At 45.4% G+C, this 144,179-nt stretch overlaps 1 pseudogene; it reads right to left on the bottom strand.

Moving 5' to 3' along the window:
* Positions 1 to 37,063: 37,063 nt before the first annotated feature.
* On the bottom strand, positions 37,064 to 133,681 carry LOC141022482 (uncharacterized; annotated as a pseudogene).
* Positions 133,682 to 144,179: the final 10,498 nt, after the last annotated feature.

Here is a 144,179-nt window from a genome sequence, read left to right as displayed (position 1 = left end):
ATGGCGCACCACATACATGGTGCGCCATTAATGTCCATATTAGTTATAGCCCTTTTCCTAGTAGTGTGTCTGCAACGGGGTTCTCAGCTCCCTTTCTGTCAATAATATGCAAATCAAATTCTGGTAGCAGGAGAACCCATCTAATAAGTCTAGGTTTATCATCTTTCTTTTCCATAAGGTATTTAATAGCAGCATGATCTGTGTGAATAGTTAATTTAGAATCAACAATATAAGGTCTGAACTTATCACACGCAAATACAACTGCTAAGAATTCTTTTTCGGTGGTAGCATAATTTCTATGAGCATTGTCTAGAGTTTTACTAGCATATTGCGTAACATTTAATTTCTTATCAACTCTTTGCCCTAGGACAGCACCTACAGCATAATCACTAGCATCACACATAATTTCAAAGGGTAAATTCCAATCAGGTGGCCGAACAATAGGTGGCTGAACAATATTGTCTTGGTCGATGTCAGGATCACCAAGATCCATGGTGACAAGCATACCCTCATCAAAACCATACATCTTGCAAAATGCTTCCCAATTTTTGCAACCAAAATGGGTTACGCTCTCAGCATTATACAGATTTAATTCAAAATCCACATCATGATATGTCCTTAGGTGAATTTTCTTTGTTTCAAAATTTTCATGGTGTTCAAAATCCATCCTCTCCAAGACATAGCGTCTTACATGGCATGGGATAAACTATACTCGAATTGTAAAAGATGAAAATTACACGTTGAAATAGTTGAAGTCATGCTTAATTATCAAAAAAAAACACTTGTCGTCGTTGCGTACCGTTTCAACTTCGAAGGTCTCCTCGAGCTTAATGCTGAAGCGCCGATCATCGTCCAAGTGAGGCCTGTCGCACAGACCTCGACCGTCATGGCACCAGTCGCACTCCCCCGGGAGACTTTCGTCGTCCGATGATGACATTTCCTATGTTCATAATTCAAAACTATATCATCTCTGTTGGGTCCAATAAGATAATCCAAAGTGTGGTGAAAACACGCCCTTCGAACTGGTTTGAGCAATTGGTGAATGGAGATGGTCCAAGATTTTCAGTAGTAAGAAGTGAAGTGGTAATTTTGAGAGCAAATGGTTAGGATGAGTGGTTCCTCTTTCCTGTTTAGCTTTACAATAGAATATTGTTAGTCATGCACACTTGTGCATTTTCAGCCAGGCCCAGTGGAGTTGGCCTAAAAACATTTCTTTCTTTAAGCCTGCTACATCCATCTCAAGTATTTATGGTCAAGGGTTAGCAGGGCCATCCAAATAGAATATGTGGTATGGGCTTTTTTAGTATGTCATCCCACCAGATTAGGGTTTATCAATGACGAGCAACTGACATTAGTAATACCTATGAGTAGATATCACACTTCTATATGTATAACACAAGAGGCAGTTGATCCTACTTAATTAAGTACTAAGATACCCCGGCCCATGCATTAGTCGCAAGTGCCCCATATGTCCTAATTTTTAACAAAGTCATGCTAAAATTCACGGAAAATTTCAGCATGACCTTTGCTGAAAATAGGACATATGGAGTACCCGAATTTGTCGGAATGGAAGTTAATCGACATTTCGGCAAACTCAAGGGCCTCTCGGGGTACAGCAGCAGCATCACAAGTTAACAAAATTCCCAAGTAGTACAGCAGCAGCATCACAAGTAGTACAAATGAACATATAGTCCAGCACATTATGAATTTTGATAAATGACAGCAAGTTAACTCATTCTGAAGATATAGTACCAACGAACATATAGTCCAGAACATATAGTCCAGCAGCAGCATCTATTTACCCACTTGATTTACCGGTCTTGAAGAAAGAGATACTTGTATGCCAAAACATATGCTTAGTCCGGATGCCTTAAATCTTAACCACATTTTGCTATTGCTAATTTCTAGAAGTGAGCTTCGACAGCTTTCTATAATAAATTAGTCAAGATAAGTTCCTAAGCTCCTGATATGACAAAACTAGCGTACATATACCAATAAATGCAATTTGTAACAAATTGTTGTACACCAATATATCTTCTAGCCATGAAACCCAACCCTGATTCTCCTTTCTTCCTCTTGCCGAGGAGAAGTTGGCTGCAGAGGATGGTCCAACTCAGATCAGCCTGCAGAAGTTCATTGTATAATTCTGTTTAGTTCCAAGCAGTAGTTCAAGAAGTGCAAGTTGCAGAAGTTCGAGAAAGCACTAACTGGAAAGTCTGGTGTTTCCTTGAAAACATGAAAGGGCCTGACCATGCATACAATTTTACAACAAGACATCCACCATACAATTTTTATTAAAGGAAAAGACTTAAGTTAACTTTAATTAAAGTTTCAGTTAAAGTTTAAATTAAAGTTCCAGTTAATGTTTTAGTTGATTTTAAAGTTAAATATGGAGGGCACAAGACAAACTACTGAAAAGGTTTGCAGCTACAGTTTAAAATTTCTACTTACAAGGTTATATCTGAAAACAGCACTAAATAGACATTTCAAATATATTTCAGTGATAATATGATCATTTCCTTAATCCTACAAACAATGGTAGCCACCCTCTGGTACTCATGCCTTCATATCATAACAACAGCTTCACTGCAGGAAAACATGTGGTAATTGTCTAACTACAGAACCAGGAAAATTGGGGGGGGGGAGGGTCAAGTTTGTGTTTTGGTACCATCACATGAATGGTGCCTTCATGATTGTCCCTGCCTACGGACTGCGACTGCGGCTGCGGCACGACCGACAGGAGGGACGCCGGCGTCGCGACGGTCGAGGGGAGGGTCGGCGGCGGCGGCTGTGCGGGATTGACCAAGGCCGTGGGTGACAGTGGCAGAAGGGGAGGGAGGGAATGGGGAGGAAGGGTGGAGAGGGAGGAAGGAGGAAGGAGGAGAGGTACCTGGGCGGGCGCGGCCGGTCGCCGGAGGGGTCGGGGTCGGGGTCGGCGGCGGCGGGATGGTTGCGGGTCGGCGGTGGTCATCGTCCTGCACCCCGTGCGGTCGTCGGCGGTGGGATGGTTGCGGGTCAGCGGCGGGATGGTTGGGGGCCGTGGCGGCTAGTTGTCTGGTGGGCGGCGGAGGAGCTGAAGTGGTGGGGGGCGCGGGGGCGGCGGCGCACGTAGGGGCGGCGGCGTCGTGGGTCGGGGCTGCGGGGGGGAAGTGTGGCGAGGGAGGGACGAAGGGATCGCGCGAATTAGCTAGGGAGGAAGAGTACTAATGGCGCACCCCCTAGCGGTGCGCCATTAGTATGTTTTTTTATAGCAATGGCGCACCCCCGAGGGTGCGCCATTAGAAATCTTTTTTTTAGATAGCAATGGCGCACCACCCAGCGGTGCGCCATAAGTAACCTTTTTTTGCACAGCAATGGCGCACCAGCCAGCGGTGCGCCATAAGTAATTTATTATTATTTTTTGTTGCATCTAATATTTTTGTTGAAAATGAAAATGAATATGAAACAGTAATGTTTTTTTATAAAAACAGTAATCGGCAGCGGTGGAGCGGGCCGGGGAGGGTGCGGGGGGTGCTCGGCGGCGGTGTAGCGGGTCAGGGAGGGGTGCGGGGGGTGCTCGGCGGTGGTGGAGCGGGCCGGGGAGGGTGCGGGGGGTCCTCGGCGGCGGTGGAGCAGGGGAGGGTGCGGTGGGTCGTCGGCGTTGGTGGAGCGGGGGAGGGTGCGGCGGCGATCGAGATCGAGATGGAGGGGGATCGAGATCGAGTGTCCTCATGAATATTCAATATTTTTTCATATTGAATATGAAAAATTATCATAAAATTTGAAAAAATATTCATGAATTCAAAAAGTTCCCATGAAATTTAAAAATATTCATGAGTTCAAAAAGTGCCCATGAAATACAATCGAGAAATGAACGCTACAATTTAAATACAACCGATCTTAGCTAGCTATCTGTTCACAATCTTCTTGCCCTTATTTTTCGTAAATGGAGTTCTTCTCTTGAACGGACGTCCTTTAGGTAGGGTGGTCTTGCTTTTTCTTGTGGTGTATGCTGGTACTTCATCGTCGTCGTCATGTTCCATCTTCGGGTCGCCGTACTTGTCGAAGTCTTGCTCATTGGTGACTCCATCCATTCCGATGATCTTCCTTTTGCCTCTCCTCACGACAACACGACTGGGCTTTGACGGGTTGGTAATGAAGAAGCATTGGTCCACTTGGGAAGCCAGTACCCATGGCTCATTTTTCGCGGTGACGTTTGCGCCCGCGGTTTTTGATTTGGCTTCGGGTATAACCATGGTGGTGAAATACCGGTCTTCTTTTAGGACGCTCTTGGCCCATCTGACACGGAACATCGGGACCTTCTCTCCAGCATAGCTCAGCTCCCAGATCTCCTAGATCCTTCCGTAGTATCTGTCCTTGTCGTTACCGGTGTAGGATTCCATCGTTACCCCGGAGTTCTGATAACCATCGCTCTTCATGTCCTTTCCCTCGGTGTAGAATGTGTAGCCGTTGATATCGTACGCCTCATACGTCATCAGGTTGTGCTCGGCGCCCTGTGACAAGGCGAATATGAGTTGTTCTTCCGCGGAAGAATCCTCATGTAAAGGGTACGATAGAAGCTTCTGCTTGAACCAACGCGTGAAACATGAGTTGTGCTCTTTGATTATATCTCCGTCCGTCCACTGTTGGCCTCGGTCATTATACGTCTTCTCAATAAAGGTTTTGTGCTCTACCACCCAAGGATCGACCACGTCTATGTGTTGTAGCGCGACTAGGTTTGCTCTCTCAAAGTCGGCGGGTCGACCCTCGAAGTCGACATGCATTTCACGGCGACCCTCACGGTGACCCCATCCAGCGAGCCTGCCGAGGTGCCTGTTGACGGGCAGACCAACGGGGTTCTCGATGCCTAGATAATTCGTGCAGTAGGAGATGCACTCTTCGGTCAGAAAGCCCCTGGCTATGCTTTCCTCTGGACGTGACATGTTGCGAACGTATCCTTTGATGACACCATTCATCCTTTCGAATGGCATCATGCTGTGCAGGAACGTCGGCCCGAGTTGGATGATATCTTCCACGATATGGACCAGCAGATGCACCATAACGTCGAAGAATGCGGGCGGGAAGTACATCTCAAGCTCGCATAGTATCACCACGATCTCTTCCTGTAGCCTTCTGAGTTGCCTCACGCCAACTGACTTCCGAGAGATGACGTCGAAAAAGTTGCATCGGCCAAATAGCGTTTCACGGACGTGCGCGTCCATGATCCCACGGATTGCAACTGGAAGTATCTGCGTCATCAGCACGTGACAGTCGTGAGACTTCATCCCGCTGAACTTCTGCTTCGCTGAGTCTAGGTATCTGCTTATCTTCCCCGCGTAACTGTAAGGAAGTTTTACTCCTACGAGGCAGGTGAAAAACTGATCGATCTCCTCCTGACTTAGAGTGAAGCACGCGGGAGGGAAGTCATTTCCGGTCTTCTTGGCCTTTTTGCCTTTGCGACGACTTTCCGTGTCCTGCTTCGCATCATCATCATCATCATTAGCGTGAAGCTCCTCCCTGATGCCCATTGATTTCAAGTCTGCCCTTGCTTTCGGCCCATCTTTGGTCCCTCCGGCATGTTGAGCAGGGTACCAAGCAGACTCTCGCACACGTTCTTCGTGATATGCATGACATCAAGGCTGTGAGGCACACGGTGGATCTTCCAGTACGGCAAGTCCCAGAAAACAGACCTCGTTTTCCATACCTTCAGTAGCTGTTCTTGCGCCTTTCGCTTCTTTCCCGGCTCTGGCGCCTTTTGCTTCTTTCCCGGCAGTGGGCAATCTTTTCAATTTTTCAACAGCTCGTCTAGTTCCTTGCCGCTCCTCGTACGCGGGCGTCTTCGGGGTTCGTTTTCACCATCGAACAGATCCTTGCGTTTTCTCCATGGGTCATTGTCGCGAAGCCACCTTCGATGTCCCATGAACACGGTTTTCAAAGACCCGGGATCTCTATCTAGCTGGCGATATGTTGTGTCATCCATGCACCTGACGCATCCAGAAAATCCGTGGACCACCTGCCCCGCGAGATATCCGTAACCGAGATCGTCGTGCACCATCGTGAGCAGTGCGGCTCTCATAGGGAAATATTCTTTCTCTGCGGCGTCCCACGTATTGGCTGGCGTTTTCCACAGCGTGTCTAGCTCCTCTTTCAGCAGCCCTAGATATAGATTGATGTCGTTCCCTGGTTGTTTCGACCCTTCAATTAGCATGCTCATGTGAATGTACTTCCTCTTCATGCACAACCAGGGGGGAAGGTCGTACATCCACACAAACACATGCCAGGTGCTATGTGTGCTTCTCTGGCTGCCAAACGGATTGACTCCATCGGTGCTCGTGCCCAGCCCGATGTTCCTTGGATCGTTCCCAAATTCTGGGTGTTCGAAGTTCAACGCTTGCCACTGGCTCCCATCCTTAGGGTGACTCAGCATCTTGTCTTTTTTATTTATCTCCGGATCATTTGCGTCATCTTCTCGCTTCTTCTCCTCCCTATCCGCGTGCTAGCGCAAGAGCTTTGCTACCTTAGGGTCCGCGAAATACCGCTGCATACGAGGAGTGATCGAAAAGTACCGCACCACTTTTCGAGGAGCTTTCTTCCTCTTCTTGTATCGAGTGACGCCGCACACCGGACATATGGTAGACTCCGCGTGCTCGTCCCGATAAATGATGCAATTGTTCATGCACACATGGTATTTCACGTGCGGTAAATCCAGAGGACACACGATTTTCTTCGCCTCCTCGAAACTGGTCGAGCACTTGTTCCCCTTGGGAAGACGTTCATGCCAGAATGACATGTTCTCGTCGAAGCATGCGTCGGTCATTTTGTGTTTTACCTTCATCTCCAGAGCCATGAGCGTTACTTTCAGGCGGGTATCCTCGGGCCTGCATCCTTCATACAATGGAGTAACCGCGTCTATCTCCAGTTGATCCAGCTTGGCTTTCTCTCGGGCGGCAGCTCTTGCGTTATCCATCTGCTTGAGAAGCAGCTCTTGAATATGAGGGTCCTGCACCCAGCCCATCGATGGTCCATCGTCGTCTGCTCTGGCATCTTCATCTTCATGATCATGCCCTTCGTCTGCTCCGGCATCTTCCTCATCATCATGTCCGGCATCTTCTACATGATGACTGTGTACTGCATCTACTTCGTGATCATGTCCTGGAGATTCTTCGTCTTCTCGCCCGCCCTCACCGCGGTTGTCTTGCTGCCCTTCCTCATTTCTTGCCGGCCGGCCCCCATGGACGACTTCATAATCATCTTCATCACCTTGCCACCGATAGCCATCCATGAAACCATGCAAGAGCAGGTGGTCCAGCACCTGTACGGAATCCAGGTCCATAAGGCTCCTCAGCTTGCATCTTCGACACGGACATCTTATCTCCGTCTCGTTATTTTGAAGCATCTCGGCCTTCGCGGACCTCAAAAACCTATTCACGATGCCTTCGGTCATCGTGCGGACCATGGTCGCCTGCGGGGTAGAGCAAAACGATATTTTAGAACCAAGAAAAAATTTGGCATGACTTCGCCTAAAAATAGGACCAAAAAGAATGCATAGTGCCAAAATTCTCGCCGAAACGGAAATGAATCAACATTCCGGCAAAATATTGGCAACTATCGCATTTCAAATACCGGTACCTGCAAACACAAACATATATGCAACACCACAAACATATGCAACACCACAAACATACATAGATCTAGCTAGGCCATAAAAAGTGCATGTGCACGTTGTTGGAGGGAGAAAAAAGTAGATCTACAACATAAAGAAAGCTTTCCCCTTACTTACCTATCAAAAAAGGTAATTTAACCACTTAATTTGGATAAATCTATGGTGCAAATGAGTTGAGGAGGAGGAGGCACCTGAGACAAGCTTGGAGGAGGAGGTGGAGAGAAGGAAGTGGGGAAAGTGAGTGTGTAGGTGGCTGTCCAAAATATCTAGCTGGTCCCAGGTTACTAATGGCGCACCACCAAAAAATGCGCCATTAGTAACCCTGGTTACTAATGGCGCACCAGCTGGCGGTGCGCCATTAGTAGTTTTGCAAAAAAAAGATAGTAGTGGCGCACGGGGTGACTGGTGCGCCATTACTAGTTAAAACTAGTAATGGCGCACTGCGCCCCGGTGCGCCATTAGAATTTTTGGAAAAAAGAAAAGAAAAAAATTTGTTAGTAGTGGCGCATCATGGTTGTGGTGCGCCATTAGTGTGATAGACACTAATGGCGGTGCGCCATTAGTATTTTTGGAAAAAAGAAAAAAAATTGTTAGTAGTGGCACACCATAGTTGTGGTGCGCCATTAGTGTCTATCACACTAATGGCGCACCAGCACACGGTGCGCCACTGCTATATAGTAGTGGCGCACGGCATGTCTGGTGCGCCATTAGTGTGCATATTGTCTATAGCCCTTTTCCTAGTAGTGGATGCATATCGTATAATCATACCCACAGATACTTGAGGTGACATTGGAGTATCTAGGTGACATTAGGGTTTTGGTTGATTTGTGTCTTAAGGTGTTATTCTAGTACGAACTCTAGGATAGATCGAACGGAAAGAATAGCTTCGTGCTATTTTACTACGGACTCTTGAATAGATCGATCAGAAAGGATAAGTTTGAGGTGGTTTCGTACCCTACCTTAATCTCTTCGTTTGTTCTCCGCTATTAGTGGCTTTGGAGTGACTCCTTGTTGCATGTTGAGGGATAGTTATATGATCCAATTATGTTATTATTGTTGAGAGAACTTGCACTAGTGAAAGTATGAACCCTAGGCCTTGTTTCAATGCATTGCAATACCGTTTACGCTCACTTTTATCATTAGTTACATTGCTGTTTTTATATTTTCATATTACAAAAACCTATATCTACCATCCATATTGCACTTGTATCACCATCTCTTCGCCAAACTAGCGCACCTATACAATTTACCATTGTATTGGGTGTGTTGGGAACACAAGAGACTCTTTGTTATTTGGTTGCAGGGTTGTTTGAGAGAGACCATCTTCATCCTACGCCTCCCACGGATTGATAAACCTTAGGTCATCCACTTGAGGGAAATTTGCTACTGTCCTACAAACCTATGCACTTGGAGGCCCAACAACGTCTACAAGAAGAAGGTTTTGTAGTAGAAATCACCTCGGCACTTGTTTTCTAGGGTTTGCACTCTTGACACCCTCTCTCCACTATATATATACACGCTGGAGCCTCAGTGCTTGTAGTTGCTCTCTTCACACACTCTCACCCTCTCCAGATATAAAAAAGACTTCGTTGGCCTCTCTTTCTGTCCCCACACTGCTGGTCAAAGAGCCGGCAGGATCCGTCAGCCGGGAAGGGAAGGAGGCTTAACGCTCTCGCCGTCGGCGAGGAAGGGAATCCACTACCGGGGCGGCTGTTCTCTTTCACCCAGCGGCAGTGTGGGAGTGCCTCCGACCCCTTTTTCCTCACTGTCGTACATAGTGTGCGCAGAACGGCCTCCGGTCGCCCACCGAACCACACCCCAAGAACCTTAAGGTATAACTTAGTTATTCCACATGCATTGCTCTAGCTGCATGTGGGCTTTTTCCGCTTCTGCACTCGAATCCAGGTGTTGGATCACACAGGAAAGTAGTGGAGAAGGTCGTATAGCATGAATCTAGGACGTGGTTCAAAGAGTAAAGGAATGGGGGAAAGTAGTGGGGAAAGTTGGATAGCATGGATCTAGGACGTGGTTCAAAGAAGAAAGGAAGGGGGGAAACTACTAGTACAGACTGGGTATCCAGCACCTACGTTGGTCGAAAAGGGAAAACAATGAAAAACACAGTACACACATCTGTAACGAACTGATCTTTTTGTTTTGGGGGACAAGGCTGTAGAGTTTGAGCATGACAAGATTTGCTGCGCTCACATAGGGAAAGGTGTCTAAAGATAACAAAACTGGGACCAACACAAATATGCTTCTTGGTTGTTTGTTCTTTGTTGCAACAGACTGTGCATCACCCCTTCATACATCGGTAGATGCACATGGCGCCGGTGCGTCCACTATCCCGTGCAACTCTTTAGCTGTTGTTAATCTAAGGCCCTGTTTGGTTAAAAAGTCCTAGGACTTTTTTTAGTCCCAACTAAAAAGTCCCTAGTCCCTACCTTCTTGGTTCCAGGGACTGAACATGGACTAGAGGTTATTAAATGACATGCTAAAATACCATGGTACCCCTAGTAATGAACTAATAGAGATAAGGTGCGATGCGGTGCAGGGTCAACTGTTGGAAAAAGTCCCAAAAAGACTCTCCCTTGGGGCCTTCTTTCTTTAGTCCCAAATGCCCACTTTTAGTCCCTAAAAGTCCATCCTATTTGGTTTAGATGGGACTGAAAGGGTCTTTTTTTAGTCCCTACACTAAGAAGTCCGTGTAAACAAACACCCTCTAATAATGCCGCTGGAAAATTGATGCAATGCCACTGTTAAAAGCAAATTACATGTTTAACAAATTTTATTGTTAATATAATCTCTCTCTTAATATGAATCAATGCCACTGTTTGAGAAATGCTACTGTCTTGCTTTCTTTCCCATTTAGATAAGTTAGATGCTTCTTTTTGTTGGCTTCTATGTCATCCACCGCTATTGACCACTAGTGGTTTCCTTTGCACCTCTGTGTAAACAGGGTTATCTACTTCACCTCGTTGCTATTGTGACCTTTTGTTGCACTGCACAAAACACTTTTGTTTTAAGAGTGTTTTGTGTAGTTCAACCAAAATGTCACACCGACAACGTTGCTTGATTGCTTGACCCTACTGGAACTGCACAAGAGGAGATCTTACTTCCGATCCGTGTTGGCAAATATGGTTCAGATCTTCTTCTCGTGAGTTGTTTGAATTCCACGTCATGAGAGGTCAGTACTAGCCTTATTTCACTTGATTTTGGAGTGTACTTTCATATGTTGTGCTACTTGTATGGTAATATTGGTTGTTTTGAGTGAACTGCACAAATGGAGACAGTCTGTATGTGCACCGTAATATCCCATTGAGGTGAGATAAGGGTATTTCGCAAACGTTGGCCTGTATTTTGCCACTTTCATCAAAAAATAATGTCGTTGTTTAGTGCTATACTTTTGCTCCCAAATTGACATGCAAAATCTTACATTGAAGGCGAAGCTTGTTTGTTATTGAACCCAGTGATGAAGGGGAAGAACAAGCGAAAGAAAAACAAAAATCAACTCCAACGTTGCTTGTTTGTTATGGAACTGTGATGACACAGGTAATGATATAGTTTTGCATCTTAATTTATTGCTATGGCTGGAATGAGCAATTGTTTTGCCACTGATTTGATGCCACTCTTAATGTAATATGTAATTATCTCTACTTGTGAGAATAGGGATCTTCTTTGAAGATACCATATATTTTAGTGGAATTGTGCAACAAGATGTTGGAAACATTAAACTAATCGAGGAGTATATAGTAAGCATGGCATCCACAGTAGATAACAACATATGGTTCCGGAGAAGTGCTTGACCTGTATGCTCTACACAATAAGCCTCCTGACAAAGGTTGGTACTCGCCCACGGATTTCATCCATATGATTGAGCTTTGTCATATCTATTGGTGTTGTGCTACTGTTTAGGTACTATCATGAGAAAGTGGTATTGTCCTTGAGAAGTGCTTCATCTGTGTTGTTTTAAATATTTCCTTTCCTTTTTTGAGCAAATAGGGATGCTAGCATTTAGTTGTCCTCTTGTCTTTGGACAACAGGATCATCTTCCTCTGAAGAAGAATATGGAGTACGTGAAGTGACTAGTTCCGATTATGCCAGGATGAAGAAGCCATGTCTATCTTCTCATCAGAAGGAGCAGTTGAAGGATGGTTACATTACTCACCACAAGACCAAACTAACTTCAGCTCAGAAGGACTAACAGATCTCCATCTTTTTTGCTGTGATGCGCAAGTACAATGTTGTTCTAGGATTCTTTCCGGTGAGTTCCATTTTTTAAAGTGTGCTCTACATGGACCATGTAGGTGCCTGTTTAAATTGTCAATTCGTAGTACAATTTGCTTTATACTAATCACTTTTTTTGTCTTTGTCCAAACATGGGTGCTCAGCTTGATTCCAATGGGAACTGCACAAAATGTTCATGAATACATTGAATCATTTATTTCCACCACAAGAAAGCAGGTGCCGATATGTTCAAGGCGTTGCAACATATAAAGGCGAAATCATACAAGATACGCGCGAATTTGGTTGATTTCGGTGGAACTGCACAAAAAGAACAACTGGTTTATTTAGCACGAGGTGCCATGTCAATGTCCAAAACTGATGGCAAACCCTGCCCATTCCACAATCGTAGGAATTTGAAATTTTGGAATGGGAAAACCTTGTCAAAGTTAACTCATTGATGTACCCAAAACAACATGCATTTGACATTTTGGAATGGCACAACCTTGTCAAATTTTGCTCATTGATGTTAGCAAGAAGACATGCGTTTAATATTTTTGAATGGGACGCCCTTTGCTGTCAGCAGCATTGATCGATTTTTCTTTATTCTTTAGTTGTGATGTAAATATTGGCTCTGACATGTGAATCACTGTGATGCATAATCATCAATTATTTTGAATGTTTGATTGCAATGTACAGGAACGCTAAAAAGTTGCTCAAACTCTTTGTACTCCCTCTGTTCCTTTTACTTCGCATATTAGATTGCTTTCAAGTCAGTTGATCTTACATTGTGAATGTTCATACTTTTTTCTATAAGATTGGTCAAAGTAGAGATACTTTGACTGCAGACAAAACTTGTACGCAGACTAAAAAGGATCGGAGGGAGTACATGTGAAACTGCTGCAAACGAGGTGATCACCCTGGGAATAATGCTAGTACGTATTGTTTTGCATGTTCATCCAATGATAGTGATACAATAATTCGAACTAATCAATAAAATTCATTCATACACGGTCAGATTTCATATAAATATGCCGGATTTCATTACATTTCAGACATTATTCAACTAAAAAGGGGTGCGCTCAGCCGAACAGAAGCTTCTTCCCCAGCGGACTGAGCTTCAGTGACTTAACTGCAGGTGCTGTTGCGTAACTGGCATCTGGCCCAGATGCCTATTGGGCCCACGTGTCAGTGACCCAACTACACCAGTAATTCAAGCAGCCTCCTTCTCCAACATAGCTCTCCGACTCCACGTCGCTGCCAAGAAGCTAATCGGCCGTCAGTGGTCAACCTGCGTAGCTTGGCTTCAACCAGAGGGTAGCAGTAGTGGCCTTACTTAGACCCGAGCGGCCGCGACCTACCGTGTTCTACTCTTCCTCGTTTTCTGTATGGTACGGCCACGTTGGCAGCGGGGCGGGGCCTCGACGGAGCCGGCGATGTCCTTTATCTCGTTGCCGGCGGGGCGGCGCCTCGGTGGAGCGGGGGAAATCCTCCCACTCGTTGCCGCCAGTTTGGGGCCTCGGCTGAGCCGGCGATGTCCTCCGCCTCGTTGTGGGCGGGGCTGGGCCTCGGCGGAGTAGGGCCTCACCAAAGCCGGCGAGGTCCTCCGCCTCGGTGCCGGCGGGGCGGGGCCTCGGCGGAGCCGGCGATGTCCTCTGCATTGTAGTTGGTGCGGCGGGTCCTCGGCAGAGAAGGGCCTGGCGGAAGCCGACGAAATCCTTTGCCTCGGTGTCGGCGGGGCGGGGCACCGGCGGATCCGGCGGTGTCCTCTGCCTCATTGTTGGCGCTGCAGGGCCTTGCTGGAGCAGGGCCTCGTCTACGCCAGTGGAGCCAGGACACGTCGGAGCCGCCATTGTCCTCTGCCTCGTCATCGGTCTCGCCAAACAGCGCCTCGTCCACTTCATCGCCCTATTTATAGGCGGCCGCAACCTCCGCCACCCGCATGCGGTATTGCAGGCGCTCGAGGCAGCCCTCAGAGGCGGAGCGGTACGAGTCGAGCAGCGCCTCCTTCTCCGCCCGTTCCGCGGCGATCTGCTCCTCCTCCTGCAGGTGCTCCTAGAGGAAATGGTAGTTGTAGCCGGCGTCGGTCTGCGCCTCCGGGATCAGCTCCTGACGCTTCTGCCTCACCGTGTTCATGTATTGGGCACGGGGCTCGTCGATGGTCAAGGTGCAATGCATCGGCGAGGATGGTGCGGAGGAGGGGGTTGGCGTCGGATCATCGACTACCATGTTCTCCATTGGGACGTCGTCATCCTCCGGCTGCATGTCGGCCAGCCAGTCGACAGCAATGGCTGCCATCTCCTTGTGGTCCGTCGTCCGCCCATCCCGAAGAACGCTGGAGCGCGAAGAAGCCATGGTGGGAAGTAGTGGTGTGGACAGGAGAAAGGGAACGGAGGCGGATGACTGTGGCTATGGCCGGCGCAGTAGTTTATATAGCAATGGTGGGCGGTGGAGGGACGAACATGTGGCACCGGAGTAGCCGCCTCGGCAACCGCGTATCATTAATGTGGGCGGCAAATGGATGAACGGATGGCACTTGTGTCGTTTAAAGGCGGAGCAATCACCTGCACCGGGAAGCGGGGCAGGCGGTGCTGACCGTTTCGGGCGGAAAGCGCGTGCGGGCAAGCGAGGCGGTCTGGGTGGGCCAGGGTGATGTCTACTACGTAAGCTTCTCCTTGTAGACGTTGTTGGGCCTCCAAGTGCAGAGGTTTGTAGGACAGTTGCAAATTTCCCTCAAGTGGAGGACCTAAGGTTTATCAATCCGTGGGAGGCGTAGGTTGAAGATGGTCTCTCTCAAGCAACCCTGCAACCAAATAACAAAGAGTGTCTTGTGTCCCCAACACACCCAATACAATGTTAAATTGTATAGGTGCACTAGTCCGGCGAAGAGATGGTGATACAAGTGCAATATGGATGGTAGATATAGGTTTTTGTAATCTGAAAATATAAAAACAGCAAGGTAACAAGTGGTAAAAGTGAGCACAAACGGTATTGCAATGCTAGGAAACAAGGCCTAGGGTTCATACTTTCACTAGTGCAAGTTCTCTCAACAATAATAACATAACTGGATCATATAACTATCCCTCAACATGCAACAAAGAGTCACTCCAAAGTCGCTAATAGCGGAGAACAAATGAAGAGATTATGGTAGGGTACGAAACCACCTCAAAGTTATTCTTTCCAGTCAATCCTTTGGGCTATTCCTATAAGTGTCACAAACAGCCCTAGAGTTCGTACTAGAATAACAACTTAAGATACAAATCAACCAAAACCCTAATGTCACCTAGATACTCCAATGTCACCTCAAGTATCCGTGGGTATGATTATACGACATGCATCACACAATCTCAGATTCATCTATTCAACCAACACAAAGAACTTCAAAGAGTGCCCCAAAGTTTCTACGGGACAATCAAGACAAAAACATGTGCCAACCCCTATGCATAGGTTCATGGGCGGAACCCGCAAGTTGATCACCAAAACATACATCAAGTGAATAACGTGATATCCCATTGTCAGCACAGATACACACGGCAAGACATACATCAAGTGTTCTCAAATCATTAAAGACTCAATCCGATAAGATTACTTCAAAGGGAAAGCTCAATCCATTACAAGAGAGTAGAGGGGGAGAAGCAACATAAGATCCAACTATAATAGCAAAGCTCGCGATACATCAAGATCGTATCACCTCAAGAACACGAGAGAGAGAGAGAGATCAACCACATAGCTACTGGTACATACCCTCAGCCCCGACGGTGAACTACTCCCTCCTCGTCATGGAGAGCGCCGGGATGAAGAAGATGGCCACCGGTGAGGGATCCCCCTCCGGCAAGGTGCCGGAATAGGGTCCCGATTGGTTTTTGGTGGCTACAGAGGCTTGCGGCGGTGGAACTCCCGATCTATTCTGTTCTCCGATGGTTTTAGGGTATATGGATATATATAGGCAGAAGAAATACGTCAGGGGAGCCATGAGGGGCCCACGAGGGTTGAGGGCGCGCCCAGGGGGGGTGGGCGCCCCCCTGCCTTGTGCCTCCCTCATATCTTTCCTGACGTGCACTCCAAGTCTCCTGGGTTGCTTTCCTTCCAAAAATAACTTCTCAAGAAGGTTTCATTCCATTTCGACTCCGTTTGATATTCCTTTTCTTCGAAACACTGAAACAAGGAAAAAAACAGGAACTGGCACTGGGCTCTGGGTCCATAGGTTAGTCCCAAAAGTAATATAAAAGTGCATAGTAAAGCCCATAAAACATCCAAGATGGATAATATAATAGCATGAATACTTCATAAATTATAGATACGTTGGAGACGTATCAGCATCCCCAAGCTTAATTCCTGCTCGTCCTCGAGTAGGTAAATGATAAAAGAAATAATTTATGAAGTGTGAATGCTAGCAGGTGCATAAGTTTGATCAATGATAATTTCAATCACCTTTTCTAGCATCATTATATGTGATAACAGTAGCTCAACTCATAGAACTTTGCATGATCAAGTAACAAACTATTCACAAGTTAAAGTATACATCATAAACTTTCTTGAAAACTAACAAACAGTTCTCAGTCATCAAACAATTGCAATTCATTTTATTTTCAGGAAGAGTCTATGTCAGAGCTTTGATTTAGCAAACTCCACATACTCAACTATCATATAGTCTTCAATGATTGCTACCACTCAAAGCATATTTTTAGAAAAAATAGTATTCATCGAACCGAGAGAAAGATAGGGGTTTAATGTTTCGCCTCCCAACTTATTTATCATATAGATAATTGTCAACAATAATAATTAATGATCAAATATATTTGAATGTCCATATATGCTTAGATCTTTCCATCACATGATGCTTGCCAACTAAGGAGGAGGTTGGAATGAGAAGGAATACTACTGACTCTCGCATAAAAGTCAAAGATAGACCCTTCACAGAGGGAAGCAGGGATTTGCAGAGGTGCCAGAGCTCGAAGCAAAAACAGAGATGAAAATAATTTTGAGAGGTATGCTTTCATTGTCAACATAACGACCAAGAGTTCCCAATATCTTCCATACTACATACATTATAAGCGGTTCCCAAAAAGAAAGGTAAAGATTTTTACTCCCCCTCCACCAACAATCATCAATCCATGGCTTGCCCGAAACAACGGGTGCCTCCAACTAACATCAAACCTGGGGGAGTTTTGTTTGCAATTATTTTTGATTTGATTTTGATCTTTTGATCATGGGACTAGGCGTCCCAGTTACCAACCATTTTCTCGTGAATGATGAGCGGAGTCCACTCATCGTGAGAATAACCCACCTAGCATGGAAGATACTGCTAACCCTAGTCGCTACATGAGCGATTCGGGCATACAAAACAGATTATTATTTGAAGGTTTAGAGTTTGGCACATGCAAATTTACATGGAACGGCAGGTAAATACTGCATAAAGGTAGATATGGTGGACACTCATGGAAAAAACTTGGTTCAAGGGATTTGAATGCACAAGCAGTATCCCGCATAGTACAGATATTTTGGCTAGCAAAGGATTCTAAATAGCAAGCACCACATGTTAGAGGATCCATAGCAATATAACTTCTATACAAATATACCCAAGCATAACTCATTATGTTGTCTTCCTTGTCCAACTTCAACTAATTTGCTCAGGTTTGAAAATAATTAATGGGGCTCACAATCATAGAAGATGTCCAAGATAGTATATTCATATGTGAAATCTCTCTTCCTTCAATATTCTTTCATGAATTGTTCAAGTGACCAATACAATGTTTGCTAACCTTGAATAAATTTACCACCTCTACTTCTTATATGTGAAGTCATTACTCCCCATGGGATAAGCATATGAAACATATATAATTTCAGATTAATGACATTCAAATCATTCAACCATTTACTCATAGGATATAAGTGAAGCACACGAGTAAATGACGAACTACTCCAAAAATATATGAGTGAAGATCTATGAGTAGTTAAATAATTATATAGCTATGTGAAGACTCTCTCTCATTTAAAAATTTCAGATCTTGATATTTTATTCAAACAGCAAGCAAAACAAAATAAAACTACATTTGAAGGATAGCAAGCAAAAACTTAAGCTCAACCGATACTAACCGATAATTGTTGAAGAAGAAAGGTGGGATGCCTACCGGGGCATCCCCAAGCTTAGATGCTTGAGAGTTCTTGAAATATTATCTTGGGGTGCCTTGGAAATCCCCAAGCTTGAACTTTTGCATCTCCTTAATTCCTTTTATATCACGGTCTCCCTAAATCTGAAAAGCTTCATCCACACAAAACTCAACAAGGACTCGTGAGATAGGTTAGTATGAAGAATGCAAAAACTTTATCATACTCTACTGTAGCAAATCACTAAAATTATTATTCAACATTGCATACTAAATGCCTCTGCATAATTAATAGTCCTATCCTCAAATAGAATCATTAAACAAGCAAACATACGCAAACAATGCAAACATAACAGCAATCAGTCAAAACAGTAAAGTCTGTAAAGAATGCAAGATTCATCATACTTCCCTAACTCCAAAAATTATGAAAGAAAATTCGCACTGTAGTAAATTTATCAGAGCTTATTATGCAGAATGTTTCAACATTTTATCACATTCTGAATTTTCTAGGGAATTTTTGCAACAGCGGTAAACTTTCTGTTTTGAAACAGCAACATGTATACTTGCAAAATAAGCATGGTAAAGGCTATCCTTGACAATTTTATTGAAAATAAAGATGCAAAACATTATTCTAAATAACAGCAATAAAATCTAAAGAAAATAAAATGACGCTCCAAGCAAAACACATATCATGTGGTGAATAAAAATATAGCCCCAAGTAAAGTTACCGATGAACGAAGATGAAAGAGGGGATGCCTTCCGGGGCATCCCCAAGCTTAGACGCTTGGTTATCCTTGAATATTACCTTGGGGTGACTTGGGAATCCCCAAGCTTAGGCTCTTGCCACTCATTATTCCATAGTCCATCGAATCTTTACCCAAAACTTGAAAACTTCACAACACAAAACTTAACAGAAAACTCGTAAGCTCCGTTAGCATAAGAAAATAAATCACCACTTTAAGTTACTGTAATGAACTCATTATTTGTTTATATTGGTGTTAAACCTACTGTATTCCAACTTCTCTATGGTTTATAAACTATTTTACTAGCCATAGAGTCATCAAAATAAGCAAACAACACACGAAAAACAGAATCTGTCAAAAACAGAACAGTCTGTAGTAATCTGTATCAAACGTATACTTATGGAACTCCAAAAATGCTGAAATAAATTGGCGGACCTGAGAATTTGTCTAGTAATCATCTGCAAAAGGAATCAACTAAATAGCACTCTCCAGTAAAAAGTTGAAGCAAATCTCGTGAGCGCTAAAGTTTCTGTTTTTTACAGCATGATCATAAAGACTTCACCCAAGTTTCCCAAAGGTTCTACTTGGCACAAACACTAATTAAAAAACAAAACCACATCTAAACAGAAGCTAGATGGATTATTTATTACTAAACAGAACCAAAAAGCAAGAAACTAAAATAAAATTGGGTTGCCTCCCAACAAGCGCTAACGTTTAACGCCCCTAGCTAGGCATGATGATTTCAATGATGCTCACATAAACGATAAGAATTGAAACATATAGAGAGAATCATGAAGAATATGACTAGAACATTTAAGTCTAACCCACTTCCTATGCATAGGGATTTTTTGAGCAAACAACTTATGGGAACAATAATCAACTAGCATAGGAAGGCAAAACAAGCATAACTTTAAAATTTTAAGCACATAGAGAGGAAACTTGATATTATTGCAATTCCTACAAGCATATGTTCCTCCCTCATAATAATTTTCAGTAGCATCATGAATGAATTCAACAATATAACTAGCACCTAAAGCATTCTTTTCATGATCTACAAGCATAGAAAATTTACTACTCTCCACATAAGAGAATTTCTTCTCATGAACAATAGTGGGAGCAAACTCAACTAAATAACTATCATGTGATTGAAAATTAAGATCAAGATGACAAGTTTCCTGGTTATCATTATTATTTAAAGCATACGTGTCATCGCAATAATCATCATAAATTGGAGGCATGCTTTCATCATAATAAATTTGCTCATCAAAACTTGGGGGAAAAAATATCATCTTCATCAAACATAGCTTCCCCAAGCTTGTGGCTTTGCATATCATTAGCATCGTTGATATTCATAGAATTCATACTAACAACATTGCAATGTTCCTCATCATACAAAGATTAGTGCCAAACATTTTATAGATTTCCCATTCTAGCACTTGAGCATAATTTTCCTTCCCATCATTTTCACGAAAGACATTAAAAAGATGAAGCATATGAGGCACCCTTAATTCCATTTTTTGTAGTTTTCTTTTATAAACTAAACTAGTGATAAAACAAGAAACTAAAAGATTCGATTGCAAGATCTAAAGATATACCTTCAAGCACTCACCTCCCCGGCAACGGCGCCAGAAACTGCTTGATGTCTACTACGCAACCTTCTCCTTGTAGACGTTGTTGGACCTCCAAGTGCAGAGGTTTGTAGGACAGTAGCAAATTTCCCTCAAGTGGATGACCTAAGGTTTATCAATCCGTGGGAGGCGTAGGTTGAAGATGGTCTCTCTCAAGCAACCCTGCAACCAAATAACAAAGAGTGTCTTGTGTCCCCAACACACCCAATACAATGGTAAATTCTATAGGTGCACTAGTTCGGCGAAGAGATGGTGATACAAGTGCAATATGGATGGTAGATATAGGTTTTTGTAATCTGAAAATATAAAAACAGCAAGGTAACAAGTGGTAAAAGTGAGCACAAACGGTATTGCAATGCTAGGAAACAAGGCCTAGGGTTCATACTTTCACTAGTGCAAGTTCTCTCAACAATAATAACATAACTGGATCATATAACTATCCCTCAACATGCAACAAAGAGTCACTCCAAATCCGCTAATAGCGGAGAACAAATGAAGAGATTATGGTAGGATACGAAACCACCTCAAAGTTATTCTTTCCAATCAATCCATTGGGCTATTCCTATAAGTGTCACAAACAGCCCTAGAGTTCGTACTAGAATAACACCTTAAGATACAAATCAACCAAAACCCTAATATCACCTAGATACTCCAATGTCACCTCAAGTATTCGTGGGTATGATTATACGATATGCATCATACAATCTCAGATTCATCTATTCAACCAACACAAAGAACTTCAAAGAGTGCCCCAAAGTTTCTACCGGAGAATCAAGACGAAAACGTGTGCCAACCCCTATGCTTAGGTTCATGGGTGGATCCCGCAAGCTGATCACCAAAACATACATCAAGTGAATCATGTGATATCCCATTGTCAGTACAGATACGCACGGCAAGACATACACTAAGTGTTCTCAAATCATTAAAGACTCAATCCGATAAGATTACTTCAAAGGGAAAACTCAATCCATTACAAGAGAGTAGAGGGGGAGAAGCAACAGAAGATCCAACTATAATAGCAAAGCTCGCGATACATCAAGATCGTATCACCTCAAGAACACGAGAGAGAGATTGAGAGATCAAACACATAGCTACTGGTACATACCCTCAGCCCCGAGGGTGAACTACTCCCTCCTCGTCATGGAGAGCACCGGGATGAAGAAAATGGCCACCGGTGAGGGATCCCCCCTCCGGCAAGGTGCCGGAACAGGGTCCCGATTGGTTTTTGGTGGCTACAGATGCTTGCGGCGGTGGAACTCCCGATCTATTCTATTCTCCGATGGTTTTAGGGTATATGGATATATATATAGGCAGAAGAAATACGTCAGGGGAGCCACGAGGGGCCCACGAGGGTTGAGGGCGCGCCCAGCGGGGGTGGGCGCGCCCCCCTGCCTCGTGCCTCCCTCATATCTTTCCTGACGTGCACTCCAAGTCTCCCGGGTTGCTTTCCTTCCAAAAATAACTTCTCGAGAAGGTTTAATTCCGTTTCTACTCCGTTTGATATTACTTTTCTTCGAAACACAGAAACAAGGGAAAAAACAGGAACTGGCACTGGGCTCTGGGTCAATAGGTTAGTCCCAAAAGTAATATAAAAGTGCATAGTAAAGCCCATAAAACATCCAAGATGGATAATATAATAGCATGAATACTTCATAAATTATAGATACGTTGGAGACGTATCAGCATCCCCAAGCTTAATTCCTGCTCATCCTCGAGTAGGTAAATGATAAAAGAAATAATTTATGAAGTGTGAATGCTAGCAGGTGCATAAGTTTGATCAATGATAATTTCAATCACCTTTTCTAGCATCATTATATGTCATAACAGTAGCTCAACTCATAGAACTTTGCATGATCAAGTAACAAACTATTCACAAGTTAAAGTATAGATCATAAATGTTCTTGAAAACTAACAAACAGTTCTCGGTCATCAAACAATTGCAATTCATCTTATTTTCAGGAAGAGTCTATGTCAAAGCTTTGATTTAGCAAACTCCACATACTCAACTATCATATAGTCTTCCATGATTGCTACCACTCAAAGCATATTTTTAGAACAAATAGTATTCATCGAACCAAGAGAAAGATAGGGGTTTAATGTTTCGCCTCCCAAATTATTTATCATATAGATAATTGTCAACAATAATAATTCATGATCAAATATATTTGATTGGCCATATATGCTTAGATCTTGCCATCACATGATGCTTGCCAACTAAGGAGTAGGTTGGAATGAGAAGGAATACTACTGACTCTCGCATAAAAGTCAAAGATAGGCCCTTCACAGAGTGAAGCAGGGATTTGCAGAGGTGCCAGAGCTCGAAGCAAAAACAGAAATGAAAATAATTTTGAGAGGTATGCTTTCATTGTGAACATAACGACCAAGAGTTCCCAATATCTTCCATACTACATACATTATAAGCGGTTCCCAAAAAAAAGGTAAAGATTTTTACTCCCCCTCCACCAACAATCATCAATCCATGGCTTGCCCGAAACAACGGGTGCCTCCAACTAACATCAAACCTGGGGGAGTTTTGTTTGCAATTATTTTTGATTTGATTTCGATCTTTTGATCATGGGACTAGGCGTCCCAGTTACCAACCATTTTCTCGTGAATGATGAGCGGAGTCCACTCATCGTGAGAATAACCCACCTAGCATGGAAGATACTGCTAACCCTAGTCTCTACATGAGCGATTCGGGCATACAAAACAGATTATTATTTGAAGGTTTAGAGTTTGGCACATGCAAATTTACATGGAACGGCAGGTAAATACTGCATAAAGGTAGATATGGTGGACACTCATGGAAAAAACTTGGTTCAAGGGATTTGAATGCACAAGCAGTATCCCGCATAGTACAGATATTTTGGCTAGCAAAGGATTCTAAATAGCAAGCACCACATGTTAGAGGATCCATAGCAATATAACTTCTATACAAATATACCCAAGCATAACTCATTATGTTGTCTTCCTTGTCCAACTTCAACTAATTTGCTCAGGTTTGAAAATAATTAATGGGGCTCACAATCATAGAAGATGTCCAAGATAGTATATTTATATGTGAAATCTCTCTTCCTTCAATATTCTTTCATGAATTGTTCAAGTGACCAATACAATGTTTACTAACCTTCAATAAATTTACCACCTCTACTTCTTATATGTGAAGTCATTACTCCCCATGGGATAAGCATATGAAACATATCTAATTTCAGATTAATGACATTCAAATCATTCAACCATTTACTCATAGGATATAAGTGAAGCACACGAGTAAATGACGAACTACTCCAAAAAGATATGAGTGAAGATCTATGAGTAGTTAAATAATTATATAGCTATGTGAAGACTCTCTCTCATTTAAAAATTTCAGATCTTGATATTTTATTCAAACAGCAAGCAAAACAAAATAAAACGACATTTGAAGGATAGCACTCATCATGTGAAGAAGCAAAAACTTAGGCTCAACCGATACTAACCGATAATTGTTGAAGAAGAAAGGTGGGATGCCTACCGGGGCATCCCCAAGCTTAGATGCTTGAGTGTTCTTGAAATATTATCTTGGGGTGCCTTGGGAATCCCCAAGCTTGAACTTTTGCATCTCCTTAATTCCTTTTATATCACGGTCTCCCTAAATCTGAAAACCTTCATCCACACAAAACTCAACAAGGACTCGTGAGATAGGTTAGTATGAACTAATGCAAAAACTTTATCATACTCTACTGTAGCAAATCACTAAAATTATTATTCAACATTGCATACTAAATGCCTCTGCATAATTAATAGTCCTATCCTCAAATAGAATCATTAAACAAGCAAACGTATGCAAACAATGCAAACATAACAGCAATCTGTCAAAACAGTAAAATCTGTAAAGAATGCAAGATTCATCATACTTCCCTAACTCCAAAAATTATGAAAGAAAATTCCCACTGTATTAAATTTATCAGAGCTTATTATGCAGAATGTTTCAACATTTTATCACATTCTGAATTTTCTAGGGAATTTTTGCAACAGCGGTAAACTTTCTGTTTTGAAACAGCAACATGTATACTTGCAAAATAAGCATGGTAAAGGCTATCCTTGACAATTTTATTGAAAATAAAGATGCAAAACATTATTCTAAATAACAGCAATCAAATCTAAAGAAAATAAAATGACGCTCCAAGCAAAACACATATCATGTGGTGAATAAAAATATAGCTCCAAGTAAAGTTACCGATGAACGAAGACGAAAGAGGGGATGCCTTCCGGGGCATCCCCAAGCTTAGACGCTTGGTTATCCTTGAATATTACCTTGGGGTGAGTTGGGAATCCCAAAGCTTAGGCTCTTGCCACTCCTTACTCCATAGTCCATCGAATCTTTACCCAACACTTGAAAACTTCACAACACAAAACTTAACAGAAAACTCGTAAGCTCCGTTAGCATAAGAAAATAAATCACCACTTTAAGTTACTGTAATTAAATCATTCTTTGTTTATATTGGTGTTAAACCTACTGTATTCCAACTTCTCTATGGTTTATAACCTATTTTACTAGCCATAGAGTCATCAAAATAAGCAAGCAACACACGAAAAACAGAATCTGTCAAAAACAGAACAGTCTGTTGTAATCTGTATCAGACGTATACTTATGGAACTCCCAAAATGCTGAAATAAATTGGTGGACCTGAGGAATTTGTCTAGTAATCATCTGGAAAAATAATCAATTAAATAGCACTCTCCAGTAAAAAGTTGAAGCAAATCTCATGAGCGCTGAAGTTTCTGTTTTTTACAGCATGATCATAAAGACTTCACCCAAGTCTTCCCAAAGGTTCCACTTGGCACAAACACTAATTAAAACAAAAAACCACATCTAAACAGAAGCTAGATGGATTATTTATTACTAAACAGAACCAAAAAGCAAGAAACGAAAATAAAATTGGGTTGCCTCCCAACAAGCGCTAACGTTTAACGCCCCTAGCTAGGCATGATGATTTCAATGATGCTCACATAAACGATAAGAATTGAAACATAAAGAGAGAATCATGAAGAATATGACTAGAACATTTAAGTCTAACCCACTTCCTATGCATAAGGATTTGGTGAGCAAACAACTTATGGGAACAATAATCAACTAACATAGGAAGGCAAAACAAGCATAACTTTAAAATTTTAAGCACATAGAGAGGAAACTTGATATTATTGCAATTCCTACAAGCATATGTTCCTCCCTCATAATAATATTCAGTAGCATCATGAATGAATTCAACAATATAACCAGCACCTAAAGCATTCTTTTCACGATCTACAAGCATAGAAAATTTACTACTCTCCACATAAGCGAATTTCTTCTCATAAATAATAGTGGGAGCAAACTCAACAAAATAACTATCATGTGATTGAAAACTAAGATCAAGATGACAAGTTTCATGGTTATCATTATTATTTAAAGCATATGTGTCATCGCAATAATGATCATAAATTGGAGGCATGCTTTCATCATAATAAATTTTCTCATCAAAACTTTGGGGAAAAAATATCATCTTCATCAAACATAACTTCCCCAAGCTTGTGGATTTGCATATCATTAGCATCATGGATATTCATAGAATTCATACTAACAACATTGCAATCTTGCTCATCATACAAAGATTAGTGCCAAACATTCTATAGATTTCTCATTCTAGCACTTGAGCACAATTTTCCTTCCCATCATTTTCACGAAAGACATTAAAAAGATGAAGCATATGAGGCACCCTTAACTCCATTTTTTTGTAGTTTTCTTTTATAAACTAAACTAGTGATAAAACAAGAAACTAAAAGATTCGATTGCAAGATCTAAAGATATACCTTCAAGCACTCACCTCCCCGGCAACGGCGCCAGAAACTGCTTGATGTCTACAACGCAACCTTCTCCTTGTAGACGTTGTTGGACCTCCAAGTGCAGAGGTTTGTAGGACAGTAGCAAATTTCCCTCAAGTGGATGACCTAAGGTTTATCAATCCGTGGGAGGCGTAGGTTGAAGATGGTCTCTCTCAAGCAACCCTGTAACCAAATAACAAAGAGTGTCTTGTGTCCCCAACACACCCAATTCAATGGTAAATTGTATAGGTGCACTAGTTCGGCGAAGAGATGGTGATACAAGTGCAATATGGATGGTAGATATAGGTTTTTGTAATCTGAAAATATAAAAACAGTAAGGTAACAAGTGGTAAAAGTGAGCACAAACGGTATTGCAATGCTAGGAAACAAGGCCTAGGGTTCATACTTTCACTAGTGCAAGTTCTCTCAACAATAATAACATAACTGGATCGTATAACTATCCCTCAACATGCAACAAAGAGTCACTCCAAATTCGCTAATAGCAGAGAACAAACGAAGAGATTATGGTTGGATACGAAACCACCTCAAAGTTATTCTTTCCAATCAATCCATTGGGCTATTCCTATAATTGTCACAAACAGCCCTAGAGTTCGTACTAGAATAACACCTTAAGATACAAATCAACCAAAACCCTAATGTCACCTAGATACTCCAATGTCACGTCAAGTATTCCTGGGTATGATTATACGATATGCATCACACAATCTCAGATTCATCTATTCAACAACCACAAAGAACTTCAAAGAGTGCCCCAAGGTTTCTACCGGAGAATCAAGTCGAAAACGTGTGCCAACCCCTATGCATAGGTTCATGGGTGGATCCCGCAAGTTGATCACCAAAACATACATCAAGTGAATCACGTGATATCCCATTGTCAGCACAGATACGCACGGCAAGACATACACCAAGTGTTCTCAAATCATTAAAGACTCAATCCGATAAGATTACTTCAAAGGGAAAACTCAATCCATTACAAGAGAGTAGAGGGGGAGAAGCAACATAAGATCCAACTATAATAGCAAAGCTCGCGATACATCAAGACCGTATCACCTCAAGAACACGAGAGAGAGAGAGAGAGAGAGATCAAACACATAGCTACTGGTACATACCCTCAGCCCCGAGGGTGAACTACTCCTCCTCGTCATGGAGAGCGCCAGGATGAAGAAGATGGCCGCCGGTGAGGGATCCCCCCTCCGGCAAGGTGCCGGAACAGGGTCCCGATTGGTTTTTGGTGGCTACAGAGGCTTGCGGCGGTGGAACTCCCGATCTATTCTGTTCTCCGATGGTTTTAGGGTATATGGATATATATAGGCAGAAGAAATACGTCAGGGGAGCCACGAGCGGCCCACGAGGGTTGAGGGCACGCCCAGGGGGGGTGGGCGCGCCCCCTGCCTCGTGCCTCCCTCATATCTTTCCTGACGTGCACTCCAAGTCTCCCGGGCTGCTTTCCTTCAAAAAATAACTTCTCGAGAAGGTTTCGTTCCGTTTCGACTCCGTTTGATATTCCTTTTCTTCGAAACACTGAAACAAGGGAAAAAACAGGAACTGGCACTGTGCTCTGGGTCAATAGGTTAGTCCCAAGAGTAATATAAAAGTGCATAGTAAAGCCCATAAAACATCCAAGATGGATAATATAATAGCATGAATACTTCATAAATTATAGATACGTTGGAGACGTATCACAGGGCAGTAGACTCGTGCTTGGCAGCAGGTCGGTCCAGCAGCCGGACATGCTGGCTCACCAGCGAGCTCGCCGAGCTGAGCGACGACAATCAGACGATGGAGTTAGCTTCCAACCAGGAGTCGACGCCACTGTCCAAGCCGGTTCATGCCATGTTCACCATAGAGCAGGTGCGGCCGCACTTCGACGCCCTAATGGCGGAAGAGCAACCAGCACAGGAGGACTTGTGCTGCAACCTCCATCTCCTCAACGAGCACTGGTGAACAAGCGAACGACAATGCCATCGCGGACTGATACATATCCAACGTATCTATAATTTATGATTGTTCCATGTTGTTTTACAATCAACCTTGGATGTTTTATAATCATTTTATTGTCATTTTATATCACGTTTTGGTACTAACCTATTGACATAGTGCCAAGTGCCAAATGCCACGAAACTTCACGATGATTTTTTATGGGCTAGAAGAAAGGCAATGGGCCCTGGTCGCACCTAAGGGGTGCCCCAAGGGGGGCGCGACCCACCAGGGCGTGCCAGGAGGCCCAGGCGCGCCCTGGTGGGTTGTGCCCGCCTCGGGTGGCCCCCGGACCGCCTCTTTGCTCTATAAATACCACAATATTCCAGAAATCCTAGAAAAAGCGTCGAGATATTCATCCAACCGCCGCAGAGTCCAGAACCACCAGATCCAAGCTAGACAACATCATGGAGGGGTTCACCACTTCCATTGGTGCCTCTCCGATGATGCGTGAGTAGTCCTTTGTAGACCTTCGGGTCCGTAGTTAGTAGCTAGATGGCTTTCTCTCTCTCTCTCGCTCGATTCTCAATACAATGGTCTCCTGGAGATCCATATGATGTAACTCTTTTGCAGTGTGTTTGTTGGGATCTGATGAACTTTGAGTTTATGATTAGTCATATCTTTTTATATCCATGAAAGTTATTTGAGTTTCTTTGTTCCCTTATATGGATGATCTCTTATAGCCTCGTATTTCTTCTCCGATATTTGGGATTTGTTTGGCCAACTTGATCTATTTATCTTGCAATGGGAAGAGCTACCCGGTAGTTAGTTCGATCTTACGGTGCTCGATCCCAGTGACCGAAGGGGGAAACGACACGTACGTATCATTGCTACTAGGGCTAAAAAGACGAGGTCTATATCTACCGCCATATAGTTAAACGGATCTTGTCTACATCATGTCATCATTCTTATTGCAGTACTCCGTTGTTCCATTAACTTAATACAGTAGACGCATGCTCGATAGCGGTCGATGTGTGGAGTAATAGTAGTAGATGCATGCAAGAGTCGGTCTACTAATCTTGGACGTGATGCCTATGTAATGATCATTGCCTGGATATCGTCATAATTATTTGAAGTTCTATCAATTACCCAACAGTAATTTATTTACCCACCGTTTCCTATTTTTCTCAACAGAAGCCACCACTGAAACCTATGGCCCCGGGTCTTCTTCCTCATATATTTGTGTCACAACCCTAGAATTGCTTGTAATTAGTTGCATCTGTTAGCATCCATGCATCATGTTTAAATTTATGAAATTTGAGTTGGGGATGTTCAAACCCTAGCACCAAATGAATTCAACTAGCTTCAAATAAATATATTTTCAATGAACCCAAAATGCCCTGCAGAAAAGTTCATCATTTTTGAATTGGCTAAAAACCTCTTCCAAAAATGGTGCACATATTTCTAGGACATTCTGGATTTTTGAATTAATCTATATTGTATTTGAATTGGGCCATTGAAATTCTATAAATAGTTTTACATGTTCTAATAATGGTGATACTAGTTGAGGGCTGTTGGAAATAATTTCAAGAGTGCCCACAAATATTTTCAGCATTTTACAAATGGTTTGGTATTTTATTACTAAACCAAAACAGAGAAAAGAATAGAAAAACAGAAACAGAATTAGAAAGAGAGAGAGAGAGAGAGAGAGAGAGAGAGAGAGAGAGTTACCTGGGCCACTTACCTGGCCAGCCCAGCCCACTGGCCTGGTGCCAGTCATCGCCTACCTCTGCCAGTAGGCAGAGGAGGGACACCGCGACGCCGCCGAGTTCGCCATGCCACCACCCTGCCTGCCTGCCCTCGCCCGCGCCAGCGCAGCGCCTCGAAGAGCCACCTCGACGCCTCCCCGAACCCCTCTCACTCTCCCTCATCCCCATCTCCTCCTCTGTCTCTCTCCCGCGGTTGCTGCGACCGCCCGAGAACGCCGACGAGCACCCCCGTGGCCACCGGCCCTCCCTCGCCTTGCCGCCGAGTCCAGACGCTCCGCCGTGTCGTCCTCGACCTCCTCGCTGAGCTACGCAATGCCGGACGCCCTGAAGCCTCGCCATTGCCACCGTTACCGACCTCGGGTGCCGGTGATCCCCATCGTAGTTTTGCTGGACCCCGAGCCTCCCCTGCCTCGCCAGCAGCACCACAAGAACTGCGGTGAGCATCTACACCATTTCCCCCATGCCCTGCTGCCTAATTCGCAGTCTAGCCGCATCAACCACCGGAGCCGAGCGCTCCCCGCCACCGGCCATGTCGCCGCCGCGGTTGCAACACCCGCACGTGACACCAGAGCATGTAGGCGTGCTCAGCGCTTCCTCAAGAAGCCGCAGATCCCACCAATTCAGCTCGGAACGCGCCGTAGCACCTAACCCGTCGGTGCCCGAACTCCGGCGGCTGCAAAAGAGCTCGCCGCCGTCAGCTCCGGCCACCCCAGCTGTTGCCGCTTGTCTCTTTGGATGCGCCTCACTCCTAGGAACCCGTAGGAGCAAACCGCACATCGAATGGTGCTCCGTAGCGAGTGCACGGTGCATCTCTGTCGTCGGCCGTGGTCATCGCCGATTAGCCTCCGGCGAGCTAACGTGGCGACGTCTTTAGCAGCTAAACACACTACTTAACCCCACCCCCCAGACACTGACAGTGGGCCCTGCTACCTAATTAAACTGCTATTTAGTTTTAAGTTAGATTAGTTAACAAAACTAGCAGACCCACGCGTCAGGGTTGACTGGCTGACGTGGCAGTTGACCAGGCCCACCTGTCAACGACACTAACCAGCCCTGAGTCCCTGACCAGTGGGCCCCACTAGTCAGGTTTGAGCTGGACCGCACCCCGTTGACTCGCTTACATCATGCTGACGTAGTGCTGAGGCAGTAATGCATTTTCTGGAATTAGTTTAATTCTAAATATGTAGAAAAATCCAGAAAATTGCCTAAACTTCTAATAATAATAGAAAATCAACCGTAACTCCAAATGCAAAGTGTTATATATGAAAAATGATCAGAAAAATCCAATCTATCCATCTGTGCTGGTTACATGCATGTTTAAACACGTTAACTTGCTGGTTAGTGCAAAAGATGATAAAGCACTATTTAAGATCACACATGAGGTTGAACTTTGAATCTTTGGTTCAAAATAGCTCAAACCCATCTTGTTGTAGTTGCACTAGCTCAACACACTCATTTTGACATGTCATTATCATGCATCATAATTGTTGCATTGCATTGATTGTGTTCTTCCTTGTTTGCCGGTAATTGTCCCCTCTCGATAGACGTGTTCCGGCGATGAGATCGATGACATCGATGAAGAACTATACTATCTTCAGAAGTGCCAGGCAAGCAAAACCCCCCTTGTTCATTCTGATAGAATCCCACTCTCTCGCTCCTGCTCTCCTTTACTGCATTAGGATAACAACAATTCAACTGTTACATGCTGCGGTAGTTGAACCCCTTTTGCTCTGCATGACCTGTCATTGCCACAGTAAATAGATGAAACCCACTAGCATCAGTAGGAGTTGTTTGAGCCCTGATGTGCCTACTTATTCATGCTTGTTTGTCATGCCTACTACTGCTTAGAGTTGAGTCAGGTCTGATTCATCGAGGATGAATTGGAGGTGTGCGAACATGTTCTACTGTTGAGAGCTAAGTGTGTGAACACGATTTGGTAAAGGTAGTGGTGAGAGGCCATGTAGGAGTACATGGTGGGTTGTCTCATTGAAACCGTCCTCAGGAACTGAGTTCTGTGTTTGTGATCCATGAACAACTACTACCACACGTTCGGCCCTGAAATATGACCCCGCTCGACTTATTAACCGCCCCTGTACTCTGTCCAAGAGTTGCAACTAGTTTCCGGTGTTTGTAGGATATGTGTTGGATGCCGTGCATAGCGCTAACCCTAGGGGTGGGCTATGATGCGGTAGATACACCGTCGCATGGTGTACCTGAAGGAAATATGCCCTAGAGGCAATAATAAAGTTATTATTTATTTCCTTATTTCATGATAAATGTTTATTATTCATGCTAGAATTGTATGAACCGGAAACATAATACATGTGTGAGTACATAGACAAACAGAGTGTCACTAGTATGCCTCTACTTGACTAGCTCGTTGATCAAAGATGGTTATGTTTCCTAGCCATAGACATGAGTTGTCATTTGATTAACGGGGTCACATTATTAGGAGAATGATGTGATTGACTTGACACATTCCGTTAGCTTAGCACTTGATCGTTTAGTATGTTGCTATTGCTTTCTTCATGACCTATACATGTTCCCATGACTATGAGATTATGCAACTCCCGTTTATCGGAGGAACACTTTGTGTGATACCGACGATCAAATCTCGGGCAAGTAACATACCGATGACAAAGGGAACAATGTATGTTGTTATGCGGTTTGACCGATAAAGATCTTCGTAGAATATGTAGGAGCCAATATGAGCATCCAGGTTCCGCTATTGGTTATTGACCGGAGACGTGTCTCGGTCATGTCTACATAGTTCTCGAACCCGTAGGGTCCGCACGCTTAAAGTTCTGTGACGATTTGTATTATGAGTTTATGTGTTTTGATGTACCGAAGGTAGTTCGTAGTCCTGGATGAGATCGGGGACATGACGAGGAGTCTTGCAATGGTCGAGACGTAAAGATCGGACATCGGAAAGGTTCCGAGTCATTCGGGTATTTTCGGAGTACCGGGGAGTTTCGGGAATTCACCGGGAGAAGTATTGGGCCTTATTGGGCCATTCGGGAATAGTGAAGAGAGGCCAAAAGGAAGGAGGCGCGCGCCCCCCTCTGGTCCAAATTGGACAAGGGGTGCAGCCCCCTTTTCCTTCTCCCTCTCCCCCTCTTTCCTTCTCTCCTACTCTGGAAAGGAAAGGGGAATCCTACTAGGACTTGGGAGTCCTAGTAGGACTCCCCACACTTGGCGCCCCCTCTAGGGCCGGCCTCTCCCTCCCTCCTTTATATACGGGGGCAAGGGGCACCTCTAGAAACAACAATTGATCTCTTGATCTCTTAGCCGTGTGCGGTGCCTCCCTCCACCATATTCTACCTCGATCATATCGTAGCGGTGCTTAGGCGAAGCCCTGCGTCGGTAGCATCATCATCACCGTCACCACGCCGTCGTGCTGATGGAACTCTCCCTCAAAGCTCGGCTGGATCAGAGTTCGAGGGACGTCATCGAGCTGAACGTGTGCTGAACTAGGAGGTGCCGTACGTTCGGTACTCAGATCAGTCGGATCGTTAAGACGTACGACTACATCAACCGCGTTGTGCTAACGCTTCCGCTTTTGGTCTACGAGGGTACGTGGACACACTCTCCCCTCTCGTTGCTATGCATCAGCATGATCCTGTGTGTGCATAGGATTTTTTTTGAAATTACTATGTTCCCCAACTGTGGCATCCGAGCCAGGTTTATGCGTAGATGTTATATGCACGAGTAGAACACAAGTGAGTTGTGGGCAATACAAGTCATACTGCTTACCAACATGCCATACTTTGGTTCGGCGGTATTGTTGGATGAAGCGGCCCGGACCGACATTACGCGTACGCTTACGCGAGACTGGTTCTAACGACGTGCTTTGGACACAGGTGGCTGGCAGGTGTCAGTTTCTCCAACTTTAGTTGAACCGAGTGTGGCTACGCCCGGTCCTTGAGAAGGTTAAAACAACACTAACTTGACGAACTATCGTTGTGGTTTTGACGCGTAGGTAAGAACGGTTCTTGCTCAGCCCGTAGCAGCCATGTAAGACTTACAACAACAAAGTACAGGACGTCTAACTTGTTTTTGCATAGCACGTTGTGATGTGATATGGTCAAGGCATGATGCTATATTTTTATTGTATGAGATGATCATGTTTTGTAACCGAGTTATCGGCAACTGGCAGGAGCCATATGGTTGTCACTTTATTGTATGCAATGCAATCGCCCTGTAATGCTTTACTTTATCAGTAAGCGGTAGCGATAGTCGTAGAAGCAATAGTTGGCGAGACGACAACGATGCTACAGTGGAGATCAAGGTGTCGCGCCGGTGACGATGGTGATCATGACGGTGCTTCGGAGATGGAGATCACAAGCACAAGATGATGATGGCCATATGTAACACCCACGATGCGGCTATATCTCCCACGTGTCGAGGCACGACTTAGAGGCATAACCGCATTGTAGGTATTGTCGCAAGAAGGGTCATCTTCACACAATCCCATGTAATGAACAAGAATGGGATAAAGAGTTGGCTTACAATCGCCACTTCACACAATACATAAATAAATTCATACATCATTCGGAATACACACATAGGTCCGACTACGAAACCAAAAGAAAAGAAGACAACCCCAAATGCTAGATCCCCGATCGTCCCAACTAGGCTCCACTACTGATCATCAGGAAATGAAAACATAGTAACGACCAAGGTCCTCGTCGAACTCCCACTGGAGCTCAGTTGCGTCACCTGCACTGGTATCATCGGCACCTGCAACTATTTGGAAGAATCTGTGAGTCACGAGGACTCATCAATCTCACACCCGCGAGATCAAGACTATTTAAGCTTATGGGTAGGAGAAGGTAGTGAGGTGGAGCTGCAGCAAGCACTAAGCATATATGGTGGCTAACATACGCAAATAAGAGCGAGAAGAGAAGCAACGGAACGGTCGTGAAGCTAGCAGTGATCAAGAAGTGATCCTAAACTTCTACTTACGTCAAACATAACTCAAAGGTTGTGTTCACTTCCCGGACTCCGCCGAAAAGAGACCATCACGGCTACACACACGGTTGATGCATTTTCATTAAGTCGAGTGTCAAGTTCTCTACAACCGGATATTAACAAATTCCCATCTGCCACATAACCGCGGGCTCGGCTCTTGAAAGTTTATACCCTGCAGGGGTGTCCCAACTTAGCCCATTATAAGCTCTCACGGTCAACGAAGGATAAACCTTCTCCGGGGAAGACCCGATCAGTCTCGGAATCCTGGTTTACAAGACATTTCGACAATGGTAAAACAAGACCAGCAAGGCCGCCCGATGTGCCGACAAATCCCGATAGGAGCTGCACATATCTCGTTCTCAGGCACACCGGATAAGTCAAGCTATGAGTAAAACCAGGCCTCGAGTTTCCCCAAGGTGGCCACGCAGGCTGCTCGGTTCGGACCAACACTCGAAGGAGCACTGGCCCGGGGGGGTCTAAAATAAAGATGACCCTTGAGTCTGCAGAACCCAAGGGAAAAGGGGATAGGTGGTAGCAAATGGTACAACCAAGGGTGGGCCTTGCTGGAGGAGTTTTATTCAAAGCGAACCGTCAATAGGGTCCCGTCAATCACCCAACCGCGTAAGGAATGCAAAATCAAGGAACATAACACCGGTATGACGGAAACTAGGGCGGCAAGAGTGGAACAAAACACCAGGCATAAGGCCGAGCCTTCCACCCTTTACCAAATATATAGATGCATTAATTAAATAAGAGATATTGTGATATCCCAAGATATCCATGTTCCAACATGGAACAAACTTCAACTTCACCTGCAACTAGCAACGCTATAAGAAGGGCTGAGTAAAAGCGGTAACTTAGCTAAACAACGGTTTGCTAGGAAAGGATGGTTAGAGGCTTGACATGGCAACATGGGAGGCATGATATAGCAAGTGGTAGGTAGCGCCGCATCGCAACAGAGCGAACAACTAGCAAGCAAAGATAGAAGTGATTTCAAGGGTATGGTCATCTTGCCTGAAATCCCGCTAGGAAGAAGAACGAGTCCATGAAGAAGACAAACGGATGTAGTCGAACGAATCCTCACAACTCCGGAACGAGACCGAAGCTAACAAGAGAAGCAACCCGGTAAGAAACAAACCACATAGTAAACAATCATCACATAAACATGGCATGATGCACAATCACGTATGATGCATGTCCGTTTTAATGAGGCATGGCATGGCATAATGCAACAAACAATACTACAAATTAAGTGGAGCTCAATATGCAACGAGTTGCATATTGACGAAACACCACATTCAAATTATTTAGTTCGCTCTTGTTTATGTGCCCAGCAATATTAAATGTTATTAAACATGGCAAGGGTGAAGCATATGAAAACTACCTAGCTAGGCAAGTTTAAATGAGGCCGGAACAACAAACAACAATTCCGGAAAATCCCCATGTGCATATTTTAGATTTGGTACTGTTCTGCCATAAACACAATTTTAATGTTGTTAAACAGCAAAATAAAGTGCACCATGTTAAAGTAGGCATTTTTCTACCCCATTTACATATAAAGTTTATTTAAAATTGAGCTACGGATATTTAGTTATGGAATAAATCATTTTAACATGCTATTTATGCAAAATTAAACAAACAGCAAGTTTAAACATTTTAAACATGGATGAGAGTTGCAAATTATTAATCTACACAAAAATCTAAGCATTTTACACATATAAATTATTTACATGTGATGCACGGTTTGTGAGTTATTAAATGCATGATCTAGAGGGACTTTTCTGTAAAACAATAAATTCCAGATAATAGCTAAAACGCAACAGAGGAAAAACACACGCATCGTGCATAAACTTGCTGGGCCAACAGAGCACAGGGGGGCTGGGGGGGCTGCTCACCCAGTGGGCCTTGGCCTGTTCGATGCAAAGGCTGGAAGAGGCCGGTCCCTGGGCTGCTCCTGGCTGGATCGAACGAGGAGGTGGAGGAGACGGGGTCAACGCACCGACGACCTGCTGCTGCTCGATCTGAACACACAGGAGGGAGCGCGCACAGGGGAAGCTGGGCTCGACTGCGCTCGGTACAGTTCGTGAAGACGACAACGGCGCGGGACTTGGCGACCGGGATGGCGCGGATGCAGCCGGATCCGAGCGGACTTGGGCGTCGGGAGCCCATCTCCGGCGATGGTGGCGGAAGTTGGTGCTCCTAGTCAGAGGGAGAACGAGAGGGATGAGAGGCAGAGGGGAGGCGAGTAGGAGAAGGATAGGAGGAGGAGACACGGCGACCTGTGGTGCTCCGGCGTCGCGCTCGCCGGCGCGGCGGAGGAGGCCAGGACGGCGAGGTCGTCGGGACCCTGGACGGCGTCGGCTTGAGCAGCTCGGATGGCGGCATCCATAGCGGCGAACAGCGGACGGTTGGACGAGCGGGACGGCGGTGGAGCGCGAGGAAGCAGGGGCTCGCAAGGGAGATGGCTGCTGCTGGCGCTGGGGTTCTGGTTGGAGGAGAGCTTGGGCCAGCTCGGGACACGGGCGCGAGCGCTCTTGCTCGGGAGGAGCTCCTGTGATTGTGGACGAAGGCGGTTGCGAGGACGAAGGACGATGGGGCGACAGCTCGGGCCTCCGGTGGCGCACGGACGAAGGCACCTACGGGTGCTTGAGGTGGATGGGTGGATAGAGGGGACGGCTCATGAAGGCGGCGTGGTGATCTGGGTCGCTGGCGATCCCGAGGGGAAAACAAAGAGAAGACAAGGTGGAGGTTTTTGTGGCGGCGGGGAGGAAATAATTGATGAGACGGCTAGTCTAGGGTTTGGACTGTTATAAATAGCACATGGGATTTTGGTTAGGGGCTAATTTGGTCCATCCGATCGCAATCGGACGATCAAGAATAAATAGGTAGGGAGAGTCCAACAAAGAAAACGGTGATGTTTTATTGATGTTAGGAGATGATCTGAATGCAATGGTGATGACTGAGCGGGTCGGGTTCGGGACAGGTTTCGGACGCGCGCGAGAAGGGGTTTTGTGCATTGTGCAGAGAGGCTCAGACGGTCGGACTACAAAAAAACGGTTGGTCTCGAAGGGACAACGAAGGCAACAGGGAGAAGCGGGAACTATGAACGGACCACGAGTTTAAGAAAGCATGCGGATGCAATGCGTATGATGTGATGATGAATGCAACAAACAAATAAATACACACGGCGAACACGAAATATATGGAAGGCGTCTGGAGCATCTGTCTCGGGGCGTTACAACACTCCACCACTACAAGAGGATCTCGTCCCGAGATCTAAGGACGGCACCGGAGAAAAGCGGACGAGGGAGAGAAGAGGTAAAGCTAAGTTGCTTCTTTGACAAACGAGTGAAACCATGAACCTTGAGAGATTGAACGAACGAAAAGAGAGAATACAAGGGAGATGAACGAGACTGAAAACACTCTGTTATCAAAGAGGAACAAGGAACATTGCGAGAACCTTTGTAGGTTGAAAGACGTGAAATAAGAGCTTAACGGATCAAAATTAATATGAAAGCACACCGGTAGAAAAGAGAAACAAGGAACAAGAATGACATAATTTGGACAGCACTCCGGTAGAAAATGGAAGGAATTAACATGAACTTGAGAAGATGGGATGATACTTGATGAAATCAACAACACTCTGCCTCTGGAACTATTGAAAACGAGAAGGAAAACTTGATAAGATGAAAATAAATTGAGGAGATGACACAACACTCCGGTTAAATGGTTAGCATGAAAAGAACACGATCCTCACAAATCGAGATGATGAGTGAAGAGAGCTACATCACAATGCCTCCGGAAAAAGAATAGGATATAGATCCTTGGAATAAAGAATGGAGAAGAAAATGACAACTTCTGCCACCAATGAGCTTGGAAAGCATCCTTCCAAGAAGGTTATAACGGAGTTGTTGGAAAGTCAACAACGAAAAGAACAAGCTTGTTGAGGGCTTAAGGAAAACTTCTCAAAATTATGAGGTTAAATCCTGCCACTAACGAAAACAAATAATATAATTGATAACACCAGCGAGATGAAAAACTTCTTCCACCAAGATGATAAAGAGATAACTTGGATCATTGATAAGCACCACAATAGTAACATTCCTTAGGAAATGCTTTAAGCGGAATATGACACAAGATAACTCAAACGAAGAGATTAATGGATTTAAAATTTCTCATTTTTGACAACATGTGAAACATGGAACATGGAAAGTAATTGTCAAGAATGACATATCACCATCTCAAACGATAAGGTAGAAATAATTGCGCTTTGGAATGCAAGATGAAGAATGCTTGGACTCGACAAAAACAAAACATGTGTTGAACACCATGTTTATTTTAGAGTATAGCTTGGCGGATCTTAACTCCGAGAGAAATCTTGAAGAACAATTGAAGAATGAAAAGAATCCCTGACGAAGCACCATGTAGAGCCTCCATGAAGAACTCCGGTAATAAAAGGATGATAAAAAGAAAGAGAAGTTGACAACACAAGGTGAAGCCTTGCAATGATTTGGGTGGATCTTTGAAATGATATAACCGAGAAAACTTGGAACTCCGGAAAGAAAAATGAAGCAACTCGAACCGAGAATGTGATATGATGAACAACTCCGGAAAGAAGAAATTAATCACTTGGATGAAACAAGAATAAGAATTATGTTATGTATATCCTTCACCAATTTAAATTGATGACAAGCAACGGATTTGGCATACCACTTATTCTTCTTGAGGGATTAAGGATAGACATAGCGCAAACTTGGGAAAAGCTTTAACAAACCACCGGTAGGATTGAAACAACGAATAAATTGATATGATAACAATGGAAGAGAAATCTTGAACGAACCACCGTAAGAATTGAAAATGAACGAAGAAAAGATATAGAAACACCGGGAAGAATTAGAAAACGAATAAAGATACTTGACAAAATTTAGATACAAGAGAACGAAGAGATCATGGGCTGACTCGAGGATACTTGAACGATGCGCCGGTAAGAATATGGAGATGAACGAAGAGACATCAATTTAGAATAATTGGAGAACGAAGCTGAAAACTTAGAACAAAGAAATCTTCTGAAATGATGGCCTTTGGATGATCAAGAAATGAAAACAACTCTGAAATGCTCCGGATGGGTAAGAAAAGAATTGCGCGATTGGAAACAATTTGAGAGGATGGCAACAAGTTAGAACCATGAATCTTCAAGAGAACGGTCCAAGATTTAGGAGAAATTCTTCTTCGGTCTACAAATGTTGAGAATGATGATGAGAAACACCACCATGAATTGTTGAGGCACTCCGGAATGCAAATTAGAGAGGTTGAACCAACGATGAAAAGAATTTGAAAGAACTTGGAGAAAGACATTTGACTGATGATAATTCATTCTTACGTCAAACTTTGCAATGAATTTGAGAATAGCTCCGAAAAATTAGAAGCGTCAGGTAAGATCCTGGGAAAAGACCTGTGGGTTAGGGCCCACTCAAAAGAAACACCGTTGAAATGATTACTTGGAAAGGAGATTGCACCGGTTGAATTAAATGGCTTGAATGAGATAACAACCTCGAAATAGTTTAAATGGATTAAGAATGGAAGCTTGAATTTTCTGAGATATCTTTAGCGCTCCGGATACAAATGAATGGCGAAAAATGGATGATTAAGAGGTGCACTGGCATGAGAAAACATTTGAAACGAGGAAAGGAATATGATCAACACTGTAAGCTTGAATTGGATCCACCGGAGAAGAATACGAGAATGAAGAATGATAAACTTGAAGCTTCCTGAGCATCTTCCTGAGAATCACCGGATAAGAACAAGGAGGAAAAGAATGAAGAGACTTCACATTAATAAAAAGGATACTTGATTAAGAAATATGAGTCCTTGAAGAAAAGGGTGGGAGGGTGGGAAAACAAAGGCAACTTGGGTCGGATGAAATGAACACCGTTGAGAAAAAGCTTAGAACTGATCTTGCGAATGTTGGAATGACTGGATGCACTTGAAGAGAAACACGCCGGTTGGAATGAATTGGGATGACAATCTCGATGATCAAGAAGGATTAGTATCCACACTAGAATATGAGAACACCGCTTATAATAAGGTATGGAATCAACACTTGGCATTGAAGCAACTCGAATACCACAAAACAAAACAAAACAAAGGATTGGCTTGCGGAATTAAGCCGGAAACAAACATATGATAGATCCCATATCGTATCATGTGTCTGTTGGAAAGATATCCTACGAGATACTTGAATTCCCACTTATAAACTCCCGAAACTTTCTGGTTACGCAATCTGGTGTTGGGGATACAAGGGACACAAAATATATCACCCAAACTAACATTACCTAGATCCAGCTATATCCATCCTTCAACGCAGAACCAAGAAACCTTCGGAAATCATTTACCTCAACCTTCGAAAAGCATCCGTTATACGAGTTATGGCAATACTCCCGAACTCCCGCCCCAGTACTGGGTGGCGTCGAGGTGATCTCACCAACAACTGCATAAAAGAGATTTTCGATGTCGGTGAAACTCAGGTATTCCAGAACTGCAACGATAAAATTGTGACGACAACACCTCGGAGCTCAACTCCCCGGGACACTGCCACAACCCCTAAATGTCAGGAGGCACCAAGAACAATGTTCTCGTCACAAAACCATCGGAACGATTCCAAGATACCCACGTGATCCTAAATTTTTTTTAGTGAAATTTGAGGAGAGAAGAGTCAAAACTTCTACGTCAGGAGACCTCACCAGAGCGACGAAGGGACTGAGGAGTAAAAAGAATCCTACTCTCCGATATATATAATCCTAAGACTCAAAACATTTTTGTTCTAGACTCAACAATGCCAACGATTCGATCAAGCAGGGGGCTCCTAAGTCGGGGATGGCTCTGATTACCAACTTGTAACACCCATGATGCGGCTATATCTCCCACGTGTCGAGGCATGACTTAGAGGCATAACCGCATTGTAGGTACTGTCGCAAGAAGGGTCATCTTCACACAATCCCATGTAATGAACAAGAATGGGATAAAGAGTTGGCTTACAATCGCCACTTCACACAATACATAAATAAATTCATACATCATTCAGAAAACACACATAGGTCCGACTACGGAACCAAAAGAAAAGAAGACAACCCCAAATGCTAGATCCCCGATCGTCCCAACTAGGCTCCACTACTGATCATCAGGAAACGAAAACATAGTAACGACCAAGGTCCTCGTCGAACTCCCACTTGAGCTCAGTTGCGTCACATGCACTGGTATCATCGGCACCTGCAACTATTTGGAAGAATCTGTGAGTCACGAGGACTCAGCAATCTCACACCCGCGAGATCAAGACTATTTAAGCTTATGGGTTGGACAAGGTAGTGAGGTGGAGTTGTAGCAAGCACTAAGCATATATGGTGGCTAATATACGCAAATAAGAGTGAGAAGAGAAGCAACAGAACGGTCATGAAGCTAGCAATGATCAAGAAGTGATCCTGAACTCCTACTTACGTCAAACATAACTCAAAAGCCGTGTTCACTTCCCGGACTCCGCCGAAAAGAGACCATCATGGCTACACACACGGTTGATGCATTTTAATTAAGTCGAATGTCAAGTTCTCTACAACCGGATATTAACAAATTCCCATCTGCCACATAACCGCGGGCACGGCTCTCAAAAGTTTATACCCTGCAGGGGTGTCCCAACTTAGCCCATTATAAGCTCTCACGGTCAATGAAGGATAAACCTTCTCCCGGGAAGACCCGATCAGTCTCGGAATCCCGGTTTACAAGATATTTCGACAATGGTAAAACAAGACCAGCAAAGCCGCCCGATGTGCCGACAAATCCCGATAGGAGCTGCACATATCTCGTTCTCAGGGCACACCGGATAAGTCAAGCTACGAGTAAAACCAGGCCTCGAGTTTCCCCGAGGTGGCCCCATAGGCTGCTCGGTTCGGACAAACACTCGATGGAGCACTGGCCCGGGGGGGTCTAAAATAAAGATGACCCTTGAGTCTGCAGAACCCAAGGGAAAAGGGGATAGGTGGTAGCAAATGGTAAAACCAAGGGTGGGCCTTGCTGGAGGAGTTTTATTCAAAGTGAACTGTCAAGGGGGTCCCGTAAATCACCCAACCGCGTATGGAATGCAAAATGAAGGAACATAACACCGGTATGACGGAAACTAGGGCGGCAAGAGTGGAACAAAACACCAGGCATAAGGCCGAGCCTTCCACCCTTTACCAAATATATAGATGCATTAATTAAATAACAGATATTGTGATATCCCAACATATCCATGTTCCAACATGGAAGAAAATTCAACTTCACCTGCAACTAGCAACGCTATAAGAAGGGCTGAGTAAAAGCGGTAACTTAGCCAAACAACGGTTTGCTAGGAAAGGATGGTTAGAGGCTTGACATGGCAACATGGGAGGCATGATATAGCAAGTGGTAGGTAGCGCAGCATAGCAACAGAGCGAACAACTAGCAAGCAAAGATAGAAGTGATTTCGAGGGTATGGTCATCTTGCCTGAAATCCCGCTAGGAAGAAGAACGAGTCCATGAAGAAGACAAACGGATGTAGTCGAACGAATCCTCACAACTCCGGAACAAAACCGAAGCTAACGAGAGAAGCAACCCGGAAAGGAACAAACAACATAGTAAACAATCATCACATAAACATGGCATGATGCACAATCAAGTATGATGCATGTCCGTTTTAATGAGGCATGGCATGGCAAAATGCAACAAACAATATTACAAATTAAGTGGAGCTCAATATGCAACGAGTTGCATATTGACGAAACACCACATTCAAGTTATTTAGTTCGCTCTTGTTTATGTACCCAACAATATTAAATGTTACTAAACATGGCAAGGGTGAAGCATATGAAAACTACCTAGCTAGGCAAGTTTAAATGAGGCCGGAACAACAAACAACAATTCCGGAAAATCCCCATGTGCATATTTTAGATTTGGTACTGTTCTGCCATAAACACAATTTTAATTTTGTTAAACAGCAAAATAAAGTGCACCATGTTAAACTAGGCATTTTTCTACCCCATTTACATATAAAGTTTATTTAAAATGGAGCTACGGTTATTTAGTTATGGAATAAATCATTTTAACATGCTATTTATGCAAAATTAAACAAACAGCAAGTTTAAACATTTTAAACATGGATGAGAGTTGCAAATTATTAATCTACACAAAATTCTAAGCGTTTTACATATATAATTTATTTACATGTGATGCACGGTTTGTGAGTTATTAAATGCATGATCTAGAGGGACTTTTCTGTAAAATAGTAAATCCAAGATAATAGCTAAAACGCAATAGAGGAAAAACACGTGCCTCGGGCATAAACTTGCTGGGCCAACAGAGCACAGGGGGGCTTGGGGGGCTGCTCACCCAGTGGGCCTTGGACCGTTCGATGCAAAGGCTGGAAGAGGCCGGTCCCTGGGCTGCTCCTGGCTGGATCAAACGAGGAGGTGGAGGGACGCGGTAAACGCACCGACGAGCTGCTGCTGCTCGATCTGAACACACAGGAGGGAGCGTGCGCAGGGGAAGCAGGGCTGGACTGCTCTCGGTGCAGTTCGTGAAGACGACAACGGCGCGGGACTTGGCGACCGGGATGGCGCGGATGCAGCCGGATCCAAGTGGACCTGGGCGTCGGGAGCCCATCTCCGGCGATGGTGGCGGCAGTTGGTGCTCCTAGTCAGAGAGAGAACGAGAGGGATGAGAGAGAGAGGGGAGGCGAGCAGGAGAAGGATGGGAGGAGTTGACACGGCGACCTGTGGTGCTCCGGCGTCGCGCTCGCCGGCGCGGCAGAGGAGGCCAAGACGGCGAGGTCGTCGGGACCCTGGACGGCATCGGCTTGAGCAGCTCGGATGGCGGCATCCATAGCGGCGCACAGCGGACGCTTGGACGAGCGGGACGGCGACGGAGCGCGAGGAAGCAGGGGCTCGCAAGGGAGATGGCTGCTGCTGGCGCTGGGGTTCTGGTTGGAGGAGAGCTTGGGCCAGCTGGGGACTTGGGCGCGAGCGCTCCCGCTCGGGAGGAGCTCCTGTGATTGTGGATGAAGGCAGTTGCGAGGACGAAGGACGACGGGGCGACAGCTCGGGGCTCCGGTGGCGCACGGATGAAGGCACCTACGAGTGCTTGAGGTGGATGGGTGGATCGAGGGGACGGCTCATGAAGGCGGCGTGGTGATCTGGGTCACTGGCGATCCCGAGGGGAAAACGAAGAGGAGACAAGGTGGAGGTTTTTTTGGCGGCGGGGAGGAAAGAATTGATGGGACGGCTAGTCTAGGGTTTGGACTGTTATAAATAGCACATGGGTTTTTGGTTAGGGGCTAATTTGGTCCATCCGATCGCAATCGGACGATCGAGAATAAATAGGTAGGGAGAGTCCAACAAAGAAAACGGTGATGTTTTATAGATGTTAGGAGATGATCTGAATGCAATGGTGATGACTGAGCGGGTTGGGTTCGGGACAGGTTTCGGTCGCGCGCGAGAAGGGGTTTTGTGCATTGTGCAGAGAGGCTCAGACGGTCGGACAACAAAAGAACGGTTGGTCTCGAAGGGACAACGAAGGCAACAGGGAGAAGCGGGAACTACGAACGGACCACGAGTTTAAGAAAACATGTGGATGCAATGCGTATGATGTGATGATGAATGCAACAAACAAATAAATACACACGGCGAACACGAAATATTTGGAAGGCGTTTGGAGCATTGGTCTCGGGGCGTTACACCATATCATATCACTTATATTGATTGCATGTGATGTTTATCCTTTATGCATCATATTTTGCTTTGATAGACGGTAGCATTATAAGATGATCTCTCAGTAAATTTCAAGATAAAAGATTTCTCCCTGAGTATGCACCGTTGCCAAAGTTCGTCGTGCCAAGACACCACGTGATGATCGGGTGTGATAAGCTCTACGTTCATCTACAACGGGTGCAAGCCAGTTTTGCACACGCGGAATACTCAGGTTAAACTTGACGAGCCCAGCATATGCAGATATGGCCTCGGAACACTGAGACCAAAAGGTCGAGCGTGAATCATATAGTAGATATGATCAACATAGTGATGTTCACCATTGAAACTACTCCATCTCACGTGATGATCGGACATGGTTTAGTTGATTTGGATCACGTGATCACTTAGATGATTAGAGAGATGTCTATCTAAGTGGGAGTTCTTAAGTAATATGATTAATTGAACTTAAATTTATCATGAACTTAGTCCTGGTAGTATTAGCATATCTATGTTGTAGATCAATAGCTCGCGTTTAGCTCCCCTGTTTTATTTTGATATGTTCGTAGAGAAAACTAAGTTGAAAGATGTTAGTAGCAATGATGCGGACTTGGTCCGTGATATGAGGATTAACCTAATTGCTGCACAGAAGTATTATGTACCTGATGCATCGCTAGGTGACAGAACTATTGTAGGAGCAGATGCAGACGTTATCAACATTTTGACAAAAGCTCGGTATGATGACTACTTGATAGTTTAGTGCACCATGCTTTACGGCTTAGAACCGGGACATCAAAAATGTTTTGAACGCCACGGAGCATATAAGATGTTCCAAGAGTTGAAATTGGTATTTCATACTCGTGCCCATGTTGAGAGGTATGAGACCTCGGACAGTACTTTGCCAATAAGATGGAGGAGAATAGCTCAACCAGTGAGCATGTGCTCAGATTGTCTGAGTACTACAATTACTTGAATCAAGTGGGAGTTAATCTTCCAGATAAGATAGTAATTGACAAAGTTCTCTAGTCACTATCACCAAGTTAATAGAACTTCGTGATGAACTATAATATGCAAGGGATGACGAAAGTAATTCCCGAGCTTCTCGCGATGCTCAGATCGGCGAAGGTAGAAATCAAGAAAAGAGCATCAAGTGTTGATGGTTAACGAGATCACTAGTTTCAAGAAAAGGGCAAAGGGAAAGAAGGGGAACTTTAAGAAGAACGGCAAGCAAGTTGCTGCTCAAGTGAAGAAGCCCAAGTTTGGACCTAAGCCTGATACTGAGTGCTTCTACTGGAAAAAGGACTGGTCACTGGAAGCGGAACTACCCCAAATAATTGGCGGATAAGAAGGATGGCAAAGTGAACAAAAGTATATTTGATATACATGTTATTGATGTGTACTTTACTAGTGTTTATAGTAACCCCTCGCTACTTGATACTGGTTCAGTTGCTAAAGAGTAGTAACTCGAAACGAGAGTTGCATAATGAACAGAAACTAGTTAAGGCTGAAGTGACGATGTGTATTGGAAGTGGTTCCAAGATTGATATGATCATCATCGCACACTCCCTATCCTTTCGGGATTAGTGTTGAACCTAAATAAGTGTTATTTGGTGTTTGCGTTGAGCATGAATATGATTTGATCATGTTTATTGCAATACGGTTATTCATTTAAGTTAGAGAATAATTGTTGTTCTGTTTACATGAATAAAACCTTATATGGTTACACACCCAATGAAAATGGTTCGTTGGATCTCAATCGTAGTGATACACATATTAATAATATTGAAGCCAAAAGATGCAAAGTTAATAATGATAGTGCAACTTATTTGTGGCACTGCCATTTAGGTCATATTGGTGTAAAGGGCATGAAGAAACTCCATGCTGATGGGCTTTTGGAATCACTTGATTACGAATCACTTGATGCTTGCGAACCATGCCTCTTGGGCAAGATGACTAAAACGCCGTTCTCCGGAACAATAGAGCGAGCAACAGATTTGTTGGAAATCATACATACTGATGTATGTGGTCCGATGAATATTGAGGCTCGCGGCAGGTATCGTTATTCTCTGACCTTCACAGATGATTTGAGCCGATATGCGTATATCTACTTGATGAAACATAAAGTCTGAAACATTTGAAAAGTTCATATAATTTCAGAGTGAAGTGGAAAATCATCGTAACAAGAAAATAAAGTTTCTACGATCTGATCGTGGAGGAGACTATTTGAGTTACGAGTTTGGTCTTCATTTGAAACAATGCGGAATCGTTTCGCAACTCACGCCACCTTGAACACCACAGCGTAATGGTGTGTCCGGACGTCATAACCGTACTTTATTAGATATGGTGCGATCTATGCTGTTTCTTACCAATCTACCACTATCGATTTGGGGTTATGCATTAGAGACAACTGCATTCACGTTAAAAAGGGCACCATCTAAATCCGTTGAGATGACACCTTATGAACTGTGGTTTGGCAAGAAACCAAAGTTGCCGTTTCTTAAAGTTTGGGGTTGCGATGCTTATGTGAAAAAGTTTCAACATGATAAGCTTGAACCCAAATCGGAGAAATGCGTCTTCATAGGATACCCAAGGAGACTATTGGGTATATCTTCTATCACAGATCCGAAGGCAAATTCGTTGCTAAGAATGGATCCTTTCTAGAGAAGGAGTTTCTCTCGAAAGAAGTGAGTGGGAGGAAAGTAGAACTTGATGAGGTAACTGTACCTGCTCCCTTATTGGAAAGTAGTTCATCACAGAAATCTGTTCCTGTGACTCCTACACCAATTAGTGAGGAAGCTAATGATGATGATCATGTAACTTCAGATCAAGTTACTACCGAACCTCATAGGTCAACCAGAGTAAGATCTGCACCAGAGTGGTACGGTAATCCTGTTCTGGATGTCATGTTACTTGGCCATGACAAACCTACGAACTATGAGGAAGCGATGATGAGCCCAGATTCCACGAAATGGCTTGAGGCCATGAAATCTGAGATGGGATCCATGTATGAGAACAAAGTGTGGACTTTGGTTGACTTGCCCGATGATCGGCAAGCCATAGAAAATGAATGGATCTTCAAGAGGAAGACAGACGCTGATAGTAGTTTTACTATCTACATAGTTCAAGGAGTTGACTACGATGAGACTTTCTCACCCGTAGCGATGCTTAAGTCCGTCCGAGTAATGTTAGCAATTGTCGCATTTTATGATTATGAAATTTGGCAAATGGATGTAAAGACTGCATTCCTGAATCAATTTCTGGAAGAAGAGTTGTATATGATGCAACCTGAAGGTTTTATCGATCCAAAGGATGCTAACAAAGTGTGCAAGCTCCAGCGATCCATCTATGGACTAGTGCAAGCATCTCGGAGTTGGAATATACGCTTTGATCAAAGCATATAGTTTTATACAGACTTGCGGTGAAGCCTGTATTTACAAGAACGTGAGTGGGAGCACTACATCATTTCTGATAAGTATATGTGAATGACATATTGTTGGTCGAAAATAATGTAGAATTTTCTAGAAAGCATAAAGGAGTATTTGAAAGGAGTTTTTCAAAGAAAGACCTCGGTGAAGCTGCTTACATATTGAGCATCAAGATCTATAGAGATAGATCAAGACGCTTGATAAGATATTTCAATGAGTACATACCTTGACAAAAGATTTTGAAGTAGTTCAAAATGGAATAGTCAAAGAAGGAGTTCTTGCCTGTGTTTTAAGGTGTGAAGTTGAGTGAAGACTCAAAACACGACCACGGCAGAAAATAGAAAGAGAATGAAAAGTCATTTCCTATGCCTCAGTTATAGGTTCTATAAAATATGCTATGCTGTGTACCAGATCTATTGTATACCCTACATTGAGTTTGGCAAGGGAGTACAATAGTGATCAAGGAGTAGATCACTGAACAGCGGTCAAAATTATCCTTAGTGGAATAAGGATATGTTTCTCGATTATGGAGGTGACAAAAGGTTCCTCGTAAAGGGTTACGTCGATACAAGTTTTGGCACTGACCCAGATGACTCTATGTCTTAATCTGGATACATATTGAAAGTGTGAGCAATTAGCTAATGTAGCTCTGTGCAGAGCATTGTAGACATAGAAATTTGCAAAATACATACGGATCTGAATATGGCAGACCCGTTGACTAAACTTCTCTCACAAGAAAAACATGATCACACCTTAGTACTCTTTGGGTGTTAATCACATAGAGATGTGATCTAGATTATTGACTCTAGTGCAAGTGGGAGACTGAAGGAAATATGCCCTAGAGGCAATAATAAAGTTATTATTTATTTCCTTATTTCATGATAAATGTTTATTATTCATGCTGGAATTGTATTAACCGGAAACACAATACATGTGTGAGTACATAGACAAACAGAGTGTCCCTAGTATGCCTCTACTTGACTAGCTCGTTGATCAAAGATGGTTATGTTTCCTAGCCATAGACATGAGTTTTCATTTGATTAGCGGGGTCACATCATTAGGAGAATGATGTGATTAACTTGACTCATTCCGTTAGCTTAACACTTGATCGTTTAGTATGTTGCTATTGCTTTCTTCATAACTTATACATGTTCCTATAACTATGAGATTATGCAACTCCCATTTACCGGAGGAACACTTTGTGTGCTACCAAACGTCACAACATAACTGGGTGATTATAAAGGTGCTCTACAGGTGTCTCCGAAGGTACTTGTTTGGTTGGCGTATTTCGAGATTAGCATCTGTCACTCCGATTGTCAGAGAGGTATCTCTGGGCCCTCTCGGTAATGCACATCACTATAAGCCTTGCAAGCATTGTGACTAATGAGTTAGTTGCGAGATGATGTATTACGGAACGAGTAAAGAGACTTGCCGGTAACGAGATTGAACTAGGTATTGAGTGTCGGGTCATGTGACCCCTATCTGTATGAACATGTTATGTATGGCTCTCCGGAGCCTTTTAAATAAAGTACTTGGAGTTGTAGAGTTTTGTTGTGATGCCATGTTGTATTTACACATATCGAGCATATTGTGTGTATGATTGAAATGCTTGGTATGTGTGGGATCCGACAATCTAGTTGTTTATCCTTGGCAGCCTCACTTATTGGGAAATGTAGTCTAGTGCTTCCATGAGCCATAGTAGTCCGCTACAGCCCGGTTCACCGGAGTCCTGCTAGCCCAGCACTACTGCTCCGGACACTTGACTGGCCGGCATGTGTTTCATTTCGTTCCTGTGTCTGTCCCTTCGGGGAAATGTCACGCGGTGACATCCGGAGTCCTGCCTAGCCTGCTACAGCCCGGGTTTCCCGGAGTCCTGTTAGCCCAGTGCTACAGCCCGGATTCACACGCTGCTGACCGACACGTTCGATGTTGATTCATGTATGCCTGTCCCCATACGTTAGTGCCGCTTTGGGTTCATGACTAGCCATGTCGGCCCGGGTTCTCTGTCATATGGATGCTAGCGGCACTGTCATATACGTGAGCCAAAAGGCGCAAACGGTCCCGGGCTATGGTAAGGCGACACCCGTGGGAGTGCCGTGCGTGAGGCCGCAAAGTGATATGAGGTGTTACAGGCTAGATCGGTGTGACCTAGAATCGGGGTCCTGACATCCGTTCATGAAGCCTATTTTTGGATGAAAGAAGTGACTTCCTTTGATTCACATGCATTTGATGTAGGTTGCCGCCGTGAATTCGAGAAAGTTTGTTTTTGCTTCCTCTGGAATCATCCCAAGTCAGTCATGCATGTGCGAAGTATTCTATGGTCTGATAGACTAATCATCTTCATTCCACATGAATTCCCTAGCACACCAAGCCACTGATTGATTTGTTCAAGGAGAAGTAGTTCCTTCTTAAGAGCATGCCTTATGCAAGGAGTTCAATATCCCCGACTATGGTTCCCCACCTGAACTCAGTAGTGTTTTATTATAAGACTACGATGTGGTCATGCTTGTCTGGGACAATATGTTCACATGTGTGTAGCAGAACCCGCTCATGTTTTGGAGCTTGCTATTGGAGTTCATTTCCGGAGAATCTTGCAACATCATCTCGTTGATTTGTGTGGCAATCCTTCCTTTTCAGACATGATGTTTTTGAAATATCCTGTTACCAACTAGATCTGAATCTCAGGCAGATATGATGGTCGGAACATTTCCAACATTTACATTTTGTTCCCAGCTGGCACCGCCATTGTGCAAATTTTCCATGGGCTGCCCTTCTCAGCAATTGCTGTTTAGAATCATCTTCAGAAGTGGTCCTACGATGGGTTCCATCCATTTCCTTTGATATGAAAAAACCATCCATTGCGTTGTCTTCAACAAGGTAGTCCACATCATCCATTCTAGTCCGAGTATGTCATTCTTTCAAACTCCTTCAAAAGATCGATTGTGACTGCCTTAGCCTGGTATGAAGAGTTTCAATGATCCTTATATCAAAAGTATTTCTTTTTGCCGCTTAAGGGAATAATTCTACGCGTCACCTCTTCCAAGGTGTCTCGTTATGGTATCATGGCAACTCAACTCCTCGCTACGTTGACAACCGTTCACCACCTTCGTAAGTGTGGAATTGTTGCCTCCCTAGTGAACCTTTGTCATCTGTTTCACTCCATCCCTTTGGATGTATGCTTTGTGTCTCAGCTCAAGAGACATTCCTATGTCTCACCTCATGGGTTGATCCTGAGTTGCTCAAACCTCAAGAAGATCGATCCTTTTAGAATTCTCCTTTTCTAATCGTTGTTATGTTGGATGTAGTTCTCAAATCAAGACGTCGAGATCAAGGTGATGCAATGGATCAACATCTTCAGGAAAGGCAGTTGGATCAAGAAGATTGTGATAGTTTTGTTACCCCCTTTCCCCATACCTCACGCCTGGAATCTCGGGACAAGATTTTTGTTTAGTGGGGGTGAGTTATAACAACCCTAGAATTTCTTGTAATTAGTTTCATCTGTGAGCATCCATGCATCATGTTTAAATTTATAAAATTTGAGTTGGGGATGTTCAAACCCTAGCACCGAATGAATTCAACTAGATTCAAATAAAAATATTTTCGATGAACCCAAAATGCCCTGAGGGAGTCCTGTATTAGCGGGTCCTCGGACAGCCGGACTATATACTTTAGCCGGACTGTTGGACTATGAAGAAACAAGATTGAAGACTCCGTGCCGTGTCCGGATGGGACTCTCATTGGCGTGGAAGGAAAGCTTGGCAATACGGATATGTAGATCTCCTCCCTTGTAACCGACTCTGTGTAACCCTAGCCCCCTCCGGTGTCTATATAAACCGGAGGGTTTAGTCCATAGGACAACAACAATCATACCATAGGCTAGCTTCTAGGGTTTAGCCTCTACGATCTCGTGGTAGATCCACTTTTTTAATACTCATATCATCAAGATCAATCAAGCAGGAAGCAGGGTATTACCTCCATCGAGAGGGCCCGAACCTGGGTAAACATCGTGTCCCCCGCCTCCTGTAACCATCCGCCTTAGACGCTCAGTTCGGGACCCCCTACCCGAGATCCGCCGGTTTTGACACCGACATTGGTGCTTTCATTGAGAGTTCCACTGTGCCGTCGTGATGAAGGCTCGATGGCTCCTTCGATCATCGCCGACGATGCGATCCAGGGTGAGGTTTTCCTCCCCGGACAGATCTTCGTATTCGGCGGATTCGTACTGCGGGCCAACTCGCTTGGCCATCTGGAGCAGATCGAGGGCTACGCCCCTTGCCGTCAGGTCAGGTTTGGAAATTTAAACTACACTTCCGACATCCGTGAAGACTTGATCTTTGACGGATTCGAGCCCATGTCAGGCGCGCTGCACAGTCACAACGAGCACGACTTAGCTCTGCCGCCGGACGGTGTTCGGGAGATCACACCTATGGCTACTCCGGCCCTAGATCCGGAGTCAATTGCGCCGTCCGAGGACGGGTGGATGGACACCGCATCATAGGCCACACACTCAGTGGCGATAGAGCCGAATACTGACTTCACCTCCTATGAGACCTGTGTCACCGGATCCTCGGATTCGTCCGCGGCCACAGGCCCCGAACCGCCTGCGTCCATGCCTATCGAATCTGATTGGGCGCTGATCATGGAGTTTACCTCCATGGATATCTTTCAGCACTTGCCTTTTGGCGATGTGCTAAATTCATTAAGGTCTCTCTCCTTGTTAGGAGGCCCTTGGCCGAACTATGTCCGGCTCGAATGGGAGGTGGACGACGAAGAAATTCGTTCCCCACCCATCACCCACTTAATAGCCACTGTCGATGACTTAACCGACATGCTCGATTTCGACTCCGAAGACATCGATGGTATGGACGACGATGCAGGAGAAGAACAGGAACCGCCGCCCAGAGGGCGCTGGACAGCCACTTCATCACACGATATATATATGGTGGATACACCAAAGAAAACAATGACGAGGAACGGAAGGATGCAGCGAGGGATAGTTCCCTCGAGAAGCAACCAAAGCGACGACGTAGGCGCCGCTCCAAATCCCGCCTTGGCAAAAACAGCGATAACAGCGCAAGAAACAATAATACCCCGGTCGACCCCAGAGGAAACAACGACCACACGGACCCAGCGACAGAGCAGGATGAACCAGCGGACGGAAAACATAGCACAGAGCCGCTGTCCGATCACGGTGACGCCGAGGATAAAGCTCATCAACCTCTCTCCGGAGAGGAAAACAGTCCGGACGACGATGCACACATCATCCCGGAAAGGCACTTGGAACAAGAGAACCTCCATAGAAGGCTTATTGCCACCGCGAGGAGTCTGAAGAAGCAGAAGCAAAGGCTCAAGGCCGCGCAGAATACGCTCAACAGTAGATGGAACAAAGTTCTCGACACTGAAGAAAAGTACGGTGGTAGTCACCACACAAAGAGCTATCCAAAGCGCAAGTTGTTGCCTGAACTCGAAGATGAGGCCTTGGAGCGTACACAGCCGAAAAATAAAACGGCCGACCGGTCGGGTCGACCACCTCGTGGCCGCGATAGGGCGGCTAACGAGGCCGCACATAAGTCAGCACACGATTCACGTGAGGACTTGCATCAAAAAGCCGGCGTGACCAGATCCATCTACGGATCTAGCAAGCGCGCTCCAGCGCAGAATCAAAACCGAACACCACAACCGTCAGAACGCCATGACACATCCAAATACAGGGGTGCCGCGCACCCCCTATGTGTTCACCGATGAGGTTCTGGATCACAAATTTCCAGAGAGATTCAAACCCGTGAACATAGAGGCGTACGACGGAACGACAAACCCTGGGGTCTGGATTGAGGACTTCATCCTCCATATCCATATGGCTCGCGTTGACGATCTCCACGCCATCAAGTACTTGCCCCTCAAGCTGAAATGACCAGCTCGGCACTGCCTGAAGAGCCTCCCCGAAAATTCAATTGGAAGTTGGGAGGAGCTTGAGGATGCTTTTAGGGCTAACTTTCAAGGGACCTATGTCCGACCTCCAGATGCAGACGATTTAATCATATAATTCAATAGCCTGGAGAGTCAGCCCGAAAGCTTTGGAACAGATTTCTCACTAAGAAGAACCAAATCGTCGACTGCCCGGATGCTGAAGCCTTAGCAGCTTTCAAACACAGCGTCCGAGACAAATGGCTCGCTAGACACATCGGCCAAGAAAAACCGAGGACAATGGCAGCCCTAACAAGCCTTATGACCCGCTTTTGCGCGGGCGAAGATAGCTGGCTGGCCCGTAGTAGCACCAGCGACCCAGGCACATCTGAAGTCAGGGATGGCAATGGAAAACCACGACGCAGTAAAAGCAAGCGTCGAAATAACGAAGACAGCCCAGACAACATGGCGGTAAACGCCGGATTTAGGGGCTCTCGACCTGGTCAACGGAAATAGCCTTTCAAAGGCAGCAGAGATGGACCGTCCAGCCTAAACAAGATTCTAGACATATTATGTCAGATTCATGGCACCTCTGACAGACTTGCAAATCACACCCACAGAGAATACTGGGTCTTCAAGCAGGCCGGCAAGCTAAACGCCGAACACAAGGGGAGGGAGACACCAAGTGAAGACGAGGATGTGCCTCGCCAGCAAAACACTGGGGGACAGAAAAAATTCCCACCAGAGGTCAAAACAGTGAACATGATTCATGTAACAAAAAGAAGGAGCAAACACGCACTCCGAGACATATGCGCCGTAGAGCCTGTCACCCCTAAGTTCAACCCTTGGTCGGCCTGCCCGATCACTTTTGATCATAGGGATCACCCGAGTAGTATCCGGCACGGAGGATTGGCTGCCTTGGTGCTAGACCCAATAACCGACGGATACCATCTCACCCAAGTCCTCATGGACGGCGGTAGTAGTCTTAATCTGATATATCAGGACACAGTCCGCAAAATGGGGATAGACCCGACAAGAATCAGCCAAAGCAATACTATCTTTAAAGGAGTAATACCAGGCACAGAGGCCCGCTGTACGGGCTCTCTAGTACTAGAGGTTGTATTCGGTTCTCCCGACAACTTCCGATGTGAAAAGTTAACCTTCGACATCGCTCCATTCGGCAGCGGCTATCAAGCACTACTCGGAAGAACGGCCTTCGCTCGTTTTAATGCAGTACCGCATTACGCTTCTCTTAAGCTTATGATGCCCGGTCCACGTGGCATCATCATAGTTAGAGGAAACACTGAGCGTTCCTTACGCGCGGAAGAACATGTGGCGGCTTTAGCAGTCGAACACTAAATGGCCTTTCCAACCAGAATAAATGGTCGGTCGTCAAGACCGCGAACACGGCTAGACGAGTCCGGCGCACCACTAGCTATAACAGCTTAGATAATCCTGAGATTGGTTTGATGGATATACCCCGATAGGCGGTACCAGGGGCTTTCCGCATGTAAAAAGGCCTACAGTTCGGCTTTACCTCATTTAGACTGAATTTTAATGAGAATGCTCAGTTTTTCACACGAAGACTTTCATGTAAGTTTTTCTCTTTTACAGATGACAATCGTGCTACACCCTTCCAGGATACGGCACAACGGAGACACAGGCGCAGACGTGCAGCAGGGCCCCGCTCAAAGGTTTCTTTTTAGATTAAGACCCTGTGTAAACCTTTCTTACTGTCTCTTGTTGTTTGACACCCCCCTCGGATACCTAGCACAACCGTGAGGGATGCTGGCGTTGTTGGCATTTCGCCACGACAGACTAATGCACGTACCTGGAAATTTAGGGTCCATTATCAAGGGCGTTACTCAGCCCGGTACATGTTGTAAAGACCGAACACCTTAGGGAGTGTTCGGCGTCGCGAGTTTGGCCTTATATGCACCAGCTCCGAATCATGTCTTTGGTTAAATGTTGGGTTTGCCCGGCTCCCGGGTTTTGCTAACTTATGTTCCGCTCTATCGGCTAAGGTGGCACCGGGAGAACTACTGCAATTGTGCCCTGGTTCATCCGGATGAGCACCTCAGTAGAGAAAGCCGAAAACTGACTGTCATGATAAAGCGCGAGACTGGTCAACCACACGATGACTTAGCGGAATCTTCAGGATTCCTCCGCATTAACGAAGGGCCGGTTTTCCCAGTCATGTACGTACGCGCCCCGTACTCGGATGAGCGCGGAAGTACCAGGGGCTATATAGTAGCCCCATTGTCAAACTCCTATGGTTAAGCGAAAGTGTTAAAGCAATATAGTCCGTTTGCCTCGTTCGCCGTACTACCACCTCCTTAATGGACCAAGACGTTGGATCAAGTGTGATCACGTGCTTTTGCGAACACCCCCGCATTATATGCGTGGGGGCTGAAGCCGATGATTGCAAACTTTCAGGTTATATATATATATATACATAAACGACAACACAGGAGGCATAATAATACTTTCAGGCAAAAGTATAAACACAACCTTTATAATTCAAATAGCATTGTTCTGACAATCGGGATACATGTGACTCGAACATGACACTCTTCGAGCACTCAGCCTCTATTAAACGAGCACCTTCTAGGACTTCTTCAAAATAATACTCGGCCGAAACCTGGCCTACGGCCGGATTCTAGGTTGCAATAGCGGTGGCCTCCATCTTTGCCCAGTACGTCTTGACACGGGCAAGAGCCATCCGCGCACCCTCTTTGCACGCCGACCTCTTTACAGCGTCGATATGCGGCACATCACCAAGGAATCGTTGCACTAGACCAAAATAACTATTCGGCCTTGGTCCTTTCGGCCAAAGACTATCCATGACAGACCTCATGGCAAGTCCGGACAACCTATGGAGCTCGGCCCACTCGGCCATTTGCTCATTTAACAGCAGCGGACGCGCTGGAGCATTGAACTGCGACCAGAACAACTTTTCCACTTCGTGATCCTTTTGATCTTCGAAAAACTTGGTCGCATCAGCAGCACTCGCTGCCAAATCCAAGTACGCATCCGCAGAACTCCATAATTGATCCAGAAGGGCATACTTAGGATATCCGAACTTCGTCCGCAACAAAAAGGGCTTCCCAGCCATGATATCTCCGGCTTGACGTAGCTCCTCCTTCACTGCTCTGATTTTAGAGCGGGTTTCCTTGACTGCTACCATGGCTTTCTCCAGGTCCGCCGTCTTCATTTGACTTTCCCTTTCAAGAAGCTTAATACGGTCTGCGGCATCTTTCAACTCAACAACCATCTTGGCCATATTCTCTTTGCTCTGGCAATGCGCAGCCTGTTCGGCTCTTAACTATTCAACCGCCTTTAGGGCGGCCGCATCACTCCTCCTGGCTTGTTCCTTGGCTCGGGCAAGTTCCGCCTGAAGGGTCTCCACGGCGGCAGCTCCATCTGCAGTCACAGCATATTATAGATACCAGCATCATGCTACTCTTAATATATGTTGACCACCGGAGAATACATACCCTGTGCCTCATCAAGCCGCCTGTTTACAAGCACGATGCCGGCATCCGCCGCATCAAGTTGCCGCTTCAGTTCGGCAAACTCTCCAGTCCGGCTAGCCACCGGACCCTCAGCCGCCTGCACATGAAAGCAGCACGGTTATTACCTGGGACTATGATCCTCTGTTTGCCGCCTTTTTCGACAGCAACCAGAGTCTCAGGGGCTACTATCTGCATAGGGCACACCTAGCGTGTGCGGTACTGTCAAAAATATACATATTACTTTGCGTACCTGAAAGCCTCTCAGCAGGCTCATAAAAGCTTCATGCAACCCGCTTTCGGCGGATGAAATCCTCTCAACCACCGTACCCATTAGCGTACGATGCGCTTCTGAGATATCCGCTTGCTCCAGAAGATTCATCAGTGCGTCTGGTCGCGCACCGGACAGTCCCAGACTCTTTCTGTTGCTCCCCATAGGAGCCGAATACTCCGGACTTCGGGAGGCCGAAGGGTTACCTTCTGGCCTTGGTGGATCAGGAGAAATCCTTCGTGACGACACCTCTGGGTCGTCCGCCTCATGAGGCGGGGAGGCATGGGGAGGCGTTTCGCTCTCCATCATCTCCGGAAGAAGATCCCTCGAAGACGAACTCTGTCGAGAAGGGCTACGATCTGAACTACAAGACATACGTCTCGGTTATTGTCCTCGGAAATAAAGTAAGATATATTTACTATAAAGTGCTTTTGCTTACTTACAGCTCGGTGGAGGGCTGGTCCCCTTGCGGGCACTCTGCGGTAAGGATGCCCTCCGGGGTAGGGCCCCCTGACAAAGGTTTCTTCCCTTGTTTCCAAGTCTTCAGAGGCGGCCCTCTTCCTTCCTTGGGGAGAGGGAATTTTAGATTCTTCTCCCCGGTTATCCTCCTTCGCGGAGGCACTAATTCCCCCGGTTTTGGATGAATAATGAGTGAGGCTCGCTTTCGGCTTCTTTGTTCCTCCCTTTATCTTACCCTGATGGTGCATGATAATGCGCAAGCTCAAGCATCCTCGCTAGTACAGGATCCGGTGAGCCTTCGGGAAGGGGGGCCGAACACCTGATCATCTTCGCCTTTTTTATCCAGTCCTGGTCAAAGACCGACTTTTCAGAATGATGTTGTGATAAATAAAGAGACAATATGTTCGGCCAAAGAATTACTTACTTGGGTGTCTGGACGATTGCAGTTTAGGCCCGCATCCTCGGTGGTGTACGGACACTTTATTCGTGATCCGAAGAACAATCTGTACATCTCTTCGAGCGTCATGCCGAAGAATTGTTGAATGGTTCGCGGTCCTTCTGGGTTGAACTCCCACATACGAAGAGATCGACGTTGGCATGGGAGGACCCGACGAACTAGCATGACTTGCATTACTTTGACAAGGCTGACATCTCTCTTGAGGAGATCCCGGATGCGACTCTGCAATGTCGGCACGTCATTAGCCGGCCTCCAGTCCAGCCCCTTGTTGACAAATGACGCCAGTTGTGGCGGGGGGGGGGGGGGGGTGCCGAACGGATGGCAGGGGCAGCTACCCACTTAGTACTTCGGGGAGCCGTGATGTAAAACCACTCCCACTGCCATAAGTTGGACATCTCGGGGAAGGATCCCTTTGGCCATGGAGCATCGCCGCCTTTGCTTATTATGATGCCTCCGCACTCTGCATGTTCCCCATTGATCAACTTCGGCTTCACATTGAAGGTCTGGAGCCATAAGCCGAAGTGTGGGACGATGCGGAGGAAGGCCTCACACACGAAGATAAACGACGAGATGTGAAGGATGGAATCCGGAGCCAGATCATGGAAATCGAGCCCGTAATAGAACATAAGCCCTCTAACAAAGGGATCAAGACTAAAGCCTAGCCCTCGGAGGAAGTGGGAAACAAATACGACGCTCTCGTTTGGTTCGGGAGTGGGGATGACCAGCCCTTGAGCGCAAGAAGAAAAGGACAGGCCTCGACCCCTTTATAAAGAGGGTGAATATCAAGCGCCCTCCGCACGACCATCTGGAACTTGGCTAAAATCGAGGAGTCTTACCAGCGGGCGCGATTGGGTTACCCACACTCGTATTGATGAGAATCCCGTGAAAAGAGGGACACGATCTCTGCTTCGACAACACGTGCCAATAAAGCCGCCTCGCCACACATGTAGTGGCAGGCTCGGAAAAAACGGTTCGTCGTGACCAGATCACGGCAAAACGTCATGTTCAGAAAAGCTGTCAGCAGATTAGATTTGTGGAAATATTATTCTCTCTACGGTGGTCCGTGGAATTTGTTTTTCAGAGCCGGACACTATCCTTTTGTCCAAAATCTTCTATGGAATATTCGGAGGAGGAACCCGCCTTGCAATGCCGAAGACGATCTGCGCGCCGGACTCATTGTCATTGAAGCCTGGTTCAGGGGCTACTGAGGTAGTCCTGGATTAGGGTGTCCTCGGATAGCCAGACTATATACTTTAGCCGGACTATTGGACTATGGAGATGCAAGATTGAAGACTTCGTCCCGTGTCTGGATGGGACTCTCCTTGGCGTGGAAGGCAAGGTTGGCAATAGGGATATGTAGATCTCCTCCCTTGTAACTGACTCTGTGTAACCCTAGCCCCCTCCGGTGTCTAAATAAACCGGAGGGTTTAGTGCGTAGGACAACAACAATCATACCATAGGCTAGCTTCTAGGGTTTAGCCTCTACGATCTCGTAGTAGATCAACTCTTGTAATACTCATATCATCAAGATCAATCAAGCAGGAAGTAGGGTATTATCTCCATCGAGAGGGCCAGAACCTGGGTAAACATCGTGGCCCCTGCCTCCTGTTACCATCCGCCTTAGACGCATAGTTCAGGACCCCCTACCCGAGATCCGCTGGTTTTGACACCGACATGCCCTGCAGAAAGTTCAGCATTTTTGAATTGGTGCACATATTTCTAGGACATTCTGGATTTTCTAATTAATCTATATTGTATTTGAATTGGGGCATTTAAATTCTATAAATAGTTTTAAATGTTCTAATAATTGTGAAACTAGTTGAGGGCTGTTGGAAATAATTTCAAAAGTGCCCACAAATATTTTCAGCATTTTACAAATAGTTTGGTATTTTATTACGAAACCAAAACAGAGAAAATAATAGAAAAACAGAAACAGAATTAGAAAGAGAGAGAGAGAGAGAGTTACCTGGGCCACTTACCTGGCCAGCCCATCCCACTGTACTGGTGCCAGTCATCACCTACCTCCGCCAGTAGGCAGAGGAGGGACACCGTGACGCCGCCGAGTTCGCCACGCCACCACCCTGCCTGCCTGCCCTCGCCCGCGCCAGCGCAGCGCCTCGAAGAGCCTCCTCGGCGCCTCCCCGACCCTCTCTCACTCTCACTCTCCCTCTTCCCCATCTCCTCCTCTGTCTCTCTCTCCCGCGGTAGCTGCGACCGCCCGAGAACGCCGACGAGCACCCCCGTGGCCACCGGCCCTCCCTCGCCCTGCCACCGAGTCCCGAAGCTCCGCCGAGTTGTCCTCGACCTCCTCGCTGAGCTACGCAACGCTGGACGCCCTGAAGCCTCACCAATGCCGCTGTTACCGACCTCGGGTGCCGGTGATCCCCATCATCGTTTCGCTGGACGGCAAGCCTCCCCTGCCTCGCCAGCAGCACCAGAAAAACCGCGGTGAGCCGCTACACCGTTTCCCCATGCCCCGTTGCCTAATTCGCACCCTAGCCGCATCAACCACCGGAGCTGAGCGCTCCCCGCTACCGGCCATGTCACCGACGCGGTTGCAACACCTGCACGTCGCACCAGAGCATGTAGGCGTGCTCAGCGCTTCCTCAGGAAGCCGCAGATCCCACCAGTACAGCTCGGAACGTGCCGTAGCTCCTAACCCGTCGGTGCTCGAGCTCCGGCGGCCGCAAAAGAGCTCGCCGCCGTCAGCTCCGGCCACCCCAGCTGTTGCCGCTTGTCTCTTTGGAAGCGCCTCACTCCCAGGAATCTGTAGCGAGCGCATGGTGCATCTCTGCAGTCGGCCGCGGTCGTCGCCGGTTATCCTCCGGCGAGCTGACGTGGCGACGTCTTTAGCAGCTAAACACGTTAATTAACCCCACCCTGTAGACACTGACACTGGGACCTGCTGCCTAATTAAACCGCTATTTAGTTTTAAGTTATATTAGTTAACAAAACCAGCGGTCCCACGCATCAGGGTTGACTAGCTGACGTGGCAGTTGACCAGGCCCACCTGTCAGCGACACTAACTAGCCCCGAGCCCCTGACCAGTGGGCCCCACTGGTCAGGTTTGACCTGGACCGCGCCCCGTTGACTCACTTATGTCATGCTGACGTAGTGCTGACGCAGTAATGCATTTTCTGGAATTAGTTTAATTCTAAATATTTAGAAAAATCCAGAAAATTTCCTAAAATTCAAAAAATCATAGAAAATCAACCGTAACTTCAAATGCAAAGTGTTATATATGAAAAATGATCAGAAAAATCCAATCTATCCATCTGTGCTGGTTGCATGCATGTTTAAACAAGTTAACTTGCTGTTTAGTGCAAAACATGATAAAGCACTATTTAAGATCACAAATGAGCTTGAACTTTGAATCTTCGGTTTAAAATAGCTCAAACCCATCTGGTTGTAGTTGCACTAGCTCAACAGACTCATTTTGCCTTGTCATTATCATGCATCATAATTGTTGCATTGCATTGATTGTGTTCTTCCTTGTTTGCCGGTAATTGTCCCCTCTCGATAGACGTGTTCCGGCGATGAGATCGAATACACCGATGAAGAACTATACTATCTTTCTGAAGTGCCAGGCAAGCAAAACCCCCTTGTTCATTCCGATACAATCCCACTCTCTCGCTCCTGCTCTCTTTTACTACATTAGGACAACAACGATTCAATTGTTACATGTTGCGGTAGTGGAACCCCTTTTCCTCTGCATAACCTGTCATTGCCACAGTAAATAGATGAAACCCACTTGCATGAGTAGGAGTTGTTTGAGCCCTGATGTGCCTAATCATTCATGCTTGTTTGTCATGCCTGCTACTGCTTAGAGTTGAGTCAGGTCTGATTCATCGGGGATGAATTGCAGGTGTGTGAACATGTTCTACCGTTGAGAGCTAACACTACTAGAAAAACGGCTATAGCTAATATGGACATTAATGGCGCACCATGTATGTGGTGCGCCACTGCTATATAGGAGTGACGCACCAGATACAGGTACGCCATTATTGACATATTACTAATGGCGCACCTGGTGTGTGGTGCGCCATTACTAGTTTTAAAAAAAAATAAAAAAATTGTTAGCAGTGGCGCACCATGGGATAGTGCGCCATTCCTAGTTGACATAGTAATGGCGCATCTGTACAAAGTGCGCCATTACTATGTGTATAACTGGGTCAAACCTTGGTCAAACTTAGTAATGGCGCACTTTGTAATGGCGCACCTACACAAAGTGCGCCATTACTAACTTTGACCAAGTCATACATATAGTAATGGCGCACTTTGTGAAGGTGCGCCATAACCAAATGCACCCCCCCGGTGGACCTCCTTTTCAGTATTAAAAAAATAGAAGAAAATGATGGAAATGTCAAAAAAATAAAAAAAAATAAGTTTCCCACGTGATATGTGGTCTAGTTGTTGGGAAATTTACAAATATGAATTTCGAGTTTATTTGCAAAATCTCTCTGGAATTTAGTAAAATGGGCATAACTTTTGCATACGAACTCGGATTAAAAAGTTTTTTATATGAAAAATCATCTACTCGAAAAGTTACATCTGAATTCAACGGGGGAAACCTCATTGAAGATTTTCAGAATCCCCAAAAACCTAAATGAATAAAAGATACGGGGCTTTTACGATCTAGAGGGGGGAAAATGGAAAAAAAATTCGAACTTAGTAATGGCGCACCATTTGCTAGGTGCGCCACTAGTAACAGAAAAAAAATTGGTTTCGAATTTTTTTTTTGGAAAAAATGTTCAAAATATGATACGTAATATGACCGGGAAGTTTGAAATATTTTTTCAAAATTTCATCACACTCATGAACATGAACAAAGTCATAGACATCAACAAGGTTTAATAGGATTGATATGATAGATATATCAACAAGTGCCTGTTAAGTGAGCTGGTTGTGTGAGGATGGGTGACCTTCCGGGAAGTTTGACCACGGAGTGCGATTTGACTTGAGATTAAGCATATTGACCCGAGATTAAGCCATATCTTTTGCTAGCCTTCATTTTGTAGTAAGTATGATCTCTACTTGTGCAGCCAAAATCTTTTAAACCAGTTTTGCCACATGAGTCCACTATATCTACCTATATGCGGTATTCTTTTGCCGTTCTAAGCAAATTTGCATGTGCCATCTCTAACTTTCAAAAATAAACTTCTCTTTTGTGTGTTTGTTTTGCTCGCGGAACGGTAACGGGTGGCTAATATTTTCCATGCTAGATGTGTTATTCTCAAGATGAGTGTTTATTCACCTGTCATTGCATGAGAGTAAGGCAAAGGTTTTAGGGATGCCCAGTCCCGAAATGCAAAAAAAATATTTATTTATGTTGTCAAACAATAAATTCCTTGGAAAGTGTTGGTATGGAGGGCACCCGTGGATACGGTTAGCCATGGAAAGTGAAAGAATGGTGGAAAAAGGAATAAACTTTATTTTCTGTTTGGGAACCGCCTATGGCATATCTAACATGGAAAGTGTTCGTAGCTCTGAGTCGTTTTCGTTGGTGGGATGGATACACCTCCCAAAATGTTTTTATCTCTAATTTTCGCTTTGTGCTCTGGCACCTCTACAAATCTCTACGTCCCTCTGCGAAGGGCCTTTCTTTTACTTTATGCAATTTTTATTTTAAAATTTGAGTCTCGATCTTTTCTCATAAAAAGCACTAACTAGGAGGAAATATGATCGTGCTCAAGTATTGGGAGTAGTTAATATTCGACTGTGTTTCATGAATGGGCTAGGGATAACTTCTTTTAGCATTCATATTTTGAAAGACATGGTTGCTTGTTGATATGCTTGATTATCTAAATTATTATGTCAAAAATAGACTATTGCTTTGAATCACATAAAAGTCCAAATGTCCATGCTATAACGAAAAGAATATGATATGACTTGATGAACAACACTCCACATCAAAAATTCTGTTTTTATCACTTACCTACTCGAGGACGTGTAGGAGTTAAGCTTGGGGATGTTGATACGTCTCCAACGTATCTATAATTTTTGATTGTTCCATGTTGTTTTATTATCAATCTTGGATGTTTTATAATCATTTTATAGTCATTTTATATTATTCTTTGGTACACAACCCACCAGGGTGCGCCTGGGCCAGAGTCCAAATGCCACAAAACTTCACGATGATATTTTATGGGCCAGAAGAAAGGCAATGGGCCCTTGTTGTACCTGGGGAGTGCCCCGAGGGGGCACAACCCACAGGGCGTGCCGGGAGGCCCAGGCGCGCCCTGGTGGGTTGTGCCCACCTCGGGTGCCCCTCGGACTGCCTCTTTGCTCTATAAATATCACAATATTGCAGAAACCCTAGAAAAAGCGTCGAAACACTACTAGAAAATAGGTTATTAATGGCGCACCTATTTTGGCTACTAATGGCGCACATTAGGTGCGCCATTACTAGCACGCCATTAGTAAGTTTTAGTAATGGCACACCAGTGGTGCGCCATTAGTATCTGGTATACTAATGGCGCACCACTGGTGCGCCATTAGTATATGCCATGGTGCGCCATTAGTATAGGCCACTGGTGCGCCATTAGTATTTTTGAATTTTTAAGGCGGGAAAATAGTAGTGGCGCACCGTCTAACCCCCACCGTGCGCCATTGCTATTTTTGAATTTTGAATTTGGATCTGGATCGCGATTTTTTTGCCCATTTTTTGCTCGTTTTTTTGCTCGTTTTTTTTGCACGATATTATTTCAAATTTTGTTCCTGTTTTTGGATCTTGTACGTTCTTTTGCCGTGTTCTTTTGCCGTAGAGGAGTTCGCCGGAGATGAGGAGGAGGAGGTCGCCGGAGAGGAGGAGGAGGTCGCCGGAGAGGAGTTCACCGGAGCATCGGAGAGGAGGAAGGAGAAACCATGAGGGGATGGGAGGAGAGGAGGGAGGAGGAGCTCACCGAAGAGGAGGGAGGAGGAGCTCACCGGAGAGGAGGTAGGAGGAGCTCACCGGAGAGGAGGGAGGAGGAGCTCACCGGAGAGGAGGGAGTACAAGCAAACCGGAGAGGAGGGAGGAGGAGCTCACCGGAGAGGAGGGAGGAGGAGCTCACCGGAGAGGAGGGAGGAGGAGCTCACCGGAGAGGAGGGAGGAGGAGCTCACTGGAGAGGAGGGAGGATGAGCTCACCGGAGAGGAGGGAGGAGGAGATGAAGTGAAGGAGAGGTGGAGTGGAGGAGAAGAATGAAGAGGTAAGGAGGAGAGGACACACCCAGCCATATATACGGCATACTAATGGCGCACCATGGACAGGTGCGCCATTAGTAACTTTTTTTTTTTGATTTATTTTGAATTTTGAAGGCGGGAAGATAGTAATGGCGCACCATGGGCAGGTGCGCCATTAGTAAGTTTGATTTTTTTTTGAATTTTTTTGCCTCTCCAGATCTTAAAAGCCCCGTATCTTTTTTTCTGTTAGGTTTTTGAGGATTTTGAAAATGTTTAACGGGGTTCCCCAGGTTAAAATCGGATGTAACTTTTCGAGTAGATGATTTTTCATATAAAAAACTTTTTCATCCGAGTTCGTATGCAAAAGTTGTGCCCATTTTAAGAAATTCTAGAGAGATTTTGCAAATAAAGTCGAAATTCATATTTGTTAATTTTCCCAACAACTAGACCACATATCACATGGGAAACTTATTTTATTTTATTTTTTTGACATTTCCATCATTTTCTTTTATTTTATTTTAAACTGAAAAGGCGGTCCACGGGGGGGGGGGGCATTCGGTGGAATGGGCCAAGTTACTAATGGCGCACCGTGGGAGTGGTGCGCCATTAGTAGTTGAACTACTAATGGCGCACCACTCCCACGGTGCGCCATTAGTAGTTTGGACAGGCGCACTAGTTAAAAAAAATTTGATACTAATGGCGCACCCTGGGCCAGGTGCGCCATTAGTAGTTTCAACTACTAATGGCGCACTGTGTCTGGATGCGCCATTAGTATGTTTGGACAGGCGCACTAGTTAAAAAAAATTGATACTAATGGCGCACGCTGGGCCAGGTGCGCCATTAGTAGTTTCAACTACTAATGGCGCACTGTGTCTGGATGCGCCATTAGTATGTTTGGACAGGCGCACTAGTTAAAAAAAATTGATACTAATGGCGCACCCTGGGCCAGGTGCGCCATTAGTAGTTTCAACTCTAATGGCGTATCAGAAGGTGGTGCGCCATTAGTATATACTAATGGCGCACCGCTTGTCTGGTGCGCCATTAGTGTCAATCCCATCTATAGCCATTTTTCTAGTAGTGAAATATTCATCCAGCCGCTGTTGAGTCTAGAACCACCAGATCCAATCTAGACACCATCACGGAGGGGTTCACCACTTCCATTGGTGCCTCTCCGATGATGCGTGAGTATTCCTTTGTAGACCTTCGGGTCCGTAGTTAGTAGCTAGATGGCTTTCTCTCTCTCTCTCACTGGATTCTCAATACAATGGTCTCTTGGAGATCCATATGATGTAACTCTTTTGCGGTGTGTTTGTTGGGATCTGATGAACTTTGAGTTTATGTTCAGTCATATCTTTTTATATCCCTGAAAGTAATTTGAGTTTCTTTGATCTCTTATATGCATGATCTCTTATAGCCTCGTATTTCTTCTCCAATATTGGGGTTTTGTTTGGCCAACTTGATCTATTTATCTTGCAATGGGAAGAGGTGCCCGGTAGTGGGTTTGATCTTACGGTGCTCGATCCCAGTGACAGAAGGGGAAACGACACGTTCGTATCGTTTCTACTAAGGATAAAAATAAGAGATATATATCGACCGCCATATAGATAAACGGATCTTGTCTACATCATGTCATCGTTCTCATTGCATTACTCCGTTTTTCCATTAACTTAATACACTAGATGCATGCTGGATAGCGGTCGATGTGTGGAGTAATAGTAGTAGATGCAGGCAAGAGTCGGTCTACTAATCTTGGATGTGATGCCTATGTAATGATCATTTCCTGGATATGTAATGATTATTAGAAGTTCTATCAATTGCCCAACAGTAATTTGTTTACCCACCATTTGCTATTTTTCTCGAAAGAAGCCACTAGTGAAACCAACGGCCCCCGGGTCTTGTACATCATATATTTGCCTTGCGATCTATTTTTCCTTTGCATTTTTATTCATATCTATTAAGCCAAAAATTACAAAAATACCTTGCTGCACTTTATTTATTTGCGATCTATTATTTCAATCTACTACAATTTACCACACGTCCGCTTGCCAATTTCTGGCTTCGTTACCCGAAAGGGATTGACAACTCGTTTAACACGTCGGGTTGGGAGGTGTTGTTATTTGTGTGTAGGTGTTGTTTATATTGTGCTGCTTGGTTGTCCTACTGGTTCGATACCTTGGTTTCATAACTGAGGGAAATACTCTACCGTCGCTGTGCTACATCATCCCTCCCTCTCCAGGGAAATACCGACGTAGTTCTAGCTACCATCACGGACATGTGGCCCTATGATCCTGGCTTCCCGAATGAGCAGCGGGCGCTGTATCGGACCATCTGTAGGGCCCTCGAGGCCCTTGATACGTCCATTTTGCATCATGCTTTTATATCAATATATATTGCATTATGGGCTGTTATTACACGTTATGTCACAATACTTATGCCTATTCACTCTTATTTTACATGATTTGCATAAGGAGGGAGAATGCCGGCAGCTGGAATTCTGGGCTGGAAAAGGAGTTAATATTAGAGATCTATTCTGCACAACTTCAAAACTCCTAAAACTCCACGAAAGTCATTTTTGGAAATAATAAAAAATATGGAGCGGAAGAAGTACGTCAGAGGGGGCCCCACCTGGCCACGAGGGTAGGGGCGCGCCCCCTGCCTCGTGAGCCCCCTGTTGGCTCTCCGGTGGCCATCTTCTGCTATATGAATTTTTTTGTCGAGGAAAAAATCATAAGCAACCTTTCTGGACGAGACTCCGCTGCCATGAGGCGGAACCTTGGCGGAACCAATCTAGGGCTCCGGCAGAGCTGTTCTGTCGGCGACACTTCCCTCCGGGAGGGGGAAATCATCGCCATCGTCATCACCAATGCTCCTCTCATCGGGAGAGGGCAATCTCCATCAACATCTTCACCAACACCATCTCCTCTAAAAACCCTAGTTCATCTCTTGTATCCAATTCTTGTCTCCAAGTCCAGGATTGGTAGTAGTAGGTTGCTAGTAGTGTTGATTACTCCTTGTAGTTGATGCTAGTTTGTTTATTTGGTGGAAGATCATATGTTCAGATCCTATATGCATATTAATACCCCTCTGATTATGAACATGAATATGCTTTGTGAGTATTTACGTTTGTTCCTGAGGACATGGGAGAAGTTTAGCTATTAGTAGTCATGTGAATTTGGAATTCGTTCGATATTTTGATGAGATGTATGTTGCCTATCCTCTAGTGGTGTTATGTGAACGTCGTCTACACAACACTTCACCATTATTTGGGCCTAGAGGAAGGCATTGGGAAGTAATAAGTAGATGATGGGTTGCTAGAGTGACAGAAGCTTAAACCCTAATTTATGCGTTGCTTCGTAAGGGGCTGATTTGGATCCATATGTTTCATGCTATGGTTAGGTTTACCTCAATACTTTTGTTGGAGTTGCGGATGCTTGCAATCGAGGTTAATCATAAGTGGGATGCTTGTTCATGTAAGAACAGCACCCAAGCACCGGTCCACCCACATATCAAATTATTAAAGTACCAAAGGCGAATCATATGAACGTGATGAAAACTAGCTTGACGATAATTCCCATGTGTACTCGGGATCGCTTTTCTCTATATAAGAGTTTGTCCAGGCTTGTCCTTTGCTACAAAAAGGATTGGGCCACCTTGGTGCACTTTATTAAATTTTGTTACTTGTTGCTCGTTACCAATTATCCTATCACAAAACTATCTGTTACCTATTATTTCAGTGCTTGCAGAGAATACCTTGCTGAAAACCGCTTATCATTTCCTTCTGCTCCTCGTTGGGTTCGACACTCTTACTTATCGAAAGGACTACGATAGATCCCCTATACTTGTGGGTCATCAAGACTCTTTTCTGTCGCCATTGCCGGGGAGTGAAGCGCCTTTGGTATGTGGAATTTGGTAAGGAAAAATTTATATAGGGTGCTGAAATTTACTGTCACTTGTTACTATGGAAAGTAATCCTCTGAGGGGCTGGTTTGGGGTATCTTCACCCCGACTGTAGAGCAAAGAGTTGCTCCTCAACCTACTGAACCTACTGAACCTACTGAAAATGAAAATGTTCCCTTTGAAGTTCCTTCGGGTATGTTAGAAAAACTGCTAGCTAATCCTTTTGCAGGAGATGGAACGAAGCATCCTGATGAGCACCTAATCTATGTGGATGAAGTTTGTGGATTATTTAAGCTTGCAGGTATACCCGGTGATGTTATTAAGAAGAAGGTCTTCCCTTTATCTTTGAAGGGAGATGCATCGACATGGTATAGGCTATGTGATGATACGGGGTCATGGAACTACAAACGACTGAAATTGGAATTTCATCAGAAGTTTTATCCTATGCATCTTGTTCATCGTGATCGCAATTATATGTATATTTTTTGGCCTCAGAGAAAGAGAAAGCATCTCTCAAGCTTGGGGGAGGCTTAAATCAATGTTATATTCATGCCCCAATCATGAGCTCTCAAGAGAAATAATTATTCAATGTTTTTATGCTCGGCTTTCTGATAACAATCGCACCATGCACGATACTTCTTGTGCTGGCTCTTTTATGATGAAGACTATTCAATTCAAATGGAATTTATTGGATAGAATTAAACGAAACTCTGAAGATTGGGATCTCGACAAAGGTAAGGAGTCAGGTATGACACCTAAGTTTGATTGTGTTAAATCTTTTATGGATACTAATGTTTTCCGTAAATTTAGCACTAAATATGGACTTGACTCTGAGACAGTAGCTTCTTTCTGTGAATCCTTTGCTACTTATGTTGATCTCCCCAAGGAGAAGTGGTTTAAATATCATCCTCCCATAGAAGTAAAAGTAGCTGCACGTACTAAAGTTGAAGAAAAGACTATCACTTATAATGATCCTGTTGTTCCTACTTCTTATGTTGAGAAACCACCTTTCCCTGTTAGGATAAAGGATCATGCTAAAGCTTCAACTGTGGTTAGTAAAAGCAATATTAGAACTTATACAACTCCTGAGCAAGTTAAAGTTGAACCTAATATTGCTATTGTTAAAGATCTCTTGGCAGATAATATTGATGGGCATGTTATTTATTTCTGCGGTGAAACTGCTAGAATTGCTAAACCGTGTGCTAAAGATAAACATAGACCTGTGGTAGGCATGCCTGTTATTTCTGTTAAAATAGGAGATCATTGTTATCATGGCTTATGTGATATGGGTGCTAGTGCTAGTGCTATACCTCATGACTTATACAAAGAAATTATGCATGAAATTGCACCTGCTGAGATAGAAGGTATTGATGTTACCATCAAACTTGCTAATAGAGATACAATATCACCTATTGGAATTGTTAGAGATGTTGAAGTCTTGTGTGGGAAAACTAAATACCCTGCTGATTTTCTTGTTCTAGGTTCCCCACAAGATAGCTTTTGTCCCATTATATTGGGTAGACCCTTCTTGAACACAGTTAATGCTAGGATACACTGCCAAAAGAGTGTTGTTACCATTGGCTTGGGTGATATGTCTCATGAGTTTAATTTCTCTAAATTTAGTAGACAACACCGTGAAGAAGAATTGCCTGGTAAGGATGAAATTATTGGTCTTGCTTCTATTGTCGTACATCCTAGTGATCCTTTAGAACAATATTTGCTAGACCATGAAAATGATATGTTTATGAATGAAACAAGGGAAATAGATGAAGTATTCTTTAAACAGGAACCTATCATGAAACACAATTTGCCTGTTGAAATCCTAGGGGATCCTCCTCCACCCAAGGGTGATCCCGTGTTTGAGCTTAAATATGCTTATCTTGATGAGAAAAAGATATATCATGTTATTATTAGTGCTAACCTTTCAGAGCATGAAGAAGAGAGATTATTGAAAACTCTGAAGAAGCACCGTGCTGCTATTGGATACACTCTTGATAATCTTAAGGGCATTAGTCCCACTCTATGTCAACATAAAATAAATTTGGAAGAAGATGCCAAACCAGTTCGTGATCATCAACAACGGTTGAATCCTAAGATGAAAGAAGTGGTAAGAAAAGAAATACTAAAGCTCCTGGAGGCAGGTATAATTTATCCCGTTGCTGATAGTCAGTGGGTAAGTCCTGTCCATTGTGTGCCTAAGAAGGGAGGTATTACTGTCGTTCCTAATGATAAAGATGAATGGATTCCGCAAAGAATTATTACAGGTTATAGGATTGTAATTGATTTCCGCAAATTAAATAAGGCTACTAAGAAAGATCATTGCCCCTTACCTTTTATCGATCAAATGCTAGAAAGATTATCCAAACATACATATTTTTTCTTTCTAGATGGTTATTCTGGTTTCTCTCAAAATCCTGTGTCAGCCAATGATCAATCAAAGACTACTTTTACTTGCCCTTTTGGTACTTTTGCTTACAGACGTATGCCTTTTGGTTTATGTAATGCACCTGCTACCTTTCAAAGATGTATGATGGCTATATTCTCTGACTTCTGTGAAAAGATTTGTGAGGTTTTCATGGATGACTTTTCTATCTATGGATCCTCTTTTGATGATTGCTTGAGCAACCTTGATCGATTTTTGCAGAGATGTGAAGAAACTAACCTTGTCTTGAATTGGGAAAAGTGCCACTTTATGGTTAATGAAGGTATTGTCTTCGGGCATAAAGTTTCTGAAAGAGGTCTTGAGGTTGACAAAGCCAAGGTTGATGCTATTGAAAAGATGCCATGTCCCAAGGACATCAAAGGTATAAGAAGTTTCCTTGGTCACGCCGGTTTTTATAGGAGGTTCATTAAGGACTTCTCAAAAATTTCTCGGCCTCTGACTAATTTATTACAAAAAGATATACCATTTGTCTTTGATGATGATTGTGTAGAAGCATTTGAAATACTTAAGAAAACATTGATCTCTGCACCTATTGTTCAGCCACCTGATTGGAATTTACGCTTTGAAATTTTGTGTGATGCTAGTGATTATGCTGTAGGTGCTGTTCTAGGGCAAAGAGTTGATAAGAAATTAAATGTTATTCAATATGCTAGTAAACTCTAGATAATGCCCAGAGAAATTATGCTACTACTAGAAAAAGAATTTTTAGCAGTCGTATTTGCTTGTGATAAGTTCAGACCTTATATTGTTGATTCTAAAGTAACTATTCACACGAATCATGCTGCTATTAAATATCTTATGGAAAAGAAAGATGCTAAACCAAGACTTATTAGATGGGTTGTCTTGCTACAATAATTTGATTTGCATATTGTTGATAAAAAGGGAGCTGAGAACCCCGTTGCAGACAACTTGTCTAGGTTAGAAAATGTTCTTGATGAACCACTACCTATTGATGATAGATGTCCCGATGAGAAATTAAATGTCATAAATGCGTCTTGTAGTACTCGTTGGTATGCTGATTATGCTAATTACATTGTTGCTAAACTTATACCACCTAGTTTCACATACCAGCAAAAGAAAAGTTTTTCTATGATTTGAGACATTACTTTTGGGATGACCCACATCTTTATAAAGAAGGAGTAGATGGTGTTATTAGACGTTGTGTACCTGAGCATGAACAGGAACAGATCCTACGCAAGTGTCACTCCGAGGCATATGGAGGACACCACGCTGGAGACAGAACTGCACATAAGGTATTGCAATCCGGTTTTTATTGGCCTACTCTCTTCAAGGATGCCCGTAAGTTTCTCTTATCTTGTGATGAATGTCAAAGAATTGGTAATATTAGTAAACGTCAAGAAATGCCTATGAACTATTCACTCGTTATTGAACCATTTGATGTTTGGGGCTTTGATTATATGGGACCTTTTCCTGCCTCTAATGGTTATACACGTATTTAGGTGCGGTTGATTACGTTACTAAGTGGGTAGAAGCTATTCCAACTAGTAGTGCTGATCATAACACTTCTATTAAGATGCTTAAGGAAGTTATTTTTTCGAGGTTTGGAGTCCCTAGATATTTAATGACTGATGGTGGTTCACATTTTATTCATGGTGCTTTCCGAAAAATGCTTGCTAAGTATGATGTTAATCATAGAATTGCATCTCCTTATCACTCGCAGTCTAGTGGTCAAGTAGAATTGAGTAATAGAGAGCTCAAATTAATTTTTCAAAAGACTGTTAATAGATCTAGAAAGAATTGGTCCAAGAAACTTGATGATGCATTATGGGCCTATAGAACTGCATATAAAAATCCTATGGGTATGTCTCCGTATAAAATTGTTTATGGTAAATAATGTCACTTACCTCTCGAACTAGAACATAAGGCCTATTGGGCTATTAAAGAGCTCAATTATGATTTCAAACTTGCCGGCGAGAACAGGTTATTTGATAATAGCTCACTTGATGAATGGAGAACTCAAGCCTATGAAAATTATAAGTTGTTTAAAGAACAAGTTAAAAGATGGCATGACAAAAGGATACAAAAGCGTGAGTTTAATGTAGGTGACTATGTATTGCTATACAACTCTCGTTTAAGATTTTTTGCAGGAAAACTTCTCTCCAAATGGGAAGGCTCCTACGTTATCGAGCAGGTCTATCGTTCCGGTGCCATAAAAATCAACAACTTCGAAGGCAGAAATCCGAAGGTGGTGAACGGTCAAAGAATCAAACATTATATCTCAGGTAATCCAATAAATGTTGAAACCAACGTTATTGAAACCGTAACCCCGGAGGAATACATAAGGGACACTTTCCGGAACGTTTCAGACTCCGAAAAGGAATAGGTATGTGGTACGGTAAGTAAACCGACTCCAAAACAATTTTTATGGCAATATTTCTCCGTTTTGGAATATTTAGAAAAATAGAAAAATGGGAAGTAGTCCGGGAAGGACATGAGGGCTCCACGAGGGTGGAGGGCGTGCCCTACCCTACTGGGCGCGCCCCCTTACCTCGTGGGCACCTCGTGTGCTCTCCGGACTCCGTTTTCTTACACGATTCGTATTTTGGTCGGTAAAAATTCATTATATAATCTCCCGAAGGTTTTGACTCCCGTATCACGCAATTATCCTCTGTTCTTGTTTCGAGCTGTTGCTGCTGCAGATTAGAGCAAGATGTCTTCTCAAGAGTCAGTGGGGGAGAGCCGAGTGTCTCATCCGGCCTCGGAACCAAGGGCAAACAGTGATGCTGACCACTTTGGGCCAGCAACGGAGGAAGAGATGGAGGCTGACTTGATGAGGATAGATGCCATGGAGGATCAAGAAGTCACTAGTCGCTTCCGAGCTGGGTTCACGATGGGGGAACTACAGAGCTCAACTATTCCAAACTCGGTTATCCCTTCCAATGTTAGATTTCTTTCTTATGAAAATATGAAGAAAAGTGTTACTTGTTCTCCCGCAGCTATGCAACACCCTTGGGTGCAAGGAGCTTTAGCCGTTACAGGGAAGCTTCGTAAGGAGATAATGGATCTCAAGCAGCAACTCAATAAGCTCGAGGAAGAGAATCGTATCGTGAGGGGCATTATCGCCAAGAATATCACATCACCATCACCAAAGAAGGAGACATAATCACATGGGTATGGCACTCCCCTTGGCAACTACAAAGCTTGGGGGAGATGCCCCGGTATCGTATCACCATCACATCTCCTGTCTTTACCGATTTTCTTAGTTCGATCCTATTAGTAGTATCTTGATCTAGTAGGATAAAGTTTATGGCATGATCTAGTTTTGAGTTTTGCTTTATGATCTCTCTATGTAATCGAGTCCGTGAGCTATATATAATAAAGATTAGTGTTGAGTTAAGGGCTTCATTATCTTGCTATGATCTTGAGTGAATAAAAGAAAAGAGAATAGAATAAAAAGAAATAAAGAAATCATATTGATCTTATTGAGAGTAATGACTTCACATAGAAAGAGTATGATGATTAAAAATTGTTGGGAGTTGGCAAACATAGCTTTGGTCATCATTGCAATTAATAGGAAGTAATAAAGAAAGAGAGGTTTCACATATAAATATACTATCTTGGACATCTTTTATGATTGGGAGCACTCATTAAAATATGACATGCTAAAGAGTTGATGTTGGACAAGGAAGACAACGTAATGGGTTATGTTTTCTTATATCTGAGATAAAGTATATTGTCATGGATCATCCAACATGTTGAGCTTGCCTTTCCCCCTCATGCTAGCCAAATTCTTTGCACCAAGTAGAGATACTACTTGTGCTTCCAAAAAACCCTTAAACCAGTTTTGCCATGAGAGTCCACCATATCTACCTATGGATTGAGTAAGATCCTTCAAGTAAGTTGTTATCAGTGCAAGCAATAAAAATTGCTCTCTAAATATGTATGATTGATTGGTGTGGAGGAAATAAGCTTTATATGATCTAGTGATGTGGAAGAAATAAAAGCGACGGACTGCATAATAAAGGTTCATATCACAAGTGGCAATATAAAGTGACGTTCTTTCGCATTAAGATTTTGTGCATCCAACCCTAAAAGCGCATGGCAACCTCTGCTTCCCTCTGCGAAGGGCCTATCTTTTATTATCATCTTCTACCTTATGCAAGAGTCATGGTGATCTTCACCTTTACTTTTTACATTTTATCCTTTGGCAAGCACGGGATGTTGGAAAGATCCTGATACATATATCTAATTGGATGTGGGTTAGCACGAGCTATTATTGTTGACATTACCCTTGAGGTAAAAGGTTCGTAGGCGAAACTATAAGCCCCTATCTTTCTTTGTGTCCGATTAAAACTCCGTAACCACAAGTATTGCGTGAGTGTTAGAAATTATGAAAGACTAAATGATAGTTGAGTATGTGGACTTGCTAGAAAGCTCTGACATAGACTCTTTCTGATATTATGATAAATTGCAATTGCCTCAATGACTGAGATTATAGTTTGTTGGTTCTCAATAAAGTTTCTGATTCATACTTTTGCATTGTGAATAGATTATTACTTGAGCATAAGAAATCATATGACAATATCCATCTATGCTGCTGTTATGAGCATGATCATGATGCCCTCATGTCCGTATCTTATTTTATCGACACCTCTACCTCTAAACATGTGGACATATTTATCGTTATCGGCTTTCGCTTGAGGACAAGCGAGGTCTAAGCCTGGGGGAGTTGATACGTCCATTTTACATCATGCTTTTATATTGATAGTTATTGCATTATGGGCTGTTATGACACGTTATGTCACAATACTTATGCCTATTCTCTCTTATTTTACAAGGTTTGCATAAGGAGGGAGAATGCCGGCAGCTGGAATTCTGGGCTGGAAAAGGAGCAAATATTACAGACCTATTCTGCACAACTCCAAAAGTCCTGAAACTCCACGAAAGTCATTTTTGGAAATAATAAAAAATATTGAGCGGTAGAAGTACGTCAGAGGGGGCCCCACCTGGCCACGAGGGTAGGGGGCACGCCCTACCCCCTAGGGCGCGCCCCCCTGCCTCGTGGGCCCCCTGTTGGTTCTCTGGTGGCCATCTTCTGCTATACGAAGTCTTTCGTCGAGGGAAAAATCATAAGCAACCTTTCGGGACGAGACTCCGCCGCCACGAGGCGGAACCAATCTAGGGCTCCGGCAGAGCTGTTCTGCCGGGGACACTCCCCTCCGGGAGGGGGAAATCATCGCCATCGTCATCACGAACGCTCCTCTCATCGGGAGAGGGCAATGTCCATCAACATCTTCACCAGCACCGTCTCCTCTCAAAACCCTAGTTCATCTATTGTATCCAATTCTTGTCTCCAATTCCGGGATTGGTACTAGTAGGTTGCTAGTAGTGTTGATTACTCCTTGTAGTTGATGCTAGTTGGTTTATTTGGTGGAAGATCATATGTTCAGATCCTATATGCATATTAATACCCCTCTAATTATGAACATGAATATGCTTTGTGAGTAGTTACGTTGTTCCTGAGGACATGGGAGAAGTCTTGCTATTAGTAGTCATGTGAATTTTGTATTCGTTTGATATTTTGATGAGATGTATACTGTCTATCCTCTAGTGGTCTTATGTGAACATCGACTACATAAAACTTCACCATTATTTGGGCCTAGAGGAAGGCATTGGGAAGTAATCAGTAGATGATGGGTTGCTAGAGTGACAGAAGCTTAAACCCTAGTTTATGCATTGCTTCGAAAGGGGCTGATTTGGATCCATATGTTTCATGCTATGGTTAGGTTTACCTTAATACTTTTGTTGTAGTCGCGGATGCTTGCAATAGAGGTTAATCATAAGTGTGATGCTTGTTCAAGTAAGAACAGCACCCAAGCACCGGTCCACCCACATATCAAATTATCAAAGTACCGAACGCGAATCATATGAACGTGATGAAAACTAGCTTGACGATAATTCCCATGTGTCCTCGGGAGCGCTTTTCTCTATATAAGAGTTTGTCCAGGCTTCTCCTTTGCTACAAAAAGGATTGGGCCACCTTGCTGCGCTTTATTTACTTTTGTTACTTGTTGCTCGTTACCAATTATCCTATCACAAAACTATCTGTTCCCTATTATTTTAGTGCTTGCAGAGAATACCTTGCTGAAAACCGCTTATCATTTCTTTCTGCTCCTCGTTGGGTTCGACACTCTTACTTATCGAAAGGACTACGATAGATCCCCTATACTTGTGGGTCATCAGCCCTCTGCATAGTCCTTCGAGTTGTTGTGCTCGCCATGGCACCGCCGTCTCGCGTTGTCAACATGGTGAATGGACATGAGGAATGAGGAGATGACTTTACTTGGAGAGGATGACAGTGGGGACCCACCACGGCCATAGCCGCACGTACGGAAGTGCCTCCTTATTATATACAACTACAATTTGTTTGCTTCCTCCTGGTTTCCTGACATCACAGTCCCCCACCATTGTCAACCTATGTAGTCAATAAATGAGAGAATTGCACAAGGAGCGGCCGACGGCTGGGACCAAGCAACCCGAGCAGTATTTGTGTTTTTAAGGTGTGAGCATTGCAGAGTTTTTCTTGAGCGATGTTTTCGTTTTTGTGCAGAGGAGAGCAGGGTATTAACTTGGCGGGCGGTGGCCCGTCTAGCGCAGGCTGGATATCCAGCCCAGATATTAATTGTTTTCTAGCTGAAAATGGCTAGCCCAGCTATACATTTTTTGAGGAATACCCAGGCAAGGTCAACTTGTTATTCTCCGCCCCGCTGGGCTGCAAATCTTTCCTAGGAGGGATGCATTAGGCTTAACAAGAAAATGGGCTTTAATAAATAATAAATGGGATGTAATTATAAAAACTGGACAATAAGGAAATAAATAAGAAAGTACCTAACGCTAGCCTATTACAGCTATTACACCTATTACATCCACTGGGCATCAAAGTTCGCCACGAGTGCAAATATAGGGAACAAAGTAGCATATTACATACACTTGCCGTAAAAATTGGCCACCAGCGCAAATAAACGTGGCAGTAAAACAAGAGCATACACTACTAGGGAAAAGCCTAGCAGCAGCGCGGGTTTTTGGCCTACCAGTAGCACGGGCACTGGCGCTACTAATAGGGCGCTACAGCTAACCCATAGCAGCAGCGCATGCGCGCCCGCGCTACTGCTATACAAGTGTAGCAGCAGTGTGCTGCGTGGAAGCTCGCAACTGCTAATAGCTCTAGCATGGTTTGGCCGTACGTGCTACTGCTATAGTCACGCTGCTGCTAACTTTCCTCCACTCGCTACTGCTAATTTTAGTAGTTTTTGATTTTTTTTCTGCATATTTGTTTTGTATTTGAACAGGCTTTATACAAGAATCTTTAGCACATACAAATGTCATCATCATACACATACAAATCGCTACAAGACCACAAATGTAATCATAGCATATACATATAAATAGTCTCATCATAATCATCATCCAACACAAAGTGGTATCTCGTCATCATCTCAAAAATAGCGATACATGCAAGTATCGAATACTTGCAACTACAACGTCATCCATCTAAACAATGATATATGCAAGAAGTGCTATCACTATGAGTGATAGTGGAACTATGCAGTACATGAGGCCGCGGTCATGAGTCCTCTCTCGCGCTCGCCTAAACCTCAAGTAACTAGCTTGTGCTTCTTGTCTGCTTTTGAAGCCTTTATGGCTGGCGCCTGAGACCCCCTGCACTTGCGCCTGACACTCATGCCACTCGTCATACACTAGAGCAACATCTTCGTACCCGACATAGCACTTCGCCATCAAGAAACTAGGTACCTGTTAGAGATGCATCTTCATCAAGAGGATGTACAATCCTATGCAACAAAATATACTAGAGCAACACGAAAAAGAAATGGTTAGCAACTAGATGCAACATACAGTACGCAAACTAATTAACTAGAGGTACGCAGGTCATCGTACGCAAACTAACAAAGTAGCGTTACGCAAGTTCGGTAGGGACCGTGGAGATCACAAAGTTTCATCGCTATAGAAAGTATACAAGTTCAACCGACACATATCATCATCATCGGCATCGTAAAATCACTAGAAGTTCCATCCTTCCATGTCATCGAGAATGGACCCTAGCTTCTTGAACAGCGTGAGGTCTAGACGTTGCATGCCAATGCGAGTTCGGACGTCAGCTCACGATATAGGGACATGGTGGAACATCCCCTTCTCATCGACGACTTCTTTCATGATGATCGTCGCAATGTCCCTTTAGATGCGAAAGAAGTCATCTCTAAGTTTATAACCCTCTTCTCCATGAGATTCTAGCCACTTGTGGATATGATCATCATTTCTGCTTGTCATTCGAAGCTTTTGGTGATCCGTGCTGAACTCAATCATGAGATGGACGATGTAGAATCCATCCTTCTTGCTTGGTTTTGGGACATGGATGAAGTTTGTTTCCTGATCTGCATGTGGCCACCTCTAATGCTGAAGCCTTGGAGAGCATCACCTAGAATATTCATTATGTGGGTGTAGTCCTTTTTCTCGTAGTCTCTGGAAGGGTCGAAATACACGGCGTGGGAGACTCGCGGGTAAAGAACGATAAGGACGGCGCGCCCGTTGTTGCGGGGAAAAGACACCTCAAATAATTCTCCATATGAGCGAGAAGGAATGATTGAAATGTACGAAAGGGTTGTTCGGAACTGACTTACTTTGGATGATAAGGCACGAGGACAATTTCCTTGTCCTTATTCTGTACCATGAAGTTTTGGAGGTAGTCCCTAGTAGTTTCACGCTCAAAGTCGCCGAGACTCCAGAAAGACTCGTGCATGTAGTACAGATCCGCCCCACAGATTTGCGAGACTTCTTCTCTCCTCATGACGGAGATCATAAGTAGCGCAAAAAGGCAGATGATTGTAAAATCGAGCCGCCTTGTCAGAAACATATCAAAGATATGGTCAACCACGGGAAGAACACCTCCGCGGGCCGTGTGTCGATGTAGCACTTCCCCTCAGGCACACGAGCCGCGTATGTCGGATATCCTGGATCCTTTGAGGCTAGTAGGCTTTTCTCAGTCGACAGCACATGGTCGTGTAGTCTCCTGAGATCCCCTGATAGTGCCTCCAGCGGTTTCGGCGGTAGCGTCGGCTCGCCCGTGAGATGGAACATGGACGCACCTTTCACGGGTACGGGCTCTTCAGAATCCATCATCTCGCTGCTATGTGCTCTGGCTTGTTTGGAGGCAGCTATCTTCCTTGATCTCTTCCTGTCCTTTTTCTTGGTCACACCTTCCAGACCCTTCCTTAACCCCTGCCTAGTGTTCCCGGGCTAAGTACTGTACGACCCCCGGCTAGTTGAGCCTGTGTTGAGGCGGCATCTTCAGGCGTGTCCTGTGAGGATTTCATGAAGAAAGACTTTTTGCAATCCCTGCTACGACCTTCCTGCCCGGGCATATCATCCATATCCTCATTAGCATGCTGATTGCCCGATTCGTCATATGGTTGACTCATCATATCTATGTCATAGTCATACGCATTTCAATTGAGGAAACCCATAGGTTCGACCTCCGTCTCATCATCCATTCTCTATTCTACAGGACCGATTACATTAGCCAGTACCATTGCACCCCCTTCATCACGTCGTCCGCCGCTCTCACCCGGCACTACAGGAGCTGGTAATTGCGTAGCACATGCTTGTTGATGTGTGCTTATTGGTGTGCTCTCGGCCGGCTCCAGACGAATAAGATTCTTCGGCCATAGCAGCACCCAACCCTTGCAGTTTCCAATCCGCGGCGGAGTCTCGTCGTCCTCTCCCACATGCTGTACTGGAGGAGGCAAATCCTCGTGCCCCGATTTCACACTAGACAAGCTAACCCTGAAGTGCCAAGCGGGGATTGGCTGGTTGTAGAACGTGGGTTGCAAGGGGTTCATTATCATCCCCTTTCCCACGTCCACCTTCTGGCCTTTGATCAAGTAGAGTATGGTGCACGGGGTTTCTTCGGTCTGCAAACACATATGTCTGTCGCGTAAAACATCCGAAAGGCAACGAAAATGGAATATTCTATATATATATATATATATATATATATATATATACGTTGGTGCAACATGTAATTACCGTGACGGCGTCGAGCTCAGCCAAAGATGAAGGCCCACCTAGCGCGCCAGAGACTGAGGTCGGGCTGCTATGAGCGGGAGCGACTGCGAGAGGATGCCCGGTTGCATGAGCAAGTGATGGTGCGGTGGTGTTGTTGTTCATGGAGTTTCTACCGACGAAACTGGGCAACGGGAAATCATGTACCGTCTTGTCTGGATTTTCCTTCGTCCAATTGATGATAGATGGAACCAAGTTAGTAGAGAAATCATTTATGCAGGTAGTTACAGCTGCATTGACTGCCTGCTGTAGCAACTCATTTTTCTCCTCGGCTGTTTTTTCGCGTCCTTAGCTGCTTTTTTCTCGACCGCAAGTTTCACCTTCGCGTGGATGTCCGCGTGACTAAACTTCTTTTTCTGCTTCTTGGCATCTGGGCCCTCGTTGTAAAACACCTTCCACGTGGCGCCGTCTCCAGCGCCGTGCACACGACCATATTGCGGCCGCTGGCCCTAAGGGAGTCCCTTAAGTTCGTTCAAGGCCCGGTTGAGAGGGGTGTCCCACTTGGGCCTCATCAGAGAAGCAGGGCTTTCGGCTGCAAGCTGGTGTTGCTTCTCCTGCAGAAGGAGCGTGAACCGTTTAGGAATGTTTAGTCGACTAGATATGGAGCTAAATGAAAGGTGGTAAAGGAATAATTACCAGTAGTCTAATCTATTTCCTCGTGATCTAGTCCGTGTAAAAAACCTTCTTTTCCTTGTCCCACTTGTAGCGGGCCCGGATGAAGTCATGCTCCAAGGGGTTGGTGAATTTCGCGAAGGGGTCTGGGATACCCGCGGCTTCATGTTCTGCGTCCTCCTTATCCCATATGGGCCTTTTACCGATGTAGCCACGACTTCCGAGGCGATGCTTCCCCGTGTTCCTTTGCTGAAGGCTCTTGAATTTCGCAGCCTTAGCCTTGGCTGCCTCGGTAGCGCAAGTGTCCTTGAACTTTTCAAACTCCTCTTCCGTAAGTGTCGGATTTTCCTCCAGAATCTTGGACAGGGGTTCGTCAGCCTCAATAGCTCGTTTCACCCTCCCTTTCCCGGAGGCCAAATTATTGCTGAACATGCCCATGGTGTGATTGTTAATCTTTTTCATCTTCGGATCATCATACGGTCGGGGAACTTGAATCTTTTGTGCAACTTCGTCAGAAGCAACTGCGTCAAATGTTCTTTACTCCTTAAGTCATCGTCGTTGATGCTCACGCATTCCTATAGGATGCAACCTACTTGGTTCCCATAGCACTTGCGAGGTTCTTCCGGCTCTAATGGCTCAAACTTGCCAGGTGCCATCTTTGTGATCACTAGTCGTCCAATCCCTAGTTTGTTAGGTTTTCGTATCCTCTGCTTCTTCTGCTTCCTCCTTTCAGTAGCGGCATCGGCGCCGGTACCTTCCCCGCCGGTATCTTCCCCGCCGGTACGTTCCCCGCCGGTCTCGACGCCGCCATCGGTCTCGGCGCCGCCATCGGTGCCGGCGCCGTCGGTGTCGATGTCGGCGTCAGTACCATCATCGAGCCTGACCTGCAAACCATGCGTAGCAGTCAAATAGTCGAGGTACTCTTGTTCAGCCTCATAATCAATCTCGTCTGCATCTTGGTCAGAAGGCCCAATTTTTTCGTTGTTCGACATGTTTCCTATGATTAAGTCTCCTCGTTTAATTCTAAAAGTATGAAAAATGAGAAATGACATAAAAAAGAAATCTATATTTGCCGGAATGTCGTTTCCCAGTAAGTCCCAGCACTCGATATGCCTACTATCTAGCACAAATCATGCCAAAATTCACGGAAAATTTCGGCATGACCTTTGCTAAAAAATGGACATATCGAGCGCCTGAAATTCACCGAAACCAAAATGAATCAACATTCCGGCATAACATAGGCCACTCGGATCATTTACGCTGCACATAATCATCATTTTCCATATATGACATGTCCAAAACATCACATGTCCAAATGACATGTCCAAATCCCAAACATGACGTGTCCAAAACATGACATGTCCACATATCACATGTCCAGTTCAAATTTGCATATAAATTCAGCCTACCTAAATTCAGCCTACCTAAATTTGCTTTAACAAGGGATATTGATTTGGACAATTGCTTATATGCTGCCTTTTCTTTTAACTACAATTGCTTAACCCTAAATTGCTTAACCTATTGCCCTAACTAAAACCTAAGTAAATTAACCGAAGAACCATAGCTGGTAGAGAGAGGAGGACCGCTGGAGGGGTTACAGAGGGTGCAGGGGCGAGGAGGCAGGCCCGACGACGGCCGAGGTTGGGAGGGGAGGAAGCAGAGGAGGGAGGCGTGGCGCATCGGGGTCGGGGGCGAGCGCCGGGGCACAACAAGGGCAGGGCCCCAGCGGTGTGACGGGGGAAGAGAGAGTGGGGATTTGTGGGGAAAAGAGGCGGGATGAAGCAGAGAGAGTGAGGGTTTTGGGTCAAGGGGACGTAGCAGTAGAGCTTTTAGAGCAAATGCGCTACTACTATTACAGGCAGCTATATAGGTTTTATACGGAAACCGCTACTGCTACCTTGACTAGCTGTAGCTCTTTTTCAGTAAAGCGCTACTGCTATAACTAGTTTTCCTTTTTCTTTTCCTTTATTTTCTCTCACTTTTCTTTTCTTTTTTTCCGAGAGCAATGAACGAAGGGAAGGCGATATATATTGCATCATTTGACGGTTAAATATGTATACAAAATAGGAACATATATATATATATATATATTACATCATTTGACCGATAACATACGGTTCCTCAGCGTTGATGTTTTTGTTTTTGAGTCAGCTTCTTTCCCTTCTTGTTCGTTGAAGAACAATTGAGCCCCTCATTGTGACTTTGCCTTTTCCATGGAGTACGATTTTTCTTAGGTAATGTAGTATTGATTCTTCTTTTGACGTATACTTCATCATCATCGTCATCTTCCCTTATTAGGTTGCCATACTGATCGTAGTCTTCCTCGTTGGCGACTCCATCCATTCCAATGATGTTCCTTTTGCCTTTCCTCACGACAACACGGCTGGGATTGCACGGGTCGGTTATGAAGAAGCATTGTGTCACGTGCTTAGCGTGTACCCATGGCTATTTTTTGCGATAGCGTTCATGGTAGCGCTCTTGGCGTCGGGTATAGTCATGGTAGTGAAATTCCGGTTTTCTCTTTCGACATTCTTAGCCCATCTGACACGGAACATCGTCGTGTTGTGCAGTCCACACTACTAAGAAAAGGTCTGCTAGTGGCGCACCTGTTTTGCCTAATAATTGCGCACTACAGGTGCGCCACTAGCATCACGCCATTAGAATTTTTTACAAATGGCACACCATAGGTGCGCCATTAATATCTGGTATACTAATGGCGCACCAGGCAGTGCGCCATTACTATCTGACTTAGTAATGGCGCACCATATAGAAAAAAAAATTCAATTTTTTTTTCGTTTTTTTCTTAATCTCGGGTCAATAAGTTTAATCTCAAGTCAAATCGCACTCCGTGGTCAAACTTCCCGAAAGGTCACCCATCCTCACACTACTCCAGCCCAAGCACGCTTAACTTCAGAGTTCTATCCATCCCCAGCACCAGCTCACTTAACAGGCACTTGTTGATATATCTAGCATGCCAATCCTATTAAACCTTGTTGATGTCTAGGACTTTGTTCATGTTCATGAGTGTGATAAAATTTTGAAAAAATATTTCAAACTTCCGTTCATATTACATATCATATTTTGAACATTTTTTCAAAAAAAACTTGGAACTATTTTTTTCTGTTACTAGTGGCGCACCTAGCAAATGGTGCGCCACTAGTAAGTTTGAATTTTTTTTCCATTTTTCCCCCTCTAAATCTTAAAAGTCCCATATCTTTTTTTCTGTTAGGTTTTTGGGGATTCTAAAAATATCCAATGGGGTTCCCCGGTTGAATTCGGATGTATCTTTTCGAGTAGATGATTTTTCATATAAAAAACTTTTTAATCCGAGTTCGTATGCAAAAGTTATGCCCATTTTACAGATTCCAGAGAGATTTTGCAAATAAAGTCGAAATTCATATTTGTAAATTTTCCCAACAACTAGACCACATATCACATAGGAAACTTATTTTATTTTATTTTATTGACATTTCCATCATTTTCTTTTATTTTTTTCTAAAACTGAAAAGGCGGTCCACAGGGGGGTGCATTCGGTGGAATTTTTGGGCAAAGTTAGTAATGGCGCACCGTGGGTGTGGTGCGCCACCACACCCATGGTGCGCCATTACTAACTTTGAAAAAAAATTAAAAAAATTGTTAGTAGTGGCGCACCGAGGGTGTGGTGCGCCATTACTAGTTAAAACTAGTAATGGCGCACTGTCCCCTGGTGCGCCATTACTAGTTTTGAAAAAAAAAGAAATTGTTAGTAGTGGCGCACCGAGGGTGTAGTGCGCCATTACTAGTTTAACTAGTAATGGCGCACTATCCCTTGGTGCACCATTACTAGTTTTGAAAAAAAATAAAAAAAATGTTAGTAGTGGAGCACCGTGGATGTGGTGCACCATTATTATTTGGACACTAATGGCGTACCAACACATGGTGCGCCATTAGTATATAGTAGTGGCGCACCACATGTGTGGTGCGCCATTAGTGTCCATATTATCTATAGCCCTTTTCCTAGTACTGCCAGGGTAGTAAAGCTCCTAGATCTCCTCGACCCTTCCGTAAAATCTTTCAGTTGCACCGTTGTCGCTGCCGGCCATGCATTCCATCGTCACCCCTGAGTTCTGATCATCACTGTCCATATCTTTGGCCTCCGTGTAGAACGTGTATCCGTTGATATCGTATGCCCGATAGGTTACGAGGTTGGGCGAGGAGCCATGTGCTAAGGCGTATATGAGCAATCCGTCCTTAGAGCCCTCCTCCGGGGGATTAGCAATAATATGCTCTTTGAACCAATGCAGGAAAGTGGAGTTGTGCTCTCTAGTAACCTTGGCATCCATCATGCATACCCCCCGGTCACGATACTTCTTTGCGATAACTTCTTTGTGCAGTGCCACAAAAGGATCTACCTCGTCTAGGTGTTGTAGCACTACCAAATTTGCTCTGTCAAAGTCGCTACGTCGATCTGATTATACCACGTGCAGTTCCCTGCGACCATTGGAGTGACCTTCTCCTTCGAGTCTCCCATTGTGCTTGTTAACGGGCAAACCAACACTAACACCAGGCGGCTGCAGGTCTGCGCCATATAGAAAATTCTCGCGGAAATAGATGCACCCTTGTGTGAGATAGCCCTGGACGATGCTTCCATCTGGACGGGACATGTTACGAACGAATCCTTTGATGATCCCATTCATCCTCTCAAACGGCATCATGTTGTGCAGAAATGACGGCCCCAGGTCTATTATGTCGTCCACAATATGGACACACAGATGCACCATCATGTCAAAGAACGCGGGCGGGAAGTACATCTCAAGCTCATTCAGTATCACAACAATCCCTTCCTGTAGCCATCGGAGCTGCTTTAGACTGATCGACTTTCGAGAGATGACGTCAAAGTTACAGAGACCAATAAGCGTGTCAGGGACGTTCTTGTCCATTATTCCTCTAAGGGCAACAGGTAGTATCTGCATCATCATCACCTGACAGTCATGGGACTTCATCCCGCTGAACCTTTTCTTGTCCGTGTCTAGATATCTACTTATCTTGCCACAGTAATCGGAACTAATTTTGACTCCGGCAAGGCACTTAAAGAATTGACCGATCTCAACCTCACTTAAGGTGAAGCAAGAAGGGGGGCAATAATCCTCTTTCTTTATTTTCTTGCCCTTCTTCTCCCGTGCCTCTGTCTCCGTCTCTATCTCGTCTGACATTTTACGGGGCGGCATGTGCAGATCTTCCCTGATTTTCAAATCTTGCATGTCTTTTCTTCCCTTCGGCCCATCCTTGGTCTTATCCGGCATGTTCATCAGTGTCGCGAGCAAGCTCTCATGGACATTCTTACATATATGCATTTGATCAAGGCAATGAGGTGTATCGAGTTTGTGCCAGTACTCCAAGTCCCAGAACACAGACCTCGTCTTCCATACCTTCAGCAGCGGCTCCGGCACCTTTTCCATTGTCTTTCCCGGCGCGGGGCACTCCTTGCAGTTTTTCAACAGCTCATCGATTTCGGCACCACTCCGCTTACGTGGAGGTCCTCGATGCTCAGCGTGACCATTGAATAGATCTCCACGGTTTCTCCACGGGTCGTCCTGTTCAAGCCATCTTCGATGCCCCATGTAGACGATTTTCCCAGACCAACCATCTTTCCTTGACGTTAGCTGCTGAGACGTCGTATCATCCATGCACCGCGTGCATCCGCAATGTCCATGGCACACCTGGCCTGCGACATATCTGTAACCGAGATAGTCGTGCACCGTCGTGATCAGCGCGCCTCTCATGTAGAAATACTCGCCTTTGCTGGCGTTCCATGTCTTGGCCGGTGTTTTCCATAACGTGTCTAACTCCTCTTGAAGTATCCCCAGATACAAATTAATATTATTTCCTGGTTGTTTCGGCCCTTGAATAAGCATGCTCATGTGAATGTACTTCGAGTTCATGCACAACCAGGGGGGAGGTTGTATATCCATACAAACACGGCCCATGTGCTATGGTTGGTGTTCTGGTTGCCAAACGGATTCATGCCATTGGTACACGCGCTGAGCACGATGTTCCTTGCATCACATTCGAAATACCGATAGAAGCTGTTCAACGCTCTCCACTGGCTTCCATCCTTAACGTGTCTCAGCTTCGGATCATCTGCATCGTCGGGCTTCTTCCTCTCCGCGTGCCAGCACGTTAGCTTTGCTTCCTTGGGATCTACAAAATACCCCTGGAGGGGGAGTGATCAGTAAGTAACATACAACTTTCTGGGGACATTTCTTCCCGGCCTTCTTGTATCGAGAAGCATTGCACACCGGACAGCTTGTTTTTTCCGCGTGCTCCTTCCGATAAATTGTGCAATCGTTGATGCATGCATGGTATCTAATGTGCGGCAGATCAAGAGGGCACACGATCTTCTTGGCCTCATCAACACTAGTAGGACATAGATTCCCCGCGGGAAGAACATCCTTTAGGTACTTGAGATGCTCATCGAGCCTAGTGTCAGTCCATTTGTTTTTAGCCTTCGTCTTCAGGAGTTGGAGCGTGAAACTCAAGCGGGTCACCTCAGGATTGCAACCATCATACAATGGAGTGTTCGAGTCTACCACTAGTTGCTCCAACTTAGCCTCCTCTCTGGAAGCAGCTCTCTCAGTACTCGTCTCCTTGTGAAGCAGTGCTTGAACATGAGGGTCCCGCATGATTGAACTTAGTACCGACGAACTCTGCTGCGTGGAGTCCACGTCGTTCTCTACGCCTCCATGTCCGGCCCCTTCTCCTCCGCCATTTCCGGCTCCTTCTCCGCCGCCATGTCCGGCCTCTTCCCCGCTGCCATTATCGATCATCTCTTCGTCTTGCCCCGTGTCATCATTGCCTGCCCCGTCGGCGTCCTCAACATCATCATACTCATCTTTAATTATCCACCGAGTATAGCCATCCATGAAACCAGTCATGAGCAGGTGCTCTTCGACATGACCATCGTCATAGAGGTCGAGCCAAACTATTCCTTTGCATTTTCGACACGGACATAAAACCTCTGTCAGGTTATTTTCTTTCATGTCCTGCACCGCCGACCGCAACCACCTGTCCACCATCGTTCCACTAACCATCATGAACGTCTGCATGGTAATAATAACCAAATTGATTATAAAAATGCGTGCATGCATCAAAGTCATACAAAAATTCGGCATGACCTTCCCTAAAAATAGGCCATATATAGATCTAGAGTTTGCCCGGAATTCGCCGAAATGGAAATAAATCGACATTTCGGCAAAACATAGGTAACTCAAAAGCACAATTTGGCGTCAACTCATGCCACACACACAATTTCCATCATATTGCCCAATTATCATATCACACACACGTACACATATTTCCATTTTGCAAAAGCATGAAATTTTAATCACCTCTATCTCGAGATCGAGCACACAATGGAGATGATGATGTAGGGAGATCAAAAGTGCACAAAGCTCTTCTTGACAAAGATAGATCTAGTTAGGGGGCAAATAGGTCACTTGACTAAATGCTACATCTACGTAGCTAGCTAATTTGGGAGGAGACAACTTCAACTAGTGGAGGGGGGAGGAAAAAGACAAAGGAGATTCATTAATGGAGGTGGTGTAGTTAGCTAGGAGGAATGAAGAGAGAGAAAGGTAGCTAGAAGAGGGAGAGTAATGGGGGGAGAAGTCTTGAGGAAGAAGAAGAGTGAGAGAGGGAGGATGTGGGAGGTAGGGGAAAGGGAGGAGAAGAGATGGGGGAGGGGAGGACGGGTGGGAAAAGGTGGTGGGGTGCCGTGCCTTAGCAATAGCGCGGGAGGAAAAGCGCACCACTGCTAAGGGTGTAGCAGCAGCGCGCTTTTCTCACATGCGCTACTGCTAAACGGGCCAACCGTGTGGATAATTTCAAAACTAGCAGCAGCGACGTGACCAAAAAGAAGTAGTGCGCATCGTGCCACCGCGCTGGTAAACTTAGGTTGTTGGGTAATGTCGGTACATTTTTTTAGCAGCGCGGTTTATCCATCACGCGCTACTGCTAAATTTTCATCAGCAGCGGGCTTTTCTGAACATCGCTACTGCTAATTAGCAGTAGCGCCTCTTTTTGTGCCGTGCTGCTACTGAGATTCTGTGTATAATGTTTTCCCTATTAGTGATAACTGAAACAACTTGAGAAGAGCTCAAGAAACGTTATCCTGGGTATCCACCATGCTGGCAATAAGTTTAGCAAGCTTATTAGCTTTGTCCTGTCTGGCGCTAAAATCCTCCAACGCTTGCGGTTGCACCAGAAAGTATGCATCTGAATGCTCCATGGACTTCCGCAGTCCTTCCGCTTCTTGTCGCAACACAGCTGATCGATGTCTTTCAGCTTGTAGTTGAGACTCAAGAAACTGAACTGATTCAGACAGTGAGTTTGAATAGTTTGTGCAAGCGGTAGTGGTCAGTAACTCGAACACTAAACCAAGACAGGACTTTGGGGTTGTCTCACTGTCTTCAAGATAGTCTTCCTTAGCTGTTTTATTAGATTTGGTGGAGACCAACAAGGATATCTCACTATCCTTAACCTTATATGCATTACTTCCTTTACCATTGCTTAATAAGGTACTCTTCCCTAATATTTGGTCAGCATTCTAAAAGAAGAAACAAGCAGACACATAACAGGTTTAGCATGTACTAGTATATATATGAAACTCATTTCAGTGAACCAGTTCATTAGTAAGGTGGACAGGATTAAACTACTAAGTCTTCTATTGCCAAGTACTAGTACATAATAAAAGCATCAAACAAACATATATCTATGTCCTATGGTCACTGCATTGTCTTCCCAAATCAAAATAGAGACACGGTTCAAATCATATCAGTTCAAGACAAAGCAGCAGTGAAAGAATACAAAGCGTGGGAAACTACACGGCACAACAAGATTTCAGATGGGTACGATGGGTCTACATGTACAACAACACTATTGGCTCTGTTGTGATGCTAGTAATGTCATGATATGTGAAATCAACTGTATACACAATTGAAATTGAAATGAGCTATTGATAAGGGCAGACCTATTAAAGAAACATGCGTGAACATACCTGTTGTGCCTTTGGAGTTTTGATTGGATCCTTCAATTTAAAAATCAGTTTGTATCAGTAAATACAATGATACAAGAGCAAAGCAGTATGCATGATAGCAATGGAATCTTAAATATGAACAGTTGTTCTTCAGGTTTAAGCACTTCTTCTACATGAACAGAGTACAATAAGACACAAGAATACAGTACTTAAAAAATGAGCTCATAGACCTTACCACATTCTTGGTTCGGGACCAGTACAGGACAAGGCGTTCCCAATCATCGTCCAGTAAATGCGTCTCAGGAGAACGTAAGGGAATTTGAGGAGTTTCTTTGCCAGTGAAGTACGTTTTCTTCAGGTAATTCCGATACTGCCACCAATCATTCTTGAAGATAGCAGAGGTATTAGCACAGGTTACCTCATCCTGAGTTTCCAAATCGGTCCTTCTCTATAGAGAAAAATGGGAAAATTTGTTGTATTATAACCATCGTGGAGGTAGATTGTATGGGACAAAGCAAAGTAGTTGCCATGAATAACATTACTTACACATAACTCCTGGAAAAACACCTACAACTGGCATTTTCCTTCATCTTCAGTATAATATTTCCAAGATGGGAAGATACGCACATAGGATTTAACAACATCAAATTTGATAGATGCTAAACTACGACTGGCTGGTTGTGCTTCCTCCACAGGAATAGGCTTACTAACTAGTGGAGTGGGGTTCGCCGTGGTAGTACTGGCCCTCTGGGCACTGGAGCTGCCTTACTAACTGCTCTTGTTTGGGAGCTCTGTGGTGGAGATGGTGGTGTGTCAACAGGAACTGGGTTACTATCTGCTGTGGTTGGGGTAAGATTGGGTGAAGCTGGTTCTCTGCCATCGCATTAGGGGTACAATCTGCGAGAGTCTGGGTTATGTGTGGTAAGGCTAGTTCTCGTGCATGTACAACCGGGGTGCTATCTCCACCAAGAGGTAGCACTGTTTTATTTGAAGACCGTGTTTTTACTCCGCTAGATACCGCCATCACCGGCTCCAATTCAAATGGCTGATAAACATGAAATATAGTTGAATGTACAGACATTGTATGAGAGACAGATGCAATAGATAGTGTTGAAAAAACAGGGCATGAAATAGTTGACATCTATATTGTTTAACTAAAACGGATAGCATGACATAATTTCATATATATGATGTCTATCTAAACTGGATAGCATAGCATAACATAATTCGAAGATATGATGAATAACTAAACAGGATCGCATGACATAATTCACATACAAGTTATCTAAGTAATCAGGATCGCATGATTTAATTCGATATGATGTCTGAACTAAGAACATGGTGTTGAATATTGTGTATATGATGTCTAAACTATGCAATGCAAGACACCATATGCATGATATGAGCAGTATAATCATGCCAAGTTAGAGCATACACCTCGGTGGGGGAATAGGACTGGTCATCTGTCTCTGAATCCATCTTTGAGGAGCTATCGGGACCCAACAAGAGATCTGCAATACTAGGAAAAGGCTAATTAGTGGCGCACCTGTTTTGGCCATTAATGGAGCACTATAGGTGCGCCACTATCGTCACGCCACTAGTAACAAGTACTAATGGCGCACCCCTGGTGCGCCATTAGTATACCAGACAATAGTGGCGCACCAGGCAGTGCGCCATTACTATGCCTCCCAGTCGGCCATATTTACCTTGTGCTCTGGGTTACTAATGGCGCACTTCTAGATAATGCGCCACTAGTGTGTTTATTGCAGTGCGCCACTAAAGTGCAGTATGGTGCGCCACTAGTATGAATATTAGGAATTTTTTTCTTTTATGATATTTGCACATGTTACAAAATACATTACTGCACAGAATATAGACAGCACAACATATAAACAACAGATTTATCGAATACAATAGATTATTAGTCTCCGAATACAACTCATCATATTAGATTCCAAATTCAAAATACCGAACAAAGTTAGAACATTACAAGTCTTGAGACCGCGAGTAGCGAGTTTGTCTTCACATTACAAGTCGATATCGATCATCTAAACTACCATCACATAGAAGAGAGCTGCGGTCCTCACGATGAGCATCATCGCGATGAAACTGGTCTTCATCCGGTTCCTCCAATGCTCCCTCCTCTCTCCCGCTAGATAGCGCGCGTATCTAGCTTCTACCTCCGCCCTAGTGGTGTACCCTTTGTAATTGTTACCGCTGAAACGATGAACCTGTCTCCGACACTCCTCCCAGTCGTCGTAGACTCCGGGAACCTTACCCTTGTACACGACATACGAAAGCATCTCTATGCACTAGACAAACAAAACGTTAGTAGAAATTCATAGACAATAGATAAGCAATATATAAGTATGCAACAAAAGGATCGGAAGAGAAAAGCAACACAGTAATAGCATGATTCATGGTCCTACTAATAAATAGCATCGATTGCATATAAGTTGAACGACTGTCCAAACCAAAGAGACATACAAGTTCATTAAAGTTTAATTACAACATGAGCTAATCGATATTTCAGAACTACATAGCATCACTACTTTTGACTCGACTCAGCGACCAGAGCGTGGATGAAGCCGCCATCTTTCGTGATGGTCATGAATGTGCGTTCGTTGTCAGCCTGCATTTGTAGCGTTGTTTCTATTTCACTGTTGGACGGTTGATATTTGAGGTAGAACCGCCCCGAGATACGAAGGACATCTTGATGGATGATTTCCGCAAACTCCGACTGGATGCGAAAGAATTCTTGTCTGAGGTCCGCGTCCTGGATTGCTGACAAGCGTGCGGCCCAATCTTTGAGACTATTTGGTAGCAGAAGGTGATTATGGTCCCGTACGATCGCCCGCATGTGATGGATGGCGTAGTAGGCATCCTTCTGACCGCCAGGCGGCTGCTTGATGTAGGGGAACGTCGTTACGTGGGTGAACACGTGCTTGCCGTACCTAAAAATTGGCCTCCTGAAGGTGCCTCCAGATTTGGCGTAGTCGGGGAGAACATTATCTTGATATTTGTGTAGTCTTTCTTCGACTGACGATCCGAGTCAAAATGCGTGGCCATGGAATAATTCGGGCTTAAGAGGATGAGTGTGTAATGTGTATCACTGCACAAAACACAGAATGTTAGAAAAAAAGAACGATCGAAATCTAAGAAATCATATGTTACGGGGCGGTGAGGGGATGACTTACTCGGGAAAGTAAGGCACGATGAAGTTATCCTTATCTGGGTTCGCCATAATGACGCCTTCGAGGTATGAACTCGCGACTTGCCGGTCCCCAGTGCTGCCCAAGATCTTGGCACGCATGTAGAAGGGGTCAACTATCACGATGTCCGGGGTCTAGTCTCTAATGATCCGCATCTCCATACTCAGCGAAAATAGCCGAACGAAGGTGTAGTGCAGCGGATGAAGGTTAAATATAGCGAAGATGTCATCAAACCGCAGGATGATCATACCCCCGATGGCGCTATCGACAAAGCCCTTGCCCTCTGGCACCTTAGCCACAAAAATCGGGTATGCCACCTTATTCTAAGAGAGACACCGCTTATCCAAAGAAAGAACACTGTCATGCAGACTCCGCATAGCACCGGTTGCAGCATTGAGCAGATTAGTCGGTAGCATCGGCCTACCCGCCACATGCACCCTCCTCGAGATATCTTTAGGTGCAGGTGGCCCGTCCTGAGCACGGATCGTACTCGGTGCCGGCTGGCTCGCAGCCTTGTTATTCTTTCTTTTCCGTCCTTTCTGCTTCTTCTGCTGTAAAGGATCGAGTTCTGCTCATAGACCACCTTCTTCAGTGTGTTGGGGCTGATAATATTTCGCACCTCGGCTATTTGAGGCTCGGTGAAGGCGGCAGCTGGAGGCGTCTCCTGAGAACTGAACGCTAGACGACGCCTGTTGCAATTGGCTTTCTCCGCGGTACCAGCTAGATCGCGATCGTCTTTTGCAGGGTTGGGTTCTTGAGAAGGAGGCCCCAAGAATATATCATCGTACCCATGTTCGTTGAAGTACTTATCGACATTGGTAAATGTACCGTCGTCGTCGTCCGGATCCTGTGCCATATGCATGTCCGGATCAGCAGACACTAGTAGCGTTGCGGCGGTCTTGCCATGGCTTGGCGCCGGCACGACTGGCGGTGTTTTCTGTGGGGTGGTGTTCCCCGCCCCCAAACGAATCTGGCTCTTCCGCCAAAGCATGGGCCAGCTTATGCAGGCGCTGAGGGTCATCACATCATCTTCGTCGGCCCCAGGGGGTCGATACGGAGGTAACAAGTCGTCGAAGCCCCGCAGCACCCGAACCAGTTGAACCCTATACACGTTAGGTGGCATCGGATTACCGTGGAACACGCGGCTGCCCGGTTGAACGATTCTCGCCTTGGCGACATCAATCAACTCACCATCCACGAAGTGCAAGAGAGTGCATGGAACGTCAGCGGCGCCCTGCGAAAACATGTCGGTCGTCAGGGATGCCCAGTCAAAGGCAAGGAGATGAAGTCATCGCCCGAGAGGCTTAGTTACCGTGATGGCGTCGAGCTCGGCTAATGTCGAGGCACCGCCAACGGCGGGCGTATAAGTGACGGAGGGGCCGCTTGCTGCCGAGGTGCCGGCCGGCATATTCTTCCCACACCCGAGTGCATTAAGGTCTAATGTCGGCGCCGACGCCGGAGACACCAATACCGCCTCTGCCAGAGACACCAATGGCGCCGCCGGCGCGTTGTGCGAGTTGCTGCCCGTGAAGCTGGGAATCGGGGGCAGCCCCTGGTGGCCGCCCGCAATCCACGCCTGCAGCCCCTCAATCAAGGTAGGCACAATGGTGGTGATCGTCGCTCCCAGTTGGTCTCGCACTTGCTCTTCGACTATCTCCGGAATCCGCGCCACTTTTGCCATGAGTTCTTGAACCTCACGCTCCTGGCTTTCCGAGCTGCTCTTTCCTTCCTTTCGCCTAGCGGTATAGTATTCCGACCATTTCGTGGACAAGCCTTTAGCGGCCACACGACCAGCTGATGACGGCTTACTGAGCTTATCCTTGTGTTTAATTACGTTCAACGCCCTATTTAAAGTGGTGTCCCAAGGGGAGCTCTGAGACGACCCTGCGCTACTGCTTTCAGTGTCCTGCGGAAGGAACGTGAACCATTTAGAAATTTGAAATCATTAATTAGAATGCAACCATATGGAGCTAATTATGCGGGGGTGTATTCCTTACCAGAATAAGCTCAAGCGCCTTGGTCTTCGGATCCGTGGTAAGCTCCTTTGTTACCGGGTCAATCTTGTACCGGGCCCTGACATAGTTCCTGGTCTGCTTGTCACGGTATTTATCGAAGAGGGGCGGTAGGCCTTGCTCGGCATGCTCCGCGTCCTCCTTGTCCCATATAGGTTCCGCCACTCTGTAACTACCGGGACCGAGTTTGTGGACCCCTAAGTTCAAGTCCCGCATATCTTTGCCCCACTAACTTGATTCCGCGGTTGCGTTGCTCTCGCACTTGATCTTGAACTCTAGGTAGTCAGCTTCGCTGATTGAAGGATTTGCCTCCTTGATCTTCTCATAACTATCACCTTTTGCAATCCTTCTCTTCACTGCGGCTCTCCAAGTAACCAGGGCCGTGCTAATCTTCGTGACGGCGGCACTGTTCACTTTATTCCCTGAGAGGCGTGTGTTTGCGAAGTCACCGGGGAACTTGTATCGTTCGTGCAGCTTCGTGAAGAGGAGGTTGCGCAAATTCCCTCGGTCACGATGCCTTAGGTTCTCGGTGTTGATCGAGACGGTGCTCCGGAGAATGCACCCGAGCTGTCCCGAGTAACCCTTGACTAATTCTTTGGGCGTCGTTGGATGCCCACCGGAGGACACTTCAGTGAATTCCTCCTTGACGGTGCCTAGCATGTTCGGGCGCCGGTCCTTCCGTTGCCTCTTCGGTTGGCTACCATCTGTGCGTGCGTTGCCATCATCAGTGGTGGCATCCTCGGCGGCACCATCAGTGGAGTCATCCCCGACGCCACTAGGGGTTGTGTAGTCGGGATCGGTGTCTTCCGCGGCGTCCTCATAGCAGTGAGGTTCTTCCTCCATCTCCTGGGACAGCTCCCAGAATGCCTTGCCCGAACCGCCGGCCTCATCGTTGTGGGCCATGTTTCGCTCTAAATAGGAAAAAAGCTTGGTCAAAAAGTTGGTTATTGTCAAAGAACAAGATCTCTAAGTTGCCAAATAACCTAATTCTCAAGGAATGTCGCCAAAAAGTTGGTTATTGTCAAGGAACAATTGAGAGATGTTTGTTATATTGCCTAGGTGTTTTGGGATGGAACCTGTTAGTGTGTTGTTGCTAAGGTCCAAGTCCCTTCCTAACCCCCTTCTTCTTGTCTCCTCTCACTATCTCTCTCACACACATGGCAAGCAAGGGTGTCTGAGTGTGTGAAAAAATACTAAACAAATCCAAGGGCTGAAAATTGATCATCTGTTTCAGATTGCAGTTTTCTTTCTTGGGGCTTCAGTGTACGGTACAAAACTGAATTTTGGAAATATACAGAAATTGTTAGGAATTGTCTTAGTCAAGAAGTGCCAGCAAATGGCTTAAATGTATCAGGTCCTACTCTAGTTTACTCCAGTTTAGGTTGCACTAAAAATGCACCACTATGGAGTATCAGGTCCCTAGCAAAAATGCACTACAGAGCAAGCAATAATGCTACTCCAATTTTCACAGATTAAAGCAATACTGACTGCAAGCAATATTGCAAAATTACAGAGAACCAAAATTGCAAAATTCAGTACTCCATAACATTACTGAAACTTTACTATGCTTGGAACTATACTGAAACTTTACTCCATATATATATATATGATCATTTTTGTCTGAAAAGTTTCATTTAATTTTGTGTGGAGTAGTTTTAATTAAATAAAGTTTTTAACTGCTTCAGATGAGAGAAATGAGAAGAAGAGAGAAGGGCTACTACTTGCAAGCACAGCTGCTTGGAAGTCCTACTGTAAATGGTTACAGTTAAACATCTATTTTTTATTTCATAAGAACAGCAAATCAACTACATCTGTCCTACATTGAGCCTGATTTCCCTTGGCACGGTGAGCCAATTTCATTCATTTGCATCTTCTTTGAAGAAATGTAGTTGGAAGATCACCCACTATGTTGCCTAAAAAAAGTCATGCTAAATACACATACATGTAGTTTATCGAGTGATGGACAAAAAACAGTTGATCCTACTTAATTAAGTACTAAGATACCCCGGCCCATGCATTAGTCGCAAGTACCCCATATGTCCTATTTTTAGCAAAGTCATGCTAAAATTCACGGAAAATTTCAGCATGACCTTTGCTGAAAATAGGACATACGGAGTACCCGAATTTGCCGGAACGGAAGTTAATCGACATTCCGGCAAACTCAAGGGCCTCTCGGGGTACCTGCAAAATCATTATCCCACCCCACCCCGCTGCAACCCCACAACACCCCACAATATCATCAGGCAACGATGGTCGGAGACAAAACCCCCCAATATCATCACGACACGATGGTCGGAGACAAAACCCAGCAATATATCTTCTAGCCATGAAACCCTACCCCTGATTCTCCTTTCTTCCTCTTTTTTCACTTAAACCTGCAAACATGTAGGGAAAGCAATTAATACAAGGCACAAAACTGGCATGCTATGTAGCCTTAATGCTACAGAACATATGAAATACATGCCAGCAATATATATATGATATAAACTCCAATAATTTTTATGATAGTATATACAACAACTTATCCTCTTAAGCCAAAACAACTTTGTAAAAGCCAGATGCAACTTGTTACAAGTTAAAACTGCAGATTTACACATTAAAGGACACAAACTCAAGCAAGCTTCCTGAACAATACCCTGACAGAAAACATAGGACAAGCAATGAATTTCTATAACTAGCAGAGATCATGTGCAGCTGCACTGACAGATAGGTAGCCAGCAAGCATATCTTTCTACCAACAATAATGCATTCAACAAATTCCACATTTCTCACTGCTGGTAGATACCCTTAGTTTAGTCTAGCGTCTTTGACTATTATTCCCTTTGTTCCAAAATACTTGTAGGTTTTAGTTCAATTCAGATAAATGAAACACATGATTCTGAAACTGTTCATAGTGTGTCGTCCTGTGAACACGATATCAACTCTGAAAAAAGCTAAAATTGAGTCCATTTTGTAATCGTGTCAAACCGATGCCAAAACTGAAAACTGCCCATAGCCATAGGGGTCCTCCGATCTCTAAGTCCATGCTGTGTTAGAGCTTGGAGAGGTAGTTGTCATTTTGTCAAGCATCTTGCTAGAAGGTCGGTTGAATGATAACATATTCTAATCGAAGCAACCAAAAAAGAATATTAAGGTGTTTGAGAATCCCGGCAAAGGATACAAAATTACTTTTGCGTGTCCATAAGAAAGCCGTTACAAGTTACTACCATGATGAGGAGTAAGCTTGTAAGTATATCTAGTTGGCATTTGTCAGTACTTTCTCTTGCTTAAGCAAGGTCCTGCTGCAAGTCAATGACAGCTATAGGTAGGTAATAGCCAGCAAGCATATCTTTCTACCAACAATAATGCACTTAACAAATCACCTTGCTTGTTCCACATTTCTTACTATAGGTAGATACCCTTAGTTTACTTGTCTCTGACTACTTGTACTCCTAGTAGTTAAGTAAGGCAAGCAACAGAAGCAAGTTATAACCTGGCCGTGAACAATGGCCAAAAACATGTCCATGTTTTTTCATTGACAAATTCCAAGCACAACTAATAGCCGGCGATGCTTTTATTTATTCCAACATAAGAGGGGCCATATATATGCTTGTGTCTGAACTCTCAACAGAAACGTGCGGTGTGGGGAGGTCGTGCAGGTCAGCAAGTTGATTGCGGTGCCCAATTCAAATGCAGGAACAGACACACGGGTCATTGACTTGCAGATTGCCATGTAGAATCATATCTCCACATCTCAACGTCACCAGCACATTTCAACGCGCACGAGCAGGCCACTTTCCGCCGAAACTGAAAGTCGTTAAACAGCCCTCAAGCACTGCTTGTTGCTGACAGCAAAGAGGCTGCTTGCTAATTTGACCAAAATTAGCAAATTTTTGAACCTAATTTGACCTAAATTCGAGAGTGATTTGACCCAAACATAGCAAAAGAGAGATGAAGAGGGCATGGCCGGGAGGGAGGAGAGGAGGAAGAGAGGAGAAGAGAGGCAGAGGGAGGAGGGCAATGAAGATTACCTGACCATCATGAGGTGGTGGCCGGAGCGGAGACGACGGAGGGCGGAGACGGCGAGCCTGGGGGAGGCGGGGATAGATGGCAGGGAGGTCGCGAGGTGCTCGGGCCTCCTCTCCTGGTGGACGCGGGCCTCCTCCTCCTAGTGCTCCGGCGGCGGAGCGGGCGCGGGGGTCGTCGGGTGCGGGGGGTCGTCGGCGGCGGTGGAGCGGGCGCGGGGGCCGAGGGGGATCTGGCGAGGGAGGGACAGCGAGATGGACAGAACACACCTACATAGAGGGGGGAAGGTTAGCAATGGCGTACCATCTAGGGGTGCGCCATAAACACAGTGATAGCAATGGCGCACCATCCCCTGGTGCGCCATTACTAAATTTGTTTTTAGTTGCATCTAATAATTTTTTAGAAAATGATGATCAAATTTGAAAACATTTATGAATGTGGAAAAAATATCATAAAATTTGTTATTTGAAAACATTTATGAATATGAAAAAATATCATCAAATTTGTTATTTGAAAATATCATCAAATTTGTTATTTGAAAATATTTGAAAAATATCATAAAAATTGGTATACCAATGGCGCACCTACTAGGGGTGCGCCATAAGTGCCTTGATAGCAATGGCGCACCTTCTCCTGGTGCGCCATTACTATTTTTTTATTTTTTTAGTTGCATCTAATAATTTTTTAGAAAATGACGATCAAATTTGAAAACATTTATGAACGTGAAAAAATATCATCAAATTTGTTATTTGAAAATATTTATGAACATGAAAAAATATCATCAAATTTGTTATTTGAAATTTTTTGAAAAAATATCATAAAAATTGGTTTACCAATGGCGCACCTCCTAGGCGTGCGGCATATGTACCTTGATAGCAATGGCGCACCTTCTCCTGGTGCGCCATTACTATTTTTTTATTTTTTTTAGTTGCATCTAATAATTTTTTAGAAAATGACGATCAAATTTGAAAACATTTATGAACGTGAAAAAATATCATCAAATTTGTTATTTGAAAATATTTATGAACATGAAAAAATATCATCAAATTTGTTATTTAAATTTTTTTTCAAAAAATATCATAAAAATTGGTATACCAATGGCGCACCTCCTAGGCGTGCGGCATACGTACCTTGATAGCAATGGCGCACCTTCTCCTGGTGCGCCATTACTATTTTTTTTATTATTTTTGTTACATCTAATGATTTTTTAGAAAATGATGATCAAATTTGAAAACATTTATGAATGTGAAAAAATATCATCAAATTTATTATTCGAAAATATTTATGAATATGAAAAAATATCATCAAATTTGTTATTTGAAAATATCATCAAATATCATCAAATTTGTTTTTTTGGATTTTTAATTGGATTCATTTGTGAATTGGTAAAACATTTATGAATATGAAAAAATATCATCAAATTTGAAAAAATATTCATGAATTCAAAACGTGCCCATGAAATTTAAAAATATTCATGAGTTCAAAAAATATTAACAAATTCAATACTTTTTGTGAGTTAGAAATTCAGTACCAGAATAAACATAAATAAAAATTGGTATACCAGAATAAACATAAATACCAGAATAAACATAAATAAATATTCATGAGGACTAGAACAGAAGAAATATCATTTCAATATGTCGAAATACAATAGAGAAATGAAGACTACAATTTAAATACAATCGATCTTAGCTAGCTATCTTTTCACAATCTTCTTGCCCTTCATTTTCGCAAATGGAGTTCTTCTGTTGAACGGACGTCCTTTAGGTAGGGTGGTCCTGCTTCTTCTTGTGGTGTATGGCACTTCATCATCGTCATCATGTTCCATCTTCGGGTCATCATACGTGTTGAAGTCTTGCTCACTGGCGACTCCATCCATTCCGATGATCTTCCTTTTGCCTCTCCTCACGACAACACGACTGGCCTTTGACAGGTCGGTAATGAAGAAGCATTGGTCCACTTGGGAAGCCAGTACCCATGGCTCATTTTTCGAGGTGACGTTTGCGCCCGCGGTCTTGGATTTGGCTTCGGGTATAACCATGGTGGTGAAATACCGGTCTTCTTTTAGGACGCTCTTGGCCCATCTGACACGGAACATCGGGACCTTCTCTCCAGCGTAGCTCAGCTCCCACATCTCCTCGATCCTTCCGTAGTATTTGTCCTTGTCGTACCGGTGTAGGATTCCATCGTTACCCCAGAGTTCTGATAACCATCGCTCTTCATGTCCTTGTCCTCGGTGTAGAATGTGTAGTGGTTGATATCGTACGCCTCATAGGTCATCAGGTTGTGCTCGTCGCCATGTGACAAGGCGAATATGAGTTTTTCTTACACGGAAGAATCCTCATGTAATGGGTACTATAGAAGCTTCTCCTTTAACCAACACGTGAAACATGAGTTGTGCTCTTTGATTATATCTCCGTCCGTCCTCTGTTGGCCTCGGTCATTGTACGTCTTCTCAATAAAGGTTTTGTGCTCTACCACCCAAGGATCGACCACGTCTATGTGTTGTAGCGCGACTAGGTTGGCTCTTTCAAAGTCGGCGAATCGACCCTCGAAGACGACATGCATTTCGCGGCGACCATCACGGTGACCCCATCCAGCGAGCCTGCCGAGGTGCCTGTTGACGGGCAGACCAACGGGGTTCTCAATGCCTAGATAATTCGTGCAGTAGGAGATGCACTCTTCGGTCAGAAAGCCCCTGGCTATGCTTCCCTCTGGACGTGACATGTTGCGAATGTATCCTTTGATGACACCATTCATCCTTTCGAACGGCATCATGCTGTGTAGGAACGTCGGCCCGAGTTGGATGATATCCTCCACGATATGGACCAGCAGATGCACCATAACATCGAAGAATGCGGGCGGGAAGTACATCTCAAGCTCGCATAGTATCACCATGATCTCTTCCTGTAGCCTTCTGAGTTGCCTCACACCAACCGACTTCCGAGAGATGACGTCGAAAAAGTTGCATAGACCAACTAGAGTTTCACGGACGTGTGCGTCTATGATCCCACGGATTGCAACTGGAAGTATCTGCGTCATCAGCACGTGACAGTCGTGAGACTTCATCCCGCTGAACTTATGCTTCGCTGAGTCTAGGTATCTGCTTATCTTCCCCGCGTAACCGTAAGGAAGTTTTACTCCTATGAGGCAGGTGAAAAACTGCTCGATCTCCTCCTGACTTAGAGTGAAGCACGCGGGAGGGTAGTCATTTCCGATCTTCTTGGCCTTTTTGCCTTTGCGACGACTTTCCGTGTCCTGCTTCGCCTCATCATCATCATCATTAGCGTGAAGCTCCTCCCTGACGCCCATTGATTTCATGTCTGCCCTTGCTTTTGGCCCATCTTTGGTCCTCTCTGGCATGTTGAGCAGGGTACCAAGCAGACTCTCGCACATGTTCTTCGTGATATGCATGACATCAAGGCTGTGAGGCACACGGAGGATCTTCCAGTACGGCAAGTCCCAGAAAACAGACCTCGTTTTCCATACCTTCAGCAGCGGCTCTGGTGCCTTTTGCTTCTTTCCCAGCTCTGGCGCCTTTTGCTTCCTTCCCGGCAGCGGGCAATCTTTCCAATTTTTCAACAGCTCGTCTATTTCCTCGCCGCTCCTCGTACGCGGGCGTCTTCGGGGTTCGGTTTCACCATCGAACAGATCCTTGCGTTTTCTCCATGGGTCATCATCGTCGCTAAGCCAACTTCGATGTCCCATGAACAAGGTTTTTGAAGTCCCGGGATCTCTATCTAGCTGGCGATACGTTGTGTCATCCATGCACCTCACGCATCCGGAAAATCCGTGGACCACCTGCCGCGCGACATATCCATAACTGAGATAGTCGTGCATCGTCGTGAGCAGTGCGGCTCTCATAGGGAAATATTCTTTCTCTGCGGCATCCCACGTATTGGCTGGCGTTTTCCACAGTGTGTCTAGATCCTCTTTCAGCAGCCCCAGATATAGATTGATGTCGTTCCCTGGTTGTTTTGGCCCTTCAATTAGCATACTCATGTGAATGTACTTCCTCTTCATGCACAACCAGGGGGGAAGGTTGTACATCCACACAAACACAGGCCAGGTGCTATGTGTGCTTCTCTGGCTGCCAAACGGATTGACTCCATCGATGCTCGTGCCCAGCATGATGTTCCTTGGATTGTCCCCAAATTCTGGGTGTTCAAAGTTCAACGCTTGCCACTGGCTCGCATCCTTAGGGTGACTCAGCATCTTGTCTTTTTTATTTATCTCCAGATCATTTCCGTCATCTTCTCGCTTCTTCTCCTCCCTATCCGCGTGCCAACGCAGGAGCTTTGCTAGCTTAGGGTCCGCGAAATACCGCTGCAGACGAGGAGTGATCGGAAAGTACCACACAAATTTTCGAGGAGCTTTCTTCCTCTTCTTATATCGAGTGACGCCGCACACCGGACATATGGTAGACTTCGCATGCTGGTCCCGATAAATGATGCGGTTGTTCATGCACACATGGTATTTCACAAGCGGTAAATCCAGAGGACACACGATTTTCTTCGCCTCCTCGAAACTGGTCGGGCACTTGTTCCCCTTGGGAAGACGTTCGTGCCAGAATCACATGTTCTCGTCGAGGCATACGTCAGTCATTTTGTGTTTTACCTTCATCTCCAGAGCCATGAGCGTTACTTTCAGGCGGGTATCCTCGGGCATGCATCCCTCATACAATGGAGTAACCGCGTCTATCTCAAGTTGATCCAGCTTGGCTTTCTCTCGGGCGGCAGCCCTTGTGTTATCCGTCTGCTTGAGAAGCAGCTCTTGAATATGATGGTCCTACACCCAGCCCATCGATGGTCCATCGTCGTCTGCTCCGGCATCTTCATCTTCATGATCATGCCTTTCGTCTGCTCCGACATCTTCCTAATCATCATGTCCGGCATCTTCTACATGATGACTGTGTACTGCATCTACTTCGTGATCATGTCCTGGAGATGCTTCGTCTTCTCGCCCGCCCTCGCCGCGGTTGTCTTTCTACCCTTCCTCATTTCTTGCCCGGCCCCATGGAGGACTTCATAATCATCTTCATCACCTTGCCACCGATAGCCATCCATGAAACCATGCAAGAGCAGGTGGTCCCACACCTGTACGGAATCCGGGTCCATAAGGCTCTTCAGCTTGCATCTTTGACACGGACATCTTATCTCCATCTCGTTCTTTTGAAGCATCTCAGCCTTCGCGGAGCTCAAAAACGTATTCACGATGCCTTAGTTCATCGTGCGGACCATGGTCGCCTGCGGGGAAGAGCAAAACGATATTTTAGAACCAAAAAAAATATTTTTCATGACTTTGCCTAAAAATAGGACCAAAAAGAATGCATAGTGCCAAATTCTCGCCGAAACGGAAATGAATCAACATTCCGGCAAAATATTGGCAACTATCCCATTTCAAATACCGGTACCTGCAAACACAAACATATGCAACACCACAAACATGTGCAACACCACAAACATATGAAACACCACAAACATACGTAGATCTAGGCCATAAAAAGTGCATGTGCACGTTGTTGGAGGGGAAAAAAACTAGAACTACAAAATAAAGAAAGCTTTCCCCTTACTTACCTATCAAAAAAAGGAAATTTAACCACTTCATTTGGGTGAATCTATGGTGCAAATGAGGTGAGGAGGAGGAGGCAGCCGTGACAAGCTTGGAGGAGGAGGTGGAGAGAATGAAGTGGGGAAAGTGAGTGTGGTAGGTGGCTGTCCAAAATATCTAGCTGCTCTCAGGTTACCAATGGCGCACCACCTAACAATGCGCCATTAGTAACCCTGGTTACTAATGGCGCACCTGTTACGTGCTGCGCCTTTACTTGTTTTGCAAAAAAAAATAATTGTTAGTAGTGGCGCACCGTGGTAGTCGTGCGCCATTACTAGTTTGAACTAGTAATGGCCTACTATACCCTGGTGCGCCATTACTAGTTTTGAAAAAAAAGAAAAAAATTTGTTAGTAGTGGCGCACAGAGTGTGTGGTGCGCTATTACTAGTTAAAACTAGTTATGGCGCACTATGCCCTGGTGCGCCATTACTAGCTTTAGAAAAATAAAAAAAATTAGAAGTGGCGCACCGTGGGTGTGGTGCGCCATTAGTGATATGGATACTAATGGCGTACCTACACATGGTGCGCCACTGCTATATAGCAGTGGCGCACCACATATGTGGTGCGCCATTAATGTCCATATTAGCTATAGCCATTTTCCTAGTAGTGCTGCTTCGACAGGTAGCACTGTCTGCTCCGAAGGCCTTGTTTTCACTCCAGATTTTTCCATCTCCCACCCAAATGGCTGATTCACGGGAAGAGTAGTTTAATGTACAAACATTGTCGACAAATGGAAATGTAATGAAGAAAAGGATGGGCAAGATATCAATCAAATATACTATGCCTGGTTAAACAGGATGGCATTGCACATTTCACATATATTATGGCTGGCTAAAAGACATGAGACTACATAATTCCGATATATGATATTGAAACTAAACAGGTGGCATTACAGAACATGTCTAAACTAAGAAGATGACATATATGATGTCAAAAGTAGGCACATGTCAGGACCGGATTTTCGGGATATAATTTTTCCAAAAAATGGCCCTTGTGCACACCAGCCCCAGGATTACTGTTAGCTGATGAGGCACCAACTTGATACAGAAATTCCAAGCAAAGTACAAAATATGTAGTACAAGACCATTGTGGCCTATGAGTACAACACTTGGTTTCTAGTGGTTGATGGCGGAAGCGGTTTGTGGTTCATCTGCGTCTATGGGACTCCATTTCCCGCGGGAGCAACTGACCAGGATAACTCCTATCTTTGCGAGGCTGCTATCATCATTGCGTAGGTTCCGGGGCTGTCATCGCAACGCTCCTCTCCATGCGAGAAATCTGGCCAAGCCAATAGCCAGGGACAAGCCAGTGAGTACTTTTGAATGTACTCGCAAACATTTTGAACACGGGTATAATATAACAAGGGATAATCATGCTCCGAAATATTCTATGATCATAACGTCTGTCACGAAATAAGCGAAAACCATGATGCACGCATGCGGGTAAAATATGAATATGCAATACGGGAGTAGAAATAGAATGCACCGATCGAGTGTCTGAAGCGACGCCTCGAAAGGATAAGAAGATAAATCATGCCTCAGTCGGGCGTCTGAGCGACACCACATAAAGGGCTTGTAGATAAAATAAATAACAAGCATGCCACAGTCGGGCGTCTATGCGACACCACATAAAGGGCTTATAATATAAAAGAAATAACAAGCATGCCACAGTCGGGCGTCTATGCGACACCACATAAAGGGCTTATAATATAAAAGAAATAACAAGCATGCCACAGTCGGGCGTCTATGCGACACCACATAAAAGGCTTATAATATAAAAGAAATAACAAGCATGCCACAGTCGGGCGTCTATGCGACACCACATAAAGGGCTTATAAGAGAATAGTCGCAGTGAGTATCCAGGAGGTAGAACCGTCCTAGGGATACTCAATAATTCAAATAATGTAAATGGTTAGTCCGCAATAATAATAATCATAATCCTCATATGTCACAGGTCATAATCAATGTTCTAGTTTAGCCGTTTCTCCTCCGAAGACCGTCACTAGACCCATCTCAGACTGTAGTCCTTACCCATGGACATGGCTATCCGAATAGATTTAACCCCTTAGGTGTCTTTTAATTGAAAACACACCTGACCCGCACACACCAGCTTAACTTACCGGTGTCTGGAATCACCCACGACACCTGTCAAGCAAAACTCTAAGTGGGGAGGCTACAACCTCGACTTAGCATGGGATCAAATTTATATCGCGCGCTCTAAGGGGTGCCCCCCTCTCGGTCCCAACCGGAAACACCCATGCCCCCGGACCAGGTGGCATCCCTACCGGATGCATCCGGTATCTTCCACCATGGCCTCTCTGTACGGTGTGTGCTAGGAAGGGGTTGACAACTTACTGAACCGTACCCTACCTGCGGCAGGGACAAGTGGTAGTACGAAACAAGTATGGGGGTTACTGGAACAAGACTCGATCTACGGCCGACTCAGGAGGTTCAAGTATTCCCTGTATGATTAGCATAACAAAAATATTTCAACTAACAGACAGAATCACCGCTCATCATACCGCATCATTCCATACCGGACACTCGTCCCGACGAGGAACTAGGGACAAGCTCGTGTCTACCCAAGACTGCGACTTTCCCGGCTTCCTTCCGGTATGCATGAGAAGCTTATGAGGATGATTACCATCACCAGCATATCCATTTCTAACAGCAAAGCATCTCCATTATGCACTCATGCGTATGATATTATCGTCACATAAAATAATGTATGCTCCAAGTCAAGGTGGTGTTGTAATCGTATCAACAACACACCAAAATATTATGCCAGAGTTCAGAATGCTTGCCTTCAAGGTGTGGAGGGGTGAGGTGCACTCCAAAACTTTTGAAAGTTATAAACTCTCCTCCAAATTCCTATTTCCAAACATATTCAAATAACACATACTTTAAAAACAGCGCACAAATTTGTCCTAGATATTTTTAAAATAAATCTTAAAATAAACTAGGTGGAATTTGAGAGAGGTAGGAAAAAGAATTAATTCATTTGGAGTTTTATTTAAAAAGATATAGCTAGTCAAAGTTTAGTCAAATTATGTTTTTAATAAAAACCAGAAAAAGAAAACGTTTCGGGGGAAAACACGTTTTCGAGGTAGAGGAGACGTACTCCAGGGGTTTACGCGTCCACTTAACCACGTGGTGGCGGGGCTGGGTCACTGACAGTGGGTCCAGCGGGCCCACTGGTCAGGTTTGACTAGTCCCCCGCCTTCTTCCTCCTCTGTCCGAGCCGAGGCGGGGACTCCGGCGATCGACGCCGGCGAACGATGGCTCCTAGGAGCCATCTGAGGGTGGGGAAGGATCCGCCGCTCTAGGACGATCCTTCCGGTAGTCGAAAGGGCCCCGGGGACGGAGGGGATTGTCGGCGGTGAGCTTCGCGGCGGCGGAGGCTTCGGGCATGATTGGGGATTTGGGCTGTGGTGGCTCCCGATCGAAGCTTAGAGGCTGGGCGACTTCGCACAGTCGAGGGGAGTCGGACGGTGGCGTTGGATGGGTGGGGGAGGGTCTGGTTGCGACGAACGGTACCGGAAGGCGGCGGCGGCTGAACCGGCCGGAGTTGAGGAAGACGGCTACCAACCGCCGATTGCTGGCTGAGGGAGTGCTATGGGGGTGGCCTGGGGTCACCTGAGTGCTCGGAGGAGCTCGGGGGCCTCCTTTTATAGCGCAACGAGGCTGGTCCCGCGGTGGTGGATAAGAATGACGGCGAATCGCCATTCTGTAGTGGCCAGGGCGACGTGGCGGCGACGAGCACTAGCAGACGGGCTTGCGGCTAGGCTCGGGCTGTACAAGGGGGCAGCTGGCGCGCTGCTGCGGCTCGGGCGGCGCCGTCCATGGCAGAGCCTGCTGTGGCCGGCCGCTAGCCGCTGTGGCCGACCTGACGGCGGCACTGTGGGGCTCCAAGGGCGGCTCTGCGGCGAGGGAAGGGGAGGGTGTGCTGGCTGCGGGTGGCCAAGGGTCAGCACGAGCGCGGGGGGGCGGCAGAGGGACGCGGCGACTCGGTGCGCGCGCGTGCAACACGTGCGCTCTCGGCGCGCCCAGAGCACGCATGCTAGCTGCTCGACGAAATGCCAATGCATGCCATAGGGCTTGGGTGAGGCTGGCAAGTAGCAGGTTTAGGTTAGAGTCTTCTAGGAGCTTAGTGCACATGCTATCTTGTCCAGAGGTGCAAGGTCACAGTGCAAAGGCAAAAATCATGTCAAAACTTACCATGCACACAAGGTGCTCGACAGATTGCTAAGTGCATCTAGGCAACTCTTGGAGTGGCCAAAAACTCCAGATCGGGGTCTCCCTAGATGCAGGTGATGATGGCAAGATCATTTGGGCAAAACCAGAAACTTGCTAGTGCAAGTTTTGCAAAACACCAGTTTTGGACAGAAAGAAGAAGGCCTTATTGCATGCACTTAAAACCCTCCAATGGGTCCACTCTCCTGGACTTAAGGGTTTGGCAGAGTGGTCAATAAGAAGGATAAATCCCAAGGCAGCCAGAGCAAGATAAAATATGGTTGCAGTACAAATCACCTACTGCACCAGATTTGAAAAGTTGATGTAGAGCTCAAAATCTCCAATAACCAAAAGATATTTTTGCAAAAAAAAGTGATGTGGAAACATCACATGACATCCCCAAATTTTGGTGAAAATTTTAAATGCATTTATGAAATGGTTGCAGTGCACAAGAGGCTCTAAACTTATGAAAAATCATTTCAAAAGGATAAAACTCATGAAAAACAATTATGCAAATAAATCCACTGATAAAGAATTGTTTTATTTGGAGAGTATACAAGTCCAATAATATTTTTGGAAAGTTTCCACTTGGGGTAAAAGCCCACAATATTAAAGAGAAGAGAGGTTCTGAAATCAAGAGATAAATGCAGAAGACAAAATTTTAATTTCCTGGCAAAAAATTTAATTAATAAAACAAGGTCAAAATTTTGGGGTGTTACAGCACAACAAGGCAACATATGCATGATATGAGTAACATCATCATGCCAAGGTAGAGCAAGCACCTTGGGGGTAAATAGGAGTGGTCAACTGCGTCTGAATCCACCCCAGAACAGAATCTTCCTCTGGAGTACAATCTGGAGAGGGGCGGGGAGGGTTTGCCATTGAACCCACCATGGAGCGATGTCTACATGACATTGTATTACCGCGCAAAACTCTTCTCTTTTTCTCTACATGTTCAGCATGACTGTGTACAATATCTGACATGCATACGAAAAAATTACGGTGAGATTATGTAAGGAGAGCATGCAGAAATCTAGAGTGATGGTAACAACCAATGGATGGATCCAAAAATAGTGATAGCAGGCTGATGATTGCATTAATTTAATAAAAAGAGAGATGATGATTGCTTTACTATTTGTTTCCCACCCAACATGAATAACATAGGCATACCCTAGGTGTACCATATATTAGACAAAGATACTATTCATTGCTTCCTCTATATGTGCCGCACATCTAATTTAGAACTCAAGTTTGAACATCAATATAAGTGAAACCATATGAAAGCGTGTACAGTTAGAATGTTATTCTGCCACTAAAGCACTTGGTCTTGTTTTCATGCATAGGATTTTGAAAAGTAGGTCTAGGTGGATGTTTTGCTCCATTCCTTTCAACAAAATGCATGAATAATTGAATAGTAGAGTGCCATAGGAAAATTTCCTATTGCTATGTTTTTCCGTTGAACCACAATAGCCCTAATGGATCCACATGAATGTAGTGTAATAAGTGATGCGACAAGTGTACAACCTCTTTGCTGTTGCCGTGTCGACCTCAGCATCATTGGGTTGGTCGCTGAAAAAGTTGAGACAGAGGTGGTTGTCGGAGGTGTGGAGGAAGATCTGAGGAATCTGTAGACGGCGTCCAGGGCACTGCCCTGTTGTGATGGATCATTCTGTCATTGGAGCAGCTCCGGTGAGCCGTAAGACGTCAAGGCTGAAGCAGCACAAGACAGGCATCGTTAATCTCAAGTGGGATTCTAATAGCATCTCCAATATATGACGTAAAATAGATGTAAAATTTACATCACCAAAAACCACCTGACTACAACAGATGAGGTAAAAACTGTTGACTCTGAACTTAACTGTCGAAACTGAAATTTACTGTGGAATCTGAATGTTACTGTTGAAAATGAACGCAATGGTAGCTGAGAGGCACATGACAGGTAGTTTAGTGAGGGCCTGCAGTTCATCTTCAACCTGCACCCCCCTGAGCCGCCAGCCGCCACCGGCCGAACCCCGCGCCGCCTGGCCTCCCCGAAACAACTCCCCACCGCCGGTCCACCGCTGCCTGGCCGCCCCGAAACAACTTCCCACCACCGGCCACCGCCGCCCCGGCCAGCCCTCTAGCCCCCCCCCCCCCCCCCCGCGGCATGATTTTTCTCTGGCGATCCCCATGCCACCGCCCCATCACCGCGCCCCCACCGTCGGCGAGCAGCACCCCATCTAGAATCCTAAGATAGATAGTGGGGTACCTCTCCGGCGAGCCCCCCTTCCCGCTATGGGTGGTTCTTCCTTAACTCCTGCGAGCCCCCCACCCCCTGAAAATCGACTGACCCAAAAGTCAATTCACTCGACTGAAGTGTAGCTAAATCAGAGCAGAGCAGCAGCACGAGCGAGGGGGAGAGTAGCAGCAGCAGCGTGAGCGAGCGAGTGAGAGCCGGATCAGAAGCAGCTGGGCGAGCGAGAGCCCGAGCAGCAGCAGCAGCGCGAGCGACCGAGCGAGAGCCGGAGCAGCAGCAGATTCGGCTAGTATGGACGCCGCCGCCGAACGGGCCTCACACTGGGGAGAGCCATCGTGGAGATGTCGCCTGCCACCGGCTTCGAGGTAGCCGCTCCATGGGGGTGCGGGATGGAGCACCGTCGGCGCCAGGAGGTTGAGTTAAGGAGAGGGTGCGATGAGATGAGTCTACAACCTCTTTGGTGGCGCCAAGGAGGCCTTGGCTTCGTCCGAGGAGTCGGTAAGGATGTTGCGGTTCCAGTGGAGCAGGTTAAGGCGGCGCTGTGGGTATGGAGCAGCCGCGATAGACGAAGCGATCGTCGGAGTAGCTCCATGGAGGTGGAGGACCGGGCGGCTGAACCGGCGGGACGACGGGATGGAGGAAGGATCCTCATCCGGGGAGGCGGATGAGGGACGTCGACCTGTTGCGGTGGACCACGTCGTCGGGGAAGAGGCTCCACCTGGGCGGCGGTGAGGTGGTGGACGGAGGAGGGTGGGGTTTCGCGGCTGGATCTATGGTGCAAATGAGGTGAGGAGGAGGAGGCAGCCGTGACAAGCTTGGAGGAGGAGCTGGAGAGAATGAAGTGGGGAAAGTGAGTGTGGTAGGTGGCTGTCCAAAATATCTAGCTGCTCTCAGGTTACCAATGGCGCACCACCTAACAATGCGCCATTAGTAACCCTGGTTACTAATGGCGCACCTATTACGTGCTGCGCCTTTACTTGTTTTGCAAAAAAAAAAATTGTTAGTAGTGGCGCACCGTGGTAGTGGTGCGCCATTACTAGTTTGAACTAGTAATGGCCCACTATACCCTGGTGCACCATTACTAGTTTTGAAAAAAAAGTCAAAAATTTTGTTAGTAGTGGCGCACAGAGTGTGTGGTGCGCCATTAATAGTTAAAACTAGTAATGGCGCACTATGCCCTGGTGCGCCATTACTAGCTTTGGAAAAATAAAAAAAATTAGAAGTGGCGCACCGTGGGTGTGGTGCGCCATTAGTGATATGGATACTAATGGCGTACCTACACATGGTGCGCCACTGCTACATATGTGGTGCGCCATTAATGTCCATATTAGCTATAGCCCTTTTCCTAGTAGTGCTGCTTCGACAGGTAGCACTGTCTGCTCTGAAGGCCATGTTTTCACTCCAGATTTTTCCATCTCCACCCAAATGGCTGATTCACGGGAAGAGTAGTTTAATATACAAACATTGTCGACAAATGGAAATGTAATGCAGAAAAGGATGGGCAAGATATCAATCAAATATATGATGCCTAGTTAAACTGGATGGCATTGCACATTTCACATATATTATGGCTGGCTAAAAGACATGAGACTACATAATTCCCATATATGATATAGAAACTAAACAGGTGGCATTACATAACATGTCTAAACAAAGCAGATGACATATATGATGTCAAAAGTAGGCACAACAAGGCAACATATGCATGATATGACTAACATCATCATGCCAAGGTAGAGCAAGCACCTTGGGTGGTAAATAGGAGTGGTCAGCTGCATCTGAATCCACCCCAGAACAGAATCTTCCTCTGGATTACAATCTGGAGAGGGGCGGGGAGGGTTTTCCATTGAACCCACCATGGAGCGATGTCTACATGACATTGTATTACCGCGCAAAACTCTTCTCTTTTTCTCTACATGTTCAGCATGACTTTGTACAATACCTGACATGCATACGAAAAATTTACGATGAGATTATGTAAGGAGAGCATGCAGAAATCTAGAGTGATGGTAACAACCAATGGATGGATCCAAAAATAATGATAGCAGGCTGATGATTGCATTAATTTAATAAAAAGACAGATGATGATTGCTTTACTATTTGTTTCCCACCCAACATGAATAACATAGGCATACCCTAGGTGTACCATATATTAGACAGAGATACTATTCATTGCTTCCTCTATATGTGCCCCACATCTAATTTAGAACTCAAGTTTGAACATCAATAAAGTGAAACCATATGAAAGCGTGTACAGTTAGAATGTTATTCTGCCACTAAAGCACTTGGTCTTGTTTTCATGCACAGGATTTTGAAAAGTAGGTCTAGGTGGATGTTTTGCTCCATTCCTTTCAACAAAATGCATGAATAATTGAATAGTAGAGTGCCATAGGAAAATTTCCTATTGCTATGTTTTTCCGTTGAACCACAATAGCCCTAATGGATCCACATGAATGTAGTGTAATAAGTGATGCGACAAGTGTACAACCTCTTTGCTGTTGCCGTGTCGACCTCAGCATCATTGGGTTGGTCGCTGAAAAAGTTGAGACAGAGGTGGTTGTCGGAGGTGTGGAGGAAGATCTGAGGAATCTGTAGACGGCGTCCAGGGCACTACCCTGTTGTGATGGATCATTCTGTCGTTGGAGCAGCTCCGGTGAGCCGTAAGACGTCAAGGCTGAAGCAGCACAAGACAGACATCGTTAATCTCAAGTGGGATTCTAATAGCATCTCGAATATATGACGTAAAATAGATGTAAAATTTACATCACCAAAAACCACCTGACTACAACAGATGAGGTAAAAAATGTTGACTCTGAACTTAACTATCGAAACTGAAATTTACTGTGGAATCTGAATGTTACTGTTGAAAATGAACGCAATGGTAGCTGAGAGGCACATGACAGGTAGTTTAGTGAGGGCCTGCAGTTCATCTTCAACCTGCACCCCCCTGAGCCGCCAGCCACCACCGGCCGAACCCCGCGCCGCCTGGCCTCCCCGAAACAACTGCCCACTGCCGGTCCGCCGCTGCCTGGCCGCCCCGAAACAACTTCCCACCACCGGTCCACCGCCGCCCCGGCCAGCCCTCTAGCCCCTCCCCCCCCCCCCCCCCCGCGCACCATGATTTTTCTCCGGCGATCCCCATGCCACCGCCCCATCACCGCGCCCCCCACCGTCGGCGAGCAGCACCCCATCTAGAATCCTAAGATAGATAGTGGGGTACCTCTCCGGCGAGCCCCCCTTCCCGCTGTCGGTGGTTCTTCCTTAACTCCCGCGAGCCCCCCACCCCCTGAAAATCGAGTGACCCAAAAGTCAATTCACTCGACTGAAGTGTAGCTAAATCAGAGCAGAGCAGCAGCACGAGTGAGGGGGAGAGCAGCAGCACCGTGAGCGAGCGAGTGAGAGCCGGATCAGCAGCAGCTGGGCGAGCGAGAGCCCGAGCAGCAGCAGCAGCGCGAGCGACCGAGTGAGAACCGGAGCAGCAGCAGCAGATCTGGCTAGTATGGACGCCACCGCCGAAGGGGACTCGCACTGGGGAGAGCCATCATGGAGATGTCGCCCGCCGCCGGCTTCGAGGTAGCCGCTCCATGGGGGTGCGGGATAGAGCACCGTCGGCGCCAGGAGGTTGAGTTAAGGAGAGGGTGCGATGAGATGAGTGTACAACCTCTTTGGTGGCGCCAAGGAGGCCTTGGCTTCGTCCAAGGAGTCGGTGAGGAAGTTGCGGTTCCGGTGGAGCAGGTTAAGGCGGCGCTGTGGGTATGGAGCAGCCGCGATAGATGAAGCGATCGTCGGAGTAGCTCCATGGAGGTGGAGGACGGGGCGGCTGAACCGGCGGGACGACGGGATGGAGGAAGGATCCTCATCCGGGGAGGCGGATGAGGGACGTCGACCTGTTGCGGTGGACCACGTCGTCGGGGAAGAGGCTCCACCTAGGCGGCGGTGAGGTGGTGGATGGAGGAGGGTGGGGTTTCGCGGCTGGAGCGGAGAGGTTATGGCGGCCATATTTCGAATGGAGAAAAGGAGGCGATGGGAGGGGGGAACCATGACTTAGGGACGCGCTTGTCCAAAATGTAGGGTGTGTGACATAAGTACCCCCACCGATTTGAACTAGCGGCCCTTTCGGCTCAGGGTTAGAAGGTGGATTTCGCGTGTCTGGATTTGGCAGCTGGAGGGAGTTTTCGCGCGCGTTGTAATTTCGGGATAGCAAGGCGCGGGTTGTGAAGGCGCCAGTTTTGGGAGCGGGATAGTTGAATTTTCAGGATATAACAAGGCGCGGGTTGAATTTTAGGGACAAGCCTAACTTGTAATATTGTACTTGTAGTACGTACCAAATCAATTCGCACTTCCCTCAACGAAAAAACAGGGATATCTATTCAACTTGTTGCTATAGCGAACTTAAATGTCACACCGACAACTTTGCTTGATTTCAATGCAACTGCACAAAACGAGATTGGATTTCCTATTCGTGTTGGTAGATTCATATTTTATGTTTGTCGTATCACGAAAGGTCAGTACAGGCCTTCATCCACATGATTGTGCAGTGTGCTTTGAGATGTTGTGCTACTTGTATTGGTACTATTTTAAATAAATGTTGAATTGAAGCCACTGTATTGCTATCTTTTCCCATTAAGTAGTGAACAAAAATGGGACCAACCCAGACATGATGCTTGTTGATTTGTTGCAACAAACTCTGCATCACCCCCTTTATAAGTAGATGGAAGCACATGTGGTTGTTTTACCCACTCTCCCCTGGAACTGTTTATGCTTTTTGTTAATCTAATGCCGCTGGTAAAATTAAGCAATGCCACTCTCAGAATTAACTACTGAATCTTAGTTCAAAACTGCAACACTTGTTAGGGATTGGTGGGATCACCATTTTTGTGGCTGCATGTTTCATCCTCCTTTATTGGCAGTAATTGCTTCCTTTTTTGCCTCTGTTAAAACAGGGTTATCTATTCAACTTGTTGCTATTGCGACATTTGGCTTCGCTTAATTTTCGTGGAACTTCACAAAATGAGACCAGATTTCCATATATGTGTTGAGATCTCTCTCAGGTCTTCCTCACGAGTTGTTTCAAAAGAATTAACTACTGAATCTTAGTTCAAAACTACAACACTTGTTAGGGATCTGTGGGAGTACCATTTCTATTAGGGATCGGCCGGAGTACATGTTTAAGAAATGTGTTGTTCAAATAATGTCTCCTTTATTATATATCAGTAACAGCGTTTTACAAATGGTATATCCTACTTTGTAGTTCTTTCTACATGTTTAAACAAGGTATTGTCAAGATAATGTCTCTGTTAACATGAATCAGTTCCATTGTTTCAGGAATGGTACTTTTCTGCTTTGTCGTTCTTTATACATGTTAAGATAATGTCTCAGTTCATATGAATGAATCACACTGATTGAGAATTGCCACTCTCATGCTTTGTTTCCCATTAAGATAAGGTAGATCAGTAGATGGTTTTCTTCTGGGAGTACCAGTCATCAACCGTTATTTCTCAGGAATTGTTTCCCTTATACCTATTGTTGCTTACAGGGTTATAAAATTAAAGCTCGGTTTTATTCTGACTTTGATTTAGTTAAACAGCACAAAAGGGGCCAATGTGTCTGAGGCAAACTGCTGCATTAGTGGGTCCAGTTGGTCTTACCACTTTGCAGAAAGAAGCAGTCACTGTTTGTGCTACATTACACAAGGAATGATCGAGAAGCTTTACAGAGTATTAGTAGACGCTGGTGACATGACTAGTCTGAGAGATCATAGGAAACTCTACAACACGTGGAGTGCACTGGGCAAAAAGCGCCCAAACAAATACAAGAAGCCAGGATAGGACTCCAAATCTGTCAATGTCATTCTAAGCAACAATGATGGGGCATCTGGGTATGGTAATCTGTTTACTGTACTTTCAGTTTGTTAGTCCACCGATTGGTGGGTTGACACTAGGGCCAATATTCATGTGTGTGCTAATGTGTCTTTGTTTTCTTGCAGCATATAAATACGAAATCCACAGGGATGCTCAGCTTGATTTTAGTGGAACTGCACAAAATGTTCAAATGGTTTCTGTCCTCCATAATACTTCATCATGCATAATACATCGAATGGATCTCTAATCATTCATCGTCACCTTGAGCCACCGGACTATATGTTTGAATGGAGCTGCCAGTGTCGGCCATTAAGAAGGGTAAGAAGAAAGACAAAAAGAGAGATGGCTGCTTTACTTGTGGTTCGGAGGAACACTGGGCAAACAAGTGCCCAAACAAGTACCAAGAAGCCAGGACAGGACTCCAAGTTTGTCAATGTCACTCTAAGAAACAATGATGGGGCATTTGGGTGGTAATCTGTTTACGGTACTTTTAGTTTGTTAGTCCACCGGTTGGTGGGTTAACACTGGGGCCAATATTCATGTGTGTGCTGATGTGTCTTTGTTTTCTAGCAGCATATAAATACAAAATCCACAGGGATGCTCAGCTTGATTTTAGTGGAACTGCACAAAATGTTCAGATGATTCGTGTCGTCCATAATACTTCATCATGCACAATACATCGAATGGTTCTCTAATCATTCGTCGTCACCTTGAGCCAGCGGACTATCAGATGACAAACAGATGACAAACCGTGCCCATTCCACAATCATACGCATTACATATTTTGAATGGGAAAAGCTTGTCAAAGTTTAATCATTGAAGTTAGTAAGAAGACATTAGTTTAATATATTGGAATTGGAAAACCTTGTCAATTTTTGCTCATTGATGTTAGCCAGAAGACATGCATTTGATATTTTTTAGTGAGACGCCCTTTGCTGTGAGCAACGTCGATCGTTTTTTCCTATTCCTGTCTTCAGTTCAGAAGTAAATATTTACTCTGCTGAGATGCATAGTCACATGAATGTTGACTTATGTAAGGTATTTTAAGAGTTTGTTCTGAATGTTTTCTATGTAATGCCAGGCCTTGTGAGTTTGAGTGCAAAGTTGAGCTTGGAATGCTATGGCATGCGGCATCACGAGCTGTTCACCGTGCCTCCTGAGAATAATGCTTCATATTGTTTTGCATGTTGATCTAATGCCCATGATTTGCATGTTCACGAGATCATCCTCTTCTGTTGTTTATGTGCTTAAGAAGTTCATTGTCTTATGTTTCATTCATAGCCTATACGACAACTCAGGTAGGTTAGAGGTGAAACCATATGATATTCCGACCAACTCGTCATCTTAGGCCGTGATTGGATCGTCGTTTTCCAACCAAAACCGCTTGTAAACTGACGCTTTAATTGGTTGGTAGATTTCGACTAGTAAAATATACATTGGTCTCTCAAATTACACGCATAACCTGCCAGTTTTACTTATAGACCTCGGGCCCTCGATTTCATTACGCCTGTATTTTACGTGTTGTTTCCGATGACGAGTAAATTACACTTGTATCTTAATACATGTGTGAAATAAACCAGAGCTCCCAAGTGTGGCCTTACGTTTCATGCCGTCTCAGTCTTTCGAAGTTGCTAATAGGTGTCCGATGATCCTGGCTTCCTGAATGAGCAGCGGTCGTTGTATCAGACCATCTGTAGGGCCCGCGAGGCCCTCTCTGTCGTCCTTCGAGTTGTTGCGCTCGCCGTGGCGCCAAGCATTGTCAACATGGTCAACGAACATGAGGATTCAGGAGACGACTTTATTTTGACTGGACGACAGTAGGGACCCACTAGGGCCATAGTCGTACGTACGCAAGTGGCTCCGTATTATGTACAACTATTTCTTTTGCTCCCTCCTAGTTTCCTGACATCACGATCCGACACCATTGTCAACCTATGTAGTCAATAAACGAGAGAATTGCACAAGGAGCGGCCGACAGTTGGGAACAAGCAGCTCGAGCAGTATTTGTGTTTTTGAGGTGTGAGCACTGCAGAGTTTTTCTTGAGCGATGTTTTTGTTGTTGTTCAAAGGAGAGCAGGGGTATTAACTGGGTGGGTTGTGGCCCGTCTAGCCCAGGCTAGATATCCAACCCAGATATTAATTTTTTTCAAGCTGAAAATGGCTAGCCCAGCTATACTTTTTTTGAGGAATACCCAGGCAAGGTCAACTTGTTATTCTCCGCCCCGCTGGGATGCAAATCTTTCCTAAGAGGGATGCATTAGGCTTAACAGGAAAGTGGGCTTTAACTATAAAAACTAGGCAGTAACTATAAAAAATGCACCAAACACGTAATTAGTTTATAATTTTTTTTTGGATTTTGAAAATTTTAATTTCATTAATTGTTGCGCGCGCAATGTTTTGTTGGATTTATACGTGATACAAATTTATATAGAAATTTTATTTAATCTGACTAGAAATTTCGGGATAAAAATATTTCGGATCGCATCAAAATGTGGGAAATTTTTTTGAATTCTGTTTTGAATGGTTGGTTGAAATTATTAATTGTTGTCCTTGCTAGAAAATGGGTTGTACTTTTAACAAACTGTAAATGGGCTGTAGTAAAATCCAAATGGGCTATAAGTTCTCCGCCACACACTTGTGGGCCTACTAAGTTGACGCGTCCCCTAAAAAAGGTAAGTTGACACGCATGCAAGGCTTTTGTCAACTTATAGTCAACACACGGTTCTAGCAGCAGTGGCCGTTGGATGTCCATCCAACGGATGTCGTGCTTCTTCATCAATCTCCGATATTCTAGCTTCAGCCGCCCAAAAAATGATTCCTCCCCCTCACATCTAGGGCGCACCATTTCAGAGGCTGACCTGTGGGCCTACTAAGTTGACGTGTACCAATGGCTTTGTCAACTTACTCATTATAAACGATTCTAGCTGCAGTGACCGTACGATGTCCATCCAACGGCCGTCGGGCTTTTTCAACCTCCGGTCTTCTTGCTCCAGCCGCCCAAAGCAGCACCGGTCATGCCGCCTGCTCCTGCCTCCTGTGGCCGGCTGTGCTGCCGTAGAGGCCTCATCGCCCCCTACTACTCCCACCGCTGGCTAGGCCATCCCTCTACTCACCAACACCCCTTGTTATTCTGCGTCGACGGCAGCCTCACACCACAGCCGAACCAGTGAACCCTCGTACTCCTCTCCGCGTGGGCATCCACTACCGCGCCTTCCCCGACTCCGCGTCGTCCCCTTCCTAGGCCCTGCCGTCGTCCACTGCCCTGGTGCTCTCGGTGTGGCATGGTCAACGAACGACATCCATCGGACGTGGACTATACGTGGAGAGGCTGACAGCTGGGTCCACGACCGCACACAAGGAAATACCTCCTTCTTACGCGCAAAATAATGATTCCTCCACCTGACATCTGGGACCCACTGAAAGGGCCTTTGTATTTCGCGAAAAAAATGTTCCCCCCGCTGACAGGTCAGACCCACCAGCTATATCTTCGCACGCAAGGAAGTGCCTTCATATTTCGCACAAAAAAATGAATACTCCCCCTGCTAGCTGGGACCCAGCATAGTGGGAGGCTGACTTGTGGGCCTACTAAGTTCACGGGGATGGAGGGCTTTGTCAACTTAGTCAATATGTACGATTCTAGCTCCAGTGACCATACGATGCCCATCCAACGGCCGTGGTGCTTCTTCAACCTCTGGTCTTCTTGCTCCAGCCGCCCAAACAAGCGTCAGGCGTGCCGCCTGCTTCTGCCTCCCATGTCCGGATGTGCTGCCACCGCTGGCCATGCCGTCCCTCTATACTCACCCACACCTTCTTTTATTCTCCGGTGATGGCAGCCTCACACCGCAGCCGAAGCAGTCAACCCACGTACTCCCCTCCGTGTGGGCATCCACTGCCGCGTCTTCCCCGGCTCTGCGTCGTCCCCTTCCAATGTGCTCTCGGTGCGGCGTGGTCAATGTGGTAAACGACCGACTTCCATCGGAAGTGTACTGTGTACGTGGAGAGGCTAACAGCTGGGTCCACGGCCGCAACAAGGAAGTGCCTCCTTATTACGTGGAAAATAATGATTACCGGCAAAAAAAATTATTACCCACCAGACGGGCCACCGTATTTCACGAAAAAACGTTTCCCCCATGACTGCTGGGACCCACCAGCTACATCTTCGCACGCAAGGAAGTGCGTCCATATTACCGGCAAAAAAAATGATTTGCCCCCTGACTGTCGGGACCCACCAGCTACATCTTCGTACGCAAGGGAGTGCGTGACAGTCGGGACCCACCTGGTTGAAGCGTACATAGCATTGTCATTCTGGTCTCGCACGTGTACGTACATACTGGTCGATGTAGAGGCGCGCACGTGTCGTAGTAGAGGCGTGCACGTAGCATGTACACGTACGTACAGCGGCCAGAGGGCAAGAAAGAAAATACTGCCACGTATGTACATACGGGCGGGGTCTCGAATGCCTAGTCGCGCATACATACGGCCAGGGCTCGTGTACATGGCTAGGTCGGAACGGAGAAGTTGCGCCGTCATCGTGTTCATGGGGAGGCAAACGGCTTGGTCAGAATGGAATGCCTCGTCGTGTTCATCAGGAACCAAACGGCTTGCACGGAACAGGCGATGGAAACGAGGCCTGGCGTACCGCAGAACGGAGGAAACGGCCTTGTGTTCGACCGGCCACGGTCGAAACGGGATCCTATTAATCGGGAGGAGTCTGGCGTACCGCAAAACGGAGGAAACGGACCACCTACGGGCGAAACAGGGTCCTGTTGATCGGGAGGGGTGTGGCGTACCACAAAACGAAGGAAACGGACTTGTGTTGGAGCGCTACGGTCGAAACGGGGGTCCTGTTCATCGGGAGGGGTGTGGCGTACCGCAAAACAGGACTCCACCGTTGACCTCCTTCAGCCACCACGGGATACTCTTCATACACCGTCGACCTCCTCCAGCCTCCACCTGCGACTATTCATCCACGGGCTCCTGTTCATCCAGCCTCCACCGCATGCTCCTCCACCGGCTACTGTTCAACTAGCCCTCTCCACGGGGTCCCGTTCAACCACCCCTCCATGGGCTACTGTTCATCCAACCCTCCACCGGCTATTGTTCAACCAGCCCTCCATGGGGTCCTGTTCATCCAGCCCTCCACGAGGTCATGTTCATCCACCGGCTCGATCGATCGGGGTACTGTTCATCCAGCGGCAACGGCCTCTACTACCACGGGGTCCTGTTCATCCAACCCCCACCGGGAACTGTTCATCCAAACCCCCTCAACAACGCTCACTATTCATCCAGGGAAGGAGGCAGCGGTGTTTGATCGGCTTCAGTTAGCAGCAGTAGCGATGGAATCACTCGGGTTCAGTTAACACCAAGGGATCGATCGATCGCTCGGGTTCAGTAACGCGTAGCCTGCAGTGCAATCGCTCGGGTTCACTTAGAGCCCAACGCCCCGCACACACGCGCGTACGTATGAGAGAAATGCGCAACGCTCAGCCCCCGACCACACACCGTAACCGGGAACTCCCTGATATTTTCCTTGCCCTCGCTTCTACCATGGTTTTTTCCATCATGGACGGCCCAAACAATGTCATCCAGCTGCGTCTCCGGCCTGCCCGGAATGAAAAGCCCATTTTCTGTCATGATTTTTTGTCATAGAAGTAGGAGCCCACCACATCTATGATTATACCGGGTTTTGTCACAATTATTGTCATAGAAGTGTCATAAGCATGACACAAAAAAACTCCGTTCGACCCAAAATGTGACGGATGTGTATTTTTTTAGTGCATCCTGCCGTGCGCTAATATGCTCTTTGTGCAACGCGCCGTCCCCCCGCCGAACCAACAAGGGGCCACCCGGTCCCATATGTGGCCGCGGATATCCCGCGACATCTTTGGTGCGCCAGGTAGGGGGAGCGCTTGCGCGAACCTGAAAGCGTACATAGCGCGTCATCTTCTTCTTCGACGATGCCATCGAGCATGGCGCCTAATAAAAAAAAATCCGGCCCTTCGGCCCATCCATCCACCTCGAAGCTTTGCTGCCCGCGGCCTCCGGTGCCACGGAAGATGCGGGGGCGAGCAGGGACGTGAATGCTGTTGGGGGTGTCATCTGTGCAGGTGGCACCGTCGCAATCTCCCTGCAGCCGACACAGGGGCTGAAGATACAGGAGGAGGACAGCATCAGGAACACCTTGGCGGTCAGGCTCCACGAGCTGCGGGCGAGAGGGTCACTCCGTTTGCACCCTCTCCCCTCACCGACGAGCATAGCCACAGCAACAGCGCTCGGTCCGGGGGGAACCATCGCCATCCGGCCGCCCCGGCCATGCCTCCTCTCGGACGACTCGACTAGGTCGCTGCGCTCGATGGGGCCGCTGACCCTCGAGCACCACTGTTGCGTGACTCCATTGGCCAGCTGGTCGTCTGATAATCCCCAAGTGCAAGGAATCATCGTAGCAATTTCCAAAGGTGGAAGTGGTAAGTATGGAGTGTCGAAACCACAAGGAGCTAAAGGTAAGATCAATATTCTCTCAAGCCCTATCTGCCACTGATACGACCCTACGTACACCGAATGTTTGCTTCCAACTAGCAACGAGAAATAAAACTATGTTGTGGGTATGAAGAGGATAACTTTGTATGATATCGGAGAACTAAAATATAAAAGTAGGTGCTGTTATCATCAAGTTAGAATATATTACTAAATATTATAAATAGCGAGTGTGGAATAATGGTGGATCGGTGTGCAGAATTGTCCTAGGCAATCGTTAACAAGACCGGTAATCACTATTGCAGTTTCATATGAGGGAGAGGCATAAGCTAACATACTTTCTGTACTTGGATCATATGCACTTATGATTGGAACTCTAGCAAGCATCCGCAACTACTAAAGATCATTAAGGTAAAACCCAACCATAGAATTAAAGCATCAAGTCCTCTTTATTCCCATACGCAACAACCCCCTTACTCGGGTTTGTGTTTCAGTCACTCACCAACCCACTATAAGCAAATCATGAACGTACTGCAACACCCTACAGCGGAAACCCCTCACGCTTGCGCGACATGGAGGGCACCATAGGACAGCATCAAAGTACAACATACAACTCATGCCAATCTAGATCATCAATCAACCCAAAGACAAAAGATATCTACTCAAAACATCATAGGATGGCAACACATCATTGGATCATAATATGTGGCATAAAGCACCATGTTCAAGTAGGGATTACAGCGGGGTGCGACAGAGTGGACGCGTAAAAGAGATGAGGATGGTGATGATGATGGTGATGTTGATGAAGGTGATCATCGCGGCGATGATTCCCCTCTCAATGGCACTCCGGTGCCACCAAGAGAGAGGAGGAGAGGTTCTCCCCCTTGTGCTTCCTCCTCCATGGCCTCCCCATAGATGGGGAAAGGTTCTCCCTCTGATCCTTGGCCTTCATGGCGATGGTGACCTCTCCGGGATACTCCTCCATGGCCACCGGTGATGATGGCCCCCTCCGGCAGGGTGCCGGAGAGGGCCTAGATTGATTTCTCGTGGCTACAGAGGCTTCTGGTGGCGAAACTCCCAATCTAGGTTAATTTTCCAAGGTTTCTATATTTATAGGAATTTTTTGCGTCGATCTCACGTCAAGGAGGTGCCCGAGCTGTCCACGAGGCAGGCCCACGCGCCCAGGGGGTGGGCGCGCCCCCACCCTCGTGGGCAGCCCGGGACTCTTCTGGCCCAACTTTGATGCTCCGTGGTCTTCTTTTGGTCCATAAAAAATCATCAAAAATTGGCACGTCAATTGGACTCCGTTTGGTATTCCTTTTCTGCAAAATTCAAAAACAAGGAGAAAACAGAAACTGGCACTGGGCTCTAGGTGAATAGGTTAGTCCCAAAAATCATGTAAAATAGCATATAAATGCATATAAAAATCTAAGATGGATCATATAATAGCATGAATACTTCATAAATTATAGATACGTTGGAGACGTATCAGCATCCCCAAGCTTAATTCCTGCTCGTCCTCGAGTAGGTAAATGATAAAAGAAATAATTTATGAAGTGTGAATGCTAGCAGGTGCACAAGTTTGATCAAAGATAATTTCAATCACCTTTTCGAGCATCATTATATGTCATAACAGTAGCTCATCTCATAAAACTTCTCATGATAAAGTAACAAGCTATTCACATGTTAAAGTATAGATCATAAACTTTCTTGAAAACTAACAAACCGTCTTATCAGTCATCAAACAATTACAATTCATCTTATTTCCAGGAAGAGTCTATGTCAGAGCTTTGATTTAGCAAACTCCACATACTCAACTATCATTTACTCTTTCACAATTCTAACACTCACGCGATATTTATGGGTACAAAATTTTAATCAAACACAGAGAAAGAGAGGGGCTTATAAATTCGCCTCCCAACCTTTACCTCAAGGGTAATGTCAACAATAATAGTTTATGATGCCTTACATCCAATTGGATATATATATCAGAATCTTTCCAACACAATGTGCTTGCCAAAGGATAAAATGTAAAAAGCAAAGGTGAAAAATCACCATGACTCTTGCATAAGGGTAAGAGATAAAAGTAAAAGATAGGCCCTTCACAGAGGGAAGCAGAGGTTGCCATGCGCTTTCAGGGTTGGATGTACAAAATCTTAATGCGAAAGAACTTCACTTTATATTGCCACTTGGGATATGGACCATTATTATGCAGTCCGTCCCTTTTATTTCTTCCACATCACAAGATCGTATAAAGCTTATTTCCTCCACACTAATCAATCATACATATTTAGAGAGCAATTTTTATTACTTGCACCGATGACAACGTACTTGAAGGATCTTACTCAATCCATAGGTAGCTATGGTGGACTCTCATGGCAAAACCAGGTTTAAGGATATTTGGAAGCACAAGTAGTATCTCTACTTAGTGCAAATAATTTGGCTAGCATGAGGGGGAAAGGCAAGCTCAACGTGTTGGGCGATCCATGACAATATACTTTATTTGAGATATAAGAAAACACAACCCATTACGTTGTCTACCTTCTCCAACATCAACCTTTTAGCATGTCATATTTTAATGAGTGCTCACAGTTACAAAAGATGTCCAAGATAGTATATTTATATGTGAAATCCCTCTTCCTTCAATATTCTTTCATGAATTGTTCAAGTGACCAATTATACATTTGCTAACTTTCAATAAGTTTACTACCTATACTTATTATGTGTGAAGTCATTACTCCCCGTGTTATAAGCATATGAGACATATATAAATTTAGGTTTATGACATTCAATTTATTTAACAATTTACTCATAGGATATACGTGAAGCACATGAGTGAATGACAAACTACTCCAAAAGATACAAGTGAAGAACACTGAGTAGTCAAACAATTAACTAGCCATGGGAGGATTCTTTTTCATTCAATATTTCAGATCCAATGATTTTATTCAAACAGCAAGTAAAATTGAAAATACGCTCCAAGCAAAACACATATCATGTGACGAATAAAAATATAGCTCCAAGGTATACCGATAGTTTTGAAGACGAAAGAGGGGATGCCTTCCGGGGCATCCTCAAGCTTAGGTGCTTGAGTCTTCCTTGAATATTACCTTGGGGTGCCTGTGGCATCCCCAAGCTTAGGGTCTTTCCACTCCTTATTCTCCTCATATCGATATCTCACCCAATGCTTGAAAACTTCAATCACACAAAACTTAACAAAACTTCGTGAGGTAGGTTAGTATGATAAAGAGTAAACCATCCACTTTGGTACTGTCTAAGACAAGGTTCATGATTTTTCCCACACAATGTCTACTGTACCATATCATTTCTACAATTTATATTGAGAAATATAAGTCATAGAAACTAGAAAACAAGCAAACTATGCAATGAAAACAGAATCTGTCAGAAACAGAACAGTCTGTAATGATCTGAACATAAACCATACTTATGCTACTCCAAAAATTATGAAATAAATTGGTGGACGTGAGTAATTTGTCTATTAATCTTCTGCATAAATAATAAACTCAAAAGCGCACTTCTGTAAAAAATGACAGCTAATCTCGTGAGCGCAATGTTTCTGTTTTTTACAGCAAGATCACATTAACTTTCTCCCAAGTCTTCCCACAGGTCTTACTTTGCACTTTATTGAAACAAAAGCTATAAAGCATGATTAATACAGTAGCTTAATCATATAAACACGCAAAAACAGTAAGGGTAAATATTGGGTTGTCTCCCAACAAGCGCTTTTCTTTAATGCCTTTTAGCTAGGCATGATGATTTCAATGATGCTCACATAAAAGTAAATAATTGAAACATAAAGAGAGCATCATGAAGAATATGACTAGGACATTTAAACATAACCCACTTCCTATGCCTAGGGATTTTGTGAGCACACCATTTATAAGAAAACAATCAACTAGCATAGGAAGGCAAAACAAGTATAACTTCAAAACTTTAAGCACTAAGAGAGGAAACTTGATATTATTGCAACTCCTACAAGCATGTATTCCTCCCTCATAATAATTTTCAGTAGCATCATGGATAGCAACTTTTTTCTCATAATCAATTGGAACCTCTTCCGAAATAGTGGAATCATTACTAGCTAAAGTTGACACTCTTCCAAATCCACTTTAATAAATATCACACTAAGATTCAGCACCCTCCAAAATAGTGGGATCACTAATTCCTAAAGTTGACACTCTTCCAAACCCACTTTAAATGATAGTATTATTCATACTCCAAAAGATATAAGTGAAGTTCAGGGAGCATTCTACAATTAATATAGACTAACCAATATCCAAGCTCAAAATATGTAAGTGAAGGACACGAAGTATTCTATAAAACCATACTCAAAAGATTTAAGTGAAGCACAAAGAGCAATTCTATAAGATCATACATAAAAGATATAAGTGAAGCACACGAAGTATTCTATAAATCAATGCAGGGCTATCTCATGCTAGCATGGTTCTTAAAGGAAACACAAAAACACGAAGGACACAAACCATGTGAACAAAACAAAAAAAAAACCGAGGTATACCGATATTTGTTGAAGAAGAAAGATGGGATGCCAACCGGGGCATCCCCAAGCTTAGATTCTTGAGTATCCTTTGAAATATTTACCTGGGGTGCCTTGGGCATCCCCAAGCTTGAACTCTTTCCTCTCTTTATTCTTCTCATATTGATAACTCCTCGTTCTTCGAACACTTCATCCACAAAAACTTAACAAAAACTTTCTGAGATCCGTTAGTGTAATAAAGCAAACTACCAGTTTAAGGTACTGTAATGAACTCATTATTTATTTATATTGGTGTTAAACCTACTGTATGCCAACTTCTCTATGGTTCATACCCCCCGATACTAGCCATAGATTCATCAAAATAAGCAAACAACACGCGAAAAACAGAATCTGTCAAAAACAGGACAGTCTGTAGTAATCTGGAAGTTTAGTAAACTTCTGTAACTCCTAAAATTATGAACGAAATTTGAAATTTGAACAATTTGTAAAGAAGTAATGTGCAAAAAGTTTCAGACGCATTTGACTTTTCAGTTAAAAATGTAAATTCATGCACTACAGCCAAAGTTTCTGTTTTTCTTCTGCACATAGTAAACAAGCAATTTAATCATCCTAAAACCAAAGCTTGGCACATTATTTTTATAATACAATGGATATATACAAGGGGATAATTATTTACAGAGAAACTTCCATGAAAAATTCTACATTGTTTCCGTGAGCATGAACACAAGTGCTCAAGGTCGACCCTCACTTCTTCAATGCATAACTTTCGAATCACTTCTCTTTTTCAAAAACTTTTTAGGCATGAGAGGCAAGTAATAATTTTTTTGTATTTTCATTGTTTTAAATTTTTTTGTATGTTTCACCTACAACTAAACATAAACAAAAAGGAAAAACAAAATATACTTAGTGAAGAAAGCAAACAAGCACACACGAGAATATCAACCTCACGCTATTGCTCCCCGGCAACGGCGCCAGAAAAGAGCTTGATAATCCCCAAGTGCAAGGAATCATCGTAGCAATTTCCAAAGGTGGAAGTGGTAAGTATGGAGTGTCGAACCCACAAGGAGCTAAAGGTAAGATCAATATTCTCTCAAGCCCTATCTGCCAGTGATACGACCCTACGTACACCGAACGTTTGCTTCCAACTAGCAACGAGAAATAAAACTATGTTGTGGGTATGAAGAGGATAACTTTGTATGATATCGGAGAGCTAAAATATAAGAGTAGGTGCTGTTATCATAAATTTAGAATATATTACTAAATATTATAAATACGAGTGTGGAATAATGGTGGATCGGTGTGCGGAATTGTCCTAGGCAATCGTTAACAAGACCGGTAATCACTATTGCAGTTTCATATGAGGGAGAGGCATAAGCTAACATACTTTCTCTACTTGGATCATATGCACTTATGACTGGAACTTTAGCAAGCATCCGCAACTACTAAAGATCATTAAGGTAAAACCCAACCATAGCATTAAAGCATCAAGTCCTCCTTATTCCCGTACGCAACAACCCCCTTACTCGGGTTTGTGTTTCAGTCACTCACCAACCTACTATAAGCGAATTATGAACGTATTGCAACACCCTACAACGGGAACCCCTCACGCTTGCGTGACACGGAGGGCGCCATAGGACAGAATCAAAGTAAAACATACAACTCATACCAATCTAGATCATCAATCAACCCAAAGACAAAAGATATCTACTCAAAACATCATAGGATGGCAACACATCATTAGATCATAATATGTGGCATAAAGCACCATGTTCAAGTAGGGATTACAGCGGGGTGCGGGAGAGTGGACTGCGTAAAAGAGATGAGGATGGTGATGATGATGGTGATGTTGATGAAGGTGATCATCGCGGCGATGATTCCCCTCTCAATGGCACTCCGGTGCCACCAAGAGAGAGGAGGAGAGGTTCTCCCCCTTGTGCTTCCTCCTCCATGGCCTCCCCCCTACATGGGGAAAGGTTCTCCCTCTGATCCTTGGCCTTCATGGTGATGATGGCCTCCCCGGGATACTCCTCCATGGCCACCGGTGATGATGGCCCCCTCCGGCAGGGTGCCGAAGAGGGCCTAGATTGATTTCTCGTGGCTACAGAGGCTTCTGGCGGCGGAACTCCCGATCTAGGTTAATTTTCCGAGCTTTCTGTATTTATAAGAATTTTTGGCATCGGTCTCACATCAAGGAGGTGCCCGAACTGTCCACGAGGTAGGCCCACGCTCCCAGGAGTGGTGGGCGTGCCCCCCACCCTCATGGGCAGCCCGGGACTCTTCTGTCCCAACTCCGATGCTCTGTGGTCTTCTTTTGGTCCATAAAAAATCATCAAAAATTGGCACATTAATTGGACTCCGTTTGGTATTCCTTTTCTGCAAAATCCAAAAACAAGGAGAAAACAGAAACTGGCACTGGGCTCTAGGTTAATAGGTTAGTCCCAAATATCATATAAAATAGCATATAAATGCATATAAAACATCTAAGATGGATAATATAATAGCATGAATACTTCATAAATTATAGATACGTTGGAGACGTATCATCATTCCGCAGCTACGTGGGTGCGGCACCCCCGTCGTGGCCGCCGCAGGCACCGTCAGGAGCCGGGCAACGGTCCGGTCGACGTCATCAACATCTATGCCGAGCACTGCCACAGAGGCCATGGCTCGAGTTCAGTTGCTGTTAAGGTTTCCGTCGGCAGCCGAGTAGATGGATGAATGGCGTGCCACTATCCAAAGCCTCCTCGGTTTCGCCAAGGCTAGGGGCTCACGGTGAGCTGGCCCTCCACGACCTCCCCAAGTGACAGGAACCGCCCGTATTGCTCGCCAGACGGAGGGGGCTGTCCCCATGGTGCCGTTCCCACCACTCCACCCGACGCGGGCGCAGAATAATCAAGATCCCGACAACGTCTCTGTGGCCTCTTCCGACCCTCGAGCACGTCTAGGCCAACGTTAAGCCCCGGAGGACAGGCGGCGGGGAACGCGTGCATCGCCATGGATCAGCGCCGCAACGACCTCCGCCAGACCGACGGGTGTGGTGGCTTGAACATCGACGAGCCTGTGCTCGGTGTTTGCGGGTGCCTACCTTTTGAGGTCGGCTGTCCCACCTTTACACGAGAGCTACGGCAAGTCCGTTGGCCGTCCGTTCGTATGTTCAAGCCAGAGATACCTGAGAAGTATGATGGGAGGCTGAACCCGGCAGAGTTCGCGAGCATCTACACCATCCTTTTTCAGGCTGTTGGGGGAAGAGACGAGAAGGTTTCCGCCAACTACTTCTTGTTGGACCTCATGTCCAATGTGAGGTCTTGGCTTATGCACCTGTCAGAGAAATCCATTGCGTCATGGGCAGATCTGTGTCACGAGTTCATCAGTGCCTTCACCGGTGGCCATCAAGAGCCTGGTAGGCCCAGTGATTAGCAGCTTCTCTAGCAGAAGGAAGGAGAAACTCTCCGTATGTATTTACAGAGATTCAGTAAAGTTCATAGAAATATTCCAAACATCCATCCGGCAGCTGTTATAGTAGCCTTCCAGTCCAACGTGCGCAAACGTCGCAGTCGTTCGAAGATGAATGTGTGGTTGCCCAAGTCTGTGAAGGAGCTATACACACTGGTGGATAAGTGTGCTCGGATGGAAGAAGGAAGGAAGTTGCTCGGACAGGAGGACTGCATCAATGTTGATTCAGAGGATGAAGATGAATCAACCAGCTAGAGAAAGATCAAGAAGCGCAATAAGAAGCCAAGGGATAAGGGAGTGATGATAGTGGAATGACCGGGCACACCTTGTACTGGCAAGAAGGCCAATGTTGGGGCCCCCAACAAGGAATTTGCCGCATGCGCTGTCTGGCGGGAAGCCGCTACCACGGAAAAAGTTGGGAAAGGTGATGGGCCGTACTACAAGATCCACCGGACCAAAGGCCACGGCCTTCAGGAGTGTTATCAGGTTGAGTAGCTTGCCATGAAACAGAAGGAAGAGTATGACAAGCTTGATAGGTAAAAAGGTCAGAATGCTACTGGCGGTAAGGGCCGAGGCGGTGAAGCAAATCGCCCCGGCAAACCCTTTCGGAACCAAGGAAAACCCACTAGGGGCCAAGAGAAGGAAGTCTGTGATGTTGTGAGTGATGGAGGGGATGAAGAGGAAACCTGTGAGCAGGAATTTCAGAAGGCCACTAACGCCCTATGCATTGACGGAGGCGCATCTTTACACTCCTTCCATTGCCAACTTAAGCGATGGGCACGAGATGTCAATGCTCTGGAACCAGCGCCAGAGGCCCGGGAGCCGCTCAAATGGTCCCGCACGCCCGTCATCTTTGATGAGGAGGATCACCCTAGCCGCACCACAATTGTAGGGTGTTTGCCGTTGTTGGTATCCCCAACAATTCGCAACCTCAAAGTCACAAAGATGTTAGTGGATGGCGGGGCGGGTTGAATCTGATTTCCCCAACAGTATCAACAACTTTTAGATAGGAGAAGAGTAACTAAAGGTTACCGGCACGTTTCAAGAGTCAATCCCGGTAGGAGGCGTCCAAAAGGGAATATTACGTTGCCGGTGACGTTCGGGGGAGAACTGAACTATCGGACTGAGAAGATTGTGTTTGATGTGGTTGATCTCCCCCTGTCGTACAATGGGATTCTGGGACGCCCGGCCCTGGCTAAGTTCATGGCAGCATCTCACTATGCTTATAACACTTTGAAGATGCGTGGGCCATTGGGACTCATCACCATCCCATCAGATGAGAAGGATGCAATTATCTGCGTGGACAAGATGTACCAGGAAGCAGTCGCGACAGAGGCTGCGGCAGCAACAGCTCCCGCCAGTGAAAGCAAAGGAAAGTGGAAGGATTGTAGGGCCTCCGTCAAGGAGTCCGGGAAGCATGCCCCCTCCGAGTGCACGGCACTCGTTGACGACGTGCCGGAGTGTTCCAACAGCAAGAGACCCAAAGTTGCCGCACCCCAAGTAAAGAAGTCACGGCAGGGCTGGCTGGCTTTGATGGTACTTTCTATATCAGTGCCACCCTTGATGACAAATAGGAAAGAGCGCTCGTTGCCTTCCTATGAGCAAATATCAATGTGTTTGCCTGGCAACTATGTGACATTCCCAGTGTTCCTGGGGAGGTAATCAAGCACCACCTTTCTGTCTGCCCACACGCCCGACCCATCAAGCAGAATGTACGAAAGCAGGCCTTGGACCGGCAGCAGTTCATTGCAGAGGAAATTAAGAAGCTAGAAGCAGCTGGTTTGGTCTGAGGAGTATTGCACCCTACGTGGTTGGCAACCCCATTGGTGGTTCGGAAGGCGAATGGGGAATGGTGGCTTTGCATTGATTTCACAGATCTCAATAAGGCTTGCCCGAAGGACCTATTTCACTTTCCACGCATCGACCAGATCGTGGATTCCACTTCAGGTTGTGATTTGCTCTCCTTTCTTGATGCATACTTCGGGTATCAGCATATCTTCATGTCCAAAGAAGATGAGGAGAAGACATCATTCATCACTCCAGGCGGTACGTACTACTTTGTCCGTATGCCTTCCGGATTAAAGAGTGTCGGGTCCACTTTTGCAAGAGCAGTTCAGATTGGTTTTGAGCCACAGTTGCATAGAAATATAGAAGCCTATGGATGATATCAAGGTCAAGACCAAGGATAAGGCCACCCTTATCGAGGACTTGGAAGAAACTTTTGCTAATCTGCCCAAGATCAACTTGAAGCTCAACCCAGAGAAGTGTATATTCGGTGTTTGAGGGAGTCCTGGATTAGGGGGTCCTCGGACAGCCGGACTATATCCTTTGGCCGGACTGTTGGACTATGAAGATACAAGATTGAAGAATTCGTCCCGCGTCCGGATGGGACTCTCCTTGGCGTGGAAGGCAAGCTTGGCAATACGGATATGTAGATCTCCTCCCTTGTAACCGACTCCATGTAACCCTATCCCCCTCCGGTGTCTATATAAACCGGAGGGTTTAGTCCGTAGGACAACAACAATCATACCATAGGCTAGTTTCTAGGGTATAGCCTCTACGATCTCGTGGTAGATCAACTCTTGTAATACTCATATCATCAAGATCAATCAAGCAGGAAGTAGGGTATTACCTCCATTGAGAGGGCCCGAACCTGGGTAAACATCGTGTCCCCTGCCTCCTGTTACCATCCGCCTTGGACGCACAGTTCGGGACCCCCTACCCGAGATCGCAGGTTATGACAACGACATTGGTGCTTTCATTGAGAGTTCCACTGTGCCGTCATCGCAGGGCTGGATGGCTCGTCTCGTCGTCCAGGACAACATCACCTCCGGGGGAGCCCTCGCTGTAGGCCAAACCCTCCGACTAGGCGGTTTCATCATGACCGCCCGCTCGGCCGCTGCACCGACGATGAGTTCTCGGGTCATCGAAAACAGCCTCCACGTCGGCTCGGAATTCGCCGAGCTGTTGGATCCAATGGAGCTCTCTTCCTTGAACGAGCTCCTGGATCGCATCGCCGCCTTGGGAGTCGCTACTGACTATGATCAGATCGGGCTCAAACCCGACCAAAGGGAGATCAACTCCCCGGCGGTCACCCATCAGATAGCGGTGGTGGAGGAGCAATGCAGCGATTCTTCCTCTATCTTGAGGACAAACTATGTCCGGATTCCCGAGCTCTCCGAGCCGGATACCCGTCTACGGGAGGACATGGCCCAAACCTTGAACCTAGAATCAGGCAGCGGGCCAAACCTATTGGGCAACATCCCGGAGCCCGAACTTCCAAGATCGGAAACTCCTCCGCCCCTGGGTCTCAGATCGGGTCAAGGTCCAGACTTAAATCCACCCACCCACCCAGATATAAGCGATCTTTCCCACATTAGACAAGAACCCCAGGAGACAGTACACCACTATTGGGCTAGATTCCTCCTTGTCATGAACAAGGTCAAGGACTATCGCGAGGAAGATGCAATTTCATTCTTTTGCAATAATTGCACAGACAGGGGAATCCTCGACGCCATAAGTCACCGTGCCATAGCACACTTCGTTGACTTGGCGGCCATAGTACGAAAGTATTGTGCGATGGAAAGCGCCTAGAAAACCCAAACAAAATTTTGGGATCATCCGGCTCTGACAAAACCCCCAGTCCGAACTAAAAGGATGCACTCTCGTAAGTCACCCGATCCAATTACAAAGAAACAAAAGCCCACTGCAGGGCGTGGAACCGTATTGGAGGGATGGCTCAATGGGCCATGCAAAATTCATAGTACAGTCGATACCATGCCAACACACAGCCTTAGAGCATGTTGGGTACTCTGGCAGGTGGCCAAAAGCGGTGAGGATCTTCTCATCAACAATACCGCAGAGCACCATCCCGTGGAAAACAACAATACAGTACTAACAGTCTTCGAGACTTCGCCTCAAATAATAGGCGTAAGCGAGCACTCTGCAGCCTTGTCGACGTCTGCCACATGGCAACAATAAATCCATGGAGCGATACGGCTATCACCTTCATTGCCAGTGACGAACCTAAATTCCGAACAGCCCGAGCACCAGCCGCCTTGGTCCTTAGTCCAATTGTGGACGGCTTCTGGCTTACTAAAGTGCTCATGGACGGCGGCAGCGGATTAAACCTCATCTATGAGGAGACTCTTTGAAAAATGGAAATAGACAGAAGCCGCATTGAGCAAAGCAGCACGACCTTCAGAGGAATCATCCCTAGTCGGGAGGCACGATGTGCCGGGAAAATCACACTGAATGTGGTATTCGGCACGCCGGAGAATTACAGGTCCGAAGAAATCACATTCCAAGTGGCCCCGTTAAATAGCGGATACCACGCCCTTCTAGGGCGGGAGGCATTCACGATCTTCCAAGCTACACCCCATCACGGGTACATGAAGCTCAAAACGCCCGGGCCCAATGGAATCCTCACTCTAGCTAGTGATCTGGACATAGCACTCCGCGCCGAAAATAAAACCGCCGCACTAGCCCTCGAGGCGTTATCCGAAGCCCTCGCGGCCGAAGAACTGATGGCGCTGCGCTCCGCAGTGGACAGGGACGACGTGATACTTGACAAAAGACCCAAATCCACCTCTTTCAAACCAGCGGATAAAATAGTCAAATTCCAAGTCCACCCAACAGACCCTACGAAAACAGCATCTATCGGGGCACAGTTAAACCCCATAGTAGACGCCGCACTACGAGAGTTCTTGCGCGAAAATTGGGACATCTTTGCCTGGCATCCTTCAGACATGCCAGGAATCCCACGCAGGCTGGCCGAGCATAGCGTTAACATTCTAAAGGGGTTCTAGCCGGTCAAGCAGACTCTTCGGCGCTTCTCTAAACCTAAGCGGCAAGCCATGGGAGAAGAGCTAGCCAAGTTACTCGAGGTCGGATTCATCCGAGAAATAAAACATCCAGACTAGCTAGCAAACCTGGTGATGGTACCAAAGAAGGACAAATCCTGGCGCCTATGCTTCGACTTCAAGGACCTTAATAAGGCTAGCCCAAAGGATCCCTTCCCCCTCCCTCGCATCGATCAAATTATCGACGCTACCGCAGGACACGACTCACTGTGTTTCTCGACGCATACTCCGGATACCATCAAATTAAGATGGCGGAGTCCGATCAAGCCGCAACGACATTTATCACTCCATACGGCCCCTTCTGTTTCAACACCATGCCTTTCGGGCTGAAAAACGCCGGCGCAACCTATCAACGCATGATTCAGACATGCTTGGAGACACAGATCGGCAAAACAGTGGAGGCATACGTAGACGATGTGGTCATTAAAACCAAACAAGTCGAATCCTTAATAGACGACTTGAGGCTCACGTTCGACAATCTCCGAACATACGACATCAAGCTCAATCCGGAAAATGCTTCTTCGGTGTGCCCGCCGGAAAACTCTTAGGCTTCATCGTCTCTAATAGAGGAATTGAAGCAAACCCGGCTAAAATTCGAGCTTTGTCACAGTTGGCTATACCAACAGACCTCAAGCAAATCCAGAAACTAACTGGATGCGTGGCTGCCTTAAGCCGCTTTATCTCCCGATCAGGAGAAAAGGCACTGCCCCTTTATCGCCTTCTTCGGCGCACCGAACACTTCGAGTGGACGGATGCTGCCGCGGCCGGATTGGAAGAAGTAAAACCATCCTGGCCACCAACCCAATCTTGGCCGCACCAAATGTCGGTGAACCAATGCTGTTATATATAGCGGCAACTCACCAAGTTGTAAGCGCAGTGCTCGTCGTCGAACGAGAGACGGATGGACATAAGTTCCAACTTCAAAAGACGGTATACTACGTATCCACTATCCTCACTCCATGCAAATCACGGTACCCACATTATCAAAAGATAGCATACGCGGTCTTCATGGCATCCCGGAAACTACGACACTACTTTCAAGAGTGTTCAATCACGGTGGCCTCTGAAGTACGACTCAACGACATAATAAACAACCGCGATGCCACGGGCTGGATTGCCAAACGGGCTATTGAGCTCCTCCCATTTGACACAATATACAAACCACAGCGAGCTATTAAGTCACAAGTACTGGCTGATTTTGTCGCCGAATGGACAGAAGCCGAACTCCCTAAAGAGTACGGCGCGTACTCCAATTGGATCATGCACTTTGACGGCTCTAAAATGCTGGCGGGTCTGGGGGCTGGTGTCGTCCTGACATCTCCCACCGGAGATACAGTCTAGTACGTACTCCAAATACTATACACAGACTCCAACAACGCAGCAGAATACGAAGCCCTGTTACACGGTCTCCGGATGGCAGTCTCCATGGGCATTCAACGCCTAGAGGTGCGTGGGGACTCAAACCTCGCAATATCTCAAATAAATGGAGACTTTGACGCCAAGGATCCAAAAATGGCGGCTTATCGCAACGCCGTCCTCAAAATGTCAGCTCGGTTCGAGGGGCTTGAATTCCACCATGTGGCCCGGGAAAACAATCAGGCGGCGGATATCCTCGCCCGCCTCGGCGCTAAGCGCGACCCCGTCCCATCTAATATCTTGTTGGAAAGGTTGTTTAAGCCATCCGTGGTATGGGAAGGAGAGACCGGTAACAATAGTCCGGACCCGGCCACAACACCAGATAACGAACACTCTGACATAATCGGAGGCTCTGCCACCGAAATAACACCTTCCGCCCACGTGATAATGGCTGTCATCGCCCCGTGGACAGAACCGTTCCTGGCCTATCTAACTCGGTAGGAACTACCCGAGGACCCAAACGAGGCGCGCTGCATTCTGCGGCGGTCTAAAGCCTACAAGGTCCACGTGGGAGAGCTTTATAAGAAAAGCGCTACCGGAGTCCTTCAAAGGTGCATTCCGAAGAGGAAGGACGGCAACTTTTGGCAGAAATTCACGCTGGACTTGGCGGCCACCACGCCGCAGCCCGGGCCCTTGTAAGCAAGGCCTTCCGTACAGGTTTTTACTGGCCGACAGCCCGAGCAGAGGCACAAGATCTCGTTCAACGATGCGTTGGTTGCCAGCTTTTTGCAAATCAAAGCCATATGCCGCCTACCGCTCTCCAAACAATCCCCATCACTTGGCCCTTTGCGGTCTCGGGGCTTGATATGGTCGGAACCTCAAAGGTGGAAGCCACAAGAAAAAATACTTATTGGTCATGGTGGATAAATTCACCAAATGGATAGAAGCCAAACCAGTCAAAACGGCCGAGTCCGGACCAGTGATAGACTTCATATCCGGGGTTGTACACCGTTACGGCGTCCCCACAGCATCATCACCGATAATGGCTCGAACTTAACAGCCGACGAGGTAAAAACTTGGTGCAGCAACATGGGCATTAAGCTCGATTATGCTTCCGTCTATCACCCGCAAACTAACGGTCAGGTCGAACGAGAAAATGGTCTAATCATGAGCGGCATTAAACCTAGATTAGTACAATCCTTAAAGGAATCAGATACGCACTGGGTAGTGGAGCTCGATTCTGTACTATGGGGGCTGCGGATCACGCTGAATCGCACTACCGGATACACACCGTTTTTCATGGTGTACGGCGCAGAGGCAGTACTGCCCTGCGACATAATTCATGACTCACCTCGAGTGCACATGTGCGAAGAGAAAGAAACCGACCTCGATCGGCAGGACAGTTTGGACGCCTTGGAGGAGGAGCGTGACGTGGCAAAAGCCCGTTCCGCATTCTATCAGCAACAGGCTCGAAGGTATCAAAGCAGAGAAGTCCGGGACAAAACTTATAACGTCGGCGAACTCGTTCTACGCCTACTGGAGAAGACAAAGAACAAACTCAAACCCAAAAGGGAAGGTCCCTTCATTATTGACCAAGTTCTGACTGGTGGAGCGTACCGTCTGCGGGATGCATCGGACAATCGACTCGAGCCAAACCCACGGAACGCAGCCAGACTCCGCATGTTCTACGCCTAGTGTCGGACTCTATGTTCGTCCCCTTACCTCCATCAATTTTTTATATATCCGCTATCTGTCTTCTATTTCTTTCTTTCTTCCATTCTTCTACAAGGCCTTAAAAGGCTACAATGTGCCTTGAATACACAATCTTGACGCGCTAGCCGCCCTCATTATACCTGGGGGCTTCTTATACAGAAGCTTAATATAACTATTTTCCGGGCTCTATGCCCCACACATGTGTTATTCTTTGACATGTACCTTTTTCGCCATTATATGCATCGATATGACTTATATTTTGGCCAAGCTAGGTTGCCTGGCTCTTGTGTTTATTCCCTATCTTCCCGTTAATTCGGCTAGGGCATAAGGGGAGCACCTCTGCGATTGTTACTGCTGGGTCAGCCGGATGTGTACCTCAGACTGGGTGAAGCCGAAAGCTAGCGTTCTTAAGGGAATACTCGGTCGGTGAACAAAAGATGACCTTTATTTATTGTAAATACATGCCCCAGATGTTTATACCCTGCGTTTCTTTTCGCAGCTCGGACATGCACATTAGGGCATGCGTACCAAGGGCAACGAACCCTTAACAGAAATATTCTCCTTGGAAGATTTTTCTTACTATCCATGTAATATAACATAGCTAGTTGGGTACTTGTCTGTTCAAGCACTTATGACCCCTACGCCTGGTTTCCACGCATATCCTGGTTTTTACATAACTGAGCGGGTATTCGGATACACTCCGGACTATCGGGTCCAGAGGTCGAAGCGAAAAGGTCCGCCATGACAAATGATTTACAATCCGGCTAGAGACAATATATGTCACTTGAAGTTCACAGTCACTTAGACTGACTAAATTCTTCTTCTATACCATCCAACAGGCTGCCTAGCCTACAATCCTGTTGGCAATACTTTGCGGCTAATTCTACTTGGTCGTACACCAAACTGACGGGGATCTCTTTCCCATCAGGCCCCACAGGTCCGACCTCGGCCATGTGGTTAGGGTCAGCCTTGGTATACCGTGTCTTCACCATGGCCCAGGCTTCCCTCGCACCTTGTCGGCAGGCTGATATCTTCCATAATCGGAAGTGCCGCCGCGCTCCCTTGAGCTTCTCTACAAGCTCCCCCATGCCTCCTGGCAGGGAGGCGGATGGCCACAAGGCTTGGGCAATGCCCTACATCACCTGCCGAACTTGTTCATGCAGTTGTGAGAGCTCTGGCAGAAGATCACCCACAGACCCGGGCATCTCCTCCGCGGGATGACCCGTCAGCATACCTGTAGACATAACTCTGTTAGCCGGTTTCTTCGCCCAACTCTTTAAAAGTTCGTTCAAGCACTTACTGAAAATGCCGCGTCGAAGCCTCTTATTCTTCTTTACGGAGTCAGCAAGCTGGGCCCGAACATCTTTCAGTTCCACGCCCAGCTGGATATTGGCGTCTTGGAGATTGTTTTTCTCCTTCCTAACCTTTTTAAGCACGCGCTCGCCAGCCTTTAGCTGTCGTTGGGCATGCGGCTCATTCCCTATCACGACCTCCGGATTCACTCCGGAGTCATCTGTAGAATCTATTGTCAGATTTGCGTGCACGCCGCATACTAACCCGTACATGTCATTCTTTTTGATTAAGTCAAGTGTTACCAGAGGGGGCCTTCTCGGACACCTTCACTGCGGCAACTGCGGCCCGTAGCTGGGCTTTGCACTCTTCCAGCTCTTGAGGCAATTGGGTATTCTTCTCTGTAAGAACCTGCACAATTAATGATCCTTAAATCAGTTGTGTCAACTGTTTCAAGTCTCAGGGCTACTGATATACATAATTATCAG

This window comes from Aegilops tauschii, chromosome 5 (assembly GCF_002575655.3).
Source record: "Aegilops tauschii subsp. strangulata cultivar AL8/78 chromosome 5, Aet v6.0, whole genome shotgun sequence".
NCBI lineage: Eukaryota > Viridiplantae > Streptophyta > Magnoliopsida > Poales > Poaceae > Aegilops > Aegilops tauschii.
The sequence above is the reverse complement of the archived record's forward strand: the minus strand, read 5'-3'. Positions and strand labels throughout refer to the sequence as shown.